This window comes from Muntiacus reevesi, chromosome 12 (assembly GCF_963930625.1).
Source record: "Muntiacus reevesi chromosome 12, mMunRee1.1, whole genome shotgun sequence".
In the NCBI taxonomy this organism is placed as follows: domain Eukaryota; kingdom Metazoa; phylum Chordata; class Mammalia; order Artiodactyla; family Cervidae; genus Muntiacus; species Muntiacus reevesi.
The window spans coordinates 8156283-8278178 of NC_089260.1; the positions used below are offsets into that span (position 1 = coordinate 8156283).

The following is a 121896-nucleotide window of genomic DNA, read 5'->3' on the forward strand; positions in this document are numbered from 1 at the left end:
TTCAGCAACCATGACGGTCCTTTAAACTAACATTCCATAGGTTGGTCAACATAAATACCACTGATAATTTCTAAAAAAACATTTGGTTTCTTATAGAGAATGTCTCAGAATGGCACCAAACATATTCATTAATAGTCCAAAGTCACTTTGGTTTCTCTGTAAGAGAAAGTTAGTGTTCAATAATTAATGTTTCAGGGTCTTGTTATATTTGGAAATGACCTAGCTATTCAATAATCTTCCATCACTTAGTTTAGGATAACCCTAGCAATTCAAGTTACCAAAATCTAGATAGCATATTAAAAAGCAGAGGCATTACTTTGCCAACAAAGGTCCATCTAGTCAAGGCTATGGTTTTTCCAGTGGTCATGTATGGATGTGAGAGTTGGACTGTAAAGAAAGCTGAGTGCTGAAGAATTGATGCTTTTGAACTGTGGTGTTGGAGAAGATTCTTGAGACCCTTGGACTGCAAGGAAATCCAACCAGTCCATCCTAAAGGAGATCAGTCCTGGGTGTTCATTGGAAGGACTGATGTTGAAGCTGAAACTCCAATACTTTGGCTACCTCATGCGAAGAGTTGACTCATTGGAAAAGACCCTGATGCTGGGAGGGATTGGAGGCAGGAGGAGAAGGGGATGACAGAGGATGAGATGGCTGAATGGCATCACCGACTCGATGGACATAGGTTTGAGTAAACTCCGGGAGTTGGTGATGGACAGGAGGCCTGGTGTGCTGCGATTCATGAGGTCACAAAGAGTCGGACACGACTGAGGGACTGAATTGAACTGAACTGAACTGAGAGAGACTATTTTAGACAGAAATTTCTGTCCAACATTCTTAACAGAGCTTATCTGAAAGTTCTTATCTCATTTACATTTTCTTTGCTAAGAAGTTTCTTCACTTCGGGTTACTTTCTTTGGTGACAAATTTATAACAGATATAACAAGATTTTATTTAACTTATATTAAACCTAGGAAAAATGAAAATACTATGCTTGATGTTAATGGCTCTTAGATTATTAGATTATTATTAGATATTATTATTAGATTATCTTAGATTATTATTAGATGAATAATATCTATATTAATTAGATCAACAAACAAACATTGATTTGCTCTTGTTGTTCCATCACTCAGTCATGTCTGACTCTTTGCAAACCAATGTGACAACATGCCAGGCTTCCCTGTCCTTCACTATCTCCCAGAGTTTGCTCAAATTCATGTCCGGTGAGTCAGTGATATTCTCTGACTATCTCATCCTCTGCTGCTCTTTCCTCCTATGGTCTTCAATCTTTCCCAGCATCAGGGTGTTTTCCAATGAGTCAGCGCTTCACATCAGGTGGCCAAAGTATTGGAGCTTCAGATTCAGTATCAGTCCTTCCAATGAATATTCAGGGTTGATTGCCTTTAGGATGGACTGGTTTGATCTCCTTGGTCTCCAAGGGACTCTCAAGAGTCTTCTCCAACACCACAGTTTGAAAGCATTAATTCTTTGGTGCTCAGCCTTCTTTATGGTCCAACTCTCACATCAATACATGACCACTGGAAAAACTGTAGCTTTACGACCTTTGCTGGGAAAGTGATGTCTGCTTTTTCATTTACTTCTAGGTTTGTCATAGATGTTCTTCCAAGGAGCAAACATCTTTTAATTTCATGGCAGCAGTCACTGTCCGCATTGATTTTGGAGCCCAAGAAAATGAAATCTGCCACTGTTGCCACATTTTCCCCTTCTATTTGCCATGAAGTGATAGGACTAGATGACATGATCTTAGTTTTTTGGATGTTGAGTTTTAAGCCAGCTTTATCACTTTCTTCTTTCACCTTTATCAAGAGGCTCTTTCGTTCCTCTTCACTTTCTGTCTTTAAAGTGGTATCATCTGCATATTTCAGGTTGTTGGTATTTCTCCTGGCAATCTTGATTCCAGCTTATGATTCATCCAGCCTGGTATTTCCCATGATGTACTCTGCATATAAGTTAAATAAACAGGGTGACAATATACAATCTTGACACACTCCTTTCTCTATTTTGAACCAGTTCATTGTCCCATGTCTGGTTCTCTTACTTCTAGTCCTGCATACAGATTTCTCAGGAGGCAGGTCAGTTGGTCTGGTATTCCCATCTCTTTAGGAATATTCCACAGTTTGTTGGGATCTACACAAAGGCTTTAGCATAATCAGTGAAGCAGAAGTAGATGGCTTTTTTTTTTTAATTCCTTTGGTTTTTCTATGATCCAATGATGTTTTCAGAGATCAGATTCTCTGGTTCCTCTGCCTTTTCTAAATCCAGCTTGTACATGTGGAAGTTCTTGGTTCACGTACTGTGGAAGCCTAGCTTGAAGGATTTGGAGCATAATCTTCTGGCGTGTGAAATGAGTGTAATTGTACTGTAATTCAAACATCCTTTGGCATTGCCTTTCTTTGGGATTGGAATGAAAATTGACCTTTTCTAGTCCTGTGGCCATAGTATGATAAAATGATAGTGTAGTTTTCTCTTTAATCTTTGTTGGAATGGAATTGATTTACAATGTTGTGTTAGTTTCAGGCATACAGCAGAATGCAGTTACACAGACACCCACTTTGTTTATTATTTTTTAACTTTTTATTTTATATTGGAGTATAGCCGATTGACAATTTTGTGATAGTTCCAGGTGCACAACAGAGGGACTCGGCCACGCATATACATGCATCCATTCTCTCCCAGACTTGCCCCCCCTCCATGCTGACACATACCTCAGTAGAGTTTCCTGTGCTATATGGCAGGTCCTTGTTTGATTATCCATTTTAGATACAGGAGTGTGTACACGACTCTCTTATAAACCCTAAGTATCCATTCCCCCCACCTCTCCCCCAGTTAACCATAAGTTCCTTCTCATAGTCTGTGAGTTTGCTTCTGTTTTGTGAATAAGTTCATTTGTGTTATTTCTTTTTAGATTTTGCTTACAAGGGATGTCATACAATATTTTTCTTTCTCTGTGTAACTTACTTCACTCAGTACAACAATCTCTAGGTTTACCTGTGTTGCTGCAAATGGCATTATTTCATTTTTTTTAATGACTAATATTCCATTGTATATATGTACCACATCTTCCTTTTCCATTCCTATGTCAATGGACATTTAGGTTGCTTCTGTGTCTTGGCTATCCTAAACAGCATCGTATAGTGAATATTGGGGTGCACATATAATTTTGAACAATGTTTTTCTCTGGATATACACTCAGGAGTAGAATTGTAGGGCCATATGGAAGCTGTATTTTCAGTTTTTTAAGGAACCTTCATACTGTTCTTCATAGTAGCTATACCAATGTACATTCCCACCAACAGCGTAGGAGGCTCCCTTCTCTCCACATCCTCCCCAGCATTTACTGTTTGTGTATTTTTTCATGATAGCCACTTTGACTGATGTTAGGTGATATCTCATTGCAATTTTGATGTGCATTTCTCTAATAATTAAGACTCTTGAGAGCCCCTTGGACTGCAAGGAGATCCAACCAGTTCATCCTAAAGGAGATCAGTCCTGGGTGTTCATTGGAACGACTGATGTTGAAGCTGAAACTCCAAATACTTTGGCAACCTGATGCAAAGAGCTGACTCATTTGAAAAGACCCTGATGCTGGGAAAGATTGAGGGCAGGAGGAGATGGGGACGACAGAGGATAAGATGGCTGGATGGCATCACCAACTCAATGGACACGAGTTTGGGTAAACTCCGGGTGTTGGTGATGGACAGGGAGGCCTGGTGTGCTGCGGTCCATGGAGTCGCAAAGAGTCGGACATGACTGAGCGACTGAACTGAATAATTAGTGATGTTGAACATCTTTTCATGTTTCTCTAAGCCATCTGTATGTCTTTTTTGGAGAAATGGTAGTTTAGACCTTTGGCCATTATTTATTTTTTTTTAATTGAAGGATAATTGCTTTACAGAATTTTGTTGTTTTCTGTTCTTTTTTTAATTGGATTGTTTGTTTTGGTAATATTAAGCCTCATGAACTGTTTGTAAATTTTGGAGAATATTTTATCCCTGTCTTTTGGTTGCTTTTTCATTTTGCTTGTGATTTCCTTTGCTTTACAAAAGACTGCATTTAATTAGGCCTCATTTGTTTATTTTTTGTTTTTATTTCTGTTATTCTGGGAGATGGGTCAAAAAAGATATGATTGCAATTTATGCCAGAGTGTTCTGCCTATATTTTCCTCTGGGAGTTTTATACTATCTGATCTCACCTTTTGGGCATCCCTGATAGCTCATTTGGTAAAGAATCTGCCTGTAATGCAGGAGACCCTGGTTCGATTCCTGGGTTGGGAAGATCCGCTGGAGAAGGGATAAGCTACCAACTCTAGTGTTCTTGGACTTTCCTTGTGGCTCAGCTGGTAAAGAATCTGCCTGAAATGCATGAGACCTGGGTTCAATCCTGAGTTGGGAAGATCCCCTGAAGAAGGGAAGGGCTACCAACTCCAGTATTCTGGCCTGGAGAATTCTATGGACTATACAGTCCATGGGGTTACAGAGTCAGACACTGACTTATCTATGTATTCCTGACAGCTTTTCTTAATCTCTTCTGCTTCCATTAGTTCCTTACCATTTCTGTCCTTTATTGTGCCATCCTTGCATAAATGTTCTGTCGATATCTGTAATTTTCTTGACGAGATCACTGATCTCTAGTCTTTCCTATTCTATTGTTTTCCTCAATTTCCCTGCAATGTTCATTTAAGAAGGCCTACTTATCACTGCTTGCTATTCTCTGGAACTCTGCATTCAGTTGGATGCATCTTTCCCTTTCTCCCTTGCCTTTCACTTCTCTTCTTTTCTCAGCTATTTGTAAAGCCTTCTCACACACCCACTTTGTCTTCTTGCATTTCATTTTCTGTGGGATGATTTTGGCCTCTGCCTCCTGCACCACATTACAAACCTCTGTCCATAGTTCTTCAGGCACTCTGTCTACTGGTCTATTTCCTTGAATCTAGTCATCACCTCCGCTGTAGAGTCATGGATTTGATTTAGTTCATGCCTGAATGGCCCAGGTCTTCTCTGGTGGCTCAGTGCAGTGCAGGGGACCTGGCTTCCGATCCTGCGTGGGGAAGATCCCCCTGGAGGAGGGTATGGCAGCCCACTCCAGTATTCCTGCCTGGAGAATCCCATGGACAGAAGAGTGTGGCAGGCTACAGTCCATGGGGTCACAAAGAGTAGGGCATGACTGAGAGGCTAAACCTACCTACCTGAATGGCCTAGTGGTTTCCCCTTCTTTCTTCAATTTAAGCCTGAAGTTTGCAATAAGGAGTTCATGGTCTGAGCCACAGTCAGATCCAGGTCTTATTTTTGCTGGCTGTATAGAGATTCTCTATTTTCAGTTGCAAAATATATAATCAATCTGATTTTAGCGCTGACCATTTGGTGATGCCCATGTGTAGGGTCATCTCTTGTGTTATTGGAAGAAGTTGTTTGCTATGACCAGTGTATTCTCCTGAAAAAACTCTGTTAACCTTTGCCCTGCTTCATTTGATACTCCAAGGCCAAACTTGCCTGTTACTCCAGGTATCTCTTGACTTTCTATTTTTGCATTCCAATCCCTTATGGAGAAATGGACATCTTTTTTTGGTGTCGGTTCTAGAAGTTCTTTTAGGTCTTCATAGAATCAATCAGCTTCAGCTTCGTTTGGCATTAGTGGTTGGGGCATAGACTTGGATTACTGTGGTGTTTAATGGTTTGCCTTGGAAACAAACGGATCATTCTGTCATTTTTGAGCCTGCATCCAAGTACTGCATTTTGGACTCTTGTGACTACGAGGGCTTCTTTGTTTTTTCTAAGGGATTCTTGCCCACATTAGCAGATATAATGACCATCTGAATTAATTTGCCCATTTCCATCCATTTTAGTTCACTGATTTGCCATCTCTTGTTTGACCACGTCCAATTTTCCTTGATTCATGGACCTAACGTTCCTGGTTCCTATGCAATGTTGTTCCTTACAGCATCAGACTTTATTTTCATCACCAGACACATCCACAACTGAGTGTGATTTCTGCTTAGACCCTCCAGATTCTTTCTTTCTGGAGTGCTTAGTAATTGCCCTCCACTCTTCCCCAGAATCATATTGGACCCCTGTGACATGTGAGGCTTATCTTCTGGTGCCATAACTTTTTGCCTTTTCATACTGTTCTTGGGGTTCTCTTGGCAAGAATCCTGGAGTGGATTGCCATTCCCTCCTCCAGTGGAACATATTTTGTCAGAACTCTTCACTATGACTAGTGCATCTTGGGTTGCGCTGCATGGCATGGCTCACAGCTTCACTGAGTTATGCAGGTCTTTTTGCCACCACAAGTCTGTGATCCATGGAAGGATTTTTTTTAATGATAGGTTAAAGAAAAAATTTCATGAAAGAAGAAGAAAAGTAATTTAGCAAAAAGGATTTGGAAATGGGTGAGAAATGAAAAATGTGAGATTTTGAAACATTGTAACTTAAAATATTTGAACAAAGTAGAATAGAATATAAATCAGAAGACGTCCTAGAAAGTTAAAAGGCCAAAAGAGAAAGTTCTTTAAGGTGTTTCTTTTTATTTACTGGCGTTCTATTATTTGCCATTGGGTAAAAACTCATTGAAGAGACAAGATCTGATCTTTCATCTTATAATCATGGCTGAGAAATATTGAAGGTAAAATGTAAGAAGATATTTCTATAACTGTTGAGTTCAAAGATAAAAGAAACCTTAAGTGCTCTTTTATCTGCCTTAACTATTGCTTAGTGATTATCAGCTCAGGTTTGATTTGTTAAAATGTTTACTGAAGGGCTTCTGTATACTAGGCACCATACCAGGTAATGAGAACACACATGTGAAGAAGACAGATCTAGTTAGTCCGGCTTCATGGAAGTATGTCCAGGTGCAGGATTCAGAGAAGACAAAAATACTACAGAGAGGAAAAATAAGGCACTTGCAATAGAGAATGAATGTAGAGGATTGTGAATTACTTTAGATAGAGTGGTCAGAGAGTGAAAACAGATCCATATTTGCAGTGTTGAGAAATTACTGTTTCTAAAGGTATCCATTCCTGGGAAAAAAGCATGGTAGTTTAAAATACCAAATTCCAGATGGCTTAATCAGATTGTAACAGAGTATGGCACAGATGAGACTGGTGATGGCCCTGAGATGTACACTAAAAGCTATACACTGCTTGAGAAACTAAAGGGTTGGAACTCTTAAATTCGGCTTGAATTTTTAAAGATCACTCCTACTGTGTTATAAAGAATGAACATGAGAGAGGCATGTTTTTGTAGTACAGGTGAGAAATGATTAAGGCTCAGACTTAGACAGGTGCCAGTGAAAGGTGGAGAAAGTGGATTGATATAAGATATAATTAAAAGGTAGGACTTAATGATTTGTTGTAAGTAAAGTAGTCAAGAATGATACCCAGGATTTTTCTTTAAAAAATGTATTTATTTTTAATGGAAGGATAACTGCTTTACAATACTGTGTTGGTTTCTTCCATGCATCAACATGAGTCAGCCATGGGTATACATATGTCCCCTCCCTCTGGAGCCTCCCTCCCACCTCCCACCCCATCCCACCCCTCTAGGCTGTCCCAGAGCCCCAGTGTGTGTTCCCTGAGCTAACAGCGAATTCCCAGTGCCCGTCTATTTTACATACCATAGTATATATGTTGGGTGTCGCAGGTGGCACTAGTGGTAAATGCAGAAGACTTGAGAAATGTGGGTTTGATCCTTGGGCTGGGAAGATCCCCTGGAGAAGGGCATGACAACCCACTCCAGTATTCTTGGCAACAGAATCCCACGGATAGAGGAACCTGGTGGGTCGCAGAGTCAGACTCGGCTGAAGTTCTTCACGGACACACGCAGTGTATATGCTTCCACGCTACTCTCTCCACTTGTCCCACCCTCTCCTTCCCCCTCTCCCCCCATGGCCGTAAGTCTGTTCTCTATGTCTGCATTTCCATTACTGCCCTGACAATAGGTTCACCAGTGGTACCCTTCTAGATTTTTCATATATGGGTTAATATACAATATTAGCTTTTCTCTTTCTGACCTACTTCACTCTGTATAATAGGCTCTAGGCTCATCCGCCTCATTAGCACTGACTCAGATATATTCCTTTTTATAGCTGAGAAGTATTCCATCATATCCATGCACCGCAGCTTCTTTATCCATTCATCTGTCAGTGAATACCTAGGTTGCTTCCACGTCCCATCTATTGCAATATTGCTGCAGTGAACACTGGGGTCCATGTGTCTCTTTCAATTATGGTTTGCTCAGGGCAAATGCCCAGAAGTGGGATTGTTGGGTCATATGACAGTTTTATTCTTATCTTTTAAAGGAATCTCCATATTGCCTTCCTTAGTGACTGTATCAATTTACATTCCCACCAAAAGTGCAAGAGGGATACCCAGGGTTTTGATGTAAGTAACTGAGGACAGTGGTGTTATTTATTGGTTGATTTGTTATAATTTACTGTATGTCAATTATACCTCAATAGATAAAGCTTTAGAAAGATAAAAGGTTAAAGAAGATGCTATCAGAGAGGAAGCAGGGCAGTGACGGTGATTCACCAGGTAAGGCGATTGGCAGTGTCTTGAGGGAGGTGCTTTATGCTTGATGGCAGGGGTGCCATGTAAGTTTTGAGGCACCTTTGACAAGGTGAAACACGTGAATTTTTACCTGAATAGAAGACCAGCTTTACAAAATTTGTGAGTTTTTCCCCCAATTCATAAAAGTACCTTGAGAAAAACTTCTGTGGCAAGAAGAAACAGAAAAAAAGACCAAAATTGCTAAGGTCTGGGGTTGGGGGTCGATGGGATCAGACATGAATGCAGGAACAAAAATAGGTGGGGTCTTCTAAGATATAGAGTGATGCCATTTAGTGAGTTCTTAAAAAATCCTGAAAACATGTAAACTTTTCAAAAAAGAACAAAGCCCAAAAAATCTGGAGAAAAATTTAGAGGACTTTAAGTACGTTAAGTCTGAAGTACCTGTGGGACAATCCAAGTGCAGTCAACCAGTAAGCTGTATATATACGTCTGACCCTGGCACTTGGAAGAAAGGTTCAGTTGGCACGCAGATGTAGTAATTGCAGCCATGGGAAATGAAATTGGCAGAAAGTGTAGAGAGTGATAGATGTGCTTGGGCCAGAGCCCAAAGGGATCCAGCAAATTTTAGTGAGTGATAGAGAAAGAGCAAAGGAGAAAAAGCAGGAGAGGGTGTGTCACGGAGGCCAGGGGAGGAGACACACGACGCTGAAGAAACTGTATATATGTATTCCAGATGGTGATAACTGTTATCATTAAGCCGGTTGAACAAGGCAATAGGGAAGCTAGGTGGGGAGGGCACATTGCTTTTGGTTTTGTTTTGTATAGAGGGACAAGGGCAGGCTTATTTATGTTTGAGTAGAAGTGTGGACAGAAGGGATACTCAATGGTGTCCAATATTACTTAGAAAGTCACAAGTTACAGGCTGTAAAGTGGTGATTTTGACAGTTGTCTTATGTGATGGGAAAATATGCAGCAGTTAAAAATGTTCTACTGCAAGTGAAAAAAAAGCAGACATTTATATATATATATTTTATATAGTCTAAATATGAAAAGTAATTCAAAAGTAATTTCCAGTAAGAAATGTCCTATTCTTAGGACATCCCTGGGTAACACTTATCATCATCTACGATTTGTTCAAAATTTCTCCAGAAATGTTTTAATTAAAAAAGGTAAAATAACATTATTTTTCTGTTAACATGAACATGCTGATGAAAGATAAAGAAATAATTATCCAAAAGGCTAGCACTCAGATGTAGGTACTGTTAAATTTGCAATATCCAAATAGTTTTCTACATTTTCAAGATGGAGAGACGAAGACATTGAACATTCTCAAAAAATGTAAAAGAAGTATTATTATATTTGCTTTTGACTTTTATTTTGACTTTATCCTTCCTGTATGTCATGAGACCCTTTCTGTTATCAATCAGTAGAGATCTCACTCTATTTAATAGTTACACATTAATGTATTTAACTAACATCTTATAACTTGTATACACATTGTTTCTAAGTTTTACAAGTTGTTTCATACTCTTCTATTGTCATCCAGGATAAATTTCAAGAAATTAAATAGTTGATTTTGGTATGAATTATTATTCTACCTTCAAAAATGTAAAAGGTTAATTACATTGAAAGAATTTATTAATCATTTCTTCACTATTGTATTATTTGCTCCATTTCAAAATCTCCTGGACCCTATTTTCTTTATCTCTAGCATAGGATTGATGATGGTAATAGCTTTTTTCTTATCTTAATGAGCTGAGGTTTTAAAATAGTAATAATATACAAGAACTTTATAATCATAGAGCACTATACCCATTTTAGCAAAAGTAGAAGGCATATTATGGAAATTAACTGAATATCTGCAGTTCTTCTTTAAAGAAAACTGTGTAGAAGTTCAGTTAAAATATTATTTTAGACTACAGAAACCTCTTAAACTCAAACTTCAAGTTGATTTTCATTCCATGTTTTTATTATTATAAAATATTTAGCATATAATAGCTGAGTAAACAGGTTGCTGCCGAAGAGCTCAGTGTTGTAAACTAGTAGTTGCTTTAGGCTGTGCGTCTCAAAATGCATGGCCTTCCCATTGTGCTGTAGGTTGAACTGGTGGTGGTGGTTGTTTAGTCTTGGTTTCCCCCCAAATTCATATGTGGTGGTGGTAGTTTAGTAGCTAAGTCATGTCTGACTCGTGATCCCATGGACTATAGCCCGCCAGGCTCTCCGTCCATGGGATTTCCAGGCGGGAATGCAGGAGTGGGTTGCCATTTCCTTCTCCAGGGGATCTTCTTAATCCTGGTATGGCTGCATAAGGAAGTAATTAAATGAGGTCATAGGGTGGAACCTTAATTCAGTAAGATTTGTTATTTTGCTGTTCAGTCACTAACTCCTGTCTGACTCTTTGCGACTCCATGCACTATACAATCCATGGAATTCTCCAGGCCAGAATACAGGAGTGGGTAGCCTTTCCCTTCTCCAGGTGATCTTTCCAACCCAGGGATTGAACCCAGGTCTCCTGCATTACAGGCAGATTCTTTACCAGCTGAGCCACAAGGGAAGCCCAAGAATATGGGAGTGGGTAGCTTTTTCCTTCTCCAGTGCATCTTCCCAAACCATCAATCAAACTGGGGTCTCCTGCATTGCAGGCGAATTCCATAGCTCTAACTATATGAATCTTTGTTGACTAAGTGATGTCTTTCCTTTTTAATAAGCTGTCTAGGTTTATCATACCTTTCCTTCCAAGGAGCAAGTGTCTTTTAATTTCATGGCTGCAGCCACTATCTGCAGTGATTCTGGAGTGCAAGAAAGTAAAGTCTGTCACCATTCCCACTTTTTCCCCTTCTATTTACCATGAAGTGATGGGACCGGATGTCATTATCTTAGTTTTTTGAATGTTGAGTTTCAAGCCAATGTTTTCACTCTCCTCATTCACCCTCATCAAGAGGCTCTTTAGTTCTTCACTTTCTGCCATTAGAGTGGTGTCATCTGCATATCTGAGGTTGTTGATATTTCTCCCAGCAACCTTGATTCCCACTTGAGCTTCATCCATCCTGGCATTTCACATTATCTACTCTGCGTATAAGTTAAATAAACAGGGTGACAATACACAGTCTTGATGTACTCCTTTCCGAATTTTGAACCAGTTAGTTGTTCCATATAAAGTTCTAACTGTTGATTATTGACCTGCATACAGGTTTCTCAGGATACAGGTAAGGTAGTCTGGTAGTCCCATCTCTTTAAGAATTCTTCACAGTTTGTTGTGATCCACATAGTCAAGGCTTTCCTGTAGTCAATGAAGCAGATATTTTTCTGGAATTCCCTTGCTTTCTCTCTGATCCAATGAATGCTGGCAATTTGATCTCTGGTTCCTCTGCCTTTTTTACACCCAGCTGGTACATCTGGAAGTTTTCGGTTCACATACTGTTGAAGCTTAGCTTGAAGGATTTTAAGCCTAACCTTACTAGTATGCCAAATGAGTGAAATTGTTGGGTAGTTTGAACATTTTTTGCCACTGCCCTTCTTTGGGGTTGGAATGAAAATTGACCTTTTCCGGGGCCATAGGGGCTTCCCTGGTAGCTCAGCTGGTAAAGAATCTGCCTGCAATGCAGGAGACCCCGGTTCAATTCCTGGGTCAGGAAGATCCCCTGGAGAAGGCATAGGCTACCCACTCCAGTATTCTTGGGCTTCCCTGGTGGCTCAGATGGCAAAGAATCTGCCTGCAATGTGGGAGATCTGGGTTCGATCCCCTGGTTGGGAAGATCGCCTGGAGGAGGGCATGGCAACCCACTCCAGTATTCTGGCCTGGAAAATGAAAGTGAAGTCGTTCAGTCGTGTCCGACCCTTAGCGACCCCATGGAATGCAGCCTACCAGGTTCCTCTGTCCATGGGATTCTTCAGGCAAGAGTACTGGAGTGGGTTGCCATTGCCTTCTCCATCCTTCTCCATTCTTGCCTGGAGAAGACCCATTTACAGAGGAGCCTGGCGGGCTACAGTCCATGGGGTCACAAGGAGTTGGATACAACCCAGCAGATCCCACTGACTAAGCACAGCACAAGAAGATGGCAGAGAGCACGTTCTCTCTCCCATTCCTGAATCTTGCCCGCCCTTCTCCTCACCCTGAAACACACCAGGAAACAGTGAGAATACCGCTGCCTACAAGTCAGGAGAGGGCGCTCATCAGAAACAGAATCTGTTGACACCTTGACCTTGGACTTGTCAACCATCCAAAACAGTGAGAAATAAATTTATGTTGCTAAAGCTGCCCAATCTATGGTATTTTGTTATGGCAGCCCCCATAGACTAAGAAACATATCATTTCTTTTTTTTTCTTTTTGTCATTATGATGGTCTTTAGGATGACTGGCTCAAAATTGCCAACTCATAAAAACTAAGTCCCTCTGCTGTGTGTAACCCTGCTGAGGTAATTTGTGACCCTTGAATATCAATCTCGTTTCATAAATAGTTGCAGTCTTGCAAACCAAACAGAAAATGGAAACTCTGAATTCTCCTCTATTTTTTTCTGGAATATAGATTCATAACATCATTTAATCCTCCTGAGAGTTCTTTGAAATTAACAGTTGGGAAAAGGTATTTTAGATTTCAACTCCTCCTGGTTCATATTGGGAATATTCTCCTGCTGTCCCAGAGAGGACAATGAAATGATGTTTCCAGTAAGCTAGGTTTTCTGGCTCAGTGCCAACAGAAAAGAATGCAGCAAATTCTGCTGAGCAGACCATGGTAACCATGTACAAGTCCTTCAGAACCTTTGTATTGATCCTTGAATCTGTGGCAGTCATTTTGGATTCTCTCCAAAAAAAAAAAAATAAATAAAAATAAAAAGTCACAATTTGTAGGCTTCATTAGTAGAAATATGACTTCCCAAACTCAAGTTGAAAAAATACTGAACAAAGCATGTTGAGTTAGTTTATACTTATTTTTCACAGATTTTTTGTGAATTCGTTTACTGAAATTATTAACCCTGAAATAAAAACTAATGGCCCATTGATGTACAGAGCAGAAAAAAAAAAAAAAAAAAAAAAATCACCTGAAATGTGTAATCCCTGACGAAATGGAACAAGGTGACACCTTATCTTGTCTCAGTTCTCATACTGTAAACAATTGTCCTTTTCAAGATATAATTACTGTGATTTTTGGAATTTTGTGCTTTTTATGAGTGATTTTGCTGTTTAAAATGGTCTCTAAGGGTAGTGTATTGTTCTTAAGTACTTCATAGACAAAATATGTGTTAGGTAAGATTAATTGTCTAGAGCCAGATCCTGGAATGCAAAGTCAAGTGGGCTTAGTGATGGAATTCCAGTTGAAATATTTCAAATCCTAAAAGATGATGCTGTGAAAGTGCTGTACTCAACATGCCAGCAAATTTGTAAAACTCAGCAGTGGCCACAAGACTGAGAAAGGTCAGTTTTCATTCCAATCCTAAAGAAAGGCAATGCCAAAGAATGGTCAAATTACCACACAACTGCACTCATCTCACACGTCACAGTAAAGTAATGCTCAAAATTCTCCAAGCCAGGCTTCAACAATACGTGAACTGTGAACTTCCAGATGTTTGCGCTGGATTTAGAAGAGGCAGAGGAACCAAAGATCAAATTGCAACATCCGCTGGATAATCAAAAACACAAGACAGTTCCAGGAAAACATCTACTTCTGCTTTATTGTCTATGCCAAAGTCTTTGACTGTGTGGACCACAACAAACTGGAAAATTCTGAAAGAGATGGGAATACCAGACCACCTGACCTGCCTCTTGGGGAATCTGTATGCAGTTCAAGGAGCAACAGTTAGAACTGGACATGGAACAACAGACTGTTTCCAAATTGGAAAAGGAGTACATCAGGGCTGTATATTGCCACCGTGCTTATTTAACTAATATGCAGAGTAGATCATTTGAAATGCCGGGCTGGATGAAACACAAGCTGGAATCAAGACTGCTGAGAGAAATATCAATAACTTCAGATATGCAGGTGGCACCACCCTTATGGCAGAAAGTGAAGAAGAACTAAAGAGCCTCTTGATGAAAGTGAAAAAGGAGAGTCAAAAAGCTTGAAACTCAACATTCAGAAAATTAAGATCATGGCATCTGGTCCCATCACTTTATTGCAAAAAATGGGCCAAAAGTGGAAATAGTGACAAACTTCATCTTTTTGGATTCCAAAATCACTGCAGATGGTGATTGCAGCCATGAAATTAAAAGATTCTTGTGCCTTGGAAGAAAAGCTATGACCAATCTAGACACCATATTAAAAAGCAGAGACATTACTTTGCCGACAAAGGTCCATCTAATCATGGCTATGGTTTTTCCAGTAGTCATGTATGGATGTGAGAGTTGGACTATACAGAAAGCTGAGAGCAGAAGAATTGATGCTTTTGAACTGTGGTGTTGGAGAAGACTCTTGAGAGTCCCTTGGACTGCAAGAAAATCCAACCAGTCCATCCTAAAGGAGATCAGTCCTGGGTGTTCATTGGAAGGACTGACGTTGAAGCTGAAACTCCAATCCTTTTTCCACCTGATGTGAAGAGCTGACTCCTTTGAAAAGACCCTGATGCTGGGAAAGATTGAGGGCGGGAGGAGAAGGGGACGACGGAGGATGATATGGTTGGATGGCATCACCACTTGATAGACGTGAGTTTGAGTAAACTCTGGGAGTTGGTGATGAACAGGGAGGCCTGGCGTGCTACAGTCCATGGGGTTGCTAAGAGTTGGACATGACTGAGCAACTGAATTGAACAGTAATTGAGGCCATTAGTTACAGTTCTATTGGCCATGGGTTCAATGTTAGTGAATCACCAACAGATACTAAATAAGGTATCTTAAAACAAGGTTATGCATACATCATTTGGTGACAATAATGTGACCAGAGTCTTGCAGAAACCTAATTCTGTATGTCTCCTAGGAAGAATGATATGGTATTCACTACTTCAGTGTTTAAGAAACTTGAGAACATAACTACCACCAGTTTCAAAAATCAACTAGATACAGACATGTAGTAGTGAATCACAAAATTAGAATCAACAATGGAATAGTGTGTGCTATTACAGATTTTTTATAGTTCATAATGTACCAGTTAAAAAATCTGAAGTATTAGTTGCAGAGTCATGTCCGACTCTTCATGACCCCATGGACTATAGCCCACCAGGCTCCTCTGTCCATGGAATCCTCCAGGCAAGAATACTGGAGTGGGTAGCTATTCCCTTCTCCAGGGGATCTTCCTGACCCATAAATTGAACCCGGGTCTCCCGCATTGCTTGATTCTTTAAAGATAAAAGGTCCTCCTACTCATTATTCAACTCATAGTGACTGTAGTGCATTATTTTTGATGTTTGATTCAGTTGAAACTATAAACTTGAAAATATTTCATTCTTCTTTAATACCTACCCATCAAATATAGATGTGTCCCTTAAGGTTTAATCTCCATTTCTTTTTTCTTCTATTTCCTATCATTATTTCCAGGGTGATTTCTCATGGATACAAATGCCACTTTTAAGTCAGAAAACTAAAATCTAAATTTCCAGTCATGACACCTCTTCTGGCTCTGGACCTAAATACCTGTCTGACTTATCCACAAATGTCCCTGTCACAAATAATGCTCAACATGTTACAAACAAAATTCATTTTCCCTTCCATGAACCATTGTTTTCTGAAACTATGTACCTTACCTAAGGTACATAGGTAATGTAGTAATGAGCTTTATTCATTATTATATTATTTTTTCCTCACAACAATCTTCTACATAGGTGTTGTAGTATGGATGAAGACAGGATTGTATAGATTGTATAAACTGACCTTGAGATCAGCTTTGGTTGTTACTATGTGGTCTTAAGCCAATTACCTTTTTTGAGCCTCCTTTTCATGGACAGTAGATACAACACAGATTTTATTTTTCTACTTGAAAGTGTGGTAGGTACTCAAAGTGGCAGCAACAACACCCCATCCTAGTTGAGATTTGCAAGAAATCTCAACTTTACCCTAAACTTAGTGAATTGATATTTGCATCTTAATATGATCTTCCCAGGCAACTGGCTTGCGTATTTAAATCTGAGCATCACTGGTCTAGTTTTCCCTTGCTAACAGAAAGCTGTTATATCACCTTCAGGGGAGTAGATCATTCACGAATCAAAAAGGTCCTGTAACTTACTAAAGCTACCATTACAATTATTGCCAATGCTCTTATCCACCTGTTATCAATTATATATAGCTGCTGTAAGTGGATCTTTGATTTTATTCAGAAACCTGGAAATATCTGATTTAAATCTACTTCATGGTTATTCACTACATTTTTTGGCTGTTCAGGGTCTTTGTTGCATTGTGGAGGCTTCTCCTGTTGCAATGCAGTGCAAACATTCTCTTAGGGCTTCTCTTGTGTGTGGGCTGACTGAGCATGCATGCTCAGAAGTTGTGGCATGTGGGATCTTAGTTCCATGACCAGTAACCAAACCCAGTTCCCCTGCATTGGAAGGTGGATTCTTAACCACTGGACCATAGGGAAATTGTCTTTCTACCATTTTAAGTTGTACTCCTTCAACATTTAAAATTTTGGATTGTTCAATCTCGTTTTCCTTGTGTTCCATCTTCACAAAGAAAAGCAGAAGCACTAGTTCTCATCTGAAATATTTAGAAAATGAGACCAAATCATTGATTTAAAGAGGGATGCTGCAATACCTTACAGTTCAATCACAGAATCTCTCGTACAATAACACTGCTTGAGCAAACCTATTTCTAGATTCTAATACTGTTTAACACTTATTAAATATTCATAATGTACAATGCACTGTGTGAACTGAGGTGGCTTATAGATGCTTAATAATACATTTTATAATATAATCTGTGCTGCTGTTACCTTGACATACATTTCTCACAAGCTCCCAGGCAGTGCTCATGCTGCTTCTCTGCGGATGATACTTTTCAATAAAGATTTTAGAGCAAGAAGAATTATATAGATGTCTGAGAAAGGAATAGCAAAACAGTGACGGGGAGAGGGGCAGTAGTTGGTGATGAGAGTTGAGAATTTAGCTTCTCTCTCTTTAAAGTCAGCTGTTAAGTCCTTAGAATTCATTATGGTAAAATTCAGTTGTGAAAAATCTGCCACTATGGTTTTTCCAGTAGTCATTACAGAATGTGAGCATTGGACCATAAAAAAGGTTTGAGCACTGAAAAAATGGATGCTTTTGAATTGTGGAACTGAAGACTCTTGAGAGTCCCTGGGACTGCAAGGAGATCAAACCAGTCCATCCTAAAGGAAATCAGTCCTGAATATTCATTGGAAGAACTGATGCTGAAGCTGAAACTCCAGTACTTTGGCTAGCTGATGCGAAGAACCTGGAAAAGACCCTGATGCCGGGAAAGACTGAAGGCAGGAGGAGAAGGGGGCTTTGGCCACCTGATGTTTAGAACCTTGGAAAAGACCATGATGCTGGGAAAGATTGAAGGCAAGAGGAGAAGGGGGCTACAGAGGATGAGATGACTGGATGGCCTCAATTACTCGAAGGACATGAGTTTGAGCAAACTCCGGGAGATAGTGAAGGACAGGGAAACCTAGTGTGTTGCAGTCCATGGTGTTGCAACTGAACGACTTAGCAACTGAACAAGAACTGTGGCACTTAGAATAGTTTATATTGAGTAAATCCACTTCTTAGAATTGGAAGGTAGCAAAATCTAGAAAGTTCAGTAAGTAGGTCTTTCCCAGGTGTATATGCCATTCTTCATCTAGTATTCTCCTTCCTAGCTCCCTGCCTTTTGTATATCCATCCCATAATATACAACTCATAATGTCTTTATTGTTGCAGTTTCTAAATTATCAGCATTTATTATAATCTATTTCATAACAGTAAAATTTTTCAAATGTTATTTTTCAGCATTTAACTTAGCTCCTAGGCTTTTTTGCAATGTGATCATTTGTGATTTCTAGAAATATATTAAAAGTTTTCTCTGCACCCTAGTATAAGTTTACCTAAGAAATGCTTCAGGACAATTTGAAAGTAATCTGAATGCACACACACCTCTGAACTATTTACTTCTTAATTATCTCAACTTTTCATTTATTTGGCTTACTAAATGGTTTAAGTATTGAAGTCACAGTCCAACAGTTTTTGCGATGTGTATTTTCTTTAAAGGATTACTTTATTAATACTAAGAATATAAAATGTACTGATTTTAAATGTACAATTTTTAAAAACATGTATACATCAGTAAAACTATCACTCATAGGAAGGTATTGAACATTTATTTTACAATGAATGCCATGTTATCTACCACATAAAGCATCCTAAATATTACAAGCTGTACTGTATATTTTATAAAAGTTATAGCTTGAGTTGTCTAATAAAAATATTGCTCCCTAATTGCATTTCTATGACTTATTGTTTTCATTATCTTTAAACTCTTTTACGGTTTGTTTTCTACAAATATGAGTATCCAGGGTTATAGATTGATTTTTGACCCAATTTTAATCTTTTAAAATAGGAACATTTAACCAGTTTGAGTGTCGTAACTCAGCAGTACCTGTATCAATCTATTTTATGCCAATTTTAATGCTTCCTTGCTCTTTTTCACCACTTCCCCTACAATTTGGATATGTACTCTCTATTTGTAACATTTATTGTCAAATTTACCTACAATGATCTACTACATAAAGCAGTAGGTACTGATTTTCCATAGGCAAGATGTACTTTAAACAAGGTTTCAATCCACTACCACACCAGTCAATAATTTATAAATTTTCTTTTTACACTACTAATATTAGCATTACGTTTGCTACTTTCCCCCTCCTATAACTAAAACTAGAAGAAACAAAACTGTACTATTGGTTTTCCCATTTTGTCAGGTTAACATTTATATGCCTTTATTCTACAGGTTCTGTCCAGTGACAACGTCCTTTTATTTTACATGTTTAACTTAAGAACATGAATATCTTTACATGCTAAAAATAAAGCAGTATGTTTTTGTTTTACAAAACATTTTTGAACATTTAGCATGCCTTTTAAGCTTATAAAGACATAAGCTGAAATTTTAGACCCAGTTCACATATTTACGTTTGCATTTAGTTTTATAATTCTACATAACACTGTAAACTTAAGGTTGTTTAATTAAACCTTACCATCAATTTTTTTATACCATTGCCGCCTTACTCTATTATTTTACTCCATGTTTTTTGTTGGCTGCAGTACATCATTTAACAAAGTTTTCAAGGGCAGTACTTAAAAGATACACTTTCTCAGCCTCTGCATATCTGTGAATGCTTCCAATTGCCTTGGTACAGAAATAACTTGTCAGGATATCTACTTGGTTCAAAACTATTCTCCCTTAAAACCATAGATGGGCTTCCCACGTGGTAAAGAATCCACCTGCCAATGAATGAGGGAAAAGAGACACCTGTTCCATCCTGGGGTGGGGAAGAGCCCCTGGAGGAGAAAATGGCACCCCACTCCACTATTCCTGCTGGGAGAATCCCACGCTCAGAGGAGTCTGACAGTCCATGGGGTCGTAAAGAGCAGGATGAGGCTGAGCCTCTGAGCAGAAACTGTAGGTATTGTCTTCTGGCATTTACAGTTGCAAGGGAAAAATCTGAGGTCAGGCTAACTTTCATCCCTTTATAAGTGGCTTGTCTTCTCTGGGATACTTGTGGACTTTTCTTCTTTACCCTTCCAATTTAAAAATACTAGCAGGATATATCTAGGTACTGCTTTCTTTTTACTAAAACTTAATGGTACCCAGGAAGCCTTTTCTACTTGTAGATCTAGTTTCTTCTTTAACTCTGAACATTTTTCTTCAGTTATTCCTTAATTACAGTTTCAGCTTCATTTGCTTTGTCCAGTTTCAGGTATTCCTATTATGCGTAGATTTTACCACAGGCCATCGAGGTCCTTCTTCTCTTTACTTGAATTCTTTTTCTGTTTTTTTTTTTTTTTTTTTTCTGCATGCTGTGAAAATTTCTCGTTTTGCGTTCACTTCAGTAATTCGATTTTGTGCCCCATCAGACTTGAACATTTCTGTTCTCTCAGCTCCCTCACACTTTTCAAGTGCTCCGACAACAGCACTTTTTATCATTAAGCATAGGTCTTTAAGCTCTGGTGCGATATGATACTTAATCCTTGCTATCTCTTCTGTTTTCACCGCTATATTCGTTTCAAGAGGCGACATTTTCTCAATTAGCTGTTTTCCTTCGGACCTGCAGTATCAGGACCTTGAAAATAAGAAAAAGAATTTAATTCCCTACTGTTTGACTGAATAAACACAAGGATTCCCAATGACAGTATTCAAGGTTTTGTTGAAATGTTTTTTCTTTCTTACCTTTTGAACAACCTTTCTGAGCAATGGGACCAAAAGAGAAAAATGTTCCGATTAACGAACAAAACAAACGTCCAAAACGGTTCCCCCTACGTCATCTCTGCACGCCTCAAGTAAGGGCCAATAGACTAGCGCTCACACGCAAACTTCAGCCGACGGAGCCACACCCACAACCGGCCGACGCGCTCCTCCCCGCCACCCCGCCCCATCAGCGCGGGTCAAAGGAGTGCGCACGCGCAGCCCTTTGACTTCCGATCCGGTACCGCCTTAAGGCGGGGCTGGATGCCAGTCGCGGCCAATGGCGCGCGGGGTGAAGGTTGAAAGGTGGAAGGTGGTGCTAGGCCGTGGCGCTGATTCTCCTCAGCGCGTGTGCTGGGCTCCCTACCTGTCATGGAGGCAGTCTTGACTGAGGAGCTTGATGAAGAGGAGCAGCTGGTGAGACGGCATCGCAAAGAGAAGAAGGAGCTGCAAGGTGACGGGGTAGTGGGAACCCAGGAGTTGCCAGGACCCAGGGAAGGGAGCGTGGCGGGTCGGTTCTGGGGAACGTTGAGGGACTTCTGAATCCTAGGCTTCTTCAGGGTTGCCAGTGACCTGCATCTCCAAGCCCCCTCAATCCCCTCGACTTTCAAAAGCTTCCTCTTTTCGGATGCGCCGCGTTCCCCCATCCTGCGAGACCCCCGAGGTGCGGTTTTTGAAAACCCTTGGAAGCTGCCGTCTTGGACCCAGGCCCCCCTTTGCTGTTCCTGCCCTAGTTGACCGACACTTGGCCCTAACGGGTGCGTTTTGAAATATCTCACCTCAGTTTTAAGGACTCGGAAAGGATAGTTGAAAGATTTAAACATTTAAGTCTCTTTCAACCCCCCACCCCCCTTTTCCTCATCCCACACCAAACTCACGGTTATGTTGTTATTTTTTTGAGAGAGGGTCTCAGCTTCATCTGGACTCTTCTCTGTAGCTGTCTGTTTTGTAATTTCTCTTTTTGCTTTCATCATTACTTTCTTCCTATACCCTTTCCTTCTTACCATCTTCTTATTGCTATTATTTCTTATTTCCTCTTAATCCCTGGGTTTTTGACGTAATGATTTTGGTGGCTTTTCAGCCAAAATACAGAGTATGAAGAATGCTGTTCCCAGGAATGACAAAAAGAGGAGGAAGCAACTTACAGAAGATGTTGCTAAGTTAGAAGCAGAAATGGAACAGAAACATAGAGAGGAGCTGGATCAGTTGAAGCTGACTTCTAAAGAGAGTAAAGTATGTGAAAGTAATGTTTCTCCTTGTCTACAACATCGGAAAGCAGTTGTCCACTTCTGTTACACAGTGAACTATATAAAATCGTAAAACTGGAGGGAAAGAGAGAGCTTAGTCATGCTCAGGTGTCACTTTTCATTGTTGTTTTTCTGATCCGATTTACATGGTAGTGTGTTTTTTAAGGAAGGTCAGCAAAGAAAGTCTAATGCCCCAGAGATGAACAGATTGATAAAATGGGCTAGAGGAAGCTTTACCAAAAGAAAGTGGAAGACCAGTTTTTAGTGTCAGAATTGCTATTAAATAGGATTTGAACCTGGGCACATTTACTCGATCTTCTCGAGCATTAATTTCTTCACATATATGATACAAATGCTACTGTTTAAGCATAAGATTTTTCTAAGAAATAGAATAAATGTGAAAGCATTTTTTAAGTTATGGAAATGCTTTATGAGCAAGTTGTATTAAATAGAAATTTACTGATGTTTCGTGGGTGAATTGGAGCATGTTAACTGTCATCAGTTTAGCTAATATTTATTTGATCATTGTAGTTGCACACGATGTATTGTATGCCACATACTTAGTTTAACGTATTTTTCGTTTTCTCAAATAATTCTCACAATAACTAGTCAGTGTTACCTCTGAAGTGTAGATAATCCCATTTTTAAAATGGGAAACAGACTCAGAGAGATTAAAAACTTTACTCTAAATTTATAACAACCATTGAGTACCAAAGCCTGAATTCAAAATTAGAGCTGTCTTACTCCAAAAGGTGAATACTGAATTCTGTTATAATTTGTATCTAGAGTGATAGTTTATTTCATGGATTTTAGATGTCAAAGACCATAGACTCCCTAACCTCACTCTCTTTTTTGATAGTTAGAAAGTTCTTATGTCTATGCAAGATTTTATCTACCATAAATAAATTTTATTTTATTTGGTTTATTTTTGGTCTGCTGTTGACAGAGAAAATAGCTTGTTTATACTAATTTATAGGTATTAAACATAGTTTTATTTTCTAGTCTCTCAGGCCCTTCAATTGTGAGATTTCTTTCCTAGGTTTTCAGGGTCGAAGTTGTTTCTACATATTGTCCAACTGTTAAAATACAAACTCTTCTCATACTTTGAGCTATTATCTTTTAAAATTTTAACTGAAACTTGTTTTCTTCCAGAATGTCACCTGAATTCGTTGTCATTTTCTTTCTCTTTTCTCCCCTGGTTGTTTCTTTGTATCTTGCCTGTTGTCAGTGTGGCAGTTTGTAAATTTTAGCACATTCCTCTGAAAAAATATAAGAATCCTATTTCGCTAAAGTTGATAACCACTCTTTGAAGTCTTAATCTTATTTTGTCATTTTGATTATTTGGGCCAAAGCCTTAGAGACTGCTGACTCTTGTTATCATAGGCTTTGATATATTTCATGTATGTGTCACCTAAAAACTAGCTTAATATATAGTTGTGGTAATAAAGTACTAGCTGTTAATCCTGATAGTAAATAAGTCTAACATCTTTTTTCTTCAGCAAACACGTAACAGTCATTTGATGATTAAAACTGGTTGTAATGTCTTAATGATAACTATAAATTAGCAAATTTCTGCTAGGGTCAAAAAGCAGTGCTCATCAGGTTCTGGCTAATTATGATGGAGGAAGGCCTTTGCCCCCACTTTTGAGGTTATGAAAGTACTATAAACTGAGCCAACACAGGATCTTATGTATTCTATAAAGTAAAACATTTAGAGACGGGAAGGGTGGCGGGCTGAATGAATTGGCACTTGTAGGAAGTATTCAGAGGAATGGAGTAGGCATTCTGAGAAGGAAGGAAACCATACAGACATGAACTTTATCTTTGTAGAGCTGTAAGGAAAGTTCTTGGGAACCTGATTCTCCCTAAAATATAGAGAAAGTAGATACAAACATGTCATTTAGTATTGTATCTAGTGCTGTTATTCAGATTTGAATTGTGGAATGACATGTAATATGTGACTTGCAATAGTAATTTAATAATCTGATACTTTGAATAATAACTTAAAGGTATTTTTCCTTAACTTGATAATGTTTTTTGTTTCCTTTAGATAGATTCAGTTGCTGTTAATATTTCAAACTTGGTTCTTGAGAATCAGCCACTTCGGATATCAAAAGCACAAAAGAGACGGGTATGGAAGTCGCCTAGTATTTGTTAGTGCTATGTGCGTAATTCTGTCTTAGGTGTTGTATTGGAAGGGAATACAAAAAAAAAATAATGGGAGTTCCCTTGCCAAAGGACCTAAACTAACATTTATTAGGCTTTAGATTATATGAAATCTCATTTAGTCTTGACAGTAATCCTGTGAAGTAGGATTTCTTGTCCTTATTTTATAGATAAGAAAATAGGCCTGTGTCCAGTCTGCAGTTCTCATAGGAAGGTGGATCTAGGAAAGGCGGTTTGCAAAGGATATTCTTTACAAATACATTATTCCAGACTTAATTTAGAATCTGTAAAAGTGTGAGCCCAGGTGATTCTGATGTACAGCTTTGGTTAAAAACTATGGTATTAAGTGGTAAAAGGGGAATTTGAACCTAGAAGTTAAGATATATAGGTACACAAAATTAACAGGATTATGTAGTTATATATGTATTGGTTAGTTGTGATGAAAATTTAGAGAAGGAGAAATTCACTGTGCTAAGTGTTAAATAGTTGGTATTTTAAGAAAATGTAGTTATTTAATTAGGCTATTTGGAGTGAGACAACTTGCACAAAAACAAATGTGAGAATGAAATTTTGCATCAAAGAGCTATAAGGAAACTAATTTATTGGATGTAATAAGTTTATGACATCAAAATTATGGGAATGTGATTAGATAGGAAAGGGCTTTTCACTTTGAAAAAGAACAATAAGTTTAAATCCAGTCTTTTTATTCTCAAATATTGTTTTATTAACATGATGTTTTCTACGATTTAAGTATTTTTAAATTAGCTTGTATCTTATAATTTAGCAGTAAATATAATTTTTTTGTATTTTTTAATTTTTATATATTTTTTTCGTAAATGTAATTTAGTATGTACATTGAGTAAAGCATGGAATTGGTGTCAGGTGGAGATTTTAATCCCACTGTGGTGGCTTTGGATAAGATTCTCAACCTTTTTAAATCTTAGTTTCACATGTATGAAATGACAGTGGAAGTGTTAGTTGCTCAGCCGTGTCTGACCCCTTGGACTCTTTGCGACCCCTTGGCCTGTAGCCCGCCAGACTTCTCTGTCCATGGAATTCTAAAGGCAAGAATTCCAGAGTGGGTTGACATTCCTTTCTCTAGGGGATCTTCCTGACCCAAGAACTGAACCCGGGTCTCCAGCATTGCAGGCAGATTCTTTACCATCTGAGCCACCAAGGAAGCCCATGTATAGAATAGGGGAAAAGAGCACTTACTTCACAGAGTTATTGTGAATGTTAAATAATTTACTGTTTCCAAACCCCTAATACAAGGCCTAAAGAACTGCTAGGTCAACAAATGATACTACTGTTCACTGTGTTTAAGTACTGCATGGTACACCGCTTAAGAAATTCAACCTAAGACAATTTGTTTGAAAGTTGCTTAAGTTGCAAATTGTCAAGCATTTCTTATACTAATGTAAAATTTTATTCTTGAGTAATTATTATAATTGTGAACTTCATAGACTCATGAAATTTAGGTTTTATGGTATCTTAGAGGTTATCTAGTTCACCAGCTCTCTACTCACGATATGTGTTCTTTCTGTTATAGTCTTATAATTGTCATCTATTTTCTATAGGTCAGAAGTGAAGGGCAGAAATTTTGCATAACAAAATATTTGTTGGAATTGACTCTGCTTAGTGTATAGTAGTATATAGTGTATACCTTAGAGTGTGTGTGCTCATGGTTGTGTCCAGCTCTTTGCAACACCATGGACTGTAGTCCGCCAGGCTTCTCTGGGATTTCCCAGGCAAGAATACTGGAATGGGTTGCCATTTCCTTCTCCAGGGGATCTTCCTGATCCAGGTATTGAACTGGTGTTTCTTGAGTCTGCTGCACTGGCAAGTGGATTCTTTACCACTAGTGTCACTTGGGAAGCCCGTGTATTTTAGAGTGAAGTTGCTCAGTCGTGTCCGACTCTTTGCAGTCGCATGGACTGTAGCCTGCAAGGCTCCTCTGTCCATGGGATTTTCCAGGCAAAAACACTGGAGTGGGTTGCCATTTCCTTCTCCAGGGAATTTTCCCCTCCCAGGGATCGAACCCAGGTCTCCTGCATTGCAGACAGACGCTTTACTGTCTGAACCACCAGGGAAGCCCCTATATCTTAGAGTAACAACTATTTAATTCTGCAACTATTTAATTCTAGAAAAGGACACAACTCCTCTGTCTGTCAAAACTTGTTCACTCTACCTTGTCCCTTAGGCAACAGAACAAACTTACCTTTCTTAAACATTTTGTTACTTTTCTCCTAAAATATTCCATAGCTGAAATCATACTTTTTCCAGCTATACTGTCAAAAAATATATGTTTTTATAGTCAGTAGATTGGCAACACTTCTCTGCCAAGTCAACACTTGGCAGAGAAAACACCCTTGTAAGTAATGCCCAAAGTTTCTTGTTGCTTTGTTATGTTAACAGGATTTTGGAACAGAAAACACTGTGAGTTTATAGTATTTAAGAAAATGGGACCTAAACACAAGGGTAGATAATTGGGTCTTAGACTTATCTTGAACCACTTCCCACCCCGCCTCCCACCCCTGCTGGCCCAGAGGCACCAAGGAATGAAAAGTCAGTTGTTAACTAATGATGTTTGTCTTTGGGAGAGATACAACTCTCTGGTAGAAAAACATGACAAAACTTTATGAAGTTTCATTACTGGAATATTTTAGAGCAGATCCCATATTTTTAATCTAGAAAAGCATAGGAAGTTTTTTATTTATTTCAGAGAGCTTCAGGGAAAACTCACTGGTATGGTAGAAACAGCCTGAAGTAGAACTTAGAACTGGGTTCCAAAAATGTGAAATTCGAGAGCTGGAATGGGATCTCTTTCAGTTTCTTTATATAATAAATGAGAAAGCTGAGACTCCAGTTGTCTCAATGGCATGGTAAAAGTTTGCAACTCCTGCACCAGTTCCCAGCTCTTAGGATTTATCTTCAGACTTGTTTTTGCTGTTGCTATACCAAAATGACTCTAGTTTTACTGGCAGTGTATTTTTGAGTTGTTGTGCTATTGTGCTGTTTTCATCTTACGTACATTTTCATTAGAGTTTATTGATGCCATTCTATCTCCAGGACTAGGGTTGTAAAATGGAAATTGCTCATGCCATTGGAAAACTGCGTGGTTGGGAAAACAATCCGATGTGTTTTCTACCTAGTGTCCTGGAAAGGAAATACAAGTGCTTTGTAATATTGAAGCAGAGCATGAGGGAAAAAAAAATGAAATTCTTGGATGAGTATTTTAGAGGTTTAAATTAAGGTTGTACAGATAGTGTAAAGTCCCAGTTTTCCAGTAGTTCTTGACATCATTAACTTCAGCTCCCATCTGCTCCAACTTTTATTCTGATTCAGGTGCCTGGATAGAAGGAGCTCTCTGTCCTTGGTCCCTGCTCTGCTTCTAACCAACTGTATGGCCTTTGGAAATCTTTCTTCGTGCTATTTCCTCAGAAGAGGAAAATGAGGGGTTTTGGATTAGATGATATTCAAGGTGCTTATTCTTCTCTCCCCTCTGAAAAATGTTTTCTGTAGTCTTTTAAAAAGTAATAGTGCCATCTTGTGTTTTAAGGTTTTATGCCACTGTGATGCAGAGTTGTAGATAAGCAGTGAAATAAATTGTATCGTGTTACTTTTGGCATGGTTTGAGTTGGAAAGAAAAAACTTAAATTGGTTTATGTTTATTAAGATAATACTGCTTTTGATTCAGGTAACTTAGAAAGCACTAGCTTTATCTGACATGGCACATAACAGGAACATAGTAGAAGCAGGTGGCATTAAGTGAAATTGAAATTTGCCTTTCCATTCATATTTTCTGCTCTTAAGAAAAGGTTAGAGCTGGGGATATAAAAATTTTTACCTGTATCTTCTTTTTCTTAATTTATCCAAATCCTTCACTGTAATTTGTTACCAGTACATCAAGATTTGTAGAATGTAGTTTAACTTTTTATTCTCTTAAATTGAAAATACTTGCTCTCAGCATACAAATAGAACATACCATGGACAACTAGAGAGACATTTACACACACAGGGAGGCACATGTGCTGCGTGCTCAGTCGTGTCTGAGGCTTTGTGACCCCATGGACTGTAGCCTGCCAGGCTTCTCTGTTTATGAAATTTTCCAGGCAAGGATACTGGAATGGGTTGCCATTTCCTCTTTCAGAGGATCTTCCCGACCCAGGGATCGAACCCCATCTCCTGCATTGACATTTTACCATTGAGCCACTTGGGAGGATACTGTAGTACCTAAAAGGTACCATGGAGATTTGAAAACATGTTCACACACACACACATGCAGGCTCACACACAAAACAAAACTTATTTTGTAATCTTCCCATCTAGAGAAAAGCCCAATTTTATGTATATCCTTCTAGTGCTTTTTGAACTGTGTATGCATAGACTTTCATATTATGAATTATGCACCATCTTTTTTGCCTCCCACCTCATCTCTTGATCCTCTCTCTGGTACTCTAGCTATATGAACTGTGTTCAGCCACGAATGAGACATACAGTGCTTTCTGTCTTTTCATCCTTGTTATTCCAAGTGTCAGGAAGTTTCTCTTTTCCCTAGCCTTCCCACTCTACTTCCTATCCATCCTTCATGTCATAAATCTCATTGCCTTCTCCCCATCCCATCTTTGCATATGTTGGCATGGGAAGATTTCTTAGAAAATTTGAATAAAAGGAAAGCAAGTTGAAGAATGTAACGTATGATAGCACTTTTGCTAAAATACTGTTTTCTATAGATTTTCTGTGAGTACATCTGTATTAAAATGCATAGGAAAAAAATCTAGAAGGATACATATCAGATCTCTTGAGCAGGCACTGAGAGATTGGCAGTGGTCCTTAAGGGGGACTTTACATTATCTGTAATAGTTTTTTTTAATAAAGAAGAATGTTTTTATCTGTTACTAAAGCTAAATGTGTATGTGTGTTTGTATGTGCACATTTTTTTTTTTTTTTTTAATACTGGATAAATAGAGCTCCTTTACCCTTCTAAAGACCTAAGCAAATTAATGCCTTGCTCATGAACTGGTCATTTAGCACATTAAGACCTCACTGGTGGGGTGATAAGTTATAAAGCTTGGACTTAAGTATGGTAATGATGTTACTTTAAGGCCTAGGACAACTCAATCTAACATAGCCTTTGAAATCAGTAAGTCAAGTTTTTAGACACTTGGCATGTTGTTTTCAAACACACTTCACAGAAAAGTTTGAGAGCCTTGTTTTGTTCCAAGACAGAGCTTGGTGCTCGGTACACACAGATGAGAAATATTGGTTGTCTTTAGAAGAGTTCACAGTATAGAAAATTCTTCAGGTGATGAGATCATCTATCTGATAGTGCTTGTGGGAGAAGGGAGAAAAATGTTTTTGAGAATCTTATGTTTTTGTCCCCATGATAAATGTAAACAAGTCCTAATTATTAGGAATTAACTTTCCTACATTTTACCCTCTGCATAGGACAAAAAGGCTGCATTGGAAAAGGAGCGGGAAGAAAGGATAGCTGAAGCTGAAATTGAAAACTTAACCGGAGCTAGACATGTAGAAAGTGAAAAACTTGCTCAAATATTGGCAGCCAGACAGTTGGAAATTAAACAGATTCCATCTGATGGCCACTGTATGTATAGAGCCATTGAAGATCAGCTAAAAGAGCAGAACGGCGTTCTGACTGTGGCTGCCTTAAGATGTCAGACTGCTAACTATATGCAGAGTCATGTGGAAGACTTTCTGCCATTTCTAACAAATCCTAATACCGGAGAAATGTATACTCCAGGTAATTTATTTTTTTCTGTTGTCTTGTTGTTGTTGTAGCTGTGATGGTTATTAAGTAAAGTGATCTCTGGAACTGAGAATGAAAAAAAAAAAAGGAAAGCCTGAATAGTGCTATGGGAGGAAAAAAATCTCAACATTTAGGCAAGATTATTTTCTATGACTTTAGTAGATGATAGCACATTTTGGTTTATCAAGATCTTTTAAGTACTTAACCACTTTGTAGTCGAAAATATTAATCTTAAGATAAAAATAGGAATAGGGTTCGTATTAGTAGTTTAAAAAGTGTGTTAAAAAGTTCATATTTCACAAAGTTAAACTTTGCCTAGTCTCTGCAAGTATCGGGCCTGAAGACGATCAGTAGAGAATGGCTAGGAAAACTATAAGGCATAATATTCAGGCAGAATTTGACTTTGCAAAACCTGCCTTATCATTCTGTATAATAACTTTGATAGTTGGGAAGGTAAAAAAAAATGCACAACTTGTAAATAAAGGAGGAAACAAGTGAAAATCTGAAAAAGTTTCTGAAAGCAAAAGGGGAGTAAGGGAGAAAGTTAGTTCTTGAGATAAGAGGGCAGATGTGGCAACATGCACATATGGTCAGGGTGGATTGAAGAGGGGAAAGTTAGGGTTGACTTTTGTTTAATGAAGTTCCCAGCTGTGCTAGTTGTAGGGCAGGGGAGAGGAGGTGATAACCTCAGTTTGGTGAATCAGAGAAAAAGACTAAAATGTAATTATCCCGTCCTTTATGTTTATTGAAGGCTGCAGTGTGCTGAGCTACTGTTCTCATCACTGGGGATATGAGACCGTGAATAAGACAGGCATACAGGACGTATTTTCTCCTAGATGCCCATAATTTTTTTCCTCTTCCTCTAAACAGGAAGGGTGTTAGTATTTTACCTGACTTTAACTTTCTGTGTAACATCAGTGGGTATGCTCAAGATATGCCACTATAAACTTTGCAGTTAGGTCTTTTATCTCCTCTCAAGACTGATACAGGAAGACCATTCTTTGGCTAGAACTGATACAAATAAACATTTCCAAAATATGTAGGCACTATTTGAGTCACTGGGAAAGGAGTTTCAACTCATTTGTACTTTAATTCTCTTCTCACATTTCTTATAGGGTTTTATAGTGAAGCCCATTTTATAGAGGATGCATCTTTTAATCTTTTAGCATATTCTTTCAGATGCAGATTTGGATTTTACAGTGTGAATGTGGTGGCAATTTTGGGGTCAGTGCTTGGATCAAGAGAGGTAGGCTTATAATTTAGTTGAGATTGCTAGACCTGAGGTTGAGGGAAAGAAGCAGAGATGAATTGCTTTGCTCTTGGATGGAAAGTTGGAGTGAGTTAAGTTTGGATTTGGGAAATGGATTAAATTCTGGAAAATATAAGTGGAGAAGGAGGAAGTTCATAACTTGGGCAGTTTCATCAGGCATTGTGGGAGTTATTAAAGGGATCTAATATGAGTTCTAAAAAGTGCTGTATTCTGATCTGTTTCCTACAGAAGAGTTTGGAAAGTACTGTGATGATATTGTAAACACAGCTGCATGGGGGGGTCAACTTGAGGTAAGTTTGTTATTCATCGTGAAATTATTTCTAAATCCCTTCTGTAGTTTTCAGACATATTTTTCAGATGATCCAAATTTTTCTTTGACAGTTCCTTTTCCTTATATCTTTGCTATTTCTCTACTGATAAAACATTGATATAGGGAGTTAATATTCTTAGGCCTTTAATTAAATTATGTGCTTTAGGGAACTGAAGCAATATTTAATTTTAAATAGCCCAGTGTTTGATTTGTGAGTTGGTGAAGCTAGTGTTGTGTCTGCATATTTCCATTTGTGATCTTCCTACAGGCAATATATTTGAGTTTATGGACTTATGAAAGTGAAGATTTTCTCAAATACAGTAAAATTTTACCCAAGTGGCTCAACTGATGCAAATCACATTGGAAAATGTCAGAAATAGAAAACAATATTTTAATGTGAGATTACAGGTCAAATCCTACCATAACACATCTATTACAATTGTGTCTTGAGTTCCTAGTTGATACTGACTGATTTGAAAGCAGTATTTAAGGCATTAAAACTTACTTGCAAGAAAATATGTTTAGTCATTTTTAGGAAGTTAATCATGATTTTTTTTTAAAACTCTAGTTATTTATCTTACTGTTATCTTGTTTCATTAAAGGAAAATAAAACACGAGTGTCCAGGTGGTGATGCGGTAGCCTGGGGTGTTAGGAGTCAGGGAGTAACAGGGGGAGTCTGGGTGCTGGTGCCTCCTGCTTCTCGGTTTTCTGACTTTGGGGAAGTCAGCCAACCTCCTGAGCTCGTTTCTTGATTATTGAATGAGGATAGTAAAACCCCATGTGTACGTGTTAGTCCACTTGTATATATTAAATAAGGCAAAGGCTATATGCATTGAAGTTTGGAGCTAAAGTGCTACATGGGTGAATCTAGCAGTGTTATTAATATTACTGCATAGTGATGATTAGCCGTCTCAAATAGTTTGTGGCTCTGCGTATTTCACTTCAAGAATTAAGTTTGAAGATATGACATGATTGCTTCATCAAAGTGTTTTTCTTAGCAGTGCTATATTTGTACCTCTTCTCAGCCACCAGAGGGAACTTGTTTTATATGCCTTAATGATTTATATGCCTCTCCTGGGTCTTTGAAACTTGGGAAGGTTAGCTTTGTGACTACATTCAGTTCAGTTCAGTTCAGTTGCTCAGTTGTGTCCGTCTCTTTGCGACCCCATGAATCGCAGCACTCCAGGCCTCCCTGTCCATCACCAACTCCTGGAGTTTACTCAAACCCATGTCCATCAGGTTGGTGATGCCATCCAACCATCTCATCCTCTGTCGTCCCCTTCTCCTCCTGTCCCCAATCCCTCCCAGCATCAGGGTCTTTTCCAACAAGTCACCTCTTCCAGTGAGGTGGTCAAAGTATTGGAGTTTCAGCTTTAGCATCAGTCCTTCCAGTGAGCACCCAGGACTGATCTCCTTTAGGATGGACTGGTTGGATCTCCTTGCAGTCCAAGGGATGTTCAAGAGTCTTCTCCAACACCACAAAGCATCAATTCTTCGGCACTCAGCTTTCTTCACAGTCCAACTCTCACATCCATACATGACCACTGGAAAAACCATGGCCTTGACTAGACGGACCTTTGTTGGCAAAGTAATGTCTCTGCTTTTTAATATGCTATCTAGGTTGGTCATAACTTTTCTTCCAAGGAGTAAGCGTCTTTTAATTTCATGGCTGCAATCACCATCTGCAGTGATTTTGGAGCCCCCAAAATAAAGTCTGACACTGTTTCCACTGTTTCCCTATCTGTTTCCCATGAAGTGATGGGACCAGATGCCATGATCTTAGTTTTCTGAATGTTGAGCTTCAAGCCAACTTTTTCATCTCCTCTTTCACTTTCATCAAGAGGCTTTTTAGTTCCTCTTCACTTTCTGCCATAAGGGTGGTGTCATCTGCATGTCTGAGTTTACTGATATTTCTCCTGGCAATCTTGATTCCAGCTTGTGCTTCCTCCAGCCCAGCGTTTCTCATGATGTACTCTGCATAAAAGTTAAATAAGCAGGGTGACAATATATAGCCCTGACGTACTCCTTTTCCTATTTGGAACCAGTCTGTTCCATGTCCTGTTCTGACTGTTGCTTCCTGGCCTGTATACAGGTTTCTCAAGAGGTTGGTCAGGTGGTCTGGTATTCCCATCTCTTTCAGAATTTTCCACAGTTTATTGTGATCCACACAGTTGGAGGCTTTTGTGTAGTATTAGGAGTAATTAAAGATGCTTGAACTTTTAATAAGAATCTCAAATCAATGTGAGTTCTAGGGACATAAGTGACTCTTTTTAAATTGAGAAAAACCTTTAAACATCTTTTGAAGGACATTTTCTCTTAAATCATTTGTGAATTCATTTGAAATAAGAGTTGCTGTTTTCACAATGGAGTAAATTTAAAGAGAAATTCTCTGTATGATTTCTGAAAACTTAGATAGGAGGCTAAGATTTCCAGAACTTGTTTTGCACCCTCCATTCCATGCCCTTTTACTGAACTCTTGGTGTGTATTAAGGAATAGAAGTAGATCCGTGCTCTGACTGGTTGCTCTGTTCATGCAGCAGCTCATCAGTTTATGATGTGAATAAGATTTACCCCTATTTCTCTTACAAATATATATATGTATATATATAGTTTCCATTTTGTCTTTTATAGCTAAGAGCCCTGTCTCACATTTTACGAACACCGATAGAGATAATACAGGCAGATTCTCCTCCTATAGTAGTTGGTGAAGAATATCCAGAAGATCCATTAATACTTGTGTAAGTACCTAGAAATTCCTACTGTTAATATTTTTCATAATTAAGACAAAAGGGATTATGAAAAATTTTAGTTATGTATGTTGATTAATCAAAACAAGTCTATTTTCAGCAACATTAATTATGCTTATTTCATATTAAAGGCAATTACAGAATTAGAAAGCATTGTCAAAATACATGGTTTAGATAATTGTTTAAACCTTTTGTGATTTATTGTTACCTATGAGTTAAGAACAAAGTCATTTCTAAAGGTTACAAAATTTTAGGATTATTTTTCATGTTTTTCTGGTTTGACAATAATGCTAAAAGTTTCAGCAAGTGTAAAAGCTGAAATACATTCATGCTGCCTTATTGTTTATTCTTTAGAGATTTTTTTCCTTTATATTGTAAAAGTATTTTAGATAATTGAGAGTTCTCTGAAACACAGCATGGAGAATTTGCCATCTCAGTCTTTTTTTTCACTCTAATGATTGTGTTTTACCAGACAAACTCAGCAGAATATTGAACCGTATTTTACTTGCTGGTGATGCTTTTTAAATGGTGTTAAAGTTTTAAGTAGTGAAGTCTATTGAATGATACCCCTGTGAAGTGATTAATTCAGAGTACTTGGTTTTAGATACATAAAACATGTATATACAGTGAAATACTTTTGTCTAAATTACTTATTTCTCCTTTTTTCATTTCAGTTATATGAGACATGCATATGGCTTAGGAGAACACTACAATTCTGTTACACGGTTGGTGAACACAGCTACTGAAAATTGCAGCTAGTCTATAAAATGTTTCTATTATGTCAGTGTGCTGATCTGAGTATTAATACCAAGTATTGGATTATTCTCAGTGTTTCTGAAAAAACACAACTACCTTAAATCAGTTTTATGGCAAAGCTACTAATAGGTTTTAAAAAAATGTGTCCGAGAGAAACTTTAACCAGTGTCCCCTTAATGGTGTTTTAAAAACACTTGTAAGTTCTTTGTGGAGAATATCATTTATAGACCAAGATGGTACCCTGATTGTTGATATTTTTATTAAATATAAGATTCTGAACATTCTATTCTGTGTTGAAGTTGTTGAAAAAAATTTTTTTTCTCCTTATTACTGAAAGCTTTCAGTAACCATATCAATGTAATTTTTCGTGAAGAAATGAATTGAGTCAGTCTCTTTGACATTGCAATAATGTAATGGTGATAGCAAATTTAATTAATGTTTATAAATAATTTGATTGCAGTAACATTCTGTTGATGGAATTAATGTTGTGACTTTTTTTAAAATTTATTTTTAATTAGGGGATAATTGGTTTACAACTGTTGTGTTGGTTTCTGCCGTATAACAACATGAATCAGCCCTGAGTATACATATATCCCTTCTCTCTGGAACCTCCCTCCCATCCCTCCCTACCCCACCCCTTTAGGTTGATGCTATGACATTTTTGTAACCCCATCAACGTGCAGCTAAGAAGGTTGCTTTAATAAAAATAAGTCTTTTATTTGTATATAACTTTAAAAGATGCAGCACATTATTGCTTTTCTAATTCATTGCTTATTCCTTGTTATTTCTCAACTTCAGAATGGTTGTTACATCATTTCTTGATTATCTTAACTATAAATTTTTATATTCTTTGTTGTGATTTCTCTATCACTACTCAGCTGCTTTGCTTTCCTTGTTCCCTTTTTCACTGAGAAATAGTTATTAGCTTCTGTTATTCTTTAACTTGTGCAAATTGAAGGAGTAGCAATGTAAGAGGGTCCAAGGCCAAATTGACTTCAAATTCTTCTTCTTTTCCAATTTGTCTTATAAGGTTTCTCTTTTTGCTTCATTCTCTAGGATTAGGGAAAGTCAGTTTTTTTTTTTTTTTATTCCCTCCCTCTTTTTTTTTTATTTATTTTTATTAGTTGGAGGCTAATTACAGGGAACGTCTTTGTTACTTATTATTTTATTAGCCTTATTAATTTCATCTTTCCTCAAATATTTGAAAATATTTGTTTCAAATATCTGGGAATTTTTATGTTATATATATATATATGGATAAAGCTGAAAGCCACTGTTGAGTCAAGACTGTATAATAAAATCAGTACAGTACTTTTCAGTTGAATGATCTGTCAAATTAGATTTTAGGTTATTTATAAAAATATTTTAAGAAGATAGTACACCCATATGTACAAATGTGTGTGATGATTTGTTATGTAAGGGATTTTATGATAATGAGACCTTTTTGGTTTGATCTGTTTTTCTCAGATAAGTAACTAGTAACATCAAGTGTATATAAAGTAACATCAAGTGTATATAAAGTTTGAATTTTTTCTCCATAAATGCAACTAATTTTTCTAAGTAAATACTGGGTTTTATGAGCTTCCCCAGTGGCTCAGTGGTAAAGAATCCACTTGCAATGCAGGAGATATGGAGACCTGTGTTTGATCCCTGGGTCAGAAGATCCCCTGTAATGGGAAATGGCAACCCACTCCAGTAATCTTGCCTGGAAAATTCCATGGACAGAGGAGCCTGGCGGGCTGTATAGTCTGTGGTGTCACAGAGTCAGACACGACTGAATAACTAAATAACAACAACCAGGTTTTATAACATAAAAAACAGGACATCAGTATTATGTATTCAGCAGGCGACAGTGTGGGGAACTATTGAGCAGATGAGTAGTGCATGAAGGTATTAACACTTGCAGATTAAGAACCATTCTGCCTGCTAATCAAAATATATTCTGAAGGCCGCTTGTTTTGTAATGCTGGATCTGGATTTTTTTTTGCAAGGGGGATGTGGTGGGTAATCAATCTGTTACTTTAAAATTAAAAGAGAAGCATTAAGCAATAAAATAAGATGCAGTGAAATCTAGTTATTGTAAATTCCCACTATATTTAAAGTATTGTAAAATAACTTATTGGCTATTTTTTTCTAGCAGAGTAAATAGAATTCTCTTGATTATAGGTATATTTTTTATTTTTAAATGGCCAATATGGTTATGGACAAGATTTGTATGTTTCAGCATCTGTTCTTTCATAAAACTTGAGATAAAAATTATTTTAGCTGTAATCTAAAGTCTGAAAAATGGCACATGTTAAGTTAAAAGCAGCATATACAAGTTTAGTTTGCTGTATGATGCTGATCTCTTAGGGAAATTTGATAAGCTTTCTTTTGTCCTGACTTAGAAAAGTATATGTCAGAGTTCTGAAATATGTCTAATTTACTTCAGTGTAATTTTATCTGCTTAAGTATGTTTATAACATATAGAGCAAATAAGGATGTGTAACTATAGTGAACAGTACAGTTTTGTTCATATTATCTAATGTTTGCTAAAAGAAAAAATAAAAGATGAATTAAATCAGCATTGTTCAAATTGTTATTCTTTAATACTTTTAGAATATAGAAGTAGAGAAAACTTTTTCAGAATTTTATTTAGTTTTTATTTTGTCCTCATATATAATTGAAAATAATAGAGATTCTAGTATTTATATATTATTTTGTTATTTTAAAATAATGAAGGGCAAATTAGAAGACTATCCAAAGCTCTTGGATGTTAAAGAAAAATGAATACACATGAGTAAGAAAATGAAGCAGTAAGAAGGAAATCCGTGCAAGTGACTGCTGGCACACACTTGTTAATACATTGTCTTGGAAGAAGTTGTTAGGAGCTAGCTGAGGCAATAGGTCACGGTGATTTTTGAAATTTAATTTGTAATTTCACACTGTTTTTACTTTTACTGAACAAATGAGCTTTTTTTCCTGTCTTGTGTATTTACATACATTGATTTTTCTAAGTCTTATTTGAAATATATCTTTCTCCATCTTGTGGGAAAGTAGAACTCACAGGATTCCTAATTCTTTCTTTAACGTAAGTTTCAGAAGCAGCAGTCCTTTATAGTACCCCACCCTGTTCCCTCCTACAAGGCCTTTGAACTAACACTGAAGTTGGGTCCAGCTTGCTTCACCTAGTTTATTGTCCTCCTGGTCTCAGCTTCAGTAGCTCCGACCTAGGTAAGCTACCCAGGCTTCTCCCATCTGGGTTAGGTTAGGCACCCCGGCTCATGCATGTTACTTTCTAGGAGCTGTACACTTACAATAGTTATTTACATTTAGTTGTTTATTATTGTTGCTGCTGCTAGGTCACTTCAGTCACATTGCTAGGCCTATCTATTATAAGGTGCTTTAAGGTTTGTTAATAGTTATAAGGTCAATTAAGTGGATAGGATATGACTTTTAGGAGTTTCATTAGTCTAATAGACTGTTAAGCATAAATGAGATAGTGACTTAGAATTCTTCTTGGTCACAGAAGGGTTGTCTTTTAATTTAATTACCCTTGGTGAATTCTTAAGTCTTCTGGTTAGTTGAAGAATGGAACCCAAGAGTTTCCTTTTTTAATACTTCTGATGGTGTGTTACAGTTAATTTACCTTCATGTGTCGATTAGGACAGTCTGATTTTAACAAACCTGAAAAATAATGACTTCTGAAATAAGTGTGGGTATGTGTGTCTGCTCAGTTGTGTCTGACTTTATGACCCCATGGACTGTAGCCCTCCAGGCCCCTCTGTTCATGGAATTTTCTAGGCAAGAATACTGGAGTGGGTTGCCATTTCCTCTTGGAAGGGATCATCCTGACCCAAGGGTTGCTGAAAATAAATATACAGACCCAAAACAAAAAAAAAAACTTTGTTAATATACTGACCAGGAAGACGTGTACGATTGTCTTTCAGTGTACTTGGGTGACTAGTGTGGCTTACTGAAACAAATTACTGCTTTTACACAAGGCTGCTGAATTTATTAATTTTTTTTTAACAGGAATGACTTTACAATCTTGCTCCTGATTTTTAAAAAAAATACCAAGCCCTGCCTTCTATAAGGACTAAGTCAGTTCACTTACATAGAGAATTAGCACACTGCTTGATATGTAACAAATGGTCAGCGAAAGTAGGTATTTTTTCTTTTGTGCAGTTTCACATAGATGTTTAAATAGAAATCTTCGGCTTTTGTTAACTCTCAAGTGTGCAAGCACTCCTCTTGGGACTCAGAGAGGTGCTGACGCCATGGAGCACTGAGGCACTTGGGGCATGGGAATGAACAAGATAGGTCACTTCTTTCATGAAGCCTGCAGCTTCTCCCACTTCTGGTGGACCTGTTGCTTGAGCACCTCTGAATTCTGGGGTAGGCACAGCACCAGACACAAATGCAACAGACCTACACAGATGGCTTCCCCAGCTTCTATAATTACCTAAGGTCAAACTATATGCTTCCTAGTTGGTCTTTTTCTCTGATTGAGCCCTGAAAAGAATTTGGTACTATATCAAAATGCTTAAACTATGTAATGAGCTTTGGAGACTGGGCTTCAGGTGTAAGTTAAAAAGGCCTTGAAGAGATTGTTAGCAGGAGCCTAATGTTGGTAAGGAATATGAGGAAAATATTAGTAGAATTTGGAAGAAAAGTAACTCCTTTTACATAGTAGAAGAAAGTTTAACAGTGATCCTAGTAAGCATTAACATGGAAAATAAGTATATCTCATCAGCTGAGTGATCTCCCTGAGGAGATTTCTAGAGAGTATTGAAGGTACTGTCTGGGTTCTTCTAGCTGTCTATACTAAATGATGGAGGAGAAAGACAAGCAAGAGGAAAAATTACTAATATAAATGAGCTGCAAACTTTGGGGTTTGAAAAGCAAAGCAAAACTTGCTCATTCTTAGCCAGTCCAGACAGTTCAGTTCAGTTCAGTTGCTCAGTCATGTCCGACTCTTAGCAGCCCCATGGACTGCATGCAGCACACCAGGCTTCCCTGTCCATCACCAACTCCGGAGCTTGCTCAGACTCATGTCCACTGAGTCGGGTAATGCCACCCAACCATCTCATCCTTGGTCGTCCCCTTCTCCTGCCTTCAATCTTTCCCAGCATCAGAGTCTTTTCAGTTGAGTCAGTTTTTTGCATCAGGTGGCCAAAGGTTTGGAGTTTTCAGCTTTAGCATCAGTCCTTGCAGTGAATATTCAGGACTGATTTGCTTTAGAATTGACTGGTTTGATCTTGCAGTCTAAGGGGCTGTCAAGATTCTTCTCCAACACCATAGTTCAGAAGCATCAATTTTTTGGTGCTCAGCTTTCTTTATAGTTCAACTCACATCCATACATGACTACTGGAAAAATCATGGGTTTGACTAGACGGACCTTTGTTGGCAAAGTAGTCTCTGCTTTTTAATATGCTGTCTAGGTTGGTCATAGCTTTTCTTCCAAGGAGCAAGCGTCTTTTAATTTCATGGCTGCTGCCATCATCTGCAGTGATTTTGGAGCCTGAGAAATAGTCTGTCACTGTTTCCATTGTTTCTCCATCTATTTGCCATGAAGTGATGGGACTGGATGCCATGATCTTAGTATTTTGAATGTTGAGTTTTAAGCCAACTTTTTCATTCTCTTTCACTTTCACCAAGAGGCTGTTTAGTTCTTCACTTTCAGCCATAAGGGTGGTGTCATCTGCATATCTGAGGTTATTGATATTTCTCCCCAAAATCATGATTCCAGCTTGTGCTTCAGACAGTAAATGATGGTAAAATTAAGGAGTGAGTTTCAGATAGAATCCGCCTGCAATGCAAGAGATCTGGATTTGATCCCTAGGTTGGGAAGATCCTCTGGAGAAGGGAATGGCAACCTGCTCCAGTATTCTTCCCTAGAGAATTCCATGGATAGAGGAGCCTGGTGGGCTACCGTCCATGGGGTTGCCAAGAGCCATATAGGATTGAGTAGCTAAGACTTTCACTTTCAGATAGAGAACAAATCAGGAAACTGTCAGGAAAATGAACTCCAAAGATGAAGCCAAGGGCATGACTATAAAACCCTTTGTTAGGACCTTAGGAAAATTAAAGACATTTCCTAATCAGCAGACTAGAGAGCTTCTAAAATTCTTAAAGCTACTGTCCCACAATAGTTTCACTTGGGAACCTATAATAGAGAAAGGCTATTATAAAGAGATTTGGGGTGTGGCTTTTGTCTGAAAGAGTGAATTATGAACTGTTTCAAGGCAAACTTAACAAAATTTTTTAAAGGAATTGACTATCAATTTGGGTCAAAAGTGACAGTACAAAATGAAGAGAGCTTTTATACATTGCTGGTAGGAATATAAACTGATGAAGCCACTTTGGGAAACAATCTGGCAGTTCCTGAAAGGGTACCATATGACCTCTCCTAGGTATACGCCCAAGAAAATTGTACATAGCACTATTTGTAGTAGCCAAAAAGCAGAAACAATCTAAATGTCCATCAACTGATAAGTGGATAAAGAAAATATAGTATAGCTATAGGATGGAGTATTTTTATTCAATAAAAAGGACTGAGGTACTGGTGGTACATGCTATAACTCTGGATGAACCTTGAAAGCATTACTATATGTGTGTTGAGTGAAACACACATATGTTCTCATCCGTATAAAATGTTTGGACTAGGCAAACATATAGAAAGGAGATTAGTGGTTACCTAGGGCTGGGGTGAGTCTTCCTGGTGGCTCAGTGGTAAAGAATCTGCCTGCAATGCAGGAGACCCGGGTTCAATCCCCGGGTCAGGAAGATCCCCTGGAGGAGGGCATGGCACCCACTCCAGCATTCTTGCCTGGAGAATCCCATGGACAGAGGAGCCTGGTGGGCTACAGTCTACAGGGTCGCAAAGAATCAGTAGGACATGACTGAAATGACTGAGCATGCCTGCACAGGCCTGGGGTAGATGGGAAGGATGCAAGGGTAAATGGGTCCTGCCTAGATGGTAAATTTTTGAATAAAATGTTTTAAGCTGTTAAGTTTCATGGTATTTTGTTACTCAGCAATAGATAACTGGAACAGGCAGTATTAATAGAACTGATTACATATTGGAAATAAGGAGAAATTAAAAATGTTTACCAGATTTTCTAGGTTAAGAAAATTTAATAATAATAAAAAAAAAGCAGTACTAGATTGTATTGGCCTGTTTACCCATTTAAAGCAGGAAAAAAATTACCCATTTAGACAGTGTCAGCTGGGGTCCTAGCCATACAGCATTACTTTATAGAGGAGATGAGTATCTATGAGACTTCTTTTTTTTAAACAAAGCTTTATAATTAGTTTGTTCAGATAGTAACATCACGATTGTTCTTAGGGAACTAAAATAGTATCAAAATAAAGACACTGAAAAATAGTTTTAGAAGGTTTGGAAGAGATATTTCAATAAGAGCAGTGATTACGTACCTAAAAAATGATCATTCTAGCAATTGGAACTCTATTAATCAGCACCTTTTGTTTTATTGTTAGGGTGATACTGATGTTCATTATAATACCCTGTATAAATTTAATGATTCTTCTTTGGGACTTTGGCACTTGCTTCATCATCATATTTCGAAAAGCTCCTGTCTCTGATAGAACCCTTGCAGTGAAACCTTCTCAGGTTACCCTAAAATTGCAAACTCCTTACCTGTTTTATTATTTTTTTTCCTTAACATCTAATGCCATCTAACATGCTAGGTGTACTTATTTGCTTGTTTTTTCTCCTCCTTCTAGAATGTAATTTCATTGAGAGATTTTTGTCATTTTAATTCACTCTCTATCCCCAGTGGAACAGTGTTGCACATAGTAGGTACTCCTAAATGTTTGTTGAATGAATAAGGGGAATTATAGAGGAAGATGGCACTGTGTCCTGAGTACTTTGAATGCAGAATGCATTTTATAGTGTTCATGTTTTTGGAAATGAGCCCTCCAGATGTGATACATATATGTAGCCCAGATGCCTCCAAGCCTTGTAACTGGCCCAAGTGGGGCTCTCATCAAATATCTCTGCCTTCATTTTCTTTTCCCTTACTCTTTTGCCTTTGTCTTAATCACTCATTTGGAAATTTTCAAAGATTATACAAAAAATAGTAAGAATAATGTAATGAACCCCTATTACCCATTACTGATCATCAGTAATTACCAATGTTTGGGCAATCTTATTTGATCTATTTTTTCCGCTCACTTTTCTGCCCCACTTATTAAAAAAAAATTCACCTGAAAATTCAGATGCATTTCTAAATGTTAGGTACATTTTAAGAAAATAGTACCACCATGTCATTGTTATACATAACAAAATTAGTAATTCCTGTCATCTGATACATTGTCCATGATCAAATTTTCTCAGTTGACTCTGAAATATTTTCATTCAAATCAGAATCCAAACAAGATTTACAGATTGCATTTGACTGTTGTTTTTCTTAAGTCTAGTTTTTTTTCATAACAGTTTCCCCTCTTTTTATTAATGACATAACTTGTTGGTTAAATATTGTATATCATTTGCCTTATAGAATTTCCCAGTTTCGAGATTTGGCTGACTGCTTCTTTGAGATTAATTTAGCTTTTTTTCTATTGCTTATATTTTCTGTAAATGGTATTTAGATACAGAAGCCTGATTAAACTCAGATTCAAGAATATTTAATATTGGTGCTGTGTAATTTTTATTGTATGGCACCATGATAGACCTGAAAACAATATATGATTGTCTTAATTTTAGTGATGGTAAGATTGATTAGTAGGTAATTAACCTGATTTCATACTTGAAAAGTTCCCTGTCAACCTCTCACCTAATGCATTTAGCATCCAATTATGATCTTTATATTTATATCCATTATTTCATTAGGTTTGCAAAAATGGTGATTTTCTACATCTATTTTTTTCTTCCTCATTTATTGGCTTCAATTTTTCTGTGAGTAAGAACTTTATTAGGTTACAGAAAAATATGATTTGTACTGGAAAAGCAGAATAAGTGCTTCATTTTTTTCCATTTATTATTTTTCAGTCTTACGAGTTGGTTCCCCAGCACGTTCCAATGTAATCAGTGGCTTTCTTTTATTTTTATGATACCATGAGCTCTAGATTTTAACTTATTTTGGTCCATTCATCATTCTTTCTGATTCTCAAAATTTCCCATTTTAGACTAATGGAAGTCCTGAGAAGTGGCTTGTATGTTCTTTTGATGTGATCTCCTTAGTCCTTGGTAACTTCCTGCTTCTGGTATAAGATATTCTGGGCTCATCTTGTACATCTCCTGCCCCAAACCTGGAATCAGTTACTTTCCTTCCCTACCTTTTACACAGGAAATTAGCCAGTGCTCCCGCCTTCAGCATGATAGATCTCAGAATGTTTTTGTTTCCATGACACACCAATTCTGCAATTAGAGATTCCAAAGATGGGTAGTAAGGAACCTGTTTCTCTTCCATACCCATGGCTGAAAGGTTGTTAATAAGAGCACTGAAGGGTGGTAAAAACACTAAAATCGTTAGCTTAAATGGAAAGAACATAACAAAGATGCCCTCAGCATTAGAAAAACTGCCTGGCCTGAAGACACTGTACCTTCAGAATAACCAAATTTCCAAAATGTGCCCAGAGATAAGCAACTTGACTCAGGTAAGAAACAGCATTATCTTTTTCAACTAAGGATGGAAGATAGGAAGAGAAAAAAAGAGTTAAGAGAAGAAGGCTTCAGTCACTGGAGACAGCTCCCTGGAGAATTAATGTGGATGGTCGCTGGAAAGGCATCAGGAGGCTTTCTCCTTTGTTGAATGACATATGGTAGGGGGAGATGTTTCAGTTTATTCATATGCTCTGTGGTCCACAGTTGGCGTCAGAGGGTTAGATCTCTGCAACACTCATTTTTCTGGAGGCTGTCATTTGGAGAGGGCTTGGGAGCCTGGATCTACTTGTCTACCTTGGGGCTCCATCTCAGAGTGGGTTTGAAGATCCCAGAGAGGCTGTACACCCTGGGGATTATCCTGAAGCTGTTGTGTATGGAATGAAGAGATGTTTCTGATGTAAGAAGGGAATTCTTTTCAATTTGCTAGAGCAGGCTACACTTTGAAATGGAGTGTTGGCAGGAAATGGGAAGGACAGAACATGGATTTCTTATGAAGTAGTCTTTAAAAGAAACTTAGCATTTTAAATAAAGAGTATCCTTTGTAAAGAGCAACAGAATGAATCCCAGATGCTTGTGTTAAGTATTTCTGATGGATGACATTTCTGTGAAACTCCAGCTGCTAAAAATCTTAAAGTTGGGAGAAGGCAAGGGATATTAACTTCGTAGTTTTCTTTTTGCTCATTTCTAAACTGTCATCAGCACTGAAAGAATCTATAACCAGCTAAGTAATAGTAACTCATTATAGTTCATTACTTTTGAGTTGAGATTTACTGAAAACAACTCTTATTTTCTTACCTTCACCTACTTCATTTCTTAGGTTTACAAAATTATTTGAGTTTGTAATCTGCACATGTCTTGTAATACTCCACAACTCCCCTTTTAGTAACTTCCCAAAGTACCTTTGAGTTACAGAACGACAGTAAAGATTTGGACTTTGCTAATGTGACAGAAGAATTTTATGCAGAAGAATTTGGAATTTGAGTGAGCCAATTCTCCACCTCTGTGTGATTTTTTTTTCCCCCCTTAGAGTAGCAGTGCATTTGTTCTTACGAAATCAGAATTTTGACCTCCATATATAACTGCTTTTAGTTCTTTCTTGATATGTCCATTTTAAATATCAACCTTCGTCATCTTCCAAATATACTTTTATTAATATGTTGAGTATTTCCATAGTTATCTTTGAAATTTAATATTGTTGTACCTTTGTTTCTTTTTTAATTAATTTTTGCTGGAGTATAGTTGATTTATAATGCTGTGTTCTTTTCTGCTGGATAGCAAAATGAATCAGTAGTACATATACATATATCCATTCTTTTTTAGATTCTTTTCCCATATAGGTCATGTACAGAGTATTGAGTAGAGTTCCTTGTGCTATACAGTAGATACTTACTAGTTATCTGTTTTATATATAGTAGTGTGTATATGTCAATCCTAATCTCCCAACCTTTGTTTATTTTTCATCAACTACAGTCTTCACTCTCCACTTGGTAAGATGACAGTGTTAGCATCTGTAATCTACTTTCAGCTCACATTTTCTCTTCCTCTTCACAAATTATAGACTTCTTACTTTTATGAGGTGTATAGTATTTACAATGTACCCAGTTATAACCATGATTAAATCTTTGTCTCAGAGAATTCTAAAATTCTAAAATGTATATTGTTAATAAGTAAATATCATTTTGTTCAGTGGCTCAGTTGTGTCCGACTCCCTGTGACCCCATGGACTGCTGCATGCCAGGCTTCCCTGTCCTTCACTATCTCCTGGAATTTGCTCAAACTCATGTCCATTGAGTCAGTGATGCCTCCAACCATCTCGTTCTCTGTTGTCCCCTTCTCCTCCCACCTTCAATCTCTCCCAGCATCAGGGTCTTTTCTAATGAGTCAGTTCTTCGCATCAGGTGGCCAGAGTATTGGAGCCTCAGCTTCAGCATCAGTCCTTCCAATGAATATTCAGGGTTGATTTCCTTTAGGAAATTTACATGGAGCCAATCAAAGTACTATGATTATATTTTGTTCCTCATATACCATTTTGTAACCTTCGAGTTCCTAAATGTCTTTCACATGTTCTTGTGCCTTTTTCCTTTGTCATGGCCTCATTTTATTTTAAATTGGGTCATATTACATATCCTATCAAATGTGCTTCTTCCTTGAGTGACTTCCTTCCAGGAGCCTCCATCCTCCTGCCCCAGTTTAAGCTAATCTAGGTTAGGTGGATACTGTCAGCTCGAATATCCTTGTGCAGTTCTGAATTGGAACCAGTGTTTCCTGTAACCATATTTTCTTCTTTTTTTTGGTTTACTCACTTATTTTCTAGAAATAACTCTCCAGGCATCATCCTGGTCTGCATGTACGCTAAGTCTCATGTCTAACTCTCTGTGACCCCTTGGACTGTAGCCTGCAAGGCTCCTCCGTCCATGGGGTTCTCCAGGCAAGAAAACTGGAATGGGTGGCCATGCTCTCCTCCAGGACATCTTCCCCACCCAGGGATGGAACCTGAATCTCTTGTCTCCTGCGTTGACAGGCAGGATCTTTACCGCTAACACTACCTGGGAAGCCCCACCCTAGACTAAGCATGTGGTAATTAGATTTTTTGAACTCTTGCATCTTTGAAAACATGTATATTCTTCTCTCCTGTTTGATTAATAGTTGTTTAGTAAAAAAGTATAGGTTGCAAAATATACTTCCGCAGGTAAAAAAAGGTGATGAGGCTGATCACTGGTTTGTCTTCCTGTGGCTCCCTCGTTACTTTCCTCCTTGTCCTTTGACTGTTAGAAGACACTCAGAATTTGACTTCCCAGCTCAGTTTCCTTTGACAGGGTGCTGACTCAGCTCAGCTCTTAACTTTTAAAGAAGAAATCACATCTTACTTTTAAAGAAGAATTCAGCTGATTAGAAATTGGGCTTTACAAACAGATGCAGGCCCATGGCATTATTGTTTGACTGTTATGAATTAGCCAATATTTTTCATATAGAATCTCTAATGTTGTGGAATTTTGGAAAAAAAATGTATTTCCCCTTTAAAGTGGGAGTTCTAGAAGCATCTCAAATAAAATGTGCTAGAAACCCTCAAATGAGGGATAGAGATTATTTACACAGTTCTTCTCCAGGGGATCTTCCCAACCTGGGGATTGAACCCAGGTCTCCCATGTTGCAGGTGAATGAACCTTCTGAGCCACCAGGGAAGCCCATTGTAGAAGCACCTCAAATAAAATGTGCTAGAAACCCGCAAATGATGGATAGAGATTATTTACACATTTCAGAAATACTATTATTTACACATTTCAGAAATACTGCTCATTCTGCCAGTTGCTAACAGGGAAAACACAACTTTCAGAAAAGAGAGAGCTTTGAGAGCTGAAAAGAGCCCTGGATGAGTATCTGGAAGTCCTGGGTACTTCACCCTGTTCAGCTATTCACCAACTGAACATAGGTATTTAATCTCACTGAGCCTCATTTTCTGCTTTCATTTATTCAAAGCCACACTTAAGTATTGAGTACCGTCTGTGTCTCAGGTAACTTAGCAATTAAAAGCAGATGAAAATACCTGCCTTCATGGAGCTTATGCTGTAGTCAGAAGAGATGCAAGAAGCAAACAGCAGAACAAGTAGGAATGTGAGGTAGTGATTAGTGCTAAGGAAAAAAATATAACAGAAAAAGCAGGCAGGGCATGTTGCGGCTTTCAGGTAAAATGCCGCAAGAGTCCTGTGGTCTTCATAACTTGGTCATGCTTACGTCATAGTTCAAAGATGGTAATTTTCACTCTTAACAATTTTCTGTAAAATCCAGGAATATGTTTTTCTAAAGTTAATTTGAATTCTTTCTTGTGTTGCCACAGGTTGTAGTTTTATTAATAATGATTGAAAATCCCCCTGTGAGATATATATATATATATACACATAAACACTTACATGGCATTAAAATAGTCTTGAATATTTAAGTTCCTAATTCAAAGGTAATATTTCAAAATTTTTGTGCCGTTTTGATACAAAATGGAATAACAGCATCCCTCATATGTTGAGAGCTGGCACAGTGCTAGGAACTCTGTCCATTTTCAAGGAAGTTATTATCACTCATATGATAATAAAATTTATGATTCAGAATAGATTAAGTCACTTGTCAAGGTCAACCAGTGAATACATGTATAAAATGAAGTCTCTTTTGAAGTGCTCTCAACTCTGTTGTTTTATTATTTTATACACTTAACAAAACCTGAGTTGTCTGAAGATGGCAGTTTTAAATACTATTAATACATATATTGTTTCAACTCTTCGTTTTACATGTCCATTCTTTTGACAAGTATTTATCATTTATCATCTTGTGTCTATGCTGGTCCTGAGGATACAGATGTGAAAAAAACAAGGTCTTTGTCTTTATATTTGAGAATTAAATTGAATGTTAATATATATAAAACTCAGTACTTGACATTGGAACTATTAAATAAATTTGTGTTGCTATTAAAATTATTATTACCTTTATGGTCTGACTAGCAACACAAGGATAAAATGGAAGCAGTCTTTAGAGAATACGTTTTTTCTTTGCTAATTGACTAGTGAAACTGGAAATTTTCAAATTGCTTCTAATGACTTGAAAAAAATAGTTGATGTCCTATAATTTATTTTGTATTTTAATTGAAGTATAATTGGTTTACAGTGTTCTGTTAGTTTCTTTTGTACAACAAAGTGAATCAGCTATATGTATGCCTACACCCCCTTGACCTTAGACCTCCATCGCCTGCCCATCCCACCCATCTGTATTATCACGGGCACTGAGCTGAACCAGCTCCAGGTTCCCACTAGCTATTTCACAAACGTGGTCCTAATCTCCCAATTCATCCACCCTACCCACTCCGCCTTTGTTCCACATGTCCGGCCCCTGTATCTGTTGCTAGTCCTGCCCTGCAAATAGGTTTATCTATATCACTTTTCTACAGTCCACATTAATATAAGATGTTTGTTTTTCTCTTTCTGACTTATTTTACTTTGTATGACAGACTCTAGTCCATCAGCATCTCTACAAAGGGTCTGATTTCATTTCATTTTATGGTTGAGTAATATTCCATTGTATATATAGACCACAACTTCTTTACCCATTCATCTGTCAATGGACATTTATGTTGCTTCCATGTTCTGGCTATTGTAAATAGTGCTGCAGTGAATACTGGGGTACATGTTTCTTTTTGCATTATGGTTTTCTCAGGGTATATGCCCAGTAGTGGGATTGCTAGGTAATATAATAGTTCTAGTTTTTTAGTTTTTTAAGGATCTTCCATTCTGTTCTCCATAGTGGCTGTATTAGTTTACATTCCAACCAACAGTGCAAGAGGATTCCATTTTTTCCATACCCTCTCCAGCGTTTTCTGTATGTAGATTTTTTTTTCTTGTATGTAGATTTTTTGATGATGGTCACTCTAACCAGTGTGCGGTAATATCTTACTGTAGTTTTGATTTGAATTTCTGTAGTAATTAGTGATGTTGAGCATCTTTTCATGGGCCTCTTAGCCATCTGAATGTCTTGTTCAGTGAAATGTCTTTTTAGATCTTCTGCATATTTTTTTCCTTGGGTTTTTTGTTTTGATATTGAGTTGCATGAGTTGTTTGTATATTTTGGAGATTAATCCCTTGTGAATTTCTTCATTTGCAAGTATTTTCTCCCATTATGAGAGTTGTCTTTTCATCTTGCTTATACTTTGCTGTGCAGAAGCTTTCAATTAGATCCCATCAGTTTTATTTTTATTTTAATTGTGCTCAGAGGTGGGTCAAAAAAAATCTTGATGTAATTTATATCAAAGAATGTTTTACCTGTGTTTTCATCTAAGAGTTTTTATAGTCTCTAATTGTTTTTGAGTTTATTTTTTGTGTATTAGGGAGTGTCTAGTTTCATTCTTTTACATGTACTTCTCCAGTTTTCCCAGCACCACTTTTTAAAAAATTTAGTTTTTTGCCTTTTATTTATTTTTAATTGAAGGATAATTGCACTGCAGTATTGTGTTGGTTTCTGCCAAGTATCAACGTGAATCAGCCGTAGGTATACCTACATCCCCTTCCTCTTGAAACTCCTTCTCTCCTCCCACCCATCCCATCCCTCTAAGTTGTCACAGAGCCCTGGAGTTGAGCTCCCTGATTCATCCAGCAAATTTCCACTGGCTCTCTAATTTTACATACAGTAATGTTTGTCTTAATGCTACTCTCTGAATTCGCACCCTCCACACCTTCCCCCTGTGTCCACAAGTCTGTTCTCTGTGTCTTTGTCTCTGTTGCTGCCCTGTAGGTAGGTTCATCTGTACCATCTTTTTAGATTTCATGTATGTGCATTCATATACAATGTTTATCTTTCTCTTCATGACTTTATATAATAAACTCTAGGTTCATCCACCTCATAAGAGCTGATTGAAATGTATTCCTTTTTATGTCCAAGTAATATTGTGTGTATATACCAGAACTTCTTTATCCATTCTTCTTTCTAGGTTGGACATCTAGGTTACTTTCATATCTTGGCTATTGTAAATAGTGCTGTGATGAACATTGGTGGTACATGGGTGTTTCTCAATTATGGTTTCCTCAGGGTATATGACAGATAGTGGGATTGTTGAGTCACATGATAGTTTTATTCCTAGTTTTTAAAGAAGTCTCCTTGAATTCTCCATAGTGGCTGTATCAATTTGCACTCCTACCATAAGCGCAGTACAGTTCCCTTTTCCCCACACCCTCTCCAGCATTTAGTTTGTAGATTTTTTGATGATGGATAGTCTTACTGGTGTGAGGTGATATCTCATGGTAGTTTTGATTTGCATTTCTCTAATAATGAGCTTTTCATGTGTTTATTAGCCATCTGTATGTCTTTTTTGGAGAAATGTCTATTTAGGTCTTTTGTCCTAAACTTTTTGATTGGGTTGCTTGTTTTTCTGGTATTGAGTTGAATGAGCTGCTTGTATATTTTGAAGGTTAATGCTTTGTCAGTTGTTTCATTAGCTGTTATTTTCTCTCATTCTGAGGGATGTCTTTTCACCTTGTTTATAGTTTCCTTTGTTTCCAGCACCAGTTATTGAAGAGACTGTCTTTTCTCCACTGTGCATTCTTGCCTCTTTAGTCATGGATTAGGTGACCATAAGTCTGTGGCTTTATCTCTGGGCTTTCTGTCCTGCGCCATTGATCCATATTTCTGTTTTTGTGCCAATACTGTACTGTCTTGATGACTGTCGCTTTGTAGTGTAGTCTGAAATTGGGGAGCCTGGTTCCTCCAGCTCCACTTTTCTTTCTCAAAATTGTTTTGTCTATTCAGGGTCTTTTGTGTTTCCTTATAAACTAAAATTTTTGTTCTAATTCTGTGAAAAATACCATTAGTAGTTTGATAGAGATTACATTGACTCTATAGATAGCTTTAGGTAGTATAGTCATTTTCACAATATTGATTCTTCTTATCCAAGAACATGGTATGCACGTCTCTCCATTTGTGTCATCATTGATTTCTTTCATCAGTGTCTCATAGTTTTCTTCACACAGGTTTTTTGTGTACTTAGGTAGGTTTATTCTTATGTATTTTATTCTTTTTCTTGAAATGGAATATAGGACTGTTTTCTTAATTTTTCTTACTGATCTTTTGCTGTTAGGTTATAGGACTACAAGAGATTTATGTGCATTGATTTTGTATCCTGCAGTTTTACCAAGTTCACTGATGAGCTCTAGTAGTTTTCTGGTGGCATCTTATAGGATGTTCTATGTATAGTATCATGTCATCTGCAAACAGTGACAGTTTTACTACTTCTTTTCCAATTTGATTTAAAAAATTTGTTTTCCTTCTCTGATTGCCTTGGCCTGGACTTTCAAAATTACATTGAATAATAGTGGTGAGAGTGGACATTGTTGTCTTGTTCCTGATCTTAGACAAAATGATTTCAGTTTTTTACTCTCGAGAATGATATTTGCTGTTGGTTTGTTTTAATGACCTTTATTATGTTTAGGTAGGTTCCCTCTATGCCTACTTTCTGGAGAGTTTTCATCATAAATGGGTTTTGAATGTTGTCAAAAACTTTTTCTGCATTTATTGATATTATCAGATGGTTTTTATTTTTTGTTAATATGGTGTAGCACACTGATTGAATTGTGTAAATGTTGAAGAATCTTGCATCCCTAGGAAAAATCCCATGTGATCATGGTGTATGATCCTTTTAATATGTTGTTGGATTCTCTTCACTAGTATTTTGTGGAGGATTTTTGTGTCTGTGTTCATCAGTAATATTGACTTGTTATTTTCTTTCTTTGTGTGTGCTGTCTTTGTCTGGTTTTTGAGATCAGCGTGATTGTGCCATCATAGAGTAAGTTTGGGAGTGTTCTTCCCCATGCAATTTTTGGGAAGAGTTTGAGAAAGATAGGCATTAGCTCTTCTCTAAAGGTTTGGTAGAATTTGCTTGTGAAGCCATCTGGTCCTAGACCTTAATTTGTTGGAAGATTATAATTATAGTTTCAGTTTAATTACATATAATTGGTCTGTTTAAATTTGTATTTCTTCCTGGTTCAGTCTTGGAATGTTGTACCTTAGTACGAATTTGTCCATTTCTTCTGGCTTATCCATCTTGTTTGCATATAGTTGCTTGTAATATTTTCTTATGATCCTTTGTATTTCTGCAGTGTCAGTTGTAATTTTTCCTTTTTCAATTCAAACTTTATTGATTTGAACCCTTCCCCCCCCCCTTTTTTTCTTGAGGCATCTGGCTAATGGTTTATCAATTTTATCTTCTTAAAAATCCAACTTTTACTTTTATTGATCCTTGCTCTCATTTTCTTCATTTTTGTTTCATTGATTTCTCCTCTGATCTTTATGGTTTCTTTTCTTCCACTAAGTTTAGATTTTATTGTTCTTTCTGTGGTTGCTTTAGTTGTAAGGTTAGATTATTTACTTGAGATTTTTCTTATTTCTTGAGGTGAGATTGAATTGCAATGAACTTCCCTTTTAGAAGTACTTTTACTGCATCCCATAAATTTTGGGTCATCATGTTTTCATTGTCATTTGTTTCTATGTATTTTTAAAATTTCCTCTTTGGTTTCTTCAGTGATCTCTTGGTTATTTAGTAATGTATTGTTTAGCTACCATGTTTTTATTTTAATATTTAATCTTATATTTTCTAATCTCATAGTATTGTGGTCAGAAAAGATGTTTGATAAAATTTTGATTTTGTTAAATTGACTGAGGCTTGATTTGTGACCCAAGATGTGATCTATCTTAGAGAATGTTCCATGTGCACTTGAGAAGATACTATATTCTGTCACTTTCAGCTGGGATGTCCTATAGATATCCATTAAATCTACCTGATGTATTGTGTCATTTAAAGGTTGTATTTCCTTATTTATTTTCTGCCTTGAAGATCTGTCCATTAGTATATTTGAGGTATTTTTTGAGGTGTTAAAATACTGTACTATTTTTTTTTCACCTTTTACTGTTGTTAGCTTTTGCCTTATTTATTGAGGTGCTCCTATGGTGGGTGCATAAATATAATTGTTAAATCTTTTTCTTGTTTTGCTCATTTGCCCAGTGACCTTCTTTGTCTCTTGAAACAGTCTTTATTTTAAAGTCTATTTTGGGGAGGACTTCCAAGATGGAAGAAGAATAAGATGGGGGGATCACCTTCCTCCCCACAAATGCATCAAAAATTGATCTGCATATGAAACAGCTCCTTCCGAACACCTTCTGCACGCTGGAGGGAGAACCCAGACTTCCAAAAAGGCAAGCCAATCTCCTTAGAATGAGGTAGGGCAAAAGATAAAGATTTAAAAAAAAAGAGGAAATTTCAGGATGGGGACCTGCATTGTGGGAAGGGAGTCATGAAGGAGGAAAAGTTTCTGTGCACTTTGAAACCCCCTCATGGACAGGGTGGAAGGAAGTGCAACAGTGGGTGCTCAGAAGGCAAAAAGGAGAGGATTCACCACAGAGATCACCGCTGAACAGCACTTAATAGCCAAAGAGCGGCTCGCACGCCTGTGCCTGCAGCAGAGGGAGGGGCCGGGTGCCGAGGCTCAGGCTCAGGTTTTGGCCCCAGGAGAGAGTACTGGTACTGGCTGCCGTGAGGATAGTCTGAGGGGTCTAGTACCACACAGTTGGGAGAGTTGAGGGAGAAGACTGGGCATCCCAGAGAGGAAAGAGATCTTTGTTCCCAGGCCATTCTTAAGTCCATGCGGTCACAGACAGTGGCTGTATGCCCAGCGGTGGCCACCAAAACTGGCCAAACCAGTAGGAGTGCTGCTGGCATTAGACATGACTGCTCTTTATGATCCCAAAGCAGGAAGCAAGTCACTAGCTACTGCCAAAGCTAGTGGAAGTGCCTGACAGCAGACAAAACACTGCCGCTGGGGTCCCAACCCCAGGTAACGTCTGCCGCTAGGTGGTGAGCAGGCACAGGTTACTGCCCACACCTTGTTCAGAGCTTGAGCAGCTTGGCTCTTCCTAGGGACCCCTGACTCAAGGCCAACTCCTCTGGGAGAGCACATGTGATGTCTCACACTGTAGCAACATACTGCAGGTTCTACTGCTGCTGACACTCATTGGTACATCACAATGAGTGATGTCATATACTACCTTCTCCCTAGCCCAATTGAAAAAGTGGCCTAATAAGCCTTGGTCTTTGCCCGTCTTGCCTAGGTGGGGAACAGACACTGGAGGGTGGTCTCCCAACAAAGGTTAGCCCAAAACCAAAGCTGAACACCAGAGACTATGTGACTGAAGAATAGAAAGGGAATTAGCTCCTGCAGCTTCAGGTGTAGCAGACTAAATCCTCACAATTAGGCTGAGACTGTGGATTTTAGGGGCAACTGTGGCCTTTGGGAGCAAGTACAGACTGGAGTAAGGCCAGGTCTGAGACTGCGCTCACCCTACTCTGCCCACACAGGTCCAGAGACCTTCCTAGAAATACTGGAGAACTTTCTGAGTAAGCAGATTGATTGGAGCACACTGTGTGGGGCGGAAAACACAGGAATCATGAGGACATCCCTCTAATCATGAGATTACCACTCTATATAATTTTTTTCTTTTTCATATTATTCTAGTGTTGTTCTTTCTGTATTATTCCATTTTTATTTTGTATAACTTTTTACTTTTTAAAAGCTATCTTATTTTTAAATAAATTAATTTTATTTCCCTATTTTTACAGTTGTTGTTATTGTTCAGTTGCTAAGTCATGTTTGACTCTTTGTTGCCCCATAGACTGCAGCACACCAGACTTTCCTTTCCTTCACTGTCTCCCAGAGTTAGTGCAAAGTTATGTCCATTGAGTCAGTGATGCTGTCACTTCATTCTCTGATGCCCACTTCTGTTCCTGCCCTCAATCTTTTCCAGCATCAGGGTCTTTTCCAATGAGTTGTCTCTTCACATCAGGTGGCCAATGTATTAGAGCTTTAGCTTCAGCATCAGTCTTTCCAATGAATATTCATAGTTGATTTACTTTAGGATTGGCTGGTTTGATCTTGCTGTCCAAGGGACTTTCAACAGTCTTCACCACCACAGTTCGAGAGCATCAATTCTTTGGCACTAAGCCTTCTTTATGGTGCAACTCTCACATCCATACATGACTACTGGAAAAACTATAGCTTTGACTAAAAGGACCTTTCTTGGCAAAGTCGACAAAATAGTACCCTTTAATTATGTTGCATTTTTTGCTATGCTTTTGATTTTGTGTTCTTGCTAGTCTAGGTTTTGTTATTCATTTTCATTTATGGGTTTATTGGCTTGATTGCTCTCTTTTTTCACTCCTGTTTTTATCCCCTCCCCCCCTTTTATTCTTTTTCCTCTTTTTCTCACTTCTTTTCTCTTTGTAAGGGTGTGAGTTGCTTTGGGTTTTCTGGGCTGTTCATTGTGCTTTCACCATTAATCTTGAGGTCTTATCTTCTCTGCTATATGGCCTGTGAAGTCTTGGTGTGACAGTAAGGGGTCAGACCTAAACCCCCAAGGTGAGAGACCTGAGTCCAGGATTTTGGACCACCAGAGAACTCCCGACCCCATGGAATGTTAACTGGCATGAGCTCTCCCAAAGGCCTTCATCTCAACACTATGACTAAACCCACCTAAAGGCCAGCAAGCTCCAGTGCCAGACACCCCACACCAGTCCTTAAGGAAAACAGGAACACAAATCTGCACATTAGCAGACAGGCTGCCCAAACCCATACCAAATACATAGACACCCCAAAACACACTACTGGACCTGGCACCACCCTTCATAGATACAAAAGGTAGCTCTACCCACCAGAACACAAGCAAAAGTCCTTCCAACCAGGAAATCTTCACAAGGCACTAGTCCAGCCCCACACATGGGGGACAGACTCCATAATTATTAAGAACTACGATCTTCTAGCTGACATAACGAAGACACAAAACACAGTAAATTAAGCAAAATGAAGAAGCAGAGAAACGTGTAGCAGATGAAGGAACATGGAATCTTGAAAATAAAATAGAGGCACAGATAAATAGACTAGATGCACATATCAAGAAGATAAATGATTAACAAAACCTAGAAGAAATAAAGAAGAGACAATCTGCAATGTGCAACAGAATTACTGAAATTAAGAATACACTAGGTGAAACCAATAGCAGAAAAATTGAGGGAGAAGAATGGATAAGTGAGCTGGAAGATAGAATGGTGGATAAAGGAAGCAGAGCAGAATAAAGAAAGACTAAGGATAAACAAGGACCGTCTCAGAGACCTCTGGGACAATATTAAGCACACCCATATACAAACTGAAGAAGAAGACCCCCCCCAAAAAAAAAAAAAAAAAAAACAGTATTGAGAAAATATTTGAGGAGGTTCTATTCTAAATGTCCCTAACATTTGAAAGGAAATAGCCATTCTAGTCCAGGAAGCCCCAAGAGTCCCATACAGGATTAACCCAAGGATAAACATGACAAGACACATATAATCGAACTAATGAAATTTAAATACAAAGAACAAATATTAAATGCACCAAGGGAAAAGCAACAAATAGCATACAAAGGGATCCCTTTAAGGCTAATGGCTCATCTTTCAATGGAAACTGCATACCAGAAGGGAATAGCTTGATATACTCAAGTGATGAAGGGAGAAACACTACAACCAACATTATGCTATCAAGCAAGGATCTCATTCCTATTTGAAGGAGAAATCAAAAGCTTACAGACAAGCAAAAGTTAAAAAAATTCAGCAGCAGCAAACCAGCTTTAGAAAAAAATACTAAAGGGATGTCTTAGAGAAGAAATACAAGAGAAAGAAAAGGCCTACTAAACCCTCCAAAACAATAAAGTAAGTGGTGATAGGATCATACATATGAATAATTGCTTTAAATGTAAGTTGAATAAATGCTACCACCAAATCACAGAATTACTGGATGGATACAAAAACAAGACTCCTATATATGCTGTCTACCAGAGATGTAATTCAGAGGTAATGATGCCTATAGAATGAATATGAAAAAGATAATCGTGCAAATGGAAATCAAAGAGTAGCAATACTTAGATAAAATGGACTTTAAAATAGTTACAAGAAATAAGGAAGGACACTACATAATGATTACAGGATCAATCCAAGAATTGTGACAATTAAAAATATATATGCACTCAGCATAAGAGGACCTCAATACATAAGGCACATGCTAACAACAATTAATGGGGAAATCGACAGTAACACAATAATATTGGGGGACTTTAACACTTCACTCACATCAATGGATGGTTCACCCAGATAGAAAATTAATATGGAAACACAAACTCTAATGGATATATTGGACCAGTTGGACCTAATTGGTATCCACAGGGCATTTAATCCACAAACAGCAAATTTCACTTTTTCTCAAGTGTGCATGGAGGTTTCTCCAGGATAGATAACCTCTTGTCACGAATCAAGCCAAGGTAGATTATAAAAAATTGAAATTGTTTCAAGAATGTTTTCTGACCACAGTCCTCTAAGATTAGATACCAAATACAGGAAAAAAAAAAACAACAGCAACAAAACAAAACTATAAAAACACAAACACATGAAGGCTAAACATCATACTTCTGAATGAACAAGAAGTCAGTGAAGAGATAAAAGAGGAAATAAAAAACACTCATCTCAAGACTTACCGAATGCAATAAAAGCAGTGTTAAGAGGGAAATTTATTGCAATACAAACCTACCTCAAGAAACAAGAAAAACATCGAATAAACAACCTAACCTTGTACTTTCAGTAATGAGAAAAAGAAGAACAAAAGCTCCAAAGTTAGTAGAAGGAGTGAAATCACAAAGATCAGAGCAGAAATAAAAAGAAATGAAGGCGGCAATAGCAAAGATCAGTAAAACTAACAGTGGTTCTTAGAGAAGATAAAACTGGCAAGTCATTAGCCAGACTCATTAAGAAAGAAAGGGAAAAGATTCAAATCAATAAACTTAGAAATGAAAAAGGAGAAGTTAAAACAGACAATGCAGAAATACAAAGGATCATATGAGGCTACTACAAGTAAGTATATGCTAATAAATTTCAGAACCTTGAAGAACTGAACAAATTTTTAGAAAAGTATAACCTCCTATAATTGAAGCAGGAAGAAGTAGAAATTAAGAACAGACCAATCACAAGCATGGAAATCGAAAGAGTAGTAAAATATCTTCCAATGAACAAAAGCCCAGGGCCAGAGGGCTTTGCAGGCAATTTCTCCCAAAATCTTTCAGAAGAGCTAACACCTATACTGCTCAAATTTCTCCAGAAAATTGTAGAGCAAGGAAAACTAAACTGAACATACGAGGCCACTATCACCCTGAATCCATAACCTGTCAAAGATGCTAGGAAAAAAAACTATAGGCCAGTATCACTTATGAACACAGATGCAAAAATCCTCAACAAAATTCTAGCAAACAGAATCTAACAGCACATGAAAAGGGTCATGCATCGTGATCAAGTGGACTTTATCCCAGGGATGCAGGGATTCTTCAATATATGCATATCAAACAATGTGATACACCACACAAACAAATTGAAAGCTAGAAGCTGTATGATCATCTCAATAGATGCAGAGGAAGCTTTTGACCGAATTCAGCACCCATTAGTGATTAAAAAAAAAAAATAATAACCTCTCCAGAAAGTATGTATAGTAGGATCATACCTCAACATAATGAAGGCCACATATGATAAACTCACAGCAAACATTATTCTCCACAGTGAAAAACTGAAAGCATTTCCTCTAAGATCAGGAACAAGACAAGGGTACCTACTCTCACCACTATTATTCAACATAGTTTTGGAATTCCTAGCCATAGCAATCAGAGAAGAAAAAGAAATGAATCCTGATTGGAAAAAGAAGTATTAATAAAATTCTCATTGTTTGCCGACAAAGGTCCACATAGTCAAAGCTATGGTTTTTTCCAGTAGTCATGTATGGATGTGAGAGTTGTACCATAAAGAAGGCTGAGCGCCGAAGAATTGATGCTTTTGAAATGTGGTGCTGGAGATGGCTCTTGAGAATCCCTTGGACTGCAAGGAGATCAAAACAGTCAATCCTAAAGGAAATAAATCCTGAATGTTTACTGGACGGACTGAGGCTGAAGCTGAAGCTCTAGTACTTTGGCCACCTGATGTGAAGAGCTGACTCATTAGAGAAGATCCTGATGCTGGGAAAGACTGAAGGCAGGAGGAGAAGGGGACAAAAGAGGATGAGATAGTTGGATGGCATCTCTGATTCAATGGACATGAGTTTGAGCAAGCTCCAGGAGGTGGTGAAGGACAGGGAAGCTTGGAGTGTTGCAGTCCATGGGGTCACAAAGAGTCGGAATGACTGAGTGACTAAACAACAATCAGAGGTGTGAGCAGGTGAAAATAAAACCCTTAGAATGGAAGAGAATAATGGCAAATTAAACAGCTGACAAAGGAGTAATCTCCAAAATATACAAGCAGCTTGACAAACAACCCAATCAAAAATTGGGCCGAAGACCTCAACAGACATTTCTCCAAAGAAGAAATACTGACGGCTGATAAATACATGAAAAGATGCTTAACATCACTGTATTAGAGAAATACAAATCAAAACTACAGAGTATCACCTCATACTGTTCAGAATGGCCAACAGGAAAAAATTTACAAAGAAGAAATGCTGAAGAGGGTATGGAGAAAAGGTAACTCTCTTGCATTATTGCTGGGAATGTAAATTGATACAGTCACTATGAAGAACAGTATGGGGATTCCTTAAAAAAAACTAGGGATAAAACTACCATCAGTCAGTCAGTCAGTTGAGTCACTCAGTCATGTCCAACTCTTTGTGACCCCATGAATCACAGCACGCCAGGCCTCCTGTCCATCACTAACTCCCGGAGTTTACTCAAACTCATGTCCATCAAGTCGGTGATACCATCCAGCCATCTCATCCTCTGTCATCCCCTTCTTCTGTCCCCAATCCCTCTCAGCATCAGGGTCTTTTCCAATGAGTCAACTCTTCGCATCAGGTGGCCAAAGTATTGGAGTTTCAGCTTCATCATCAGTCCTTCCAATGAACACCCAGGACTGATCTCCTTTAGGATGGACTGGTTGGATCTCCTTGCAGTCCAAGGGACTCTCAAGAGTCTTCTCCAACACCACAGTTCAAAAGCATCAATTTTTTGGCACTCAGCTTTCTTCACAGTCCAACTCTCACATCCATACATGACCACTGGAAAACCATAGCCTTGACTAGATGGACCTTTGTTGGCAAAGTAATGTCTCTGCTTTTTAATATGCTATCTAGGTTGGTCATAGCTTTCCTTTCAAGGAGTAAGCGTCTTTTAATTTCATGGCTGCAGTCACCATCTGCAGTGATTTTGGAGCCCCAAAAATAAAGTCTGACACTGTTTCCACTGTTTCCCCATCTATTTCCCATGAAGTGATGGGACCAGATGCCATGATCTTAGTTTTCTGAATGTTGGGATTTAAGCCAACTTTTTCACTCTCCTCTTTCACTTTCATCAAGAGGCTTTTTAGTTCCTCTTTACTTTCAGCCATAAGGGTGGTGTCTTCTGCATATCTGAGATTACTAATATTTCTCCCCAATAATCTTGATTCCAGCTTGTGCTTCTTCCAGCCCAGCATTTCTCATGATGTACTCTGCATAAAAGTTAAATAAGCAGGGTGACAATATACAGCCCTGATGTACTCCTTTTCCTATTTGGAACCAGTCTGTTGTTCCATGTCCAGTTCTAACTGTTGCTTCCTGACCTAGATATATGACCCAACAATCCCACTACTGAGCATATACTCTGAGGGAATCATAATTAAAAAGACATGTACCTCAGTGTTCATTGCAACATTGTTTAGAGTTGCTAGGACATGGAAGCAATGTGGATGCCCATCAGCAGATGAATAGATAAAGAAGCTGTGGTACCTATATACAATGGAATATTACTCGGCCATAAAAAGGAACAGATTTGAGTCAGTTGTAATGAGGTGGATGAACCTACAGCCTATTATGTAGAGTGAAGTAAGTCAGAAAGAGAAAAATAAATATGGTATATTAATGCATATATATATGAGATCTAGAAAGATGGTACTGATGAACCTGTATTTAGAACAGCAGTGGACATGCAGACATGGAGAGCAGACTCGTGGACACAGGGAGGGAGAAGGAGGGATGAATTGAAGGACTGATGTTGAAATACATACATTACGGTATGTAGAATATTCAGCCAGTGGAAGTTTGCTGTGTGATTCAGGGACCTCAAACTTGGTGCTCTGTGTCCATCTGGATGGGTGGGATCGGGTGGGAGGTGAGAGAGAGATTCAAGAGGGAGGGAATGTATGTATACCTATGGCCGATTCATGTTGATGCATGGCAGAAACAGACACAATACTAGAAAGCAATTATCCTCCAAGTAAAAAATTCATTAAAATATTGTCTATTTAGTCTGATATGAATATTGCTATGCCAACTTTCTTTTGATTTCCATTTGCATGTAATTTTTTTTTTCCATCCCCTTACTTTAAGTCTGTGTGTGTCCCTAGGTCTGAAGTTGGTTTCTTGTAGATAGCATAGATACAGGTCTTATTTTGGTATTGAATCAGCCAGTCTATGTCTTTTGGTTGGAGCATTTAATCCATTTACATTTAAAGTAATTATCAGTATGTATGTCCCTGTTGCCATTTTCCTAATAGTTTTGGATTTGTTTTTGTGGATGTTGTCTTTATCTTTTGTCTAATGTCTAGATAAATTCCTTAGCACATGTCAGAAGGCTGGTTTCATGGTGCTTAGTTTTCTTGGCTTTTGCTTGTCTATAAACCTTTTGAATCTGAATGTGATCCTTGCTGGGTAGAGTAATGTTGGTTGTAGGTTTTTCCATTTCATCACTTTAAATATATCCTGCAATTATCTTCTTGCCTGCAGTTTCTGCTGAAAAATCAGCTGATAAACTTATGAGGACTCCCTTGTATTATTTTCCTTTGCTCCTTTCAATATTTTTAAATTTTAATTTAGTTTTTGTTGGTTTGATTAATATGTGATTCTGTGTTTCTTCTTGAGTTTATCCTGTATGGGACTCTGCACTTCCTGGACTTGGTTGACTATTTGCTTTCCCATGTTAAGGATGTTTTCACTGTAATCTCTACAGATATTTTCTCAGACCCTTTCTCTTCTTCTTCTAGGACTCCTAGAAAACATGTGTTTAATGTTGTCCAGAGCTGTCTGATACTGTCAGACCAATTTTTTTTTCTTTATTCTTCTCCTTAATTGTTCCCACCATTCTATTAATATCTTCCAGGTCACTTATTTTTCTGCTTCAGTTAATCTGCTATAGATTCCTTCTAGTGTATTTTTCATTTCAGTTATTGTGTTGTTCACTACTATTTGTTCTTTAGTTTTTGCTTTTTTGTTCAGTCACTAAGGTGTGTCCAGCTCTTTGTGATTCCATGGACTGCAGCACACCCAGCTTCCCTGACCTTCACTGTCTTCCCAAGTTGGCTCAAACTGACGTCCATTGAGTCAGTAATGTCATCCAACCATCTCATCCTCTGTCACCCCCTTCTCCTTCCCTCAATCTTTCCCAGCATCAGGGTCATTGCCAGTGAATTGGCTCTTCACATCAGGTGGCCAAAGTAATGGAGCTTCAGCATGAACATCAGTCCTTCCAATGAATATTCAGTGTTGATTTCCTTTAAGATTGACTAGTTTGAGCTCCTTGCTGTGCAGAGGACTCTGAAGTCTTCTCCAACACCACAGTTCAAAAGCATTAATTGTTTGGCACTCAGCCTTCTTTTAGGTCCAACTCTCACATCTGTGCATGACTCCTACCATAGGTTTGATTATATGGACCTTTGTTAGGAAAGTGATGTCTCTGCTTTTTAATATGCTGTCTAGGTTGGTCATAGCTTTTCTTCTAAGGAGCAAAGATCTTTTAATTTCACGGTCAAAGTTAATTTCAAGTCTGCAGTGATTTTGGAGCCCAAGAAAATAAAGTCTGTCACTGTTTCCATTTTCCCCCCATTATTTGCCATGAAGTGATGGGACCAGATGCCATGATCTTAGTTGTTTGAATGTTGAGTGTCAAACCATCTTTTTCACTCTCCTCTTTCACTTTCATTAAGAGGCTCTTTAGCTCCTCTTTTACTTTCTGTGATTAGGGTGGTGTCATTCGTTTATCTGAGGTTATCGATATTTCTCCTACCAATCTTGATTCCAGCTTATGATTCATTTAACCTGGCATTTCATATGATATACTCTGGATATAAGTTAAATAGGGTGACAATATGCATCCTTGACATACTTCTTTCCCAATTTTGAACTAGTCTGTTGTTCCATGTCTAGTTCTAACTGTTACTTCTTGTCCTGCATACAGGTTTCTCAGGAGGCTGGTAAGTTGGTCTGGTATTCCCATCTCTTTAGGAATATTCCGCAGTTTGTTGTGATCCGCACAGTCAAAAACTTTAGTGAAACATTTTAGTCAAATGTTAAACATTTCTTGTATTTTCTTGATATGTGCCTCCATTTTATTTTCTGAGGTTTAGGATCATCTTTACTATCATTACTCTGAATTCTTTTTCAGTAGGTTTCCTATTTCCTCTTCATTTATTTGGTCTTGTAGATTTTCTCCTCATTCCTTTGTCTGTACCACATTTTTTGTAATATAATTTTTTTGATTTGGGATTGCATTCCTGTCTGGTTGCTTGTATTGCTTGAGGCATCTGGCATTGGAGTTTGCAGGCAGCTGGGTGAAGTTGAGTCTTGGTGAGGAGATGAGAACCTCCAGAATAGCTGACACTGATTTTTTTTTTTAAGGTTTTTATTTTTATTTTATTTTATTTTTTTCTTTATTAGTTGGAGGCTAATTACTTCACAACATTTCAGTGGGTTTTGTCATACATTGACATGAATCAGCCATAGAGTTACACGTATTCCCCATCCCGATCCCCCCGCCCACCTCCCTCTCCACCCGATTCCTCTGGGTCTTCCCAGTGCACCAGGCCCGAGCACTTGTCTCATGCATCCCACCTGGGCTGGTGGTCTGTTTCACCATAGATAATATACATGCTGTTCTTTCGAAACATCCCACCCTCACCTTCTCCCACAGAGTTCAAAAGTCTGTTCTGTACTTCTGTGTCTCTTTTTCTGTTTTGCATATAGGGTTATCATTACCATCTTTCTAAATTCCATATATATGTGTTAGTATGCTGTAATGTTCTTTATCTTTCTGGCTTACTTCACTCTGTATAATGGGCTCCAGTTTCGTCCATCTCATTAGAACTGATTCAAATGAATTCTTTTTAATGGCTGAGTAATATTCCATGGTGTATATGTACCACAGCTTCCTTATCCATTCATCTGCTGATGGGCATCTAGGTTGCTCCCATGTCCTGGCTATTATAAACAGTGCTGCGATGAACATTGGGGTGCATGTGTCTCTTTCAGATCTGGATTCCTCAGTGTGTATGCCCAGGAGTGGGATTGCTGGATCATATGGCAGTTCTATTTCCAGCTTTTTAAGAAATCTCCACACTGTTCTCCATAGTGGCTGTACTAGTTTGCATTCCCACCAACAGTGTAAGAGGGTTCCCTTTTCTCCACACCCTCTCCAGCATTTATTGCTTGTAGACTTTTGGATAGCAGCCATCCTGACTGGCGTGTAATGTTGTGGTTTTGATTTGAATTTCTCTGATAATGAGTGACGTTGAACATCTTTTCATGTGTTTGTTAGCCATCTGTATGTCTTCTTTGGAGAAATGTCTGTTTAGTTCTTTGGCCCATTTTTTGATTGGGTCATTTATTTTTCTGGAATTGAGCTTCAGGAGTTGCTTGTATATTTTTGAGATTAATCCTTTGTCTGTTTCTTCATTTGCTATTATTTTCTCCCAATCTGAGGACTGTCTTTTCACCTTGCTTATAGTTTCCTTTGTTGTGCAAAATCTTTTAAGTTTCATTAGGTCCAATTTGTTTATTTTTGCTTTTATTTCCAATATTCAGGGAGGTGGGTCATAGAGGATCTTGCTGTGATTTATGTAGCTGACACTGATTAATATTCCCTTGAGTCTGAGGTTCTCTGTTAGTCCAGTGCTTTAAACTCAGCATTTCTGCCACAGGAACTCAGGCCTCACAGCTGGCCTGGGAACCAAGACCCCACAAGCTGCATGATGGAAAAAAAATATAAAAGGCAACAAAGAAAAAGGGAGCAGAAGAGTAAGAGAGAAAATAGTAAAATTAAGAGAATTAAAAAATAAAATTAAGAGAATTAAAAAATGTATTAGAAAAAATAGAAACACAAGTGAAACAACAAAGCAAAAGAGAATCAGAAGAGCAAAGGGAAGGAGAAGGTCATGGTGGCAGGGGCAGGCATAGGCTCAGGACCTTTGTGGTCAGAGGGGCCCAAAGGTTCGGGCTGGGAACCCAGCAGGCTTGGGACCCTGGCCCCGTCTATGTGCCGCTCACATCCCACCTCCACTTCCCGCCCTCCTCTCCCGCATTCTGCCTGGTCACGTGGGGATTCCTCCCATACCTTAGAGGTCTGAGGTCCCCTGCGCATGCCTGGCAGTTAGCCTACCTGTGAGGAGATCTGAACTCAGCATCCTCGTACCCTTCCATCTTGACTCTGCCTCTGTCCTGTACATAGGATGAACGCATTTGGCCTGGGACTGTTGAAGTGCTGGGATATCAGCAGTGTTCAAAGAAGCACCGTATTTTGACTTGAGGGTGGAGGCCTTGTCTTGCCCCTGTTGACTGCAGTAATTAAACCGTGGAATGTGGACTTGAATGGGATGGGGTGTGAGCCGTTCTCAGAGGCCAGTTTCATCAGGCACAGGCTCTCATGATTATGGCACCGTCTAGAAACTAAGATCCTTTATAGGCAAGTCGCTCAGAGTTTCGAAATCCCGAAAGAAACGAATAGCCTTTATTTCTAATTCCGTACAGCATATTTTGACATGCATCATAAAGTGCAATGTTAGTACAGCAATGATCTCCTTGAGGGCTCCCATGTGTGGCTGCCCAGGACAAAGATATGGTCTGTGGTAGCTTTTTATTTGACCATAAATAATTGACAGTAAATAAGGGCAACTCTCAGCAGAGTTGAGTAGTTTGTAAATTGTCATTATAGCCATAGCTTCTATTTTTCATACTTTTACGGTCCTTTTGGATGACCTCTAACCAAATCACCTCCCTGCCTGAATGCCTCTCTCCCTTCCTGCCATCCTACTTTCCTGTGTTTAACAAATAGTTCTTGTGCCTGCTAGTAGACTAGCACTCTGCTAGATGCTGACAATACGAAAAGGAATGAAAACATCCGTGGGTCCCTACTCTTAGGTTTACTGGGGAAAGATAATCAGATATACAAATAGATGTAAAATTATAATTGTGAAAAGTGTCATGAAGAAGAATTTTACTGTGTCATGAGGAACTGTAGTCAGAGAAATCAGGGACGGTAGACCTGCGAAGTGCAACTGAGTTGAGATCTGAAGGATGGGAGTTATGCAGAGGGACACAGGGGAAAAGCCTTTGCAACAGCTTTCCTTATCTCACCTTCTTTGGGCATTCTGGGTCTCACTAAGCCTGGCAGAACAGTGAGGACCTGATGTCGTTTGTACTGTTTGTCCATATCAAGCCTGTCTTTTGTCCTGTCTCATTCACTGAAAATGCAGTCTTCCTCCGTCAAGCGTAGGCAATGCCTTCTGTTTTCCAAGCCTGGCTTTGCTATCAAAACATGGCCTCCTTATACTGTGTGCCCTGTCCTGGCACACAGGCACCTAGTGAGTTCCTTCTCTGCCCCACTGTGACGCCTCCTTCTGCCTCTGCCTGTATGCCCAAGGCGGCATGAAGCCTCTTGAGCCCCCGCTGGAACTTCTGCTTCTCCCTCTGGCTGTCCCGTCTCCAGAAGAGCACCGACCCTCTTCTCACTTTGCTGACTGAGCACATAATGTCTCTGTGCCTCCCTTGACTCATCTTGTGCAGAGTGCCTTACCAGTGCTGGCTATTCATAGAATTTTAGCCCCTATCCCCACTCAAACATCCAAATGCTTAGCTCTTCCAAACGTTTAAAGTTTTACATTTTAATGGAATGAGTTTGTGTTGTAATTCCTCTTTTTTAGGATTTGGAACTCTTGTCCTTGCTTCTTTAGTCTTTTCTTTAGAAGCTTTGGACAGTATGAGAAAATGTCTTGTTAACGCTTGTGGTAAGACTGCCAGAGAGTCTTTCCAACATTGTTGAATAAGAAATGCCAGTTCCCATAGGATTAGCTTTGAGCTCTAAGGGAATAGTTTTTAGAGGTCAAAGGAATCCTCTAGAGATTAGATGTCATGCTTGACCTTGAAATGATTTCCAATGAAACTATAATTGTTCTGAGAAATCTGACTTGATATATTAAGTTACTGAAAAATTAAATAATAGTTTTGAAATAAGCAAAGTTACTCAAATAAACATTCTTTCAGGAGCAGCTGGACTCAGAAGATGCATTTGGCAATTGTACTGAACTGAGGTGCCAGATTTCTAAAAACAGGTGGGGGACATTTATAAGAATTAACATGTAGTAAACAAACATGGTTCCTAGGGGGTAAGGGGAGGAAGAGATAAATTGGGAGATTGGAATTGACATGTACACATTACTATATATAAAATAGATAATTATAAGAACCTACTGTATAGCACAGGGAGCTAGCTCTACTCAATACTCTGGAATGGCCTATGTGGGACAGTGTTGAAACCGAAAAGTATTAGTCCCTGAGTTGTGTCTGACTCTTTGCAACCCCATGGACTGCAGCCCGCCAGACTCCTCTCTCCATGGAATTTTCCAGGCAAGAATACTGGAGTGGGTTGCCATTCCCTTCTCCAGGGCATCTTCTTGACACCAGGACCCAACCCAGGTCTCCTGCATTGCAGGCAGATTCTTTACTCTCTGAGCCATCTGGGATGAATGGGAAAAGAATTTTAAAACAAAGTGGATATATGTGTATGTATAACTAATTCACTGCTGTATACCTCAAATTAACATAACGTTGTAATTCAACTATACTCCAGTACTAAGTTTTAAAAAGTAAATTGTCCTTTAAGAAAAAAAGAATTAGCAAGCTGAGTCCTAATTATGCTGCCCTCTTCCACATACCTTGGCCATACACATACTAATTAAAAAATGTAAAAATATTATTTTTCTTTTATTAATTTGATTCTTTTTATTAAATAGTTTACAGAACCTGACATGTACTATTTAGGTACAGTGAATGGAAATATTCACTGTCCTTTAAGAAATTTAAGGACTGGTGTTTCAAATACTAGCTCAAACATATTTGTACATGTTTCAGGTGAATAATTTAATAGTTTATTCCAAAATGGTGTTATCAAGTCCATGATTTAGTTTAGAAAGACTTCCAGATAAAAGTGGACGTTTGAGTTTGTTTGTTTTTCCCAGTTAGTCTTGGATATCATTTTAGAAATAATAAAATTAATTGAAAGATATAATAAATAGCATAGAATTTCCTAGTGGTAATTAATAGGTACAAGCACAGAGTCGAACATGACTTAGCAACTAAACAATACACACATAGCATAATTAAATATTAGGAGAAGCCTCCTGGCCCAAGTTCTAGGATACATATTTTAGGCACTACCCTGAATTGAAGATGGGGTTTAATGAGAATGAGTAGATGGCTAGAATAAAGCAAGCATGCCGCCCATTAGAAAAGAATGCATCCAGCTGGGTAGATTGGTGTTGACTGAGCTCAGCAGAGTCTTGATTTTGGAAAAAACAGGTGATGTGGACCACAATCACAGTTTTAACCACTGGCTTTTTAAAGAAATGATCTAAGGAGGCAGCATTCAACTAATATTTGTTGTACAGCTGTTATATGCCAGACACTGTTTTTGAATGCTAGATGAATGACAATATTGTGAAGAGGCCCTATTTTTGCAGTATTTCCAACTTTATAGTAAAAGTAAGATATACACATGCTGCTGCCGCTGTTAAATCGCTTCAGTCGTGTCTGACTCTGTGCGACCCCATAGACGGCAGCCCACCAGGCTCCCCTGTCGCTGGGAGTCTCCAGGGAAGAACACTGGAGTGGGTTGCCGTTTCCTTCTCCAATGCATGAAAGTGAAAAGTGAAAGCAAAGCCGCTCAGTTGTGTCCAACTCTTTGCGACCCCATGGACTGAAGCCTACCAGGCTCCTCCGTCCATGGGATTTTCCAGGCAAGAGCACTGGAGTGGGTTGCCATTGCCTTCTCCATATATGCACGAGTCACTATAATACAAAGCAGAAGATAATAATTGGTCATAGGAATTACACAGTGCTATGCAACCTGACTTCCCTGGTGGCTCAGATGGTAAAGCATCTGCCTACAATGCGGGAGACCCGGGTTCGATCCCTGGGTAGGGAAGATGCCCTGGAGAAGGAAATGGCAACCCACTCCTGTATTCTTGCCTGGAAAATCCCATAGACGGAGGAGTCTGGTAGGCTACAGTCCATGGGGTCACAAAGAGTCAGACATATCTGAGCCACTTAAAACACACACGCAACCTCAAAAGGAAGATAGCTTCCTGGTGAAAGTGATACATGGAGGAGAAGCAAGAGGGAGTATTAAACACAGATATCCATTATACTAATTGGAGAACCAAGGTATAGTAATAGTTTAATGGAAATTCTGAACACATTCAGTTCAGTTCAGTCACTTAGTCGTGTCCGACTCTTTGCGAACCCATAAACCACAGCACGCCAGGCCTCCCTGTCCATCACCAACTCCCGGAGTCCACCCAAACCCATGTCCATTGAGTCGATGATGCCATCCAACTGTCTCATCCTCTGTCGTCCCCTTCTCCTCCTGCCCTCAATCTTTCCCAGCATCAGGGCCTTTACCTGATAATAATATATAATTTATATACATATATATAATATATATTATATATAATATAATATATAATATAATAAAATATAATGATAATCTGAACACATTATCATTGTGGAAGCAATAAAGTTTCCAGCAAAATTAACTGTCATTATTCTGTGGCCAACAGAATAACAGATATTTTTCTCTTTCCTGAAAATGTAATTCAAAATCGTCTGTGAATTTAGAAATCTTTGGGAAAATGAGTTAGAAATCATTAAGAAAACAAACAGGCTCAAAATTTGAAAACTGAGTCGAAGTGTCAACATAGAAGCGTTCCTAGCACCATGTATGTCTAACATCTTGTTCCGAGGTCTTCTCCTAAGTCTACAAGGTTGTAGTCAGCATTGTATAGTACCCCTTGTTTGCCAGGTGCTTCACTGTATTGTCTCAAACCCTTAAGGCAGCCCTGAGAAGCAGATGCTTGCGTCTCCATTTAAAAAAATAGAAAGGGCGACTTAGGAATTTGAGTGACTTTCTTGAGATCCCAGAGCTAGTACATGCGTAGCAGATGGTCTCCAAAGCCTGTGCTTTGCTTACTGCAAAATACTGACTAGATGGTGTAACCTGTAGAAAAAGAATAAAATGAGAGATCCATATATTGCATACAATTCCATTGTGTGTGTGTATGAGTGTATGTATGTATTATGTGCATATATGTGATCATTCTGGACAGCAATAAATTCTTTTTAAAAATAGTTTAAAATTGCTTAAATACTGTATATATTATAGAAATTAAGAGTATAGGCAATTGAGTGAAGTAAAACTGCCTAGCGAAATAAAAAGCTACTTATTACCATGTTCATGAAGAAGATATACTAATAGCTGCTCACTTGTATTTTATCTGTTGCACTAGGTGACTTATAAAAGTTTTTCTTTTTTTAATATTTACTTGGTTGCGTTTCCTTGGAGCTTCAGAGTAATGTGATCTGAGAAGGACTTGACCAGCTATTGCTGGCTTTGAAGACAAGAGGGGGATCAGATAGATGTCAGGAATGTGGGCAGCCTCTGGAAGCTGGAAAAGGCAAGAAAACAGATTCCCTCCTAGAGTCTCCAAAATATACACACCCCTACAACACATTGATTTTAGGTCAATGAGACCCTTCTGATAGCTGATTTGCAGAGTTGTAAGATAATGTATTTGTAGGGTTTTAAGCCACTAAATTTGTGGTAATTTGTCATAGCTGCAATTGGAAACTAATATAGTCACTGACTCTGGATTAAGTCTTTCAGTGGCATGGCTACATGAATATATTTTAACTTAAACTTCACAAAAGAATAAGGCCTCCAGGATGGATGTATTATTTTTTTGCTTATAGGATAATTGTAATTCTCGGAAGAAAGCATGAATTTCTGAAATAATATATTTTCCATGAATTCTAAGGACAGGGAATTTCATTATAAATATATCTATGTCTACGAATTTCTGAAATAATATATTTTCCATGAATTCTAAGGACAGGGAATTTCATTATAAATATATCTATGTCTACTTTATATTAATTTAAATAATTAACATACATCCATACCAAATACCAGGTGGTATTTAAATATAAACCACAAACTGCCTTAATTTTCTTTTTAGTTATTTCTCTTGTCTTATGTAAACTCAATAATTTGTCAAACTCCCACGATTCTTTTTCTTTTACCCTTTAATATTAAAATTCTGAAGTATGGAAGTTGTATTGCAATCTGAAAGGTAAGCTGTGTTTAGGAGTAAAAGAAGAGATTCCAAAGCTTGAAAGATACAACTAGATTTCAAGTCAGTGAAGAATACCATCTTTAGGGAATAATCCTTTGTCAAGGATCTGTTGGATTAGAGGATCTTTCTAACTCCTCTTATGTATGGTCCTTCCTGTGTCTGACCAATCCGATGTTAGTAGGTACATGTAGAGCAGATCTTCCTTACCCTACCTATCATGTTAATAGTTTCTGGTATGAATTTTGTGATCACAGTGATGTTAACGGCTACCTTCCTACTCCACCCCCACCCATGTCTTACTGGCCTAAGTGAAAAAGTTCATTTGGGGTTAGTATGACAGAAGGACCTCAGATCTTTGGCTAATTTCTGATTTCAGGAAATTAACCCCTTTGCTGAGTTTTAAATGATTCTCCGTCTATGAGTCACAGTGTTAGGATACTCTTGAGTTGCTCACGTGAGTTATGAATGGATCGTTAATTGTGTTTTTAAATACCCTTGAAATGGTTTGTAATAATATTTTAATGAAATTAAGTACTTTAATGGAGAACTTGTGCTTAAATAAAGTGAACGTGAAACTCAAATGAACTTTATTTATAAAGGTAATTTTAGGTATATGTGAAATAATTAAGGTTATGATGATTTATTTTTAGGTTATATGGATCTCAGAAAAGTGGCTTATTTCTTTTTTCCTTATTTGAAGGTGGATAATGTATGAGTTTATTAATCTCTATATGTTTGCAGTTGACAGCACTAAATCTGGGAAACAACCTTTTAGAAGAAGTTCCAGAAGAGATGAAATACCTTATATCCCTGAAGAAGCTCCATTTGTTTAGAAATAAGATACATAGATTTGCATCTGGAGTATGTGGTAAGTTAGTCAAATAAGAGCATATTTATAGTGCCAAAGTTGATTTCCTTATATTGAACAATTTGGAACTAAAGTGAAAAAGGAATTTTAGTCTTTTTTGGTTTGAGATATTTACACTTGAAATTAGGGAATTTGGGGAACAACTTTTTAAAACTACTGTGTTATATATTTCTTTACATGAAAATCTAAGAAAATAAGTAAGTGTTAAATTAATGTTAGCAAATTTTCCCCTTTTCAGAATCAGGGTACACATAGACTGAGCACCCTTTTTCTGGACCAGAGAGAAAACTAGTTGAAAATCAGATCAAGAAACATCTCCACAGTTCTCTTTGTTCTTTATACTTTTTACACCATCTTAACTACTAAGTCACTATCTTTGTTTAAGATGTGAAACTGCATTTGAATCAGTTCTAATGAGGTGGGTGAAACTGGAGCCTATTACACAGAGTGAAGTAAGTCAGAAAAACACCACTACAGCATATTAATGCATATATATGGAATTTAGAAAGATGGTAACAATGACCTTATATGCGAGACAGCAAAAGGGACACAGATGTAAAGAACAGACTTTTGGACTCTGTGGGAGAAGGCGAGGGTGGGATGGATGATGTGAGAGAATAGCACTGAAACATGTATATTACCATATGTGAAATAGATCTCCAGTCCAGGTTCGATGCATGAGGCAGGGTGCTCAGGGCTGGTGCACTGGGATGACCCTGAGGGATGGGATGGGGAGGGAGGTGGGAGGGGGAGTCAGGATGGAGAACACATGTGCACCCATGGCTGATTCATGTCAGTGTATGGCAAAAACCACTTCAATATTGTAAAGTAACTAGCTTCTAATTAGAGTAAATAAATAAATTTTAAAAAAAAGATGTGAAGCTTAACTCAACTTGGGGAGAATTTTAAAAGAAAAGATATGAGGTTAAATAAATTGCATTTCTTCTTCATGTTTCCCGTAAGCTAATAGTTTCTCCATTTAATATGACATTTTTCCTATTTAATATAGGTAGAATGTGCTTAAGGATAGAACACATGACAAAGAGAACCAGATACTCTTCATAGCTTCATTAACTCATCTAAGGCACTTCACTACTCTATGTGTCCCCAGTAGTAAAATCAGAGCTACAGAATTTATGACGTCCTGGGAACCTCTGAGGCATGGGTACTATGTATTGTCATCATTATCACTGAGCAGCATTTATTAAAGGTATAATTTCATGGGATCTCAGTTGTGGATATATAACAAAAACACAAGTAGATTCTAGTATTACCTCTTTAAAGTATTAGATCATGTGTCTTGGAGAAATATTTTTTCACAAAATAGTAGCTGTAATAAACTTGTTAGTGGTATGTACATTATATATACAGACTTATAGATACAGGGTTCAATTATAATTTACTTACAAAGAAAACAGTTTATAAATTAGAAAAAAATAAGGGCATGCAAAAAAGTTCATAATGATATTTGTGAACTACACTAAGGGGCAAACAGGTAAAATTTGATGTGTATAAATGATATCAGGCAGCCTGGTTCGTGCTACTTTAGGCTTCTGCAAAGAAATTTTTTCTCATGTTGCTCTTAAATTTGAGGCTTAAAAAAATATATGTAATCTGTGTACAGTACCCCACCCCTGAAGGTCTGTAGCTCCTCTGTTTCTTGGTCTGGGGCTGTCGAATTTTGAAACTCTCATGTGAGTGACACAAGCTGTGTTCTGAGCCGGGTCCTGACTGCCCAAGGCAGGAGCAGGCTGGTGTCCAGCATGCATTGCCTGGCACTGTTCTTGCCCCTGTCCCTACCCCGTCAGAGCAGACCGGACCAGGCTAAGGCGTGTGCCAAGCTGAGTCAGCCACATTCTCTTTCTTGGGGTTTATGACGGAATCTAAAACAGCTTTTCTGGTCTGAGCTAACCACATGAACTAAGAGAAAAGTTGCAAACTGGTGACCTGTGGGGTGAATCTGGTTTACAAATAGGTTGGTTCTGTTTTGTCTGCCTCTCTAAAATTTTGAATTAAGGTCAAAGCCAGCTTAAAACTCAATATTAAAAAAATGAAGATCACGGCATTTGGTCCCATCATTTCATGGCAAATAGATGGGGAAAAGGTGGAAGAGGTGGCAGATTTCCTCTTCTTGGGCTCCAAAATCACTGTGGATGGGTGACTGCAGTCTGGAAATTAGAGGACAGTTGCTTCTTGCCAGGAAAACTATGACAAACCTAGACAGTGTGTTAAAAAGCAAAGACATCATCTTGCCAAGAAAGGTCCATATGCCACGACTATGGTCTTTCCTGTAGTCATGTACAGATGTGAGAGCTGGACCATAAAGAAGGCAGAGCACTGAGTTTGAACTGTGGTGCTGGAGAAGACTCTTGAAAGTCCCTTCCTTGTACAGCAAGGAGATCAAACCCGTCAATCTTAAAGGAAATCAACACTGAATACTCATTGGAAGGACTGATGCTGAAGTTGAAGCTCCAATACTTTAGCTACCTGATTCGAAGAGCCAACTGATTGGAAAAGACCCTGATGCTGGGAAAGAGTGAAGGCAGAAGGAGAAGAGGGCAACAGAGGATGAGATGGCCGGAGGGCATCACCGATTCAGTGGGCATGAACTTGGGCAAACTCAGAGAGATGGTGAGGGACAGGGAAGCCTGGTGTGCTGCACTCCATGGGGTCATGAAGAGTCGGACACAACTTGGCAACTGAACAACCAAATTTGCAAATTAAGAGAGTTCATATAGAAGTCTGGATCTCTGGCTCTTTTTTGTTTCTCTGAAAAAGAAAGATTAGGCAATGATGGACTCACATTCCCACATGACACCAGTTGTTGGGAGCTGGCCGAAATGCAGGTCCCCTGTGGCAAAAAGCATGTGCTCACCAGTTCCGTGCCACCCCTGCCAGGTAAACCCCTGCTAGGCCCGCTGTTGTGTTTTGAGTTATCTTCTTGGTTCCTGTAGGCGTTTCAGTCTGAGAACTCTAGTCTATAACCATTCAAACGCAGGAGTTGTGGGATGGCTATATGGATACATGGAAAAGTAGAGATAATATGTTTAAAAGTGAAAGAATAAGGAGTGAAGGAATGCGGGGGAGAGAGAATATGAATATGAATCTTAGGGAAGCTATAAAGAAAAATGAAACTCTGTGTTCTGCAGAGATTCTCAGAGAGTATAATCTCCCAGACTTGGAGAATCTCCTGGAGAGAGACAGACTATTAGCCTGGAGCTGGTGTGGGGGTCTCCTTGACCATCACAACCCAGTTCAGTGATTCTGAGGGCACACCAGAAGCCCAGGAGACCCTCTGTGACTACCAAGAGAAGTCAAAGGACTGTATATATGTATACCCAATACATACAGTTGGCCCTTGAACAACACAGGTTTGAATTGTGGCTCCACTTATACCAGGGTATTTTTTCAATGGTAAATTCTGCCGTACTGCAGTTTCCAGGGTTGGTTAAATCCTGGGGTGCAGAGGAAGAATAGATGGGAGCACCCACTGGAAGTTATATGTGGATTTTTCCACTGGTGGAGGATGGATGCCTCTAATGCCCACATGTTGTTCACAGGACTGCGATATATATATATACATATATATATACACACACACACACACACCTGTATACATGAGATACACACACACACACACACACACACACGCCAACACCTTTGACTGTGTGGATCACAATAAACTGTGGAAAATTCTGAAAGAGATGGGAATACCAGACCACCTGACCTGCCTCTTGAGAAACCTATATACAGGTCAGGAAGCAACAGTTAGAACTGGACATGGAACAACAGACTGGTTCCGAATAGGAAAAGGAGTACATCAGGGCTGTATATTGTCACCCTGCTTATTTAACTTTTATATGCAGAGTACATCATGAGAAACGCTGGGCTGGAGGAAGCACAAGCTGGAATCAAGATTGCTGGGAGAAGTATCAATAACCTCAGATATGCAGATGACACCCTCCTTATGGCAGAGAGTGAAGAGGAACTAAAGAGCCTCTTGATGAAAGTGAAAGAGGAGAGTGAAAAAGTTGGCTTAAAGCTCAACATTTAGAAAACTAAGATCATGGCATCTGGTCCCATCACCTCATGGGAAATAGATGGGGAGACAGTAGAAACAGTGTCAGACTTTATTTTTTTGGGCTCCAAAATCACTGCAGATGGTGACTGCAGCCATGAAATTAAAAGACGCTTACTCCTTGGAAGGAAAGTTATGACCAACCTAGATAGCATATGAAAAAGCAGAGACATTACTTTGCCAACAAAGGTCTGTCTGTTCAAGGCTATGGTTTTCCCAGTGGTCATGTATGGATGTGAGAGTTGGACTGTGAAGAAAGCTGGCGCCGAAGAACTGATGCTTTTGAACTGTGGTGTTGGAGAAGACTCTTGAGAGTCGCTTGGACTGCAGGGAGATCCAGCCAGTCCATCCTAAAGGAGATCAGTCCTGGGTGTTCATTGGAAGGACTGATGATGAAGCTGAAACTCCAGTACTTTGGTCACCTGATGTGAAGAGTTGACTCATTGGAAAAGACCCTGATGCTGGGAGGGATTAGGGGCAGGAGGAGAAGGGGTGACAGAGGATGAGATGGCTGGATGGCATCACCGACTGGATGGGCATGAGTTTGAGTAAACTCCAGGAGTTTGTGATGGACAAGGAGGCCTGGCATGCTGCGATTCATGGGGTTGCAAAGAGTCGGACACGACTGAGCCGGACACGACTGAGCGACTGAACTGAACTGATACACACACGTGTACACACACGTGTAAAATTACATATTATGTATGTTTATACACATGTATTCCTATTAACCTGACTCTCGCTGCACCGCAGGGCTTAGCATGTTGGAAACAGGATAGGGCGGGGCAGGCCCAGGCAGCAACGGATTGGCTCCTGGGGAGGTCTGAGGCCAAGTTCAACCAGGGAGACTGCTGGGGAGATGAAGATGTACCTAGAAATGGGGTACACTCAGTCTGGAATCACTGACTTCAAGTTCAAGGCGCTGGTAGTGGTGCCTGGGGGATCGACCTCCTCCAGGGGCTGGGAAGCATCGGCGCGATGGTGTCCACGGTGTTCACGAGTAGCGCAGGCAAACCCGGCTCCCTGCACGCCGGAGGGGTGCCGGAGGGAGCCATCACAGTACCCGGCGCGGAGAGCAGGGAGAGCCCCCTTGCACTCGACTTCGTTTTGCGCTCCGCGCAGATGCTGGTGACCGAAGAGGACCTGTTTTCCATGAAAGACCGCACAGAATTTCCTGGATCCTTCCAGTCTCCCGGGAAGATCAGAAACTGTTTCACGGGCTAGTGCACATCTGCTCCTTCCGCTCCAGGGAGACCCTGGCTCTGGACTTGCACGGAGTGGAGCACGCTCTGCGTCTACTTCGCTTTCTTCCCTACGGAGTTCTGCCTGCCTGGTCCCCAAGAGACTGCAGGCCCCTGGCGGGAGGTCTGCAGACCCCTGCCGGGGTGGGAGGTGCCTGCGGGCCACGGGGCCTTTGATAGGGTTTCTGCTGGGTGAATGAGTTCTGCGGGTCAAGAAGACCCTTTGGGCTTGATTCACGGCGCTTTGCAAACATTTATGGGGCTCCTCTTGCAGGTCTCAAAAACAGAACTAAAACAGCCCTGGGTACCAGTGCCTTTGGGTTTCTGCGTCGTTTGTTGTGAGTTTGGCGGTACTCCTGTGTCCTCAGGGGCCACAATTTAGCTTTGTAATTTTGTGGTAAATTGTAGCTTTTTGCTTAAACTAACTTAAGAGGGTATCAGTTACCAGCACCCAAAGAACCTTGGCCAAGGCAAGAAAACAAGGAGAACAAAGGTGTATGGAAAAGTGACTAAAAATTATTTTCTAACAGATAGCTAAAGTGACTGAAATTATTTTCTAACAGATGGTTTACAAAGTTTGATTCTGCTTAATCTGAACAACAATCAGCTTACATGGATTCCTGGAGAAATTGGCAGGTAATTTTGTTATAATGAGAGATGGTTACGTTTCCCCTCTCCCCCCTCAGCTGGTGTCCTCCCAGCTGGTCTTAGAACATCCTATGCCCAGACTCAAGTCCTTGTGAGATTTATACATGGCAAAGAGCAATTGAAAGGCTGAGGCAAGCCACTAATTTTAAGCAGATGATTCTTTAAACACTTCAGAGAAATGAGAAACAGCAGCATTTGGTAGTCTAAGTATAAAAGCGAGGGTTGGAAACAGTTCTAAAGTTGATTGTTACTGATTTCCTAACTGGGGGGTGGGGGGTGGGGGTGGGGGGGGTTCTTGGAGCTTGCTCTGCCATAGAACTGGGGACTTTAAACTACAGTAAAACATTTTCAGCTTGATGGAATAGGTAATGTGAAAATAAAGACGTTTAAATCAGTATGTCATTTTCATGAAAAAAAAAACCCCACATTTTATATCACTCACATTTGCATGGATGAGCTGCTGTTACAGTGGCTCTCTGGAGCCAGCTGAGGGCCTTGTCCTTCTGTTGGCAGAATACCCTCTTGGGCTTTTCTTCTGACTGTTGGAGAGAGAAACCTAATCAGGGTTACTTTGGAGACACCTTGTTGCCTGTTGAACAGAAACAGATGTATTACAACATAAGAACATCCAAATTTTTGAAGGAAGGATCTAAAACTATGAATAGTTCTCAACAAAAGGCTTTCTGCCTTACCTAAAGTTTATTCCAATTTACTTGTCTATATGTCTACCCAATGTATTTTTCCAAGATAGATTTTTACAGAAAAAGTAATGTTTTAAATAAAAGCACCTAGAAAAATACTTGAAGCTATCTCATTTCTGAAGAAAAGGAATATTTATAGTAATAAAATGCCAATAGTTGTCTTCTTGCTTTTTCTTTTTTTTTTTTTTAATTTTATTTTATTAGTTGGAGGCTAATTACTTCACAACATTTCAGTGGGTTTTGTCATACATTGACATGAATCAGTCATAGAGTTACATGTATTCCCCATCCCGATCCCCCTCTTCTTGCTTTTTCATTCATTCAGTTTATCAGTTGATTTATATGTTGGTGATGTAATGAAAAAATGACACTTTGGAAGATCTGGTGAGTTAGGTTCAGGTCGTAACTTTGTGCAACTAGCCTTATGACATTGGCCAAATATTTTAAATGTCTGGGATCTTGGTTTTCTCATCTCTAAAGGAAGAGTTTTGAGAAGATGAACTTCAGAATTCTTGCAGCTATAACATATTATGAGTTCACAATTCAGTAAGCTTAGCTCTGTTTGGAGAACAGAGTACAGTATTGTCTTTCATTAAATGTATTCTTAACTATTTTATGTGTTTTTGATGTAAATGGAATTTTGAAAATTTTATCTTCCAGTTGTTTGTGGCTACAATATACACATAAAATAAATTTAAAATAGAGACTTTGTAGTCTGTGACCCTGCTTTTAGTTCTAGTAGGTTTGGATTTTTTTTTTTTTTTTGCACTACTTCTCTTTAATATTTTAATATTTAAAGTTTTGCCAATCTTTTTAATTTTGAAATACTCTTCTCCCATACCTTTAGAAATTACTTCTTAACCTGGTTTATATATTTTTCTGCTTTTGCCTTCTCTGAGTGCCTTTTGGGAAGGGATCAGATGTTCATATTTCTCAAGAATCTTTCCATTGGCTTCCTCTCTGTCTCTCTCTGCCCTTTTGTTGTTATTCTTTCTGTCAGCCTTATCTATTCATATGGCTTCCACAATCGAGATCATAGAGTCTTTCCATAAATCTCTTTCACTCGCACTATTATCCTAAGCTCCAGGCCCCATTTATAACTGCCTAGAAATGGCACCTCATTCTGTTATTACTTTAATACCTTTAGAGCATTATAAATCCTCATTCTTAGCTTTGCAAGAAGACATGTCTACAATTTGAATCTTGACACTATTTTCTGATGGTTAAGTTAGACAAGTTATTCACTGCCTCTGATCCTTTATTTTCCTCATTTCTGGATTAAATGTAATAATTCCAACCTTAGGGTTGTGCTGTTGATTAAATTTAATGCACAAGTACATAGTTGGTGCTCAGTAATGCTTATTTTAGCTTCCCTGGTGGCTCAGAGAGTAAAGCATCTGCCTGCTATGCAGGAGACCCAGGTTCGATCCCTGGGTCAGGAAGATACTCTGGAGGAGGAAATGGCAACCCACTCCAGTACTCTTGCCTGGAAAATCCCATGGACAGAGAAGCCTGGTGCAGGCTACAGTCCACAGGGTTGCAAAGAGTCAGACATGACTGAGTAACTTCACTTTTCACTTTCAATGCTTATTTCTTCTGGCTTCTTTATTCAAGATACACTTAATATTTTCTCAAGGAAAATATTACTCAAGGCATGTTTACTATGCCTCCCTGTTGCCCTACTTGTTTCAGGCCAAGTTCAAAATGTTGGTTATCCAAAGTGCTTGTGAACCTCAGGTACTATATCTGCAATTACAGGCTCAAACATTAATCCTTTTCTCACTGTTTGTTGGTATCTGCTCTCCTTATTTTGTGTCTCTAAGATCTCCTTCTAGACAATGATAAATATAAGGGTAGAATTTGTGGTCAACCTGTCTTTGCATATTACACAGCATCTAAGTGGTACAGAATATATGATCTATATCTAAATCTATCCCTATCTATATCTATATCCATATGTGTGTATATGGCATTTGATCTCTGGCTTCCTCTTCAATATAATTATTAATAAAGTATATGTACAAAGACTGAAGACAGAATTTTCTTTCTTTTAAATCTAGGTTTTGATTACATAAAATACTTTAAACATGAACCATCTGGTCATAAATATCTTTAAAAGTTAAATTACAGCAAAGATTTTTTTTTTATCCTCAAATGACTCTTTGTAGTTGTGAATACTTGACTGGAGAAAAGCTCAGATGAGCTACAAAAAATATGAATTGATACATGGCTCTGAGAAATGGTATACGTACATAAATGTACAATGGACTTCCTTATTCTTGTGAATTTCATTCATATATTTTGTTTATTTTTTAGGTTAAAAAATCTTAGATGTTTGAGTATAAATCATAACCAGCTAGCCAGCATTCCTAGAGAACTTTGTTTCCTTGAGAATCTTTCTGAACTTCAACTTAACTACAATCAGCTTGTGTGCATACCCAAAGAAATTAAGTTCTTGAAGAAGCTCCAGAAGCTTCTTCTGGCCAGGAACAGCATTAAATCTTTGCCAGAGGTAAGCAAAAGAGGGAACCAAATTTTATTTTGTTGGTGAAAAACTCATTACACCGTGATAGAGAGCAGTTATAGACTGGATTAGGGCATCTGAGTATAAGCCATCATCTGCTTTCCCTCTGATTACGTATGATAAGTTCCCAAATCACTGTGACAAAAGAAGGTTATAACTTGGATTTCTTTTTTACAAAGCTAGGTATGCTAGACTTTGTAAATAGAAATACAGAATGTTTTAATTTGAATTTCAGACTACCAAAGAATTTTTTTAGTATAAGTATGCTCCAAATATTGCATGGGACATACTTACACATTTAAAAAATGTTATCTTTTTTGTCTGAAATTTAAATTTAAGTGAGTCTCCTGTATTTTTATCTGGCAACTTTGTATACAGCACAAAGTATAAGTACTTTTTGATTTTGGAATACATGCTCGATCCCTTCCATTTTCCTTTATATCCACCGCCCACCCTTTTCCGACCTGCGTTCCTCTCCGTGTCTGGGAGACTGGCGTGTGTGAGCATTAGTGACCTCCTCTGTCCTGATTCCCTCTAGGACATGTGAGTGAGAGGCGGCATCAGGAGGTGAAGGGCGGGAGAAGATGAGTGCGTGCACGCGCACTTGCTCAGTCGTGTCTGACTCCTTGTGACCCCGTGGACTGGAGTCTGCCAGGCTCCTCCATCCATGGGATGCCAGGCATGGGAACTGGAGTGGGTTGCCATTTCCTCCACAAGGGGATCTTCCTAACCCAGGGACCAAACCCACATCTCCTGCGGAGGCGGGCGGCTTCTTTGCCACCGAACCCCCTGGGAAGCCCTGGAGACTGAGGACCAAAGGTGTTCCCGGGGTGCTGTCTCTGGAAGGCTGCTGTGGAGCAGCATGCTCTGCATGCATGCCTCTCTGGAGGCTCAGAGCTGATGGCCTGTGATCAGCAGAACATCACCGTGTGAACATTCTTGCGTTCCCTTGGCTCTTTCCACCTGCTGTTGCTAGCTTTTGGGAACTTTGTAAGTTTAGGGAACTACATTTCTTGGCTTAGGGAACTTTGTTGGTTTTCCTAATCCCTGTCAAACTTTTTATAAACAGTGACTTTATTAAACTCTCCTCAGTTTTTCCAGTTTGAGAGTACTGTTTCTTATTAGGAACCTGTCAACAGGTTTACCTTCCTTATTTATGCAAATTAGAATTAATTTGACAGGAGGAAAGGCATGGCATGCAGTAATCTGAGGAATAAAAATAGATTAATTCCTACTATTTCACTTTTCTCTAAAGAAGATGTTACCTTTAAAAATTCTGTGCACACTGTAATATGTGTAAAAATATACCAAGGTATAGGCTGGTATATATAAGTAAATAAGTATATGATGAAAATTTTATTCTTATATTCCTTAAAATCCTACTTAGTATAAACAAGTAAAATATCTTGAATTTGTAGAATAAACGGTCTCTCTTATTTGAAGGAAAGCAACAGCAGCAGCAGCAGGATCATCATGAAGCATTATGTTGTGTTTATAACAACTTTATCATAGATCTCTTATTACACTCATTTTAGAATAAAGATCAGGGTGGCTATGTGACTCAAGCATAGTTTGCAAAGGTCAAGGAAGGGTCTTAGACCCATGCCTGTCTAACATAAAAGTCCATATTTCAAATCAATAGTCTTACTACAAATTTATAAACCCTGAGGCTTTTAAAATTTAAAAAAACTTGAATGCTAGTAAATCCTGTCCTGAATTATCATGCAAAGAATGCCTGTAATCATTTATATCCTTGTACATTTAATATGATTTAGTCTATCATTGTTCTTTTTGGTCTGCATTATAAATGATAAGGCATTGCAGAAAATAGTCATTTGTTTTGATATGAACATATTGTGAATCATTTTCTGGTCTGTTGTAAATCGTGTGTATGTCTGCACACGTGTGTCTGAATGTATATGCCCATCCAGTCCCATTGGGCATGTGGCCAGACTAACGGATTTCCTTTATGAGGAAAGGGTTGTGTCAGCTCAGTGCTACACAAGAGGTAGTTGTGAAACAAGTGCCAGTGGAATTATGTCTGTTTTCTGTCTCCCAGAGATTCTTTCTATTTTAATGGTAGAAATGTCTACTAACAGATACTCAGTATCTAGTAAACCCTTCAGTGAACACTTTCTGATTAGTAATTTGTTTAATGCATTCAGTGTCCATATTGAAGGTCAGTTCAGTTCAGTTCAGTTCAGTCGCTCAGTCATGTCCAACTCCTTGCAACCCCATGGACTGCAGTGCTCCAGGCCTCCCTGTCCATCACCAACTCTCAGAGCTTACTCAAACTCATGTCTCTTGAGTCGGTGATGCCATCCAACCGTCTCATCCTCTGTCATCCCCTTCTCCTCCTGCCTTCAATCTTTCCCAGCATCAGGGTCTTTTCCAGTGAGTCAGCTCCTTGCATCAGGTGGCCAAAGTATTGGAGTTTCAGCTTCATCATCAGTCCTTCCAATGAACACTCAGGACTGATTTTCTTTAGGATTGACTGGTTGGATCTCCTTGCTGGTATATTGAAGGTAGGGGTTTCCATTAACATTTCATTTTACAAGTGGAGAAGCTAAAGTACAAAGATTAAGAAATTTGCCCATAGATATATAGTAAGTGTCCAAGGTGAATTTGAACCTACAGATATTTACCTCAAATAGTCTAGCTCTTGGCCACCATGTTATGTCGCCCTGGAGTGGTCAGAGGAGATGGAGAATTCAGAGAATCTGGTGCTTCATGCGTCGTGATTTCCTTGGGGAGAGTACTGATCAGGTAGTTAGGAAAGGTGATCAACCTCATCAAGTTGAAACTTACAAGAGATATTTATGATGCTACATATTAGATTTGTAAAAGCTCTCTTTCTCTCTTTTGTTTCCTGACACAGGGACTTTGTGATCTTTTCAACCTGAGAATTCTAGACGTAGCTGGAAATGTTATTCAGATGTTTCCAACAGGAGTAAGTAGAGTCAAGTTATATTATAATTGAAAAATAGTTTTGTTTATTGGGAATAGAAAAAATAGCGTCAGTCACTCAGTCATGTCCGACCCTTTGCAACCCTATGGATAGCCTGCCAGGCTCCTCTGTCTCCCTTCTTCAGGGCATCTTCCCAACCCAGGAACTGAACCTGGGTCTCCCACTTTGCGGGCAGATTCTTTACCATCTGGGCCAGAGGGAATCCCCTGTGAAAAAATAGGCAGGCAGTAAAACCTATGGTAATTGGAACCTTGAATTAATACAAATGACTGAAAGGTTTGCTTTGTTCTAGAACTTCAGAACTTGTTCTCTCTTATTCCTTCCTTTGTGTTCTGTGCTTGCTGAACTTGTTTGCACTGAGTGAACTCTGATTGTTATCATAAATATTTTAATATATTATCTATTTATATAGATAATTATAATTATATCTATTATCTATTTATATTTATCTATGATTTATGTTTTTTTAAAAAATCATATACTGTTTTTGGTCACTTCAGACTCTTTCAAAGTATTACTTTCCAGAGCATAGATTTTTATCCCTTGCAGTTGAGAGTCCCTTGGACTGCAAGGAGATCAAACCAGTCTATCCTAATGGAAGTCAGTCTGAATATTCATTGGAAGGACTGAGGCTGAAGCTGAAGCTCCAATACTTTGGCCACTTGATGCAAAGAACTGATTCATTAGAAAAAACCCTGATGCTGAGAGCTGGTGATGGGGAAGCCTGGTGTGCTGCAGTCCATGGGGTCACAAAGAGTCAGACGTGACTGAGTAAATGAACTGAGTTCATCCAAAGAAGATATTTATTAGTTGCTTTTAAGCCATGGACAATGAGGAATGCAGTTTTTTTCACTTGGAAATGAATTCTGACTTTGCTTTAAGTAACTGGTCTTAGCAACTTGTAACTTTTCAGAAAGAAGCTACAGTTTTTCATATTGGAGTGAACGTGTTTCTACTTCACCATAGTAATTAGAAGCCCAACAATCCAGGAGGTATTCAATAAATAGTTGTTGATCCATTAATTACTTTTCTGATTAGTCAATACAAAATTGAGATTATAGTCCTTTTTACCCTCTGCGATATTTAATAAAGCTTATCATTTTAACCATTTTTAAATGTATAGTTCTAAGTCACTACATATATATTCACGCTGTTGCAGCACCATTATCACCACGTATCTCCAGAAGTTTTCTATCCATTCCTCGCTCTCTCTAACTCCTGGCAACCAGCATTCTACTCCTTGTCTCTAAGAATTTGACTACTCTGGGAATCTCATATAAATAGGATCATACCATATTTGTCCTTTTATGACTGGCATATTTCACTTAGTATAATGTCTCCACAGTCCATCTATGTTATAGCTTGTGTCAGATTTTCTTTTTTATGGCTGAATAATACTCCATTATATGTAATGTATATGCATTAAATGTATATACATTTTGTATTTTCATTCATCTGCCCACGGGCAGTGGATTGCTTGCTCTTTTTGGCTATTGAGAATAATGCTGCTGTGAATATGGACGTACAAATGTCTGCTCAAGTCCCTGTTTTCACTTCTTCTGGGCATATACCCCGCAGAGGAATTGCAGAGTCATAGTCCATATTTTAATTATTTTTAAGGAATTGCCAAACTATTTTCCAAAAACATGCAGTTTTGAATGTTTAATAAACGTTGGATGTTAATACTGACCCTGCAAATCCTACAGGATTTTATTCGCCCTTCTACACGATATTATTCATGTCTTGGTATGACTCTTCTGCCCTATGATACCTGCCTTGATTGCCAAAGCCGTTTATGTCTTCTCAGGCACCTCTGTGGTTCATATGTACCACAAAATAGAATAATACTTTTCAAGGTGGTTTTGTCAATAGACTGTAATCTTCCAAAGGAAAAGAGTACTCTTTTTTACCTTTATACCAGCAGAGTTTTGAATTTCAATCGAATGCATGTGTGCTAAGTCACTTCTATCATGTCTGACTCTTTGTGACCCCGTGGACTGTAGCCCGCCAGGCTCCTCTGTCTGTGGCGAGTCTCCAGGCAAGAACACTGGAATGGGTTGCCATGCCTGCCTCCATGGATCTTTCTGACCAAGGGATTGAACCCGTGTCTCTTATTATCTCCTGCATTGACAGGTGGACCACTAGACTACCTGGGAAGCCCTTCAATTGAGTAAATATTTGTTAAACATATAAATAAAAATAATTTTCTTTAACTATATTCAGTACTTGACTTAGTAGTACCATGAATTCAAAGTTCCTTCTATAATGATACTGTAATTACAATTTTGCTGTTTTTATAAAATACCAGCCCATTAATTTAGGGTAATTTTGAAAGAATATGACTTAGTGTTTTATTTGGAGCACCTATTTCAGAATTTTCTGGAAGCATTGAAGTAAGATATTCTGTGAATTCATCTGAGGTTTGGTCCAACTAGTTCAAATGAATAGAATTTTCCACATTTGATAGATAAGGCCACTATTGTGGTAAATGATGAACACAGAAGATGAACCAACCCTAGGCCATTCAGGTATGACCTAAATCAAGTCCCTTATGATTATTCAGAGAAAGTGACATAGATTCAGCCTGATAGTGTTTGAAGAACTAAATGGATGGCGGTTTATGACATTGTACAGGATGTGATGATTGAAACCATCCCCAAGAAAAAGAAATGCAAGAAGGCAAAATGTTTGTCTGCAGAGGCATTACAAAGAGCTGAGAAAAGAAGTGAAGGCAATGGAGAAAGGGAAAGATAATCTCAAGTGAATGCTGAGTTCCAAAGAATAGCAAGGCGAGATAAGAAAGCCTTAAGTGACTGATGCAAAGAAACAGAGGAAAACAATGAAAGGGGAAAGACTAGAAGTCTCTGCAGAAAATTAGAGATATCAAGGGAAGATTTCGTACAAAAATGGGCACAATAAAAGACAGAAATGGCATGGGCCTGACAGAAGCAGAAGAGATTAAAAAGAGGTGGCAAGAACACACAGAACAACTGTACTAAAAAGGTCTTAATGACCCAGATAACCACGATGGTGTAGTCACTCACCTAGAGCCAGACGTCCTGGAGTGTGAAGTCCAGTGGGCCTTAGAAAGCATTACTATGAACAAAGCTAGTGGAGGTGATGGAATTCCAGTGGAGCTATTTCAAATCTTAAAAGATGCTATTAAAGTGCTGTACTCAATATGCCAGCTAGTTTAAAAACTCAGCAGTGGCCATAGGACTGGAAAAGTTTAGTTTTCTTTCCAATCCCAAAGAAGGATAATGCCAAAGAATGTTCAAAGTACCTTACAATTGAGCTCATTTCACATGCTAGCAAAGTAATGCTCAGAATCCTTCAAGCTAGGCTTCAATAGTACGTGAACCAAAAACTTCCAGATGTACTAGCTGGATTTAGAAAAGGTGGAGGAACCTGAGATCAAGTCGCCAACATCTGTTGGATCATAGAAAAAGCAAGAGAGTTCCAGAAAAACGTCTGCCTCTGCTTCATTGATTATAATAAAGCCTTTGTGTGGATCACAATGAACAGTGGAAAATTTTTAAAGAGATGGGAATACCAGACCACTTTACAGGCCTCCTGTGAAACCTGTGTGCAGGTCAAGAAGCAACAGTTAGAACAGGACATGGAACAAAGAACTGGTTCGAAACTGAGAAAGAAGTATGTCCAGGCTGTGTATTGTCAACCTGTTTATTTTAACTATATGCAGAGTACATCATGCAAAATTCTGATCTGGACGAAGCTCAGACTGCAATCAAGATTGCCAGCAGAAATATCACTAACCTGAGACACGCAGATGACACCACCCTTATGGCAGAAAGTGAAGAGGAACTTAAGAGCCTTTTGATGAGGGTGAAAGAGGAGAGTGAAGAAGCTGGCTTAAAGCTCAACATTCAGAAAATGAAGATCATGGTATCCATTCCCATCACTTCATGGCAAATAGTTGGGGAGAAATAGAAACAGTGGCAGACTTTATTTTCTTGGGCTCTAAAATCACTGTGGATGGTGACTGCAGCCATGTAATTAAAAGACACTTGTTCCTTGGAAGAAAAACTATGATAAACCTAGATAGCATATTAAAAAGCAGAGACATCACTTTGCCAACAAAGGTCTGGATAGTCAAAGCTATGGTTTTTCCAGTGGTCATGTATGGATTTGAGAGTTGGATCATAAAGAAGGCTGAGTTCCGAAGAATTGATGCTTTTGAACTGTGGTGCTGGAGAAGACTCTTGAGAGTGGCTTGGACTGCAAGGAGATCCAACCAGTCCATCCTGAAGGAGATCATTCCTGGGTGTTCATTGGAAGGACTGATGTTGAAGCTGAAACTCCAATACTTTGGTCACCTGATGTGAAGAGCTGACATACTGGAAATGACTCTGATGCTGGGAGAGACTGAGGAGAAGAGGGTGACAGAGGATAAGATAGTAGGATGGTATCACTGACTCAATGAACATGAGTTTGAACAAACTCTGGGAGATGGGGAAGGATAGGGAAGCTTGGCGTCCTGCAGTCTGTGGGGTCACAAAGGGTCAGACGTGACTTAGCGACTGAACAGCAGCATGTTATTACCATTTTCGTAATTGTTTGGGGTTTATTTTGTGTAGGTCTTTTCCTTCTCGTGTTTTGTGCCTTGAGAAGTTCCTTTAGTATTGTTGCAAAGCTGTTTTTCGTGGTGCTGAATTCTCTTAACTTTTGCTTGTCTGGAAAGCTTTTGATTTCTCCATCAAATCTGAATGAGAGTCTTGCTGGGTAGAGTATTCTTGGTAGTAAGTTCTTCCTTTTCATCACTTTAAATATATCATGCCCTTCCCTTTTGGCTTCTAGAGTTTCTGCTGAAAAATCAACTGATAATCTGATAAGGAGTTCCTTTGTATGTTATTTGTCCTTTTGTCCTTGTTGTGTTTTATATTTTGTCTTTGTCTTTAATAGTCATCATTTTGATTACTATGTGTCTTGGTGTGTTCCTCCTTGGGTTTATCCTGCCTGGGACTTTCTGTGCTTCCTGGACTTGGTTGACTATTTTCCCATGTTAGGAAAGTTTTCAGCTATTATTTCTTCAAATATTTTCTGAAGTCCTTTCTCTCTCTCTTTTGGGACCCCTATAATGTAAATGTTGGTACTTACAATGTTGCCCCGGAGTTCTCTGAGGCAGTCTTCATGTTCTTCATTCTTCTTTCTGTGTTCTGTTCTGTGGCGGTGATTTTCACCATTCTGTCCTCCAGGTATGTATCTGTTCTTCTGCATCAGTTATTCTAATATTGATTCCCTCTCGTGTATTGTTCATCTGTGTTTGTTCTTTAGTTCTAGATCTTTGGTGAACATTTCTTGTATCTTCTCAATCTTTGCCTCCATTCTTTTTCTGAGATTCTGGATCATCTTCGCTGTCATTTTTCTGAATTATTTTTCTGGAAGGTTGCCTATCTCCATTTCATTCAGTAGTTTTCTGGGGTTTTATCTTGCCCTTTGATCTGGGACAAAACTCTCTACTTTTTCATCCTGGTTAACTCTCTGTGATATGTTTTTGGTTTTTACCACTGAAGGATTGTGGTTCTTGCTTCTTCTGTCTGCCCTCTGGTGGATGAGGCTAAGAGGTTTGTATAAGCTTCTTGATGGAAGGGACTGGTGGTGGGAAAAACTGAGACTTGCTCTGGTGGGTAGAGCCTGCTGAGTAAAACTTTAATCCAATTCTCCACTGATGGGTGTGGTTGCCTCTGTTAGAGGCAACCCAGCCCTGGGGTCTCCTGGCTCTCTGGTAGGGTTAATGGTGACCTCCAGGAGGACTCATGCCAAGGGGCCCCTTCTAGGATTGCTGCTGCCAGTACCCTCGTCTCTGTGGTGAGCCCCTGCCGACCCACGCCTCCACAGGAGACCCTCCAACTCTAGCAGGGGGGTCTGGTTCAGTCTCCTGTGGGGCCACTGCTCCTTTCCCCTGGGTCTCCATGCACGCAAGATTTCATTTGCCCCCGCGAAGAGTGGAGTCTGTTTCCCTGTGGAAGTCCTGTAATCAAATTCCATGGGCCTTGAAGGTCAGATTCCCTGGGGATTCCCAGTCTCTTGGCTGGATCCCCAGGCTGGGAAGTCTGACATGAGGTTCAGAACATTCACAGCAGTGTCAGAACTTCTTTGGTATTTATTGTTCTCCAGATAGTGGGTTGCCTACCCAGCAGGTATGGGATTTGATTTTATCGTGTTTGCACCCCTCTTACCATCTCATTGCTGCCTCTTCTTTGTCTTTGGATGTGGGGTACCTTTTTTTGGTGGGTTCCAGCATCCTCCTGTTGATGGTTGTTCAATAGCTAGTTGCGATTTTGGTGCTCTTTCAGGAGGAAATGAGTGCCTGTCCTTCTACTCTGCCCATCTTCAACCAGAAGTGATGTAATCTCTTAAACATGTATTCATCAGCCGATCTAAGCAATGGAGAGGTTTTTAGCATATGATTTTAGACAAGGATATTAATAAACACTTGTATCATAACATTGTTGGGTAAGTATTTGACACAATAGCTGGTGCGTAGCACATATATAATGAGTGAATAATTAAATTAGATAATGTATATAAATTCTTTACTAATGCTTGGCACAATGTTATTTTCTTTTCATTTTAAAGTTTGGTCTGAGCTACCTGCTGCTGAAACTATACCAAATATAGAGACGTCTTTCAAAGCTATGAGAACACCTGAATGATTCTAACATGCAATTTGTAGGGTAACCACTGTCCTGCGTGCAAGGGTAAATACTGTGTTAGCAGCACAATGTTTTGGGTTCTTTTCCTCTACAGATCCATTGACAGTCTCTGGCCTACCTTGGTTAATCAACAAAACAGTACTAATCAGCTGTCTCCTGAAAGAGTTCCTTCTTTCCCTGGATCTTCACCTTTCATTCTCTGCTTATTTCTGTCTCATCCTTTCCCGCCTTCCTCCTGATTCACTTGGTTTCTGATTGTCATGTGAGATGCCTCTGAATATAGGACCCGTTGTTAACTGAATTCCCCTTTTCTTAGATGCTTTACACAACTGGTCACCTACTACTTATCTTGATATCCTTTATTTCCTTGAATACTTTTAATTTAAAATTATTTCTCTGTTTATAGCTGATGCTGACTGATTTTTTTTTTTTATTGAAGTCTAGTTGGTTTACAGTGTTGTGACAATCTCTGCTGTACAGCAGAGTGACTCAGTTATAGACAGATAGACATTCTTCTTTTATATTCTTTTCCATTGTGGTTTATCACAGGGTGTCAAATATAGTTCCTTGTGCTATTCAGTAGGACCTTGTTGTTTGTCCATCCTATATGTAATAATAAAAACATAATCATATATAATAATAGTAATATAATGATCATTTATAGCTGCTAATTCCACATTCCTAGTCCTCCTCTTGCCCAGCCCTTTTCCCCCTTGCAACCACAGGTATGTTCTCTATGTTGTGAGTCTGTGTCTGTTTTGTAGAAAGGTTCATTTGTGCCATATTTTAGATTCCACATGTAAGTGATGTCACATGATATGTTTTTTTCCCTTTCTGACTTACTTTACTGATTATGATAATCTCTGGCATCCATGTTGCTGTGAATGGCAGTATTTCATTCTTTCTAATGACTGAATAGATTCCATTTTGTATATGCACCACATCTTTATGCATTCATCTGCCAGTGGATGTTTAGGTTGTTCCCATGGTTTGGCTAGTGTGAGTAGTGCCGCTGTGAACACAGGGGTGCATGTATTTTTTTTTTTTTTGAATTATAGTTTTGTCTGGGTATATGTGAAAAATGGGATTGCTGGATCATATGGTAATTCTATTTTTAGTTTTCTGAGGAACTTCCACACTGTTGCACCCGTTGACATTCCCACCAATAGTATAGGAGAATTCCCTTTTCTCCACACCCTCTCCAGTATTTGTTCTTTGTAGACATTCTAATGATGACCATTCTGACCAGTGTGAGGTGGTACATTATTGTAGTTTTGTTTTGCATTGCTCTAAAAATGCAGTGTTGATTGATTTTAATCTATTCCAGTGAAAGCATATCTTATATTCCCTTGATTCCAGACCCTTGCCTGATATCTAGCAGATAGATCCTGGCTTAGTGTCACTCCTGGCTTCTTATTTGTCGAATTTTAAAGCCCAAATATTTCACAAATGTTCCCACTGCCTTTTGTTGTTTTACGTTTTTTGTGCTTCATCCAAAGTCAAGTGATGATAGCCATTTTATATTTGAATGATTCTTATAATTTCCAAATGAACTCACTTGCCTTCAGTAAAATTATTCCCATGTATGAGCAGCTATGCACAGATTTGTTCACACACACACATGGAGGTCACTCAGCTGTGGATTAAGACAAGTATTTTTGTGAAATTGATTGTACACCTAGAAAATGATTCTATATAGTTTCAACATGTCCATGACCACCATTGTCCTTGAGTGGTAACTTTTGTACAGTTTTGTGAAAGGAACTTGGGAAAATGAAATTATGATGTCAGACTAGTACCAAAAGTTCTATCAAAACTTTTGAAACTCTTTTGCAAGATGATTAAAAAAAACCTAAAAGTGAAAAATAATACTCTGGGAAATGTTCATAAAGCTGTAGACAAGGACATCTCCAAATAGCTCCACATTCTAATGATTTGTTTTGAAGTATTTTGAGTATTCCACTTTGCTCAAATAGCCATGAGATATTCCATGGCTATTCTACCTCCATCTTGCTTTTCTGCCTCTATTGAATGGCAGCATTAGAGATCCACTTTTTACCTGTGCAGTATCTATAGTTTATCTTCTGTCTAGGCTGATTATTAGGAAACACTGTGCCCTATTCTTACAGCTTATTAGAGCCTCACTAAAATTTGACCTTAATTTGAAAATAGTGTATTTTTCTTTGGTTGTCAGTGTTCAGTTTATCAGGAGAGTGTGTGTGTGTGTGTGTGTGTTAGTTGTTCAGTCATGTCCGACTCTTTGCAACCTCATGGGGTGTGTAGCTCACCAGGCTCCCTCTGTCCATGTGATTTTCCGGGCAAGAATACTGGAGTGGGTTGCCATTTCCTTCTCCAATATTTATTAGGAGATATTCACTTAAAACAAGACTCAATGGCCTTTAAAAAATGGGACACAAGGCAACACTTACCTAATGAAAACCACTTGTGGGATCTATGGTTTAATGTAAATGATGTAACAGTTCCTGGTCTTGTTTTTTCTGACTGTATAGAGCTTCTCCATCTTCAGCTTCAAAGAATATAATCAGTTTGACCATCTGGTGATATCCATGTGTAGAGTTGCCTCTTGTGTTGTTGAAAGAGGGTGTTTGCTAGTATGCTTAAAGGACCTTAGATGAAAACAAGGCAGTTTGATTTCTGATTCTATCTTCTCTTTCTGTAACATTTTATATTACATACTAAGCCCTGTACTAAGAACTGGGCATATAACAGTGAGGAAACAAGACAAGGTCTCTGCTCTTTCCAGTGCTGTACTGTAGGGAGGAGAACATATTAATCTATAATTATCATTATAAATGTAAAATTGAAAGCTGATATCAGTACACTAAAAGAAAGGACCATTGGTCTGAGAAGGAGAAAAAGGACTTGATTAAACAGGTAGGTAGGGGAAGACTTCTTAGAAGAAGTGACAAAACTTGTCTGAAGAATGGTAGGAATCAATTAGGGGAAAAATGAAGGGGATCAATGAAGGGGAAAGATGATTTCCAGACACAGTGAACAGCATGTGGAAAGGCCCTAGTGTGGGAGGGACCTTGGATAGTCAGGGAACTGGAAGGAATAGAAGGGGCCATGACCAAGGAATGTAGAGTATGCTGAGAATTTTTATCTTTATTTGAAGAGTAATGCAAGTCTAAAGGGTTTTAGGAAGGGGTTGATATAATCAGATCTATATTTTGAAAAGATCATATTTATGAACTGTGGAGTACAACAGAAGGGTTGACAAAGGGAACTGGGTGGACATCTGGTAGACTTTGCTGAAGTGAAGTAAATGATAATAAGTTGGTTTAAGGTGGTGACAATTGGGATAGAAATATCTGAACAAATTCAAGAGTCATTTAAGAGGTAAATTTAGAAATGGTGATGAACTAGTGAGCTTTCTATAGAGTAAGATAGAAGACACTGAAAGAATACCAACTTCAGGAGGGCAGATCCTGAGTTCAGTCTTGGGTACAGTGAGTTTAACATGTATTTATGATATCCAAGTGAAGATTTTGAGTAGGCAGTTGGCTATAGGGTGTGGAACCTGAGTCATCTGCATAGAGGTTTCACTGAAGTCATGGATATGGTTCAGATTGCCTAGGGAAAATATAAAGTTCATAGAGAATGTGCCAGGCTTAGGGGAGAACTATTTCATGGTTGAGCAAAAAAGATGAGCCAGCAAAGAAAACATGGAGTTGTGTTGACTAGTATGTTGACTAGAGGAGAATTTCCGGTGACCACTGAGGGCATGTTGGAAGTTGGTGAAGATGAGTTTATTGTGGTTCTTGCATGCCCTAAGGCGTAACTGCAAATATTTGCTTTGGCGTAGAGACAGGGAAAGCTGATGGTAGGGGTCATCTCTATACACAGACAGGGATAAGGCAGAGTACCTGAGTATCACGTGTATAATGTAACTTGTCGTACATTGTTTAATATAGGAAGGCGTTTTAAAATCCTAAATAATTCTGAGAAAATTGTATATTCATATTTGCTCCCATTTCAAATATTTTTGGATGACATAGTCCCAATACTTAAAATCTTATTCTTCTCGCAAGTTACTGTTAGCATATTTATCATTTCCAATTCTTGCTAAAGGGTTATGCTGTGAGCTATGAGATGGTCTAAAGGGTACATGGTTATTTGCCATCACTTACTTATCAGTTCTGATTTTTAGTTCATTTGAAATTTCAGCCTCCATTCTCTCCTCATTTACACTAACAAATTTCTTCCTAAATTAGCCCCCTTCTGATCTCCCCCATTACTTAAGACTGGTCTGAAGCAAAAGAAGGGCTTGCTGAACTTAGACATTGTCCGTAAGCCTGGGACTTTTCAGAAATGCTTGTAACAATTGAACAAGTCTAGAGAAGAAGGCCTTTGCAAATTTTGAGTATCCAGGGAGAGCTGTATGTGACTGATTATTTATTGGGCCTCAACTGTGTACTCGGTACTATTTAGAGCTTACATTAAATAGTTACTTAAGATGCAGCTCTTAAAAAGACAAAAACCTGATAATGAAGACAGACTTTTCAACAGTGATTGCCTCATAGTATTTACAGGTGGTATGATTAATTTGGGAGTTCCCAGGTGGTGCTAGTTGTAAAGAACCCACTTGCCAATGCAGCAGATGTAAGAGACCTGGATTTGATCCCTGGGTTGGGAAGATCGCCTGGAGAAGGGTATGGCAACCCACTCCAATATTCTTGTCTGGAGAATCTGATGGATAGAGGAGCCTGGTGGGCTACAGTCAATGAGGTCACAAAGAGTCAGACATGACAAATGTGACTTTGCATGAGTCATATATGACTTATATGATTAATTTACATATAAGGTCTAAGGAGATATGGGAATATTTGGTAGGAGTTACAAAAACTTGAAAGTGAAAATGTTAGTAGCTCAGTCGTGTCTTGACTCTTTGCGACCCCATGGACTGTAGCCCATCAGGCTTCTCTGTCCATGGGACTTTCTTGGCAAGAAGAGTGGAGTGGGTAGCCATTCCCTTCTCCAGGGGATCTTTCCGACCCAGGGATCACGCCTAGGTCTCCCACCTTGCAGGCAGATTCTTTACCATCTGAGTCACAAGGAAATTCAAAAAGTTTACAGGGGTGATATTTTAGTCATGAAGTGATGATTTGGGAGTGGGTTGAGTAGGGGACACAGCACGAGTAATAATTACAAGACACTGGCCTCTTATGAGACCCCTAAGTTCTACAGGATGGCTGTTTTATAAGGGTAACTTATAAAACAGTAGAGCCTACCAGGATATATGGTTGTTAAAACAGGCTAAGGAGAACCAAATATGATATACTAGGACTTTTGAGTTTATCCTATAGACATAAGGGAACCTTGATAATTTAAGCAAGGATGTATTATGAATAAGTTTTCATTTAAAAGACTACTTTGGGAGCAAAAGTTTGTAATTATACGAACTATTAGAGTAGTTCATATAAGATGAGGCCTCAGTCAAACCAGAGGGATTAGTGGCTGGGGCAGGGAGCAGGAGAAAGGATGGTGCAGAGGTGCTGAGGAGGTGGGTAGGTGGGATGGGGGGATGGAAAGAAAGGATAAATTCCAGAAGTTTTAAGAAGGTAGAATTGATAAAACAGGAGGTTGATGACAGAAGATTTGATGTGGGTAATAAGGAAAAGGGATGAAGAAAATCTGGGAGAAATGGATTTGATTCCTGAATGTTAGAATTTATGGTGACTGTGGGACTCCCAGCTGGAGATGTCCAGGAGACAGCCAAATATTTGAGAATAAATATTACTCAAGTTGTTTTATAAATGTGGTCAATATAGTCAACAGGCTCAAAGTACCTTGATTCCTTGACTCTGATGATCTTTTTAGGTCTTCACTTTACCATCCCAGTCATGTCTGTTCAGCTGCTCTCAGTATGAACAGTTAAAGTCCAGTTTGGCAGTTTGACCTCTGTTTTCTCCCACGGCCTAGTTCTCCTGTTTATAGCAGTATCTCTCCTTTGAGATCACTGAGACTTCATGTCCCTCCACACCGCCTTTTACTTTCAGTCCCTCAAAACTTTGTACTGTTATTTCTTTTTCTATCTGGTCCAAATGTCAAAGAACCCAGTCCAGTTCACTTATGTTTTAGTACATATGAGCTCATTCCCTTGCTTTCTGATATATCCTTCTGCAGACTCTGAATGCATCTGGACTGCTGGGTGCCGAAGGAGCACACGGTCTATGGACAGGGACTGCTCCAAATGTGTGTGGATTCCAGTGGGTCCCTCAACACCCCTGTATAATGTTTTTGCTTGTACTATGCCAGGTTCCTTTTCTAAAACCTATAGCAGATCCCATACTTTTCCATACTTTTACCGCCTTCTTCATAGCTTCTCCCACATTAGCAACTTGCTAATAACTTCATAACTCAGTTAGCAGATGGTCTTATTCTCTATTTCAAAGGCAAAATTGAAGGGATCACATCTGATTCCTTCACATCCAATTCCACGCCTTCAAATGTATTCATGCCTGCATCTTTTCTTCTAGCCATAGAGGACAGGATAATTCAAAGATGTTAATATTCAAAGGTCTTTCTGTGTCTTTCACCTGATCATTACTCTTTCAATTATTCTTTCTTCTCTAAATTAATCTTTGTTGGTACTTCTACTTGATCAAGTCTTCTTTATATTAAAAAAATAAAACCCCTCATTTGAACCTACATTTTCCCCCAGCTGCAAATCCCCTTTCTAGATAAGAGGGTCAGTGAATGTTTATGACCTTGTACCTCTAAACCAGGGTTTTCTCAACTTCAACACCACTTTGGACCTGATAATTCTTTGTTGCGGGGGCTACCCTGTGTATTATAGGATGTTTCCCAGCATCCCTAATATTTACTAAATAGATGGCAGTAATACTTCCCCTCCCCCACTAGCAACAATGAAAATATCTGTAGACCCCTGTGGGGGAGGGGAGGGACAACATTGTTCCAGTTGAGATTAAAGTCATGACAGTGTTTATTCAAGCAGGCCTATGCAAAGAGCCTCTGAACAGCTATAACAATATTTTATTAGCAAGTGAGATTATGCTATTGGAGTGACGACACCAGCAAAGAATATTGTTGTGTTAAAAAGTTAGACTGACAGGAAGGGCTTCTCAGCTGGCGCCTGAGGTAAAAAACCTGCCTTCCAGTGCAGGTAGATGTAAGAGACACAGGTTTGATCCCTGAGTCAGGAACATACCCTGGAGGAGGGCAAGGCAATTTATTCTTGCCTGGAGAATCCCATGGATAGAGGAGCTGGCAGACTGCAGTCCATAGGGTCTAACAGAGTCAGCCACTACTGAAGTGATTTAGCACACAGGCACGGACAGGACACCCAGCAGTGCATGTAGAAATAGGGTGTTAAACATGCTGCTCTGGGGAAGATTCAGACATTGTGTGACTTCAGGTTGCTGAAATTTACCTGCTGCAAAACACATGCTAATGATATTCATTATTAATTAATTTCCTTTCATTAATTTCTTTCTGATATATTATGTGTAGTAAGTTAGCAAGCTGGATAACTCATTACCATGTTTAATGGAAGAATAATGAAAGGATTTGAAGGAAGAAAAAAATGACCCCTAAAGAAAAATGTATGCTCTTTGGACCATGGTCAACTTTGAAATGAGGTTCACATCTGTTAATGCTTTTGCACATACCAAGATACTCAAGTTTGTATCAGTTTTTTAGAAAAAGACTGAGTTTTTAAGTATAAATGAGGTGTGAAGTCGCTCAGTCATGTCCGACTCTTTGTGACCCCATGGACTGTAGCCTAGCAGGTTCCTCTTTCATGGGATTTTCCAGGCAAGAATACTGGAGTGGGTTGCCATTTCCTTCTCCAGGGGATCTTCCCAACCCAGGGGTTGAGCCCAGGTCTCTTGCATTGTAGGCAGATGCTTTACCATCTAAGCCACCAGGGAAGTCTTAGAATGTTATTCTCCAGGACCAAAAGGAAGAAAGGGTGATTCCATTAGGCACAAGAAGTGCTCTTTTCATTTTAGCACACCCAGCACTTACTTGGGGCTACCATTGGATTCAACTCTCTGGGTTGCTCCTTGTTGATGGATACCAGAGGAAACTGAATTAAGAAAGACAGAATGTCTAAAGGTGATTCCAGTGAGGTCTTGAACGTTATATTTTATTTTAAAATCTTGTCTATGTTGTAGAAATTTCATGAGACTTTTGAGACCTGATGACATGCTGCCCTGGAGAGATATTAAAATCAATTATTTTTTAAAACCCTGGGCTGAAATCAAGGAAATATCTCTAATTCTTTTGTAAGTGTGAAGTGCACTGGTGTAATGGCACTGCTCATCCTGGCTCACAGGAGTCCGTTTTCCATATCTCTTCCCAACTCTGTTCAGTGACGGAATCAGCCACTGTAGGAGTATTGACACCTTTGAATCAAAACATGCCACAAATCAGGGCTTTTTTTCCTTTCCAAAGAACCATTTTATCAACACACCACTGAAGACAGGTCTTATTTTCCCTGTTTCACAGTCGAATCTAAGGCTCAGAAAAGTAAATCCCTAAATTAGTTTAACTTTGAAAACCACATGAGTTCTTGGTACTCAAAGCATAATATTAATATAAGAGAATTCCCTATTTTTCTATGGAAAGGGTGGAATCCAGCTGAATTTAGGTTTTCTTCAGAGAAGATTTAGTACCCTTGTGAATTGTATATTTTCTTTTCTTTTTTTAATTTTCATTGTGTACATTACTTCAATTAAATGAGAATTTTTTGATCTTTCTCTATTTCCCTTACCTTCCTCCCTGATCATAAATGAATGAATCGTATGACAGTATGTGATACCTAGATGTTGGTGTGTTTTAGAGTGTTATTTTTCATCATGCGTGAGTGCGTGCTCAGTCGCTTCAGTCGTGTCCGACACTGTGCAATCCTATGGACTGTCGCCCTCCAGGCTCCCCTGTCCGTGAGGATTCTCCAGGCTAGATTACTGGACTGGGTTGCTATGCCCACCTCTGGGGATTTTTCATCATACTTGGTTCCTAACAAACGTATTAGAAGAAAACTGTACCCAGCATTTGATTAATTAGCGCTTATTCTGTTAGTAACCAGCTCTATGGTCCTGAGCAAGTTTTCTCAGCTGTCTAGTTTGGGGGTTGCCACCAATGACCACTAAAGTCCTTGCCATCCTTGGTCACATGAAGATTCTTATGCTTATAATAACTTGAGTATACCTTGCTGTTAAAATACTAATGTGGATATAGATCTTAAATAAAGTAATATTTAAAAAAAATATTGATAAATATTTAATTATTTTAAATTTTAAAGTAGACTTTTTAAAAAGTCTAGTTTTATTGATGATGAAGGCTCCGAAGTGAAGTTTATTTTGTTGTGTAATGAAGTTTTATTTTGTTTTTGAAAGTTTCAAGATTTGAAGCTGAGGGAGTTCTACTGTGAGGGAAACCCATTGTTCCTGAAGCAGCCAGCTACTGCTATAAAACAGGAGAGCGTCTGGAGTTTACAGGTGAAACTTTATGTCATTCACACAGGTCTTTGAACTAAAGCCATGATTTAAATTTTAAAGAGTTTTCTTCTAAAGCATTCTTACCAAGCCAGCAAATGATTAATATAACCATAATCCATTGGCATTGTGGACCCTAGTCATAATCTTTTTGACTTGCTTGCAGAATTCAATGTAATCCTATCTGATTTCCAGATATTTTGAACATTTTGAACATTTTATTGGATCAAAAGAGAGGAATTTGTGTTCACTTTAGTGTTCAAGTATTTTTCAAGTATTATTTAAAAAAAAGATATATTTGATTTGTTCTTACTGGGGTCTTTTGCCTCTTCCATCCCCTTATCATTTATCCCCATTCCTGAAAGAATATGATCCAGAAATTATGTTCCCTTTAGTCAAATAAGTTGATGATATTAAAAGAAGGAATAGGGAAGTATATTAGAGGACTGGCTGTGTATGTCTTTTGGTGATAGACACATTAAAGATTGCAGATTTTACCACATTTGAGTATGAGTCTCTATTGTGAATATGGATTTCTCAGGTCCTTTTAGCTGAACATGCAGAATTGTCTTAAAACTTTCAAGTACTGGGAAGGGTTCAAGTTTCCTGACTACAGGAAATAACCAACATTGTTTAATGGTTTAGTTTTAAAAGAAAAATAACATTTCCCCCTTATTGAACAAGTAATATATGTTCAGTACAGAAAACTAGAAAATACAGATGAGCGGGGAAGAAAATATTAGTTATAATGCCATGTGTGTTAGTCACTCAGCTGTGGCCACCTCTTTGCGACACTGTGGAATACAGCCTGCCAAGCTGCTCTGTCCGTGAGATTCTCTAGGCAAGAGTACTGGAGTGTATGGACATTTCCTTCTCCAGAAGTTTTTGATATCAAGGCTTTGTTCAAGCTGTGTACTATTTAGATCCTTCATTTTTCACTCAAAATACTGTGAATATTTTTCCAGTCAGTAAAAAATAAGTCCATGACATCTTTTTTGATGATTACCTAATAATATACTGGTATACGATTATACCAGAATATTTTAAATTACTTTCCTACTGTTGGCTGTTTAGATATTAATAATCTTATAACTTTTTGGCCTTTATAAACAAGACTGTCCTCTTCTCATGTCCATATTATCCCTGTGAATGAAATCACTGAGCCAAAGAACTTTCATCTTTTCAAGGCTGATTAACTCTTTTCCAATTCTCTTCCAGAGACTCGATCTGTATTTCCATTAACAGTATTATTTCCCTCTCTTATGTGAATAAAAACTTATTTGAAGTTTAATTATAAATGATTTTAAAATTGGAGTATTAAATTTGTTTAATTCCTCATAACCTAATTGTTCTCCTTGAATCAAATATTTCAGAACAATGGTAATAAAATAATATTGATAGTAATAATAAAAATATTAATAGACAACTAATCCTTATTATGCTTACCATGGGCAAAGCATTGTTCTAAGCACTTAATGGAAATGAACTAATTTAGTCCTCCATTAACCCTCAAAAAGAAGACACCATTATTATTCCTCTTTTATGGATAAATTGAGCCTGGGAGAAGTTAAATAACTTGTCCAGGTTCACAGGTCTAGTAAGTTTTAAAATACTGATGCCATTCTGAGCAGTTGGCCTCCAGACTCCATGCTGCAATTCAGAAAGGGGCTGCCAGAAGTGAGGGAAAAGGGAAACAAGGGTAGTCTCTTGTTGGAAGAAATTCTGGTTTGTGGAGGGGACTGGATAAGCAGTTAACCCAAGGAGGGGTCTTACAGGGAGCCCATGAGAGCAAGAACGTTACCTTGAGTCTGGGACCCAGGTGCAGGGTGAGAGAACAGTTCTTCCCTCTCATTTTCAAAACTTTAAGGACCTAGGAGCACAATTTGGGGGTTTTGTTTTGTTTATTTAGTAGAAGCAATGATTTTTACTTATATAAATGATTTGGGTGTTTTTGAAAGTATCTCTAAGAATTTTTCTTAGAAAGGTGACAAATTTACTATAATTTTGTATTTATACTTAAAGTAAAAGTCATTTCTACTGGATATTTGGTTACCATTATAACATTACTGATTAAACCACTTGGACTTGCAAAAACTATAAGGACTTGTTTCAGGATATTCCTTGGTTAAGATTTTTAAAGACTCTTCCTTACCTCAGAGATTTGTGAACTAAAATTTAATATTGATAACTGTATTATAACAAAATATTAACCAGAGTTTATTCTGTCAGCAGATGCTAGACAGAGTTTTACCTGTATTATATAATTTAATTCTCTGAACTCTGTGTGGTAGGGTTGGAAACAAAATTCCTATTTTATAGGTGAGGTATCCCAGATCAGAGAATTTAAGGACTTGTCAAATAGGGTCACACTAGTAAGTCATAGAGCCACATGATTTGCACTTATTTATGTATCTGACGTTGACTCAGTATCTTTGCTCTTGATGCTGTGTTTTACCGTCTATCATACAGTAACAATTGATCATACAACAGTTCCAAAGCTCATCATTCCTTTTGATTCACATTTGTTTTTATGTTTTATAATTTTTAATATTTATATATAAATATATGTAAGGATAACTTTATGATTCAAATCAAATCAACATATATAAAGAAAACTAAAAGAAACACCTTAAACTAATTTTAATCTATGATTGTTTAAACATGTAAATAATCTCTGACCTACATATAGTTAGCTAACAAATATTCTAACAGAATAGCATATAAGCTGTTCAAAAAGAGTAATTTATTTTTCCATAAATGATTTCTTGACTTTTAAATAACACTGAGATTAAGCCATCATTAAGTAGTATATTCTCAAAAACTGCATTGCGTGTGTCTTCATGGTACATGAAGATTTACTAAGATTTCCTAAGATTTACTATTGGTCATGCCAAAAGTATCTTATTTTATATATATGTGTGTGTGTGTGTGTTTCTTTAAGTAATAACTTTATATTTCAATGATAGATGTTAGTCTTCCAAAGCAACACATTGGCAGCAAGTAGGAGAAAGATATAAATAATGGGTAATAGAAGAGCTGTGCAACAATTCCAAGTGCAACGAACATGATTGGTCCCAGAAATCATAAATGGAAAATGTCAGCTGTGTGAACTGTTGTTTAGTCGCTAAGTCATGTCTGACTTTTTGTGACCCCATGAACTATAACACGTCAGGCTTCTCTGTCCTCTGCGATCTCCCAGAGTTTGCTCAAATTCATGTCCATTGAGTCGGTGATGGTATCTAATCATCTCATCCTTTGATGCCCCCTTCTCCTTTTGCCTCCAATCTCTCCCCATTATCAGTGTCTTTTTTATGGGACCTATCCATTGGTCCCATGTATTTCAGCAAATTCCTCTACTGTCTGCTATTTTGGGTCTGAATTCTTCTCTATTTTCTGTGGCTTTATAGTGAAACTAGCCATTGAAATCTGGTAGCTAAAACTTACCTCTAAAATCACCATTTCATTCAGAATCATAAGCTATGTTCTGTGTAATTAACTAGAGGGAAATAATAGACATTGAATTTAGGAGTCCTGTAATGTTAGTGTGAAAGGGCAGTTCTTTCAGAAAGGATGACTTCATCATGTAACCATCCCAGGGAGTAAGCTGAAGTATATAGGAGGTTATGCTGCTGAAGGAGCAGGCAGTTAAGGAACCCATGCTCAGGGCTGTTTCTGTACAGAGGCAGCTTTCCCAGAAGTTTGTTGAGTGAAAGAGATAGAGTAATAAGGAACAGGGAGACAGAGATTTATAGGATTTGTTATTATTTTTAAATATTTTAATTGGGATAGATGAGTGAAAGGTTATGCTTGTATGTGTGTATTTATGTATGTATGTTTGTATTTTCACACAGACTCTCTTAATACCACTGAGAAATCTTTTACTTTGGCCAAAAAAAGGTCTTATACGCTATTAAAAATTCATACAGTGTTTTTGTAAAATTTACATAGAACTTCATGCTCTTGGCACAAGAGGGGCATTTAGTGGAGTGAATCAAATGTTTATTTTGTTTGCTTGATCAGTGAAGAGATAATTATGTATTTTATCATTTTTTATTTTAAGATGGTGATATTGTCATAGTGACCATCCTCACCACCTATTTTATTGTTAATAATGTTATTATCTAAAGTGTAGTTTCTGTATGTATTTATGTGGATAGGTTTAATACATACTGAATTCAAAGATTTGATTAATAGAAATCAATACCTTTTACTAATTTGGCTCAATTCAAGTACTCAGTTTAGTAGATAACTTAGTCTAGTACTTCTCAAACTTTAACATACGTACAGAATACCTGGGGAACCTTGTTAAATTGTGGATTCTGGCTCAATAGATCTGAAGTGTGACTAAGTCTGAATTTCCAGTAAGCTTCTAGGTGATACAGATTCTACTGATTATCTGCAGCTTAAGTAGTAAGGATTTAGACCTTAGTAAATATGACAGACTCAATTTTTGAGTCTAGTCTGAATATTTGTACAGTCCTTGCCTATTGTGATGAGAGGTACAAAATTTGAAGCCACACTTTAATAATGTAAATTTATTATAATTTGCTTTACTATATGTCAGAGACAGAAATATTACAATGGAAGTAACTTGCTTTTTGTATATGCTGAAAACTAAACTTACAATGCCAGTTATTGACAATATAATTCATTATATGTACCATGGAAAACTAATTTAACAGAAACTGTGAGGAATAAGCCAAAAATATAAATTAGTAAAATGGGAATCAATGTAATATAAAACAGTTATTTTAAGAATAATCTGAGGAACCATATTCTTTTTTAATCTAGGAAATAACATCAAGATTTATAATGAATCAGCTAGCAGAAAAGAATCCTTTCCTAATGAGAGCCATAAAATGGTACCCACAGGTCAGGAGCATAATCTCTCAGGGAAGAAAGTGTGCAATATGTGGGAAGTTCTTTTTAACCACATGGCTGAAATGTGTTGAGTTTGTTCCTCCATCTAAGGTAAATGGTGTTTTTTGTATGAATATTCACATAAGACCGCCTCTTATTCTTTGTCCTTGTCTAAGTTGGCCAATATAAGCTACATTTGTATCTAAGAATTGACATCTATGAAGATATAATGGGTTTTTCACCAGCTTTATTGATTTATCATTGATAGATAACATAGTATAAATGTAAGGTGTACAACATGTTAATTTGATACATTTATAAATGCAAAATGACTACCACCACAGTGATCACCTGCATCTCCATCCTGTCACATATCATCATTTTTTATTTTTGTGGTGAGAACACTTAAGATCTACTTTCTTAGCAACATTCAAATATATGATACATATGAAATATGTATTCTAATATATGTGTATTTGACTAATATATATCATATATATGTATGATGCATATGTATACATATATATAATAAGCATGATACATGTATATTGTATTAGCTATAATCACCATGCTGTACATTAGACCCTCTAACTTAATCTTATAACTGAAAATTTGTACACTTTGACCACTATCTCCCCATTTCTCCCAACCCATCACCTCAGGTAACTATCACTTTACTGTTTCTCTAAGTTTGTATTTTTTATATTCCACATATAAATGTGCAGTATTTATCTTTTTCTCTTTCTGATTTATTTCACTTAGTGTAATTCCCTCAGTGTCCATCTAAGTTGTCATGAATGGCAGGATTTCCTTATTTTCCTTGGCTGAATAGCATTCAGTGGTGTATAGATACACACTACATCTTCTTTACCCATTCATCTGCTAACAGACATGTGTAGCTTGTTTCTACATCCTGGCTATTGTGAGTAATGCTGCAGTAAACATGAGAGTGCAGGTATCTCTATGAGATCCCGATTCAGTTTCTCTGGATATGTAATAAAGTGGAATTGCTGGATCTTATGGTAGTTCTGTTTTTAATTTTTTGAGTGACCTACATACTCATTTCCATAGTGGCTGTACAAATTTGCATTTCCACCAGCAGTGCATTCAGTTCAGTTCAGTCACTCAGTCGTGTCCGACTCTTTGCAACCCCATGAACTGCAGCATGCCAGGCCTCCCTATCCATCACCAACTTCCAGAGTTCACACAAACTCATATCCACTGAGTCAGTGATGCCATCCAACCGTCTCATCCTCTGTTGTTCCCCTCTCCTCCTGTCCTCAATCTTTCCCAGCATCAGGGTCTTTTCAAATGAATCAGCTCTTCGCATCAGGTGGCCAAAGTATTGGAGTTTCAGCTTCAACCTCAGTCCTTCCAATGAACACCCAGCACTGATCTCCTTTGAGATGGACTGGTTGGATCTCCTTGCTGTCCAAGGGACTCTCAAGAGTCTTCTCCAACACCACAGTTCAAAAGCATCAATTCTTCGGTGCTCAGCTTTCTTTATAGTCCAACTCTCACGTCCATATGTTACTACTGGAAAAACCATAGCCTTGACTAGATGGACTTTGTCAGCAAAGTAACATCTCTGCTTTTTAATAAACTGTCTAGATTGGTCATAACTTTTCTTCCAAGCAGCAAGCGTCTTTTAATTCCATGGCTGCAGTCACCATCTGTAGTGATTTTGGAGCCCCCCAAAGTAAAGTCTGTCATGATTTCCCCTGTTTCCCCATCTATTTCCTTTGAAGTGATGGGACCAGATGCCAAGACCTTAGTTTTCTGAATGTTGAGTTTTAAGCCAACTTTTTCACTGTCCTCTTTCACTTTCATCAAGAGGCTCTTCAGTTCTTCGCTTTCTGCCGTAAGGATGGTGTCATCTGCATATCTGAGGTTACTGATATTTCTCTCAGCAATCTTGATTCCAGCTTGTGCTTCATCTAGCTTGTCATCTCTCATGATGCTCTGCGTATAAGTTAAATAGGCAGGGTGGCAATATACAGCCTTGACGTAGTCCTTTCCCAATTTTGAGTCAATTCTTTGTTCCATGTCTGGTTCTAACTGTTGCTTCTTGACCTGCACAGGTTTCTAGGGAGGGAGATCAAATGGTCTGATATTCCCATCTCTTTTAATAATTTTCCACAGTTTGTTATGATCCCCACAGTCAAAGGCTTTAGTGTAGTCAATGAACCAGAAGTAGATGTTTTTCTGGAATTCTCTTGCTTTTTCTATGATCCAGTGGATGTTGGCAATCTGATCTCTGGTTTGTCTGCCTTTTCTAAATGCAGCTTGAACATCTGCAAGTTCTTGGTTCACATACTGTTGATTCTGAGCATTACTTTGCTAGCATGTTTAATGAATGCAGTTGTGCGGTAGTTTGAACATTCTTTGTCATTGCCCTTCTTTGGAATTGAAATGAAAATTCACCTTTTCCAGTCCTGTGGCCCCTGCTGTGTTTTCCAAATTTGCTGGTATATTGAGTGCAGCATCTTAACCACTTCATCTTTTGGGATTTGAAATAGTTCAGCTAGAATTCCATCACCTCCATTAGCTTTGTTTGTAGTGATGCTTCCTAAGGCCCAGTTGACTTCGCACTCCAAGATGCCTGACTCTAGGTTAGTGGTTATAACCATCGTGGTTATCTGGGTCGTTAAGATCTTTTTTGGGTAGTTCTTCCCTGGTGGCTCAGCTGGTAAAGAATCCGCCTGCAATGTGGGAGACCTAGGTTTGATCCCTGGTTGGGAAGATACCCTGGAGAAGGGAATGGCTACTCACTCCGGTATTCTGGCCTGGAGAATTCCATGGACTCTATAGTCCATGGGGTCACAAAGAGTCAGACATGATTGAGAGACTTTCACTTCACTGTGTATTCTTGCCACATCTTCTTACTATCTCTTCTTCTATTGGGTCATATTGTTTCTGTCCTTTATTGTGCCCACCTTTGCATGAAATGTTCCCTTGTTATCTCTAATTTTCTTGAAGAGATCTCTAGTGTTTCCTATTATATTGAAAAAGGAGACACAATCACAAATGGGTCTTATTCTTGACATAAAAATCTAGAAATAAACAAATATCAAATTGTAATGCTTCTATTCATGTGAATGTGAAATTATGCCATAATTATTTTATGAATTAGTGAGATAAGGACTGGAAAATAGTTGATGAAAAATTTTTTGAATCTCAAGTATTAACTTTTACCATAATTCATTCAGATGCCTTTGACTTTTTCGTATGTTATAGCTCTTGCCATCTGAGTTTTGTTAGTCCTCAGCATTTACAGAATTATCATTAACTTCAAGTAAGTGATACTGAAGTGTTAATTACTAAGGATATAATGCTTCAAAGCAACAACAAAAATTAATCCTTTTTAGTTACCACCAACTTGGGTCATAACATCTATGTTGATGGTACTTGGTACTACCAATGAAATAGTCTCTTAAAATTCTTTCCAAATAGTGCCAAAGATATGCATTCAGTGTCTTCATTTTGTATAGTTACATTAATTCAACTTAATATTTTCCTAGATTCTTTTAAAGTTGAAGAGTTTAGGGAGGGAATAGTTTGGAATATGAACTGTCAGTCCTATAGTGATGTAATGTAATTAGGGCTTTCCTCAAAAGAGTCTCAATTGAGTAGGTTTCACTACACATGAGTGAAAAAGCTGATCTACTTTATGAAAATAATGAAAATTTGTCTTAATTCCTTTTTTATAACAAGCTGTCAGTAATGAAACATAAGATTACATTTAATAATTTTACTCATTACATATAGAGCAAAATCCTACTTTGCAGTAAAAAGTTATTATTGTTTATATACCACTGACATTCATTTATGAAACTGATCATTTCAACCAGTCAGCTGTGAAAATGAATGGTAGTTTTAAAATATTTATGCAGTGGTTAGTTAATTTAAAGTAAATTACACACTTAGGAGATCAAAGATATCACATTTCTAATTCTAAATAATCATGACAGTAATATGTATTTATTCAGAAAATTGAAATGGCATGAATGTTTCTTATCACTTTATTTGGAAAACAGTAAAACAATTAGAGTATAGATGATCTCGCCATCCATGGCCCACAGCTTTGTTGTGGCAATGGGGCTTGCATAACTCAATGAAACTATGAATCATGCCGTGCAGCACCACCGAAGATGGATGGGTCATGGTAAAGAGTTCTGATAAAATGTGGTTAACTGCAGAAGGAAATGGCAGCCCACTCCGTACTCTTGCCTGGAGAACCCCATGGACAGGATGAAAAGGCAAAAAGATGTGACACTGGAGGATAAGCCCTCCCCTCCACCCCCCGGGTCAGAAGGTATGCAGTATGCTACTGGGGAAGAGTGGAGGGCAATTACTAATAGCTTTAGAAAGAGTGAAGGGGCTGGGCCAAAATGGAAATGGCACTCAGTTATAAATGTGTTTGGTGGTGAAAGTAAAGTTCAATGCAGTAAAGAACAATATTGTGTAGGAACTTGGAATGTTAGGTCCTTGAATCAAGGTAAATTGGATGGAGTCAAGCAGGAGATGGCAAGATTGAACATTGAAATCTTAGAAATCAGTGAACTAAAATAGATGGGAATGGGTGAATTTAATTCAAATGACCATTATATCCACTACTGTTAGCAAGAATCCCTTAGAAGAAATGAAGTAGTCCTCACAGTCAACCAGAGTCCAAAATGCAGTACTTGGGTGCAGTCTTAAAAATGACGGAATCATCTTGGTTCTTTTCCAAGGCCAACCATTCAGCATCACAGTAATCCAAGTCTGTGCCCCAACTACTGATGCTGAAGCTGACCAGTTCTAAGAAGACCTATAAGGTCTTCTAGAGCTCACACCAAAAAAAGATGTTCTTTTCATTATAGGGGATTGGAATGTAAAAGTAGGAAGTCTTGAGATACCCAGAATAACAAGCAAATTTGGCCTTAGAGTAGAAAATGAAGCTGGGCAAAGGCTAACAGTTTTGTCAGGAGAATACACTAGCAACAGCAAACACCGTCTTCCAAAAACACAATAGATGACTCTACATGTATATATATGGTCAATACCAAAATCAAATTGATTATGTTCTTTGCAACCAAAGATGGAGAAGCTCTATAAGATCACAAAAATAAGACCTGACTGACTGTGGCTCAGATCATGACTAAAATTCAGGGTTAAATTGAAGAAAGTAGGAAAAACCACTAGGCCATCCAGGTATGACCTAAATCAAAGCACTCAATATGTCAGAATATTTGGAAAACCCAGCAGTGGCCACAGGACTGGGAAAGGTCAGTTTTCATTCCAATCCCAAAGAAGGACAATGTCAAAGAAGGTTCAAACTTCTGTACAGTTGCGCTCATCTCATATGCTGGCAAGGATATGCCCAAAATCCTTCAAGGTTGGCTTCAGCAGTATATGAAACAGGAACTTCCAGATGTGAAAGCTGGGTTTTGAAGAGGTAGAGAAACCAGAGATCAAATTGCCAATTTTTCCTGCATCATGGAGAAAGCAAGGGAATTTCAGAAAAATATCTACTTCTGCTTCATTGACTTTTTAAAGCCTTTGACTGTGTGGATCACAACAAACTGAAAAATTCTTCAAGAGATGGGAGTACCAGATCACCTTACCTGCCTCCTGAGAAACCTGTATGTGGGTCAAGAAGTAACAGTTAAAACCAGATGTGGAACAACTGACTGGTTCAAAATTGGGAAAGGAGCATAACAAGGCTATATGTTGTCACCCTGCTTATTTAACTTACATGCAGGGTACATCATGTGAAATGCCAAGCATGATTCCAGCTTGATGAATTGCAAGCTGGAATCAAGATTGCCAGGAGAGATGTCAACAACCTCAGATATGCAGATGATACCACTCTAATGGCAGAAAATGTAGAGGAACTAAAGAGCTTCTTGATGAGGGTGAAAGAGGAGAGTGGAAAAGCTGCCTTAAAACACAGCATTCAAAAAACTAAGATCATGGCATCTGGTCTCATCACTTCACAGCAAATAGAAGAATAAAAAAATGGAAGCGGTGACAGATTTTTATTTTCTTGGGTTCCAAAATCACTATGGACAGTGATTGCAGCCTTGAAATTAATAAATGCTTGCTTCTTGGAAGGAAAAATATGGCAAACCTAGACAATGTATTCAAAAGCAGAGACATCACTTTGCTGACAAAGTTCCATCTAGTAAAAGCTATCCATGGTTTTTCCAGTAGTCATGTATGGCTATGAAAGTTGGACCATGAAGAAGGCTGAGCACCAAAAAATTGATTCTTTTGAACTGTGGTGTTAAAGAAGACTCTTGAGAGTCTGTTGGACAGCAAGGAGATCAAACCAGTCAATCCTAAAGGCAGTCAACTCTGAATATTCATTGGAAAGACTGATGCTGAAGCTGAAGTTTCAATACTTTGGCCTCCTGATGCAACGAGCTGACTCATTGGAAAAGACCCTGATGCTGGAAAGATTGATTGGGAGAAGGGGGTGGCAGAGGATGAGATGGTTAGGTAGCATCACTGAATCAATGGATGTGAATTTGAAAAACTGGAAGATGGTGGCGGACAGAGGAGCCTGGTGATCTATAGTCGGGATACGACTTAGCTACTGAACAATGACAGCATCATGAATGATTTCCTATACTATCTCTTGATTGCTTCTTCCATGGGAATACATTGAATTCTCTTTTCCCTTTAAGGAGCTCTTTTCTCAAACTGATAGGTAGAGTTAACTATCGTATTCAGTACACATGATTTTTTTTTCCTTTTAAAGAATCTTGAATTGCATTCAACTGCAGCGCATCTATCTGCTGTGCATAACCAAAATGTTTGAACCTCCTGAGTGAAATGCAAAAGCCATTGATTATGCAGAGGTGGTGTTGAGAGGGCAGTATCACTCTGTACTGGAGAGAATGTTGCATAGCTAGGTGGGTCACTGAATCATGAGCAGGATTTTGTTTATGGTTTCTGCCCATACTACAGTTCAAACTGCCCTAAGGTGGGATGACCATATATAATATATCATGTAAGTCAAGATTCTTTTGAGAGTGAAAGTAGACAACATTCTTAATAACTGAAAAATTAGCAGGAAACCAGAACTGTCCTAAGCAAAACTTAATGTATTGCTACACTTCCTGGTAGAAGCAGTTGACTTTAGAGGAGTGGTCATTCCTGGTGCTTATGTGGAAAAGAGGAGTTGTCATTCTGAATGTTCATCTTGTATTTTTAAACTTATTTTCAGTCATTCCATAAATATTTGAGAGCCTGCTTTAAGCAGGGAAGTCGGGGGGCTAGGTACCATGCAAACAAATAGGGAACCTAGTTTGTCTCAAATGGTTAAAATCTAAGTGTTTGAACTCTGTGAAGATGTAAAAGACACTAGCTATAAAATCAAAATGTTAAATGAGACCAGTTGCTTTAGGGATTTAAAGTGTAAGATGAGATTGCTATAGGTTGTCAGGCCTAGGAGGTGCCTAGGCAGATGCTGAAACTTGTGCAGGGCCCTGACATAGTTAGAATTCAGATACATGGAGAAGGAAGCAGAAAGATATTCTAGGAGAAGAGAACAGTATGGAGGAGAATGAGTCATGTTCATAGGCAGCGAATCCGTTAGGTTGGTTTGTGGCTAAGAGTCGGAGAAAGAGACAAAAATATTAGGGTCAAAGTCTGTGAACATGTAAAAGGATAGAGTAAAGAGTTTGAAGTTCATACTGTTTGGAAATGGAGTTCTCCTGAATGTGTGAGGACTAGTCAATGCTATAGAAAAGCATTTTAGAAGGAATCACTTGGGATTTAGAAGGACTCATTTATGCTAGAGTAATTGGAGTTTGAAGAGAGAGAAACTGAAGAACAGAGACCTGTTAGAGTGCTTGCCTGGTGTAGTGTGAGGGGTAGAAGTAGAAACGCGAGGAAAGGAAGCCCCATGAGGGAAGAAGGAGAGCAGAACATGGTGACTGATTGGATGTGGAAGCTCAGAGGGCTGGGAAACCCAGAAGATTCCAGAGGGATCTGATTTGGGGCGAGACTTCAAGTTTCACTTTAGACATGTTGAGTTTCATGTGATATGTGGATAATTCAAGTGACTATGTTTAGTGATCAGTTGGAGACAGACTAGAATAGCAAAACAATTAAACTTCTATGCTTTATTTGAAAGCGTGCACTTTCCAATAACTCTTCAATCTTCCAAACAGTTCTGCAAATTATTATTAAACTCTAATCAAAACACTACATTGGAGAAAGAAGCTGGGAGGCACACTATCACTAAAACGATCTAGAGTTTAGTGAACTTAGATTCTAGTCATGTCTCTGCCTCTAACTGTGAGGCCTAAGCTAAGTCACCTTCCTCCTCATTATATCTGGACCAGTTTCCTCATCTGTACAATGAAGTGATTAGATTCAAAATCTCTTCTAGCTCCAGAGTTCCTTGATTCCTTAATGGGGAGAGTGACTGTCATAGTCATGCTTTTCATGGTCCTGCTGATTCAGAGCATGATAGTGGTATTAGTTTCCCGTTGCTGCTATAGCAAATTTCTAATAATCTTGATGTTTTAACAACAAAAATGTGTTATCTTGTAGTTTAGTAGGTCGAAAGTCCAATGTGAGTGTTATTGTGCTAAAATCAGTGTCAGGGGGACCGCATTCCTTTCTGGAGTCTTCAGGAGAGAACCCACGTTTTCACTCTTTCCCGGGTCTAGTGGCTACCTACATCCCTTGGTTCATGGTCTCCTCCCTCCATCCTCAAAGCCAGTGTTGGCGTATCTAGTCCTTCTCAGACCGCGTCACTTGGGCTTTCTCTTTTGCCTCCCTCTTCCACTTTCAGTGGTCCTTATGATGAAATTGGGTCCACCTGGATAACTCAGGCTACCCTCCCCATCTTCAGATCCTTTTAATCTTTTCTTTTCTTTTTTTTGGAAGATCCTTAATTTTATCACACCTGCAAAGTCTCTTTTTCTGTGTAAGATAACATATGTAGTCAGAGGTTCCAGAGTTTAAGACCTGGTTATTTCAAGGGAGCCTTTTTCCTGCCTCCCGTGATACATTTTCCTGAGAAAAAAGGAAGACATCTGTCTTTTCTTTCCTAGTCCTTGTGATTCATGAAATACTGAAACTTTATCCAAAGCTTTGCTTTATACTGTATAACATAAATATATAACATTTTGATAATTTTTGATTTCTTAAAGCTTAAAATATGGTAGTTGTCACTCAGGCATATTTTAAAAACAATTCTCAATTCCACCATTCAACAAATATAAAACTTAGTAAGCATGCATTTTCAAACTTAAAGTGTAAGACTTCTTTTCTTTAAAATACAGAGAGGATTATAATCATGTTTATTTCCTTTGTGAAATAATGCATTTCACTGTAGAGACTAAAGAGTGAAAATTAGACTTTAGTATAGCATTTCACATTTTAAAGCTTTTTGCTAAAAAGATATAAAATCATAAACCAACTTTTCTTCTTCTCTGACTTTGGCTTGATAAAAAGGATGTTTTAGTGTTTCAATTACTAACTATAAACAACAAAGCAGTATTTATCTTTGATAGAGTTACGAGGTTTTATTAATTGAGGTTTTTGAAGACATGTCTACTATAAGTGTGTGTCATAATTCCTTTGTAAATGCTTATTTCAAATGGATGTATGTTATACAAGTAGAAATATATGTCATACTGGTGCCACAAATGGAAATAGGAACTTAAATGGATATCAAGAGTCAAGGTGTTAGAGACTTTCTTTTCTCATGTAAGCATTACTGAATTCAGTGACTTTGGATGGAAAAGTATATTACTGAGGAATTGTATTGAGTCCATTTTTCTCTGTAAAATTTCCAGGAAACAGTTAACAGCCATGAGAGATGTGATGTCATAAATAGTAATTATTAACTCATAGAATAACCACAAGTTGTTCAATACAAAGCTGATAATGGCTTTTGGTAAAATAAGATACTAAAAAATTTAAATAAAATATTGTATTCTAATTAAACAATAACACCCTCAAGAAGAGGAATGAGGAACACAGACATCTTGCATTCCTGCTTGCAGCAAGTGCCAAGTCAATTCTGCCCATGCAATTTCTTAAAGACATGAGGGAGAATGACTGAAACCACAGCGGAAATAGAAAATGATTTTAATAGTTTCTGTTATGAACGTTTCACCCCATGGAGAAACTGGGCAGAGAGAACCGGATCGCTCTATGGCCACGCTTGCTTCCTTGGTTTGTGTTTGTCTTTCTTTAACCTCCTCATCTTGGTTAATGGCTCTGCTCTTTGTCCTGGTTTCTTAAACAGAAGCTGAGTGAAGTGCATGTAGCATGGTATATTTTGATAGCCTTTAGTTCTGGATGAGATGTGTTACAGTAGTCGACAGGAATAGCTTGTTAGATGAGAGGGTTATCTACTATGTATATGGAAAGACCACATTTAGATTTTGGCTTTTGTCATTAGTTCTTTAAGTACCATTTCAACATTTAACCATTATAATCTAATTAATCAATTTGATCTCATATAGAGTAGATTGAATTATTATACATAATGTGTCTGATACTGTACAACTACTTATGAATTCTTTTTATCTTTGGACTAATATTTATTGTTGATGTCCCGTGAGTCAACATTTTATGATCTGTTTATTGTTTATATATAGAGTATATTGTTTCCCCAATACAAAATGCACATTCTTGAATTACTGCTGTCATAGTTAACCTTTTCTATTAATAAATGTCTTTTTGTATCTTCTCCAGGTAGCCACATCCTAGACATCCCTAAAACCCTAGTTCCCTGTTTTGTTATATTGTGAAGTCTTGCTTCATATGCAGCCTATGGTGATCTGTCCTTTCTCTGCACCCATGCAGAATACATCGTTGGGTTGAGCCTAATGTTTCTAGTTATTTTTTTGTGTTTATGTCTTACATTTCCAACTAGTTGCTGAAAGATTCTTAGAGGCAGGGATTGTTTCTTATATATCTTTGTATCTTTGATACTTTTGCCTAATGGGGTACAGGTTTTTAGATGTTTGTAATTTTTCATAACTCCTAGCTGCAAGTAGAAGAAACCCACCTCACACACTAACTCAAGTATTGAAGAAGGTCTAGGGATAAGTCTGACTGAGTATTTAATCATGCTGGATTGGGTATCCAAATTTATTCATCCAGAATTTGTCCTCCTGGTTTCCTTTGTTTTGGCTTTTCTCTCAGATTGAGTGCATGCGTGCTAAGTCGCTTCAGTCGTGTCTGACTCTTTGTGACCCCATGGACTGTAGCCCACCAGGCTCCTCTGTCCATGGGATTCTCCAGCAAGAATACTGGAGTGGGGTGCCACACCCTCCTCCTGGGGATCTTCCTGACCCAGGGATCGAACCTGCATCTCCTGTGGCTCCTGCTCTGTAGGTGGATCTTTACCACTGAGCCCCTCGGGGAGCCCTTGCTCTCAGGTTAGAGTTCTCTCAGTTCTGCCCTCTGGCCGTGGAGGGAGAGCTTCCCTCTCTCAACAGACTCAGGGAAAGCTTTGGGGCTGATGATTATTGGTTTTCTTGGAAGCTCTTGGGTCATGTGCTTACATGGTTGTGGTAGTGGGATCAGTGGTCCTCTCTCTTTTGTAACATTTGCACTGAAATTGGAGAATGGGTAGTTCCTTAAAGGAAGAGGCGGGCTTTTGCGCCAGCAGGGGGGAAATGGATGCTGACAGACAAAAAATAAGATTCCCATTAGGGAATTTCAGTCATGTTTCCTGGTTGATCACATAAACTTCTAGGAAATAAGTCAGATTTGTAGACATTCCAATTTTCACCCTCATGCAAAATACTTTATCATTAGAATAGTGCCATATATTCTCTGAGCCTTTGGCTCTTCATTGATTTATCACCAAGGTTGAAAGGTTATTACTCTCTTGAGGGTAGATTAATAGCTGTATTTAGGTGCTTTAACCTTTAAATAGGCCCAGGGTGTTCTTTTATGCAACAGTGAACAGAACAGTAATGAAATCTCTTACTGTGGATTGTGATAATGATAGCCCAGTGGGTTGGTTAATGATAAAACTAAGCAGCATTATCAACCAATTAAACTTTGACTCTGTTTTGGACTCTCTCACTGAGAGCTGTGTTGACCTCAGAAGTTGTTTATAAAGCATATAAATGGTAAGCTTTGAGGTTGCCATTATTTCAAATATAGTGGTCAGGACATGTACACTAAATGGTCAATACTTTGACCACCTGATGTGAAGAGCTGACTCTTTTGAAAAGACCCTGATGCTGTGAAAGATTGAAGCTGGGAGGAGAAGGGGATGACAGAGGATGAGATGGTTGGATGGCATCCCCGACTCAAAGGATATGAGTTTGAGTAAACAACTCCGGGAGTTGGTGATGGACGGGGAGGCCTGTCTGCTGCAGTCCATGGGGCTGCAGAGTCGGATATGATTGAATGACTAAACTGAACTGAATTGAAGTGGTTAGAACATGTATACCAACTTAGTGTATATGTTCTAAAATTCCTTATTTGTACATTTAGAAGTAACATGAGAGATATTGTAAGTACAAAAACTTAAGTCATATATATATAAGTCAACTTGCCTGAAATTCAGCCCATAAAAATCTTAATGAACATTGCAGACAATAAACAGAGTATTAGGAAGATTAATTTCCATGAGAAATGGAAGCTAGGTCAAACTAAGATGTGTATTGAAGTGTTCAGTCTCTGTTTATTGATCAGTTTAACATCTCTGTAGATCAGAATCAGGTTTGTGTGGATTCTGCATCATTTTTTGGCCTTCATCTCAGACACTTTACAACTAGGCAATACAGTAATATCTTTGGATAAAAGCCTAGGTAATCTTCTATCATTTGAATTTTATTTAGTGCTGAGTAAGCCCTTCTTGGGGCTTCCCTGGTGGCTCAGCAGTAAAGAATCCACCTGCTGTGCGGGAGACCCGGGTTCAGTCCCTGGGTCGGGAAGATCCCCTGAAGAAGGGAATGGCAGCTCACTCCAGGATTCTTGCCTGGGGACTCCCGTGGAGGGAGGAGCCTGGCGGGCTGCAGTCCTTGGGGTCGCAGAGTCGGACGTGACTGGGCGACTAAGCGCAGCGCCCAGCAGCGTGCCCTGGCCAGCCAGTTAAGCTTGTTTATCTGTGTGGGGAGAGAGCAAATCAAGCACAAATAGCTTAGTGTGCACTTTAGAAATCAGTGCTCTGAAATCCCTGAGAAAGCTAATATTTATTTTATTTACTTAAAATGTTTAAAATATTGTAAATGTTTAAAATATTTATTGAGTAGTGCCTTAATTTTATTTTTAATCTTTACTTTTTAGAACTGGAAAATAAGCAGAAATCTACAGCTGGTACCTCTTCAAATATTAATTTGTTCTTATAAATGTTTTTATCAACGTAACCCAAACCTCTTTGGAATTGGTCAGGTGTAGAGCAGGTAAGAAGCTCATTTAGAGCCTCACATGACTTACCCATCAGCTCTGCACACATAGTCAGATTATGCCCAGCTTATGATACCTTGCTCTTTGTCAATACCTTAAGTAAAAGAAGAAAAGAAAAGAAAAGGACCAAGTTAAGCACCACACTCTACCTTTAGATTGTTTAGACTCTTAAGTGTGCTGAAAAATAAAATAAAAAATAGAAAAATCCGTATGTGTGGCAATTGTCATTTTTTTCTGTCATTTTATTTTGATGGGGTCAAGTATTTATTTTATGGGTATTTTTCAAGTGAAAGAGAATCACTTTTTGGTGTTAGATAGTTCAATTATGATTTCAGTTGAGTTCTTATTTTCTAAGAGGCACTAACATCTTTCTTTTTCTTTCTTTATTAAGGTGACATCGGTTTATAACATTATGTAAGTTTCATATATTCAGCATTATATTTAACCTTCTGTATACACTTCCAGAAGTTTAGTTTCCATTCACTGCCGTATGGTTAATCCCTTTTTTCCATTTTGCCCTCCCCCACCCCACTTCTCCTCTGGTAATCACTAATATGTTCTTGGTATCTGTGTGTATGTTTTGCTTGTTTATTTTGTTTTATATTCCACATATGAGTGAAATCATATAATATTTGTCCTTCTCTTATTTCGTTTAGCATAATCCCCTCAAGGTTCATCCCTGTTGTAGCAAATGGCAATATTGCATCATATTTTTTTATGACTGAGTAGTATTATATAATATCCCATATCTTCATCAATTCATCATTCATGAACACTTAGGTTGTTCCCATATCTTTGCTTTTTGTAAATAATGCTGCAATGAACATAGGGGGCATATGTCCTTTCAAATCAGTGTTTTTATATTCTTCAGCTAAATATACAGAAGTAGAATAGCTGGATCATGTAATTGTTCTATTTTTAATTAAAAAAATTTTTTATTGAGGTATAATTGATTTATAATATTGTTAGTTTCAGTTCAGTTCAGTCGCTCAGTCATGTCTGACTCTTTGTGACCCCATGGACTGCAGCACGCCAGGCCTCCCTGTCCATCACCAACTCCTGGAGTTTACTCAGACTCATGGCCATTGAGTCAGTGATGTCATCGAACCATCTCGTCCTCTGTCGTCCCCTTCTCCTCCCACCTTCAGTCCTTCACAGTATCAGGGTCTTTTCCAATGAATTAGCTCTTTGCATTGGGTGGCCAAAGTATTGGAGTTTCAGCTTCAGCATTAGTCCTTCCAATGAATATCCAGGACCGATTTCCTTTAGGATAGGCTGGTTGGATCTCCTTGCAGTCCAAGGGACTCTCAAGAGTGTTTGAGCGTCTCCTGTGGGGTATGGGTCGGTGGTGGACTGCCACGGAGACAGGGGCTCTGGGTGCAGCAGACTTGGGGATGGCATAAGCCCTCTTGGAGGAGGTCGCCATTAACCCCACCATAGAGCCGCCAGAACTTACCCAGGACTGGGAAGTAGACTCGTGGAGGCACAAACAGAACCTTGTGTGCACCAGGACCCAGGAGAAAGGAGCAGTGACCCCACGAGAGACTGACCCAGACTTGCCCGGGAGTGTCCAGGAGTCTCTGGCGGAGGCGTGGGTTGGCGCTGGCCTGCTGCAGGGCTGGGGGCGATGAGTGTAGCAGTGCATGCATGGGGTCTTTGAAGGAGCTCACCATTACCTTCATTACCTCCACCATAGCTTGGCCCTAGGTGAATAACAGGGAGGGAACACAGCTCCACCCATCAACAGAAAATCCGGTT

At 38.4% G+C, this 121896-nt stretch overlaps 2 protein-coding genes, 1 long non-coding RNA gene and 2 other non-coding genes across 5 annotated transcripts; 4 read left to right on the top strand and 1 right to left on the bottom strand.

Annotated features, from left to right (window-relative positions):
• Positions 1–20417: 20417 nt before the first annotated feature.
• Positions 20418–20921, bottom strand: LOC136144872 (uncharacterized). Its single transcript, XR_010658651.1, has 2 exons — positions 20826–20921; positions 20418–20718 (listed from the first exon to the last, which is right to left on the bottom strand). It is a non-coding gene; the product is annotated as an uncharacterized lncRNA (long non-coding RNA).
• A 276-nt stretch (positions 20922–21197) lies between these two features.
• On the top strand, positions 21198–37667 carry OTUD6B (OTU deubiquitinase 6B). The gene is made up of 7 exons (XM_065902501.1): positions 21198–21294; positions 21922–22073; positions 24138–24218; positions 29702–30014; positions 31519–31580; positions 34233–34339; positions 35023–37667. The coding sequence occupies exons 1-7, from the start codon at positions 21213–21215 to the stop codon at positions 35105–35107; spliced, it is 882 nt and encodes a 293-aa protein (XP_065758573.1). The 5' UTR covers positions 21198–21212; the 3' UTR covers positions 35108–37667.
• A 4134-nt stretch (positions 37668–41801) lies between these two features.
• TRNAC-GCA (transfer RNA cysteine (anticodon GCA)) lies at positions 41802–41873 on the top strand. Its single transcript has one exon. It is a non-coding gene; the product is annotated as a tRNA-Cys (tRNA).
• A 2651-nt stretch (positions 41874–44524) lies between these two features.
• Positions 44525–120247, top strand: LRRC69 (leucine rich repeat containing 69). Its single transcript, XM_065902502.1, has 8 exons — positions 44525–44707; positions 73450–73576; positions 79459–79531; positions 82561–82756; positions 85647–85718; positions 101797–101898; positions 106687–106866; positions 120019–120247. The coding sequence occupies exons 1-8, from the start codon at positions 44525–44527 to the stop codon at positions 120127–120129; spliced, it is 1044 nt and encodes a 347-aa protein (XP_065758574.1). The 3' UTR covers positions 120130–120247.
• On the top strand, positions 70431–70502 carry TRNAC-ACA (transfer RNA cysteine (anticodon ACA)). Its single transcript has one exon. It is a non-coding gene; the product is annotated as a tRNA-Cys (tRNA).
• Positions 120248–121896: the final 1649 nt, after the last annotated feature.

Excerpts from the sequence above, each read along its gene's own strand:
- OTUD6B (XM_065902501.1), top strand. The coding sequence starts at position 21,213 with ATGGAGGCAGTCTTGACTGAGGAGCTTGATGAAGAGGAGCAGCTGGTG. Across the intron at positions 22,074-24,137 it reads TGACTTCTAAAGAGAGTAAA|ATAGATTCAGTTGCTGTTAA; the intron begins GTATGTGAAAGT and ends TGTTTCCTTTAG. Across the intron at positions 30,015-31,518 it reads CGGAGAAATGTATACTCCAG|AAGAGTTTGGAAAGTACTGT; the intron begins GTAATTTATTTT and ends TGTTTCCTACAG.
- LRRC69 (XM_065902502.1), top strand. The coding sequence starts at position 44,525 with ATGGCTGAAAGGTTGTTAATAAGAGCACTGAAGGGTGGTAAAAACACT. Across the intron at positions 44,708-73,449 it reads AGATAAGCAACTTGACTCAG|TTGACAGCACTAAATCTGGG; the intron begins GTAAGAAACAGC and ends ATATGTTTGCAG. Across the intron at positions 73,577-79,458 it reads ATTTGCATCTGGAGTATGTG|ATGGTTTACAAAGTTTGATT; the intron begins GTAAGTTAGTCA and ends ATTTTCTAACAG.